Raw genomic sequence first — 133,480 nt, 5'->3', positions numbered from 1 at the left:
TCATGAATACATTTAAATACTGCTATGAAATACCTTTAAAATTATTAGACGCTTGTACAGTAGCAGTGTCCAATGTCATTTTTTTTTTATTTAGAGCATCTGTAGATCTTCAGAAAAATCATGCAGAAAGTACGGAGAACCTATACACAGCCCTCTCTCACGCACAGTTTTCCCTATTGAGAGCATTTTGCATTAGTGTTATAGTTTTGTTACCATCAATGAAACAATATTATTATAATTCTGCTATAAACATTTAGCCCACTGTTGACATTAGAGTTCACTCCTGATGTTATGCGTATGTTTTTCTTTGTTGTAACTTATAAAGTAAAATTTCCCTTTTTGTCCTTTTTTAAACATACAATTCAATGAAGTTGATTGCAGTCACAATGATGTGCTTCCATGACCATCATCTGTATGTCAAAAGTTTTGCATCACCCCAAAGAAACTCTGTACCAATTGAACATGAAGTCCCCGCTCCCCTCCCAGACTCTGCCATTAATAGTCTGTTCTCTAATTTCTGACTTTATAAATTTGCATATTCTGCTTATTTCATAAAAGCGAAGTATTTGTCCTTTTGTGTATGGCTTATGTCACTCAATATGACGTTTTCACGGTTCATCCACGTTGCAGCATGCATCAGAACTTCACTCTTTTTACAGCAAAAACATGTATCTACCACATTGTGTTTATCCACTCATCTGCTGACAGGCATTCAGATTGTTTCCATCTTTTGGCGATTGTACATCATGCTGCTATGAAGATTTGTGTGCAAATACCTTTTCATATCCCTGCTTTCAATTCTTTGGGGTAACAAGTGGGATTGCCAGGTCATGTGGTAATTCTACATTTAACTTTCTGAGGAATCACCGAACTGTTTCCTACAGTGGGTGCACAACTTCATATTCCCATTAAGAACGGATGAGTGTTGCTATTTCTCTTCATCCTCATTAGTATTTTTTTTAATAATAGCCATTCTAGTGGGTAGGACATGGTATCTCATTGTGGTTTCAATTTGCACTTCCCTAATGGCTATTAATGTTGAGCATCTTTTCATGTGCTTCTTGGCCATTTCCATATCTTCTTTGGAGAAATGTCTACTCAAAGCTTTTGCATTTTTTTTTAATTGAGCTTTTTGTCTTTTTGTTGTTAAGTTGTAGGGTTTCTATATATTCTGGATATTAAACCCTTATCAGATATATGGTTTCCAGATATTTTCTTCCACTCTCTAGATTGTCTTTTTTTTTTTGTATGCTGTATGGTGGGGTCGTATTTCATCATTTTCCCATGTGAGTATCCTGCTATTGCAGCACCATTTGTTGAATTTGTTTGTTTGTTTGTTTGTTTTGCTTGTTTGTTTTGGGGGAAGTACATGGACCGAGAATCGAACCTGGGTCTCCCCCATGGCAGGTGATAAGTCTACCACTGAACTACCTTGCACCCCCTCTGTGCTGTCTTTTTACTTTCTTGATAGAGTATTTTGATGCACAAGCATTTTTCACTTTGATAATGTCCCATTTATCTATTTTTTTGTTGTTGCTTATGCTTTGGGTGTAAAATCTAAGAAAACACTGTCTAACACGAGGTCCTGAAGATGTTGTCCTATGGTTTCTCCCAGGAATTTTATAGTTTTAGTTCTTATATTTAGATCTTTGACCCACTTGGACTTCATTGTTGTATAGGGTATGAGGGAGGAGTCCACCACCATTCTTTTGCAGATGGCTATTCAATTCCCCCAGCACTATTTGTTAAAGAGACCATTTTTTCCCCACTGGATGGACTTGGCACCTTTGTCAAGGACCAATTGGTCAAAGGTGTGAGGGTTTATTTCTGAATTCTCAATTCTGTTCCATTGGCCTATATGTCTGTCCTTCTGCCTATACCATGTTGTTTTGATAACTGTAGCTTTGCAATAAGTTTCAAAATCAGTTAATATGAGCCCTCCAACTCTGTTCTTTTTTTCAAGATGGTTTCAGCTATTTAGGGGCCTAACCCTTCCATATAAATTTGATGATTGGCTTTTCCATTTATGCAAAGAGGGTGGTTGGAATTTTGGCTGGTATTACACTGAATCTGTAAGTCACTTTGGGTAAAATTGACACCTTAACTATATTTAGACTTCCAATCCATGTACATGAAATGTTTTCCCATTTGTTTAGATCTTACTTTCAGTGTAGTACAAAACTACATTGTTTTGTAGTTTTCTGTATACAAGTCTTTTACATCCTTGGTTAAATTTATTCCTAGGTATTTGGTTCTGTTAGTTTCTATTGTAAATGAAATTTTTTCCCTTGATTCCCTCTTTGGATTGTTATTTATTAGTGTATAGAGACACCACTGATTTTAGTATGTTGGTCTTATACCCTGCCACATTGCTGAATTTGTTTATTAGCTCTGGTAGCTTCGCTGTGGATTGTTTGGGATACTTTATGTACAGGATCATGTCATGTATAAATGGGGAAAACTTCTGACAATAGATGATGGTGATGGAAGCAAATCATTGTGACTGTAATTAACTTCACTGACTTGTATGTTTAAAAAAGGACAAAAAGGGAAATTTTACTTTGTTTATAAGTTGCAACAAAGAAAAACATACACATAACATCACGAGTGAACTCTAATGTCAACAGTGGGCTAAATGTTTATAGCAGAATTATAATAATATTGTTTCATTGATGGTAACAAAACTATAACACTAATGCAAAATGTTATTACTAGGGAAAACTGCGTGAGAGAGGGCGTGTATAGGTTCTCTGCACTTCCTGTGTGATTTTTCTGAAGATCTGCAATTGCTCTAAATAAAAACAATGACACTAGACACTGCTGCTGTACAAGCGTCTAATAATTTTAAAGGTATTTCATAGCAGTATTTAAATGTATTCATGATGTGTTGGATCATCTATAGTCAGCTTGATTATGTTAGGAACTAGGATTTTGAGTCCCCTTATGTCTGTGACTCTGAGTTAGAGTTGATCAAAAGAGACACTTGCATGAGATTTGAGAGGAAGAAGTGAAGCTGTGGCCACGCTTCTTTGGGGCTCTTTCTATTTGGATGCCTTTTATTTATTTTTCTTGCCTCATCCTTCTGGCTAGAACTTTCAGTACAATGTTGAATAACAGTGGTGATTGTGGGCATACTTGTCTTGTTCTAATCTTGGGGGGAAAGTTTTCAGACTTTCAACATTGAGTATGACATTAGCTGTGGGTTTTTCATATGTGCCCCTTTTCACATTAAGGATAATATGATAGAGTGTTGTTTTTTGTTTGTTTGTTTGTTTATTTACATGGGCAGGCAGTGGGAATCAAACAAGGGTCTCCAGCATGGCAGGCGAGAACTCTGCCACTGAGCCACCGTTGCCCACCCTCTGAGTGTTTTTATTAGGAAGGGGTGCTGAATGTTGTCAAATGCCTTTTTTTTTTTTTGCATCAATTGATATGATCCTGTGGTTTCTATCTTCCATTCTATTAATATGGTGTAATACATTAATTTACATTAATTTATTTTCTTATGTTGAACCACCTTTTCATACCTGGCATAAATATCACTTGATCATGATGTATAACTTTTTTTAATGCGCTGTTGAATTTGATTTGCTAGTATTTTGTTGAGGATTTTTAAATCTATATTCATGAGGGATAATCTACTAGTATGAAGAGATTCCAATTTAACTTCAATAGCATACATGGTCTCTGCTCCTATACCTCTCCATTTCCCCTTTTTATATTGTTTTTTTTTTCACACATTGCCTCTTTATATTTTGTGTGTCTCTAACGTGGAAATATGTCATTATCAATATAGAGAACGTAATTAAATTTCCGCATTAGCCACAGGTGAGAATCTCATAGCGAAACCCTGATCTCAGTCATTATGTTTACATAATACTTACAAGTTAAAATTAAGGCATCTAATTAGTCTTGAGTTTACACATAATTATGCTTCCCAACAGAACGTTAATAGGATTTTGGTGGATGTACTTTTTATCATCCTTCCTGCTCATGTACCTCAGTCTCTGCTTCAGCTCTGACATTAAATACACTTGTACACAAATTATTCTGACAGCCTTTATGTAGATGAGAACAGGTTCTGGGTATCAAGCAGTTTCCTATCAACATCTGAACAGTAGAGTCACAGCTTCTGCAGACAGTATCTTTCAAGATTTACAGCTCTCCTTCTCTGCCTGGGAACCACCACAGAGCCACTCTCAGGGCTATGCCTGGCCCACCCTCTGCCAACCCCACCCAACCCTCTTTTTGCACCTCCTCACCCATCTCTGTTGAGTCTCTCTACATAGTTGCATTGGTATGTTAAACTATACTTATACTTCCAGCTTACAAACAAGTAGACAAAGATATGAATGCAATTCCACACGTGAGTATTACTAGGGTTCTTTCATCCAAATCACTAGATAAAAAGTATTTGTTTTATTTTATTTTTTGCCTTCCTTGAGCCGAATTCTTTTCTTTCTTTCCAGTATCAGCAACTGAATAAAGGGATATTGTGATCTGATCACCCAAGAAAATCATTTTCCAAAGGCTAAAATATATTGAGTAGATGGAAATACGAACAATCCGTGAGGGGGGCGGGTGGTAAGGGGTATAGTACATATGAGTTTTTTTCTTTTTTCTTTTTATTTCTTTTTCTGAATTGATGCAAATGTTCTAAGAAATGATCATGGTGATGAATATACAACTAAGTGATGATATTGTGAGTTGTTGATTATATACTAAGAATGGAATGATCATATGGCAAGAATGTTCGTGTTTGCATGATTTTATGTTTAAAAATACATATATATATAATAAAATTTTTTTAATAGGGGAAAAAAAAAGAAAATCATTTCCAAATGGCCTTAGGACCACATTTTCATTTTAACTTAAAGTTGACCAAGATTATTGAAAAGATTAATAATAATAATAATGAAATTAAAAACCTAATAGCTTGAAACATTTATAGGGTTATCTGGGGGAATTCTTTCTAGCAGTTTTTTTTTTTTTTTCAATTGTGGCAAATAAACTAGGTGAGAGGGGAAAAATAGCTGTATAAAAGCAGGATTAAATAGCAAATAGAATCATATAAGCTTCAGTGCTCACATAAAAGAAAGGGGTGAGAATGAGTCAGCAGAGCAATTGAGAAACGTGACATTTTCCACGTTTGCCTAAATAATGAAGGGCCAGCATTAAAATCCAGGTATTTCCCACTCAGTCCACCTATGGAGTCAATCAATCCCCTATAGCAAAAAAAAAAAAAAAGCATTTCTTAAACGGTTTTCACATTTTCTCTGAGTGGTGACAACCAGCACACTGGAGAGCATGGGCTAGTTTTAAGGATAAGAAACAACGAGACTGATCGTTAGGTAGACTCTTGCCTCTCCCCGAAGTACCAAGAATGGCCTGCAAACATTCCAGAACTCCCCATATGAGACCGCTCTCTGGGTTAAGGCTCTGTGGTTTCTGATTGTCTCTGAGAGTGACAAGCAACCCTAAGTCTAATCAAGTCTGGGGTCCTAGGGGACATTGGGTGGACATTCGGTGGTGTAAGCCCCTGAGAGGCGCCAGAGCCCCAGATTTCTGCCAATTCCATGAAATAGATTGTTTCACTTTAAAATGAGGGAGAACGTGCTCTGGGAACCAAGGAATCCCAATGCATGCTAGGTGATGCAAACCATATTAAAATAAATAAGTATAATTAAAGGAGTTGAGATTATTCTTAAAGCTGCTTTAGCCATTTGAGCTGCCAATCAAAAACCATTCTAGATGTTTCTCTGTAGATGGCGCTCTCGTGGATTTAGTGAAGGATCTTTTTTTACTTCAAAGAGCATGTAATGACCTTGACGTGGACTGTCCCAGGTGTTGGAAGGTGTCCTTGAGCAGAGGAAGGACAAACTCAGAGAGCCCATGCTAATCACAGCCCTCCTCTCCTCGCTGAAAATGTGCATTGCCTTCATTGCTGTAATGTGTACTAATCCCTCGAATCTTGTTTCTCCATTTCCTACTTATGTGACCTTAGGCAAATTGCTTAGTATCCTTATGCCCCAAGTTTATCATTTACAAAAAGCAGGTAAGAACAGCAACTACCTGTCAGAATTGATGTAAGGATTAAACATGCAATGTCTACCACATAGCAAGCCCTCAAAGTAAATGCATGCTGGGAATTACTCTAAGCAAGCTGCTGCAGTCTCTGAACCTCAATTTTTGTTGTGGTTGTTGTTGTTGTTAGCATGGGCAGGATCCGGGAATTGAACTGGGGTCTCCAGCATGGCAGGTGAGAATTCTGCCACGGAGCCACCGTTGCACTGCCCTGAACCTCAATGTTTTGATCTGTAAAACGAAGAAGTTGTCCTTGGTGGCTGCTAAGGTGCCTTCCAAGCCTGGCATTCCAGCTTTCTAGTATTTTGTAACTAAAGAACAAACCCTAGCTGAAAGAAGGCAATGCATTGAAACCAGGTGTTATGAGAATACTTTTCATTGAAAAGAGGAAAGAATAGACATGTATGGAGAGCTCATGCTTTCCATACATTGTTTCCTACACTCTTTCCAACATCCCAGAGGTGCAGGTGCCATCCTCCCTTTCTCACAAAGGAGGAAACGAGAGTCAGAGACGTCCACTAACTTGTACTGGGTCACACATCTCGAGAGTGATGGAACTGGAATTTGAAGGAGAGCCTGTCCCACTCAGGGCACATGCTCTTCCCACGTAACTCACTTGGGGCAGTGGGAGGCATGGAAATACTGGGAATAATTTAACAATAAGATGTGGCTGCCTAAAGATGTTTTCACGAGAGAACAGAACGTAACACATGCTGCCAATGAATGAGAGAAATCTCCGAGGTGAACACAGCTACAAACATCCCAAAAGGTCCCCAGCCACAGTGAGAGCCCAGCAAGACAGCATTGAATGAGAGTCTATTGCGTCTTTTTGAGAAGAAGAGTGTTTTCTGAAAGCCTCTCACCCCACTTCCCTGCTGATCCAGCAGTTCCAGCCCTGGAGCTAAGAGGAAGCCATGACGAGAAGAGCAATTTTCTTGAGCTTTAGTTCCCTTTTGTGTATACCTCGTTTCCCTTGTATTCTCTGGCTTTCACTACCCAGTTTGACCCCCTGCAGCTTGCCTAAAATTTGAAATTACAACCCTTACGCATTCAGGTCCAGATTATCCTTCTTAAAGGGACTCAGCCATTATTGAAATCCCCAGAAAATCCCCCAACCTCATTTGCACCCTTTTTTCTAAACACTGCTTTTCCAGAAAGCCCATGCCCTATGCTGAAGGAGCAAAGCGAAGTAAAGTTGCTGACTTTGAATGTCAAATTTCAGCCAAGGATCCAACCAAACATGGTGTACCCAGGGCCTCAAAGATGTCTCACCAGCACCCACATCCCACTAGCTCCCAGGCCCCATGCCCATCCCTCTCACAGACAGTCGTGGGACATTGGACAGTACATGCAGCCCTAGAGGAAGCCATGGGCTTGGGGGTGGGGGCGAGGGTTCTGGGCTAAGGCAGCAGGTGCAGTGCCCCACCTGACTCATGAGCACATGTCTGGGCACAGGCTGACTGTCCCAGAGTTTGGATTTTACTCTTTGACACCTCTTAAAGCTGATCAGGAAGAATCCAGCACAGCAAACACAGGAAATATCTAGCAGGAAAAACTCCAAATGGGTTTCCAGAGCAATTTTTCTTGGGGGACCTAAAACCGGGACTGTAGGCTCTGGAGTCCAGAAGGTCCCCTCTTTCCCAGGATGTCGCCTTGATGTGGCCTCCCAGCTAAGGTCATGGCTGACTCTTGACCCTTTTGGGGGAAAAGCTACCTACGCTAGGCTTCTCTCCATTCTCTGCCAGCAGCACTAGCAAGCACAGATCAGAGACACACCAGCAGGATGAACAAGTAGAAGGTGGGAGAGAGAAGAGAGAAAAGGAAGGGGAGAGGGGAGATAAAGTAGGGAAAGTGAAGAAAGGGCCTAGAGAGGCAAGATTCATAAACATTTCAGCAATCGAGCTTCTATCTTCCTTCTCTCTCCTCCTTCATTTCTGGCCTCACTAAAAAAACTCTCCTCCACGAAGTCTTCTTCCATGCTTCAACCCAACATCGACATCTCCCCATTTTCCAAGCATATAGGGTATTACAGTCCAAATTACCACCAAGCACTTTGTTACGTGCATCTACATCCAAATGTATAAACCTGTTTCCTAACACACTCTCCCAGCAAGAGGTTTCAGTTGCCCGAAGTGAACATTAAGCATAGCCTTCATTTTGAGGTTATGCTCAGACGTGGCCTCTCTCTCAGCCAACAGGGCAAGCAAACTTACAGCCCTCCCCCCTCTATGTGGGACGTGACTCCCAGGGGTATAAACCTCCCTGGCAATGTGGGTCAGAAATCCTGGAATGAGATGGGACTTGGCATCAAAGAGTTGAGAAAACCTTCTTGACCAAAAGAGGGAAGAGAGAAATGAGACAAAATAAAGTGCCAGTGGCTGAGAGACTTCAAACAGAGTCGAGAGGTTATCCTGGAGGTTATTCGTAAGTATTATACAGATATCACCTTTCTAGCTTATGGTGTATTAGAGTGGCTGGAGGGAAGTGCCTGAAACTGTAGAGCTGTGTTCCTGTAGCCATGTTTCTTGAAGATGATTGTATAAGGATATAGCTTTCACAATGTGACTGTATGATTGTGAAAACTTTGGGTCTGATGCTTCTTTTATCTACAGTATGGGCAGATGAGTAAAAAATATGGATAAAAAAATAAACTAATAATAGGGGGAACAAAGGTTAAAATAAATTGAGCAGATTGAAATACTAGTGATCAATGAGAGGGAGAAGTAAGAGGTATGGCACATATAAGTGTTTTTCTTTTTTCGTTTTTATTTCTTTTGCTGGAGAGACGCAAATGTTCAAAAAAATAATCATGGTGATGAATACACAACTATGTGATGATATTCTGAGCCACTGATTGTACACCATATATGGAATGTTTGTATGTCAAGAATGTTTGCATGTTTGCTCACTGTTTATAATAAAAATATCTCTTTAAATGTTTATGTTTGTTTGTTGTTTACAATAAAAATATATTTTTTAAAAATTTCCCTTGCAGTCAAGACCTATACTGAACCTCATCCTTAAGATCTGCCTTGACTCCCTAATTGACCTGCTGCTTCCCCGGGAGCACGCTGTGTAGACGGAGGCACCGGCAGAAGGACCCTAGGGAGACGTGCCTTCAGGATCACGGGAAAAGATGTCCTTGCTCCCACTCGTGAGCCTCCTGCACCCAAGGGGCCATGTAAGCATGGCAAAGGGCCTGTCAGTCCTTGACCTAAGAACTGAAGTCGATTGAATATCATCCAAAAACAGCATCCCTATTATTTAAACACACACATGTTCGATTTTACAAAATACGATGTCATTTCAAGGCACCGCCAACATTTTATTAAGTCTTTGTTATATATTTTTTAAATAGGTAGATGTTAGAAGTCCAGGTCCAAGAAACTTTCGTGGCATTAGAAAAGAATTTCTACATGATATTAGGAAAGCCCAGAACTACTGAACTGTATGCCAGACTTGAGGTCTCCGTCGCGTGCGGGCAGCAAGTGTGCGCTGCTATCTGCCTCCCCCAGCCTGCCTTAGAGTTAGTGCCTTCGTGCTGATGTTTACTGGGTCTGCCGTAGAGGAGCTTCTGAGTCCACAAAAGCTCAAAGCCTGGGCCAAAGTTTAAATGCTATTGATGCAACTGTCACCCTTAACCTACTTGCTGGAAGTTGCAATAATAAGGAGTCTAGAAGTATTATTTAAACAGTTAGCTCTGTTTTAGCTTAAAATAAATAACAAAGCTCAGCCCCAATCCTCTCTCCCATCCCAAGATGGATCACTCAGAGTCCCACCCTTGTGTGGCTCAGAAGACGAGTCCATCAGGCTCCATTACATTTCCCAGCAGGAGCAGAAACACCAGGGTCCTCTTCCCTCCTTGACCCAGTTCACTACCTTTATTTTCACAGACCATCTGGCCTGATAGTCATTCAACATAGTGAGTCCCATGGGAGATAAATGACATTGCTGGAATGCCATGGGAATTCCTGACATTTCACCATGCTTCATAACCCAAAGGGAAACTATCAAAGTGACTAAAAAATGTCCAAATTCTGTCAGCACATAAGTATTTTACTTTGACAGTGTTTGCATTCAGGGCAAAATGAAATAGGCCTTAAATGAGACATGATAAAGAAGTGATGGTTACTCAAAAAGCTGAGGCCTGGGACCAGAAAACAAAGGACTTGCAATTTCTCTGTAGAGTATCCGCAGCTCTAGCTTATAACAAAATTAAGGCAAGCCTGCCAACCTCCATTCCACCTGGACCTGACTAGACCAACACTCAATAATTGCTGTGCTCTATGCTTGCTAACCATTACAGCATCCAGTTTCCACCAAGAGGCAGGTACTGTTCTTATCAGTGTTTAACAGGTAAGCTGCACGTATTGTGTAATATAACCCAGGTAAAATAGCTAGTATGTGGCAAAGCCAGACCCAAACTGAGATTTTCTAACCCCAAAGTCCCTGCCTTTTCCACTGCAGTTATGTTGTCTCCCAAGTGAGATTTTATTTCTTTACTCTGCAGTCCTCGCTTATAGTCAAGGCTGAAGGTGTCTGAACAGATCTGGTTATGGCCCTAGTGTAAGAAAGTGGGAAGATACACTGAAAATTCAAACTGCCCTCTTCACACAGGAGCCCCAACTGAGCTCCACTGACTCCTCTATGTAACCTTCTGTAAAAATGGGCCATGAGTCCCCTGTATGGAGCTCCAAGCACAGATGTGAGGTGTAGAGCACTTAGGGGCTCTAAATAGAGGCCAAGTCAGTGAAGAGCCCCAGGGGTTGGGCCTGGTGCAAGATGGGCAGCTCACCTGTCTCAGGAGCTGACGTCAGCCCCGTGACACCCACACAAAAAGGGATTAAGAGATTGCAGATGCTGTGAGCTGGACTGTTAGAAAAACTAGCACATCCAAATCAGCTGGCAGCAACACTCATCTTCATGATGACCTTGTAGCAGTTCTCAGAACTAAGCAGCGGGGAGAAGGCCAACTGGGGCTATACATGATTCAAATATAGCTGTGGATAAGTTAATTTTGTTTTGTTTTGTTTTTTTGATACAAACATTTGTCCAAATTGAAGACTTATCATGTTGGCATGAAAATACGTTAAAGGAAAACTGAAGCTGTGTTCTAAGGAATTGTATTGACTGTACAGCCAGCTAATGACATAGTTCACATTTCTGGGTGAGTCACCATTCATTTTCAGTGAATGGTGAGTGACCTTGCAGTTTAAACTCTTCAAACTGAGAGCATCATGAGTAAGCTCCTGCACTGAATTCATAACTAAAACATGGCAGCACTAAGCTACTATCCGGGTAATTCTTATTGAATTATGGATTGATCATGGCTCATATGCCGGGTTAAAGATGTTCCAATTCAATGGAACTCCCACATCACAGACCATTTCCTTAGCCTCTCTCAACACAGAACTTTGGAATCTGATTAATAGAGGAAAACAGGTTCCAATTTGTCTTATAGACTGAATGAATTTATTTCTGACCTGACCAAATGGATTTATTTCTGAGCAATGTTGGAGGGAACCAAAGGCAGACCTGGTTCTGCCAGGTACCTGGACACCAGTCAGCCTAGCCTTTCCATGTACCCAGCCAGCCCTGATGCTCCTATCTGTCCATTGACACCCCGGGAATTTTCCATTGTAGTCTCTGGAGGGGTTCATGAGCCATAGAATATTATGATTCCAATCTGAGATCAACTGACTCAAAAACTGTTATAGATGAGGAAACCACTGTTTAGAGAGTTTAGACTGGTTTAGCCAAGTAACACAGCCAGGAGGTGGCAGAGCTGATAAAGAGAAGCCAGGCTCTGGACTCCATGGCCCTACCCCACTCCAGAGTATTAGTTGCATTTAAGACAATGGCGCTGAAACTATAGTGCCATCAGAAACACCTCCAGGACTTGTTAAAACACAGATAGTTGAGTCCCACCCCAGGAGTTTCAAATTCCCTAGAATTTGCATTCTAACAAATCCCCCAGGGGGTCACCAAGGGTGATAACTTTGGTATCATCAAAGGTGTATGGTGAGGAAGGAGAGAAAGTGCTCATTCTTCCGTCAAAGACAAGAGATTCATGAGAAAACTCAGAATAAAGTAATCCAATGCAGTTTCCAGATCTGTTCTGGGCTAGGTGGATTTGTCTCCTAGAATGCACATTTTAGAGGCAACTTAGGGTCCAGAGAAAAGGCTTCTGCACAACCTGCTGAACCATAATGGAGTCAACCCCTTAGGATTTTAGTTGGGGATCAAAGATAAACAAATGAATCCTCAAGCAAAAGCAGACACCAGATGGAGGTGCCAAGTTCACGGCCCATGGAGAAAGACCTGGGTGAAAACCAGAGTTGGGCATGGAAATCAAGAGCGCTAATCAGGGAATGGAACCTGAAGCATTGGTGCACAGAATCTGTCATATGGGTACAATCAAGAACACAGGAAATGGCATAAGATTGTTGAGATATAATCAGAAATATCAGGAGTCAGGTGTAAAGAGCAACACAAAGTGTTGGTTCACCAAGAGGCAAAGTGATACCTAAGCTGCAACTGGAGGCACCTTTCCATTTACTGTATCATTCAGTAAGCAATTATTGGGCATTTACTATACTCCAGGCCTGTGCTATGGAATGGAGATAAAAAAAATAATAATAATAAGGTGGCTTTGCCTCTGCTCTCTAGGCATTAACACTCCAGGAAAAGGAAATTGTGAATACAAGTAACTCTGAGCAAATGTCATAAATGTTTGAGGGGTACAGAACTCTCTTCATGGGAGAGAGAACTCCTGCCTGGGGAAAACCTCTGTTTCAGCCTTCCCTCCCTTTTATCACGGGCTAAATGTTGCTTTACCTCAGAGCTCTGTTGGTGACCACATTTGGAATGTAACCCCAAATGCCTGTGACCCTGACTCTTTATCTTGAGCCAGATTTCTCACAAGCTCCATCTCCGGTTGACATTTACAGCTGCCATCTGGAACTGGCTGCCTGTTTATTGACCCCTTAATCTCAATATGTCCAAAACTAAATTTATTTTCTTCCATGTTTCTGCCTGTATATGTCAAGGGCTTTATTATCTAAACAGCCTCTCAAGCTAAAATAGAGACATTCTTGGCTTTTCCCTCTCACTCATTTTCTACTCCTGTGTCACCAGGGTCTCTTATTTCTACCTCTGTAACTGTCTCTTGCTGGCCTTCTCTCTGAATGACCACTGTCCTCATCATCATTTCACTGGGTTACTGAATTGTCTTCTCTTGATACCTCGGCCTCAAGTCTCACCCATCTGTAGAGGGTCATCTTTTACAGAGCTGCCATACCCACCTTTCTCAAAATCCTCTGTGAAGCTTTGTTGTCACTTGAGGCAGAGTTAGCAGCATGAGGGAGAATGAATGAGGATGGGATAAGGAAGGGCAGAGGGGTAGCAAGTCACAGGATCTGTCTACGGTTCCTGTGACTTTGATATTTGAAGGAACAAAGCAACACAAAGGATGGAGTAGAACCAAATCATGGCCATCTCTAAATGTCAGGCAAAGGACATGAGATATTATTTGGCTGGCGATAGGGACTGAGAGAAAGCTTTCGAAGAGAGAGGTGATCTAATCAAAGGTATGCATTAAGCAGATTAATTTGGCAGTAGCTTATTGAAAAGATTATATGGAAAATGGCTTAACGAAAGGCTAGATGTTGAGTAATGAAAGTTTGAACTCAGTAGACAGCTGTGGAAGCAAAAAATAAGAAATGGGGAAATATTTTGGAAATATAATTGATATTATATATAATATAAGAGAGGGAATATATTATATTATATTATATTATATTATATTATATTATATTATATTATATTATATTATATTATATTATATTATATTATATTATATTATATTATATTATATTATATTCCCTCTCTTATATTATAAGTCTATAGAGAGGGAGAATTCAAGCATAACTTCTAAACAAGTAAGGTTCTGAATCCTGAGTAACTGCATGAACAGTGATACCACTTGGGGAAAGAGTGATGGTGGGGCCAGAAGGCTTGAAAGAAGGGGGAAATGCAGAGTTCAGTTTTAGCCATGTTAAGCTTGAGACCTCAGTAGGACTCCAAAAGAGCTGGAAGTTACAGCGGGTAAGTCAGGGCAAGAAAGAATAGATTTGGATGACCATCTCCATAGAGGTGATAGGGGAGCTGTGGTGGTTAATGGTCAAAGTGAAAGACTAGCAAAATACTTCTGGATTTGGGGATAGTAAGAATAGCAGCACACTTAGAGGAAAGCGGTCCTGTAAGAGGGTAGTGGCAAGAAAGCTAGGCTGCCAGGAGTTGAGAAGTCTGTGCGTGATGAGAAAGGGGAAGTGGTAAGGTAGATTAGTCTTCTAAGTGATTAGGCAGTGATAAGACATGAAAGAGATGGGATCACAATCAAAGGTTGTAGAAAGGTTTGGGTGGGTTGGGTCGTCTTGGAGTGATATGAATTAGTTTTCAGGCATAAAGGAAGGGAACAGGTGGGGAGAAAGAATGAAAGTACAATAAAAGGTAGAAAATGGACAGTCTTAGCAGACAGACAAATTAAGATCAATGTCAAAGCAGGAATGTTGATCTAGAAAGATGAAAGATAGATAATCAGTAAGAAATAATGAACTCTCCTCTGAATGGGGAGATGACAAGGGAAAGAGGGTCAAGGAATAGCTCACAAAAGAAATGAAAGTTAAATGTTCAACCCAAGTGATTAAGAATAAGTAGGAAATACAACAGAAGGTAATAAGGTCTGGATATATAAAAATTGTCAAGCAGCAACAAGGGTTACATTAGATTAAATAAATATTTTGAGCACATGAGCAAGATAATTTTGTAACTTTTCCTTTGCTCAAGCTTAGCACATTGCTTGCTTCTGTGGATACTATCAAAGCAAATAGTGGAGGGCACCCAGGATGGGGAAACAGCAGAAGATGAAGGATATGAGGCAAACTGACCACAGGACACAGGCTGGAAGGCAAGCACTTCCAGAATATGAGTGATGAAGACTCTGGTGTCTTGCAAGCAGTTGGGGAACTGGTAACCATTGAAGAAAGCTCAAATGTATGCAATTATCAGAAGAGATCAGGCTTCAATTAAGATGAAGATATAATGAAAGTACTAGGGTGATGACTGAGGATAGAGGGAAGTTGGGGTGCAATGGAGTTGAAGTTTTCTGGACCTATAGTGGAAGGGATAAGTAGAGGAATGGTCTAAGTGGTGGTGAGCACGAGTGAGCAAAAAGGCTGAAGAGGAGAGGGCTGAAGGACATGTGGGGATGAAGGAGAGCAAGACTGACTTGTAGACAAACCCCTTTGTTCACTTAGCAGGACTCAGGGTCCTCTCATCTGGAAAAATCAATCATACTTTATCTATAAATGAAGCAGCAGATCAAGCTGAGAATTCCCACATTGCTACCTCCTCACTAAGGGCCTTGTTTTATGAAAGTATGACTGCCACAGAGACATCAACCTCAAGTTTCAACTTGCATTGCCTCCTTACCCGCTGCCTTCAAATAACCCAGCTCTGAAATTTCTGATGAAACTGTGGTTCTGAGCCTTCATAGTAGACTTTGCACATTGGTCAGCTCATGTGAATTGGCGAATTCACCCAGGTAATGCCCCCTTGGGAGAGTGCCAGCAGGCTCTCCCTGGAGTCACTCTGACCTCAGTAAGAGCGTCTCCTACAAGGGCAACAATACGGGGTTAGGCTGATGTGGCACCTCTGGTTATAGACAGAAGGGATGCATGCAACCGGCTATGTTGAAAAAGGACTCACACCAGAGGGACAAGGATGTTGAGGAAAACTGAGGCGTCAAATGATTCTCTAGCTTAGATCCTCTGAGAATTAGAGAGGGTCTCTCTGTCAGAGAGAAATAAGTCAGTGACTCAAAGGAACAACTGAAGTTTTCATTTATAAACATTAATGTTGCCTTGATTTTAATCTTTTCCCTGCCTCAAAACTGTGCATGAATAAGTTCCCATTGTTAATCCAACCCATTGCATGTCATTTAGGAGCCTAGTAAACTAAAACCCTACTCATGAATTAAAAGGGAAAACTAATGAAACTTGAAACAACATGGATTTATACCAAAAGCAATATGCTACCCAAAAGAAGCCAAATATGGGGTAAGACAGCCTACGAGGTAAGAGTTAAGGAAGACTCATTCTAGGGAGTTTTCGATTATTGCTCCCAGGGAGCTTGGCCCCTAAAATTCAACCATGAAACTGAAATGACAATTTACAAAAAATAAACCACAGTCTAATTAACATATCCTGGACAATATTTGTCTTTACTTGGATGGTTGCCTACATGGACAATGAAAGAAGGGAAAAGAAAAAGGCTTTTTCAATGTTTACTCAACAATCTTTGGAACAAAACATACAGAATAAAGCGGACATAAGCACTCCACATACCAGAAAAGTGTACTCTGAGAGGAAGTGAAGAGACATTTCTAGGCTCTCCCGTAGTCTGGATGAAATAGTCCCCTAAAATTTAATCAAGTCTCACGTGATGGTGGCTCAGTGGCAGAGTGCTCGCCTGCCATGCCAGTGACCTGGGTTCGATTCCCAGTACCTGCCCAGGCAAAAAAAAAAAAAAAACTTAACCAAGTCCCTTAGCCCCAATTCTTTGCTCACCCAGCAACCATCTGACTATTAATTAAATTGGTATTAGGGTTTTTAAATGAGTCTTTTATGATTTGCCTCCCATTTATCAACCCCCCGGGGCTTATTCACCTCAAGCGGAGTTGATAAAATTGAATTCCTTAGCCTGCGAAGACCCAGGACCCCTAAATACTGCTGCCCTCCCTGCCAGGGGGTCTGGTACAAGCCCTTGCCCAGCCAACTCACACTCTGGCTAGCCAGCCTCCCTGCAACAATATTAATAAGTGGACATTTCAGTGCCAACAGATTACTGGCTAATAGTTGGCATACATCCTCAGGAAATAAATGAAGACTAAAGAGTGTTTCTATGATATAAAAGATTAAATAAAATGGATAAATAAGTGCCAACCCCACCCAGCGGCAGCAGCTCAGCGGATGGGATTACGGCCAGCTCAGGGAGAAGGCGCAGACGGGACTATGGGGAAAGAATTCGCATATGAAGATTACCAGCATACTGCAGAATGGCTTCTATCCCACACCAAGCACCGACCTCAAGTGGCAGTGATCTGTGGTTCTGGGTTAGGAGGTCTGGCTGATACAGTAACTCAGGCCCAGAGCTTTAACTACAGTGAGATACCCAACTTTCCTCAAAGTACAGTACCAGGACATGTTGGACGATTGGTGTTTGGGTACCTGAAAGACTGCCCCTGTGTGGCGATGCAGGGCAGATTCCATTATTATGAAGGCCACCCACTCCGGAAGGTAACATTCCCAGTGAGGGTTTTCCGGCTTATGGGTGTGGACACCCTACTGGTCACCAACGCAGCTGGAGGGCTCAACCCCAACTTCGAGGTTGGAGATATCATGTTGATCCGTGATCATATTAACATGCCTGGTTTCTGTGGTCAGAACCCTCTCAGAGGCCCCAATGATGAACGGTTTGGCCATCGTTTTCCTGCCATGTCTGATGCTTATGATTGCAATCTGATGCAGAAGGCTCACTCTGCCTGGAAACAAATGGGGGAGCAGCGAGAGTTACAGGAAGGCACCTATGTGATGTTGGGAGGCCCCAACTTTGAGACCATTGCAGAGTCTTGTCTGCTGCGGAAGCTTGGGGCTGATGCTGTTGGCATGAGCACAGTACCAGAAGTTATAGTTGCACAGCACTGTGGACTTCGAGTTTTTGGCTTCTCTCTTATCACTAACAAGGTTATTATGAATTATGAAAGTTTATAGAAGGCAAATCATGAGGAAGTACTGGAATCTGGGAAACAAGCTGGGTGGAAGTTGGAACAGTTTGTCTCCATTCTTTTGGCTAGCATTCCACCCTCTGGCAATGCCATTTGACTGGCCTCGGAGCCATCTGGCCAGCCCCTCCACTAAGGGATCTAAGTAGCTGCTACCTCATTGGGGCCCCCTGCCTCTATCTTTAAGTAGTAGCAGAAAAAAGAGGAGAATCCCTATCTTCCACGTTCCCCCACTTCTCACCGGACCCTTTTGGTGTCAGATCCTGTTTTGTTCAGTTATCTTCTCAAAGGAGTTTCCATTCTGGTTGATCCCCTAGAGCTGGAGCCTATGACCTACTGCATATTGGTGGATATTGTCCATAATTTGACCTGGGCCTTCAAACTTGCCATTGTGATTGCTACTAACTTTAAAGCAGCACTTTTACATTCCTGGGGACTCAGTTCTGCCATCCTCTTAGCACTGGTGACCACACAAGGACCAAACCAAAACCTCTTAAACCTTAATGCTATTTTTTTTAAATAAAGAGAAAAGTATAAAATAAAAAAAAGTAAAAAAAAAAATGGATAAACAAACCTGTCCATTATAAGAGAGAGAGATAGAAGGAACTTTAAGAGAAGTCTGAGTTTTTCATTAACCACCTCATATTTTATAGATGAAGGAGGAACACTGTCAGCAGAGTCCTTTTCACCTCAATTGCACATCTAGCCCCTCAGTCAGAATGTGAAGAAAAGTATACGGCTTAGAAAAAACGTAAATGTGTAGCTTAAATGTCACAGTAATGCTGTTTTGCTTTCTGATGCCGCATCCTTGCTGCCAGGCTGCCGCCTGCCTGAGAGCACACAGCATCTGCAGCAGGACTCAGGACTGCAGGCGTGTGGGGACCCCTGACCTACGTGCAGCCAGCTTGGCAGACATCGCACCGAGATCTTTCTGAAACAGCTTTTGCAAATTCAGATAAAGACAGGAAAGCAGACCCTCTTATCTCAGGGAGTTCATATTTATCCATCTAACCATCTCTCATCACAAATTGCCTCGCAGGCAAGAAACACTGGATTTTTCTTATATTTATCGTTGCTGTGTGACAAAGACTGTACGCCCAGGCTCTGTCCTGCCTCAACCTTGTTATTTTTTCCCCTAAAACACTGCAAGTTTCTTCTTCCTGGGCTGTCTTACTTTTTTACTCCAGACTATCCAAATTTGATCTCAAGACCTCTGCAAAAAAGTTCCCTCCTTTCTAGAAGGAAAAAAAAAAATGTATGTCTGAAAGGGCTTACCAATGCCAATAAGATTCAGGACCCTCATTGTTCTCTGAAATGCCTAAATTTACCCCCACCTTGTTGTCTTGTTCAAATTAAAGCTTTATTATTGATTTCCAGATCAGTGACAGGGCAGGCAAGCAAGTCAAGGTGGCCAGGCTTGGAGGGTGAGCTAATACAGTGGAATTACAGGATCAACCATTAAGTGGTACCAATAGGAAGGACATGGTAGGTTGAAATTAACAGGATGAAATCGATGAAGGTTTTATTCAAGCTAAAATAAATAAATAAATAATAAAAGCACAGCATGAGGGGGCATCTTAATGATGATTTTAGATGGCCAACAGGTGACCATGGGCAGTGCCATGGTGGGGGTTGGGTGACAACTACCACAGTCCTGAATGCATTCAGGGACAACATTTGCAGGAGGCTATGTCAAGGAAGTTTACAGTCTCAGTGCCCTGTGGGTTGGCCTGTTCTCATCTGGAGTAAGTGTCCTCAAGGCCATCACCTTGGAAGAAAAACAGCAACCAATGGAAATATGGCAGAGAAGGAAGTTCTGCATGGAATTCTAGGAACCGTGGCTGACGAGGAAGTGGGATAGTCTGTTTCGCAAAATGAAATAAATAGCTGCCATTCACTACTTAAACGGCTATCAGAAGACCAGCAATCACAAACATATTCTCAGGAGGAAGGGCAAACAACTGATGAAAGGAACAGGACAGGCAAAAGGAAAATATCTCAAGCATGACATTACCACTGGAAATGTGACTTAGCCTCAAAGTTGGAAAGGAGCTTAGGGCATTGTGAAGTTTGAGGCAAAGTTGAACATGAGTTCCAGCGGATGGTTGTCATGTGTCAATGGTGGCCTCAGGCTACCATCCTTTTTTAATTCTCAAGAAAAGCCAGAAATCCAAATGTTTATGTGACATATCTCAGGTCAGTCTAAAATTAGTAGTTTACAAAATCTACAGGAGACAATTCCAGGTTTCAGCAGAAAGTAATGCTAAGATGTATGGGTGGAAAGTTTTCTTGGATCTGAGAGAACTTTCAAATGTTAAGGGTTCATAATCAGAGAGGCTGCCTTTCTAAATTCTGAGCGAAGGGAAATATTCAAGAGACCCCTGGATGACAATATATAAAAGATGTTAGAGAAAAGGTTTTCTTCTTAGGCAGAGATTTTGAACCAACTTGTATGAATAGTATGCTTTACATCAGAATAGTGGTTTACAATTTATAAAATGCTTTTACATTATCACATTTTTAAAGTTGTTAGAACAGTCCTTTGAAGTAAAAGAGAAGCTATTTCTATTTTAAAGTGAGTAAGGTGTCTAAGATATTAAATAAATTATAGAAGGTCATTCAGGAAAATAAGCACAGAACTAGGAATTGGTCATCTAACTCAAAATTCAAAATTTTTCTAGTTCTACTGCACAACTGAACTCTAAAAAGTCTATGATTCCATTTTAGCTATGCTCTCAAGTGGGTTTTATCACTGTTGTTATTCTGTGTTCAACCCATTCTCCCAAGTCTTTTCCTATACCTTTCTGGAATGCCTTCCTATCCCTTCTACCATTCCCTGAAAGCCTTGACATGTATTTGTCCAACACTTTTGCCTATGTTTTCTATTTCTTCTACATATCTGTCTTTATAGAAACAAAACCTGTCTTAATCCATCCATACTGTACTGAACAAACCCCCCCATACATGCATGTGCATACAAACACACAGTGTTTAGCACTTGATCAATGAATTATCAAATGATTATAACATTTGGACCTATCAGTCTACCAGAAGGAAAAGAATCTATTGTCAACCAACTTCTGGTTCTCACAGTCATCTGTCCTTCCTTCTAGAAATTTTGATTCTGACAAACGCCAAGTGTGTTATTTTGTTTCTGCAAGTCTAATAAAGGAGATGCAAGAAGACAACGTGATTCTCTATTTTTAAGGCTCGTCAATGGCAGTTTGAAATAGCCATTATATGGGTTGAGATGAATCTCCTCTGAGAACACACACAAAAAAAAAAAGTGTGAAAAATTGTGGACTAAACAAAGTTTCCAAATGCCTTAGCTCAGCTAAAACATAGATTTTCTAAAATGTAAGCACTGCCAAGGATATTTTCTTTCTTGACTTGCAGACACAAGTCAAGTGCAATTATGTTTTCTAAGGCATTATGTTTCTTTCTTTTTTTAACCTTTTTTTATTGTGAAATATATAAACAAACAAACAAAAAAGAAACAACAATAATTTTCAAAAAATACACTCCAACAAGCAGCTACAGAACAGATTTCATAATTTCATATGGGTTACCATTCTACAGTTTCAGGTTTTTCCTTCTAGCTGCTCCAAAACACTGGAGGCTAAAAGAAATATCAACATGGTGATTCAGCAGTCATACTCATCTGTTAAATCCTATCTTCTCTGTTATAATGCCTCCTTGTCCTTTAATCCTTCTCCCATTCTATAAGAATCTTTGGGCTATGCCCTTTCTAACTTTTTCATGTTTGAAAAGGGGTGTCAATAATTTAGGATAGGGAGAAGGAATTAGTTGATATTCTTGGAGAAGCTGGCCCTTCTGGGTTTCAGGGCTTATCTAGCCTAGGAACCTTCTGGTATGAGTAGGTTTCAGGAAAGTAAACTTAGTGCATGAAACTATTTATAGAGTCTCCATTAGAGCCATGATTTCGGTTGGGGTTTGGCAATCTGTGGCAACCAGCAATATCTAGCTGAAGCTTGTGTAAGAGTAGTCTCCAGAATAGCCTCTTGACTGTATTTGAACTCTCTTAGACACTAATATCTTGTCTTGTTACCTTTCTTTTCCACCTCTTGGTCTGGAAGGTATTATCAATCCCACCGTGCTAGGGCCAGGCTCACCCCTGGGAGTCATGTCCACGCTGTCAGGGAGACTTTCACCCCAGAATATCATTTTCCATGGAGGGGGGAGGGTAATGATTTTCCTTGGAGAGCTGGGCTTAGAGAGAGAGAGAAAGGGAGGGGCCACATCTGAGCAACTAGAAGCAACACTCAGGCATAATTATAGGTAGCGTTAGCTTCTCCGCTACAGAAATAAGTTTCATAAGGGCAAGCCTGAAAATCAAGGGCTTGGCCTATTTTCTTGGGAGTCCCTAATGATTGAAAGAGTACCAGGAGTTTCCCAGTCCCTCAAGGGACTCTATCAATAGCTTCTTTTTTTTCTTTATTCCCTCAAAGGACTTAATTATCAGCCTACTGTAGTCTGGATATCTCTGGGAATTACATTAAGCTATACAGAATTCCAAGGTCACATTCCCATGCTCGTCTCCACATATTTGGATTGTTGAAATGAGCTATTCAGACAGGTTGATTTAGATTGTGTGTTACAGAAAATTTAGGTTCTAGACACAATAAACCGCTCTGCTTTTTGGTCTCATACATATATGTGAAGCTCTGGAGTACATAACACCATCATCTTTTCCCTGTATTATGATTTACCTTAGTCCCAATCAAACTGGCTTCATTTTTATCTGATCTCTTTTTCATTTACTTTAACTTTTTTTTTTTTTTTAAACAGGGGCAGGCTCCAGGAATCAAACTTGAGTCTCTGGCATGGCAGGTCAGAACTCTGCCACTGAGCCACTGTTGCCCACCCTGCTTTAACTTTTTTTGTATGTAGTGATTGCTGACTTTCAGAGCTGCAGATTCCCAGATCTGAATCCTAGGTGTCACAGAGACATTCAAAGATCCAGAGAAATGCCAGCTTATAGCTCTGTGTCTCAGAATCTAGAAATACACTTGCAACTTTGGACAAAGTACGGCTGCTATAAGAGCTTACAGTTTAGGCTCCAATTTTCTTATAAGTATTTTCTGAAAGAGACTATAGCATATTCATTCTTTTGTTTCTGGCTTATTCTTCTCAATACATTGTCCCCAAGTTCCAAGTCTCATTCAGTCCGTGTGTGCTTCACATTATTCCTTTTCGAAGCCACACAGTATTTCCTCATATATATCTATGTCTTTGGGCTTTTCAGTCATTGTACCCGTCAGCCTCTTCCATCCACTGAGGATCAAAGATAATGTCCAAAATAAACCAACCATGGCTTACAATGTCCTCACATGGTTGCAAAATCAGCAGCACTGTAAATTTTAGACAGTTTTCATTGGTTCAGAGAGACAACTGATAAACACAGCCTCACCAAATAGCAGGTCAAAACCTCCCCTAATCTCTTTCCACCCCCACCCCCACCCCCACCCCGCCAATTATTTACCCCTGGCATTGCTGTGGGACTGTTGCTGTCTCTTGTTAACTATAGGCAATAGCAGGCAATATTAGTTTTCCCCTACATACTCCTCTATTATTGCCTCTTTGTATAAGATCAAACCTTTGAAGGAGTCCATGTGAGAACTTATCTATAATTACAGAGTTAAATAGTGGGATACATGGCACTATACATTTCTTTTCAAGACAATCACCTTCAATATGCCAATGCTACTTATAATCCCACTAATTAGCTGCCATCACTTCCATCCATTCCTTTACATTCAAGTTCAACCTCACTGGGTAGCCTTTCCCCCATTTCTAGCTTCTGTGTACCTCTAGGTCCCCTATACTCAACAGTGTAAACCCTTGAAATTATCTTACCAGAGTCATAGCAGTGAAATCATACAGTATGTGTCCTTTTGTGTCTGACTTATTTCACTCAGCATTATGTCCTCAAGGTTCATCCATCTTGTCATGGGCTTCAGGACGTCATTTCATCTTACTGCTGCATAATATTCCATCGTATGTATATACCACATTCTGTTTATCCACTCGTCTGTGGTTGGACATTTGGATTTTTTCCACCTTTTAGCGATTGTGAATAGTGCTGCTATGAACATCGGTGTGCAAATGTCTGTTCATGATTCCTGCTTTCAGCTTTTCTGGGTATATACCAAGTAGTGGTATTACTGGGTCATAGGGCAACTTGATACTTAGTTTTCTGAGAAATCACCAAACTGTCTCCCACAGTGGCTGTACTACTATATAGTCCCACCAGCAGTGAATGTTTTCCAATTTCCCCACATCCTCTCCAACATTTATCATTTCCTATTTGCTTAATAGCAGCCATTCTTACAGGTGTGAGGTGATAACTAATTGCAGTTTTGATTTGCATTTTCCTTAAAACTAATGAAGATAAACATCTCCATGTGTTTTTTTGCCATTTGTATTTGCTCTTCACAAAAATGTCTATTCATAACCTTTAGCCCATTTTATAATTGGGTTGTTTGTTCCTTAGTTAAGTTATATAATTTACTGATGTACACAGGATATCGAACTTCTATCTGATACGTGGTTTCCAAATATTTTCTCCCATTGAGTTGGCTGCCTCTTCATCTTCTTGACAAAGTCCTTTGAGGCACAGAAGCTCTTGATTTTACAGGATTCCCATTTATCTATTTTTTTTTCCCTCATTGCTTGTACTTTAGGGGTGAAGTTTAAGAAGCTACCTCTTATTACTAGGTCTTGAAGATGTTTCCTTATTTTCTTCTAGGAGTTTACGGTACTGGCTCTTACATTTAGGTCTTTAATCCACCTAATGTATTGTATTTAAGTCTGTGCAGCCAAATGTCACTGAAAGTGAAAAAAGTTATTACAGCTTCCTATCATCTGAAATGAAAGACAAAACCACATAGGAAATGGAAAACATGCATAAGAATAGATAAAGGCGGAAATATAATCTCAAGAATGTTGGTGGATCAAGCTGAGCAGAGAGTAGAATAATGTTGTTTTCTTTCGATTGTTTCATTTTGGTGATTTAGCTGGTCAATTGACCTGTTAAGAATATTTCACAGAGCTAATGACCTGCTGCCCTAATCTCTCTAAACAAGGTTCATATTTGTGTGGGTTACTTATTCTCCTTTTGTTGACTAAGTCAATAATCAGAATCAGCAGGTTTGGAGGCAGATTGGCAGGGATAAGCAGCCTGGCTTGGGAGAAATGAATATAAAAGCCCCACACTGGGAGCAGCCATCACAGAAGTTCACTAATTCTTAGGAGGATGGCTTCTCATCACCTGTTCTTCCTTTGCCTCGCTGGACTGGTATTTGTATCTGAGGCTGGTCAAGTGGTGAGTATTTGATTTTGTAAAATCCCTTTCATACTCCCACATATCTACAGGACGAAGTGCTAATGACTTCTTCCAGCTTTGCCAACCAGCTTTAGTTATTCGGGGCAAGGATACCCAGCATCTATTCTTAAAAATCATTTCTACAGGGTGTATGGGTGGTTCCATGCCGGAGACCTGGCTTCGATTCCCGGACCACGTACCACCACCCCCCCCACCCACCCCCCAAAAAAAGTCATTTCATCAAACCTCAGAAAGAATAAAGTTTCTCCAGGGTTTACTAAAGCTTGGATTGAAGTCTTAGTGCTCTCCCCTTTTGCTTGGGTGTATCGGGTTTGCAATGCCTAGAGCCTCAATTTCCTCAGCTAGAAATCAAAAATAAAGATATGATATTAGCGGAGCTATTAGCATTGAATTTTCAGGAAAGCATTCCTTTATAAAGTTTATCTGTGAAGCAAACTGCATGTGATTATCTTCTGGGACATTAGCTAATCAAAATCATTATTCATTATTGATTAATCTTTGAAAATCTCGGTGAACCGCCTTCTAGTCAAATATCTAATTCTTAAATTCTCTAGAAGAATTAACTAATACCCATTAAATGGGTGGTAAAGTCGCCCTTATTTTACAATAGCTAGTAAGAGGGAACTGCAACAACTGACTAAAATACTCTTAGGAAAAACTGTTTGGTCCTACAGCACATTACATCTTTTCACTAATTCCACTCCTACGGAGAGGCTCAACAAAGCAACTGCTCTCGCAGCATCTATTTCCTCCTTTATAATTCATTACACACCTTCCTGGGCAATCGCAGTGTCCTGAGGCAAAAACCACTCGTGCTTTGGTAACAGTGATGTCTGTGTTATACAGAACAGGGAAGCTCATTAATTGTCAAGATTAAGTTGCTGGAAATGGGATCAGCGCATACTTCCTATCTCATTCCAGATTTCTAACGCCATGAAGAGTAAGTCTTTTCATTCTTACCAGTTTTGTTAATTTCCCAAATGCCTTCTCCACGCCCAGGACACTGGGGAATCCAAGTGCCCTCTGATGATCAAAGTTCTGGACGCAGTCCGAGGCAGTCCCGCTGTCGACGTAGCTGTGAAAGTGTTCAAAAAGGCTACTGATGAGAACTGGGAGCCCTTTGCCTCCGGGTAAGTTGCCAAAAAAGCTAAATTGTGGAACTTCATTCTATCTTCTCACTGGCCCCATCCCTTATTAAACAAAGAGGCTCAGAGTTTTGGCTCGAGAATCCACAAGTAGATTTAAAATGTGGATAGATGAAAGCGTGTACAGAGAAGACAGCCCTCCTTTTGCTTAGCTGGGAGGCAATGGGGAATCTGAGTACCATTTAGGGCAGACAGTAGGGGAAAGAAGGAGCCAGCAACTTCTTGACCCCAGCAGTAGTTGGCAGCCTTTTTGGGGTCACAGACTACTTTAAGAAGATGATAAAAGCTATGGACTCCATGCCTGGAAGTTGGCCCGTATTCAAATACATACAAAAAAAAAAATGTATGTGTACTTCCAGGAGTTTCACAGGTGCTCCTGCATACAACCCAAAGTAAGAATCCCTGTTCTAGAATTTTAGGAAAGACGCACATGTAGTGTTAATTTATTAATGAAAGGCAAAGAATTGAGAGACAGCACTGACAAGATACCTGTGTGTAGTTTATGTGGATCGTCAAGCATCCAGAGCTCTTGTCTAATGAACACCTGTGGATCACCTACTATGCTCAAAGCTCAGGACTATGGCACTCAGTAAGAAAAGGCATAGAAGAGAAAGACATTTAGGCAAAGTTTACCCACAAACTCATCTTTCCCTCACTCAACATCAGGTACAAAAATGACTGCTCACTCCGTTGGCCATTTTATAATTTTCGTGGAGTTTGTTCCACCTCCACTGGCAAGAATTTCAAAGAAAATGCAGATTAGTAAACCTAAGCCAACCAACTAAAAGTAAAATGCAACCTAGAAACCCTCAGCGCCAAGCAGAAGAGTATTTAATCTCCTGGGTTTTAACTGGATCCCAAGAACTGCGTTATGATTCTTCGCCATCATTGGGTCGGCCCTTTTCTTTGTGTGATTTTAATTGAGCTTTTATTTGTTAATTCATATATGTTTAAATAAAGTGCCAACACAATTTGGAAAGTAGTTAAGAGAATATTCAAATCCAGAGATAGAAGGGACACCAAAAATATTCAGATGCTCTTGTGAATCTTTTCCTTATGTTAAGACAGAAAAAAGGAAGTTAGAGTTAAAATATGTTCTTCCTGGAAAAGAAGAAAGAAGAGAAGGGACATGGTCAGAGTCAGTAAAGACAACCTCCATTTTTTTATCTGTCTATGTTGTTGCAACCTAATGGAGATGGATTTCTAATATTGAATATAGAGCTGGTTCTTGTATGAAAATTGAATTTACATAATATTTGTTGCTGGCAAAGAATGTAGATTAGACAAAAGAAATTAAATACATAAAAGAGTGAGATTCAGGGGGTACGAGGGTAGTTCAGTGGTAGAATTCACCCTTGCCATGCAGGAGACCCGGGTTCAATTCCCAGCCCGTGTACTTCCCAAACAAACAAACTAACAAACCTACGAAAACAAACAAAAAGTTCAACAAATGGTGCTGCAATAACAGGCATTCACATGGGAAAAAAAGAATGAAATGTGACCCTGCCATACAGCTTACAAAAAAAAAAAAAAAAAAAAGTGAGATTTGGGTTCCTCGTTGTACTTTGGGTTTCCCAGTATCTAAATGGTACTACCACGGCTCTGGACACTCATGCCTCGGGGAGAAGAAGACCTTGATGTCAAGGGGAACTGAAGATTCAGAGCATTTTAGGGTCACATCCAGGGTTAGTCATGGAACTTAATCCATTCCAGCCGTGAATCACAATGACTTTTTAAGTTAAATATTTTACCTGTATCTTATTCTCGTAAGGGAAACATCTACAATGAGCATCCTGAAAACTGAATGTCAAGTTTCCTGTCATTTAATTTCAGGTGTTCCTAGAGTTTTCTCCCTCCTGACTTGATTCTGATACATTTGCATGGTCATTTTGCCACGCTACTTGTTCCCTTAATGCCTCATATGACTTAACCTGGACTTTTGCACTTTCTAGGAAAACCAGTAAATCTGGCGAGGTCCATGGGCTCACAACCGATGAGAAATTTGAAGAAGGGATATACAAGGTAGAATTAGACACCAAATCCTACTGGAAAGCACTTGGCATTTCCCCATTCCATGAATATGCAGAGGTGAGTATATATGACACTTGATTTATTTTTTGCTGCTCTAATTTGGCTTTTTTAAATCCCAGAAAATGCACCGTTTGCACTTACTGTAGCATGAAAATGCCATAGGAAAGCATTGAGCTAAAACAGGTTCTCCTTTCTCATTTCTACAATTCAGAAATCCACAAAACTCTGAAAACCAAACTGTTTCCAAATTTGGTAAAAATTCATTTCGTAACATGACCAGAATTTACATGATGCTATTTATGGTCTTTATTTGTTGTACTTAATATAAATATTTAGTTATTTCTTGACGGAAAAAATACCAATATGTTTGTTCATGAGGCACCCCACTACACCCCACTTAGCTTGTTGTATAATAAAGCATCGATGCACCATTTTACTTTTCTAAAATCTGAAAAATTCTTAATTCAGAAACATATCTGAATGCCCACCTGCCATGTGGGAGACCTGGGTTTGCTTCCCTGCCCACGCATACCACAATACACTGCCACCACCACCACCACCCCCAAAACACATCTGGTTCCCAGGGGGTTGGATAAATAATTGGGGAACTGTGGTACTTCATGTTTTGGCAATGCATATAGAGAAAGAAAATCCAAAATAATAATAACAACAACAGATAACATTTATCAAGCTTATACCCCATCGTGGACACTATTATAAATATTTCTTATATTCCACCCATTTACTCTTCATAAACAACCATCAATCCCATTATTATGCCCATTTTACAGATGAGGAATGTAAGGTACAGGGAAGTTAAACAACTTGTCACATGTAGTTCACTTGGCTAATGAGAGGAGGAACAGGAATATCTACTAACAAGGTCCAGTGTGGCAGTGCCTTAGGAAGCTTTCTCCCTGTGAGGAGACAAGCTGAATAAATGCCACATTTGTTACCCATAGTCCAACTCTGTTTCCCTGCTTGGGAAGTAATAGGGAACCTCAGACAGTAATACATGGGCCCAATCTCTCTGCCTCCTTTTATCTGTAATACCTGAGGTCATTTAAAACAGACAGCTATCATGGAAATAGAATCCAGACAGGTTGGTCCAAATTAAAGATCAACCAATTGCATCTAATTTCAACAGGAAAGTGAACCTTTGTTTCTGATTTAGTCATGGATGAGACTTACACGGATCTAAAATGCTTCCTTTAGTGAAGAGTGTTGCCAGGGAAACTGTAGGGACCTGCTTAATTTCTGGATTCCACAAGTCACAAAGGGAGCTCCATCCATCAAGGAGCATGTCTCTTGATGCCCCTTAGCCAGGCAACAAGACACTGAGCCTGGCCAGATGTGGATGCAGGGCTTGGATGGCCCCCACCAGAGAACTTTTGTCCCTAGAGTGGTCAGGCCCTGGAAAACTGGATCAGCTTTCCTGGGACTCTGTCTGTCCTGGGTCTCAGCCAGATGGGGCCACCTGAAAGCGGGCACTGCTGTACTGCCCAAGACATGTTGCTCTTATTCATTAGTTACTAGCTTTCTTGTCTGCTAGTTACTCTTTCAGTGTCTCTTCCTAAACATTTTTTCAATCAAAATCTTCTTGGTTAGCACTGCTAGATGCTGGGGATTCAGAAGTGAGAGCACATGCCTGTCCTGGGAACAGAGTGGAAGGGACAGATCTAAGACATCTTAGGTAGAACCACCAGTCCTATGCAGAGCCCAATGGGTGTGAGGAGTAGAAAGGGGGCAAGTATGACTCTCACTGCCTCACGGTGGTGCCCAGTGCTCAGGACGTCAGCCACGAGCCCCTTTCCTCTCGGCTTCTCCCATGGAGAACCTCCCAGAAGGTTCCTTAAGCACTAGTCACCGCCTCCTCAGCCTGTCACTGAGGTGGCCATTTTAATGACCTGCTGTGGAAAATTAGAAAATTTCCTTTGGCACTATTAAGGCTTTTCACTTCATGGATTTTTTAGCACATATTATGCTATTTACGATTTTTAGGACGTATCTAGTGGGACTGGGAGCCAATGTCATCGTGAAAGATAAATGTTCCCTAATAGCTTCCAGACACTTGATCTTTAAGGGGTGACCTTTCTCCCTCAGAGAGAAACCTTAGGTGATTCTTCCCTACCCTCAGCCTGATGCTATTTTTGTTTTGTTATGGTTCATCAGTTCCTTTTCTCGCCTGTCCCCAAAGAGTCCACACTTCTCTTTTTCTATATTTGGAACAAAATATATTTACCCAGGGTGTTTCCAAAGCTCAATTCGGGGCCTTTACACAAAATAGGTCAAATTAAACACCTCCTCACCACCCTCCATCTCAGACCAGAACCAAATTGGGCCCAACTTGCCTCACTTCAGGTCCCTCGATTCTCCCAGCACCCAAGTCTTAGAAGCTCCACTAAATCTGACAGAAGTGCACAACTGACTGGAATAACAATTTAATCAACAACGTGAGCAACTAGACTAAGTTGATTTCAAATCATATGTGTGTATTTGAGAATCCCAAGGTGACTTTCTACGCTCTACTTATTGTCAAAAGAGCCCTAAAGTGCTTTCACTCCATACTTCATTGCTTGTTCTATATGTATAAATACACTTGTTCTTCTTCATATTAGAAAATGTGAAGAAATAGTGGCGGGTCAGGGGCGGGGAGGGGCGACTTCCTGGGCTTGGTGCCAGGGCTTCCAGTCCAGCCCTGTCACAGTGTGACCTTGGGCCAGACACCGTAATTCAAAGGTCTGCTTTGCTGATCTGTCAAACAGGGAGACCATTCCCTTCCGGCTCTAACATTTCTGTCTCTGAGTCCTCAGTGGTATCCGCGGTTCTAGATCACATTCTCAACAGGTCTCAGTGCCAGTTTCCACATTGTCCCCACCTTCCTCCAAAACCCCAGCTGTCTGCAAACCCAGCTTGCAGACAGAGCATTTAGGTTCCCTGCAGCTTCCCTCAGTCAGGCTCTCGCTGACTTGTGGCCTCAATTTACTAAACAAGAGACCTGCTCGTGGAGCTGGGAAAGACAGTGTTCTTTGGACGGCTTCACCTGCCCATGTGTTTGAATTCCTACTTTGGGTCCATAGTGTTCCAAAAGACAAAATAATGAAGCGAAAAGAAATCAGCTGGCACTGGGGCCCGCTGGTCTCTGCCCAGGGAGGGCTGGCGTCTCTTGGGCTGTGCTGGGGACAGACCCTGTCTGTGTCCCCGCAGGTGGTGTTCACGGCCAACGACTCCGGCCCCCGGCATTACACGGTGGCGGCCCTGCTCAGCCCCTACTCTTACTCCACCACAGCTGTGGTCACCAATCCCAAGGAATGAGCGGCTTCTTCGGCGGGTCTGAAGGAAGAGGAGCAGGATTTCATGTCGCTGATTATACTCTGTTTTTATTAAAATGGTGTTTTCATTTTATAAGCTATGTTAGAAACTCCAGGAGAGACAATAAAATATTCCTGTAGAAGCACTTCCCCCATTTCCTTTGAACTTCTTTTAGTCTCTCATTGTCCTTTCAAAAACAAAAAGTCCAAATTTCACAGAGAAGAAATTTCTCTGGCCAGAACTCTGGGCAGGGGTGGGGGTGGGGGTGGGGGGATTTAAATTTCTAACATCATTCAAGCGAAATGCGTACTAAGCATGATCTGCAGTCGTTAAAAATACATATTCTGAAAATGAGAACACTTATATTTTCCATTGACCTTCAGCCCAATAGCAAAAGATGAAAGTCTGGTGGCCTCTGTCTTTACTCTGTGCATTCCTTTAGATAGTTTACTGATTTTAAAAGATTTGCAGCTACAACGGACTCTACCTGCAGTCATGCAGCCCTCTAATCCAGTTCAGACCAGTTACAGTCCACCATCAACGGAGTAAGGTGTGTACCAGAGACCCCTCACTCCCCCATTCACTTAGACAAATCCAAAAAGCAGTTATTGAAGACCTACCAAACTCAAGACACTATTTTAGGTGCTCTGAACATAAAGAATATGACCTGGTGCCTGCATGCACAGACCTCACAATCTTTTGAGAAGATAACTGTGTCAATTTGATTTGATAGAGACTGGGCACAAGGCACAGTGTAGATCTGGAAGAAGGAGAAGCACACAGACTGCAGATGTCTGAAAAAGACTTGCAGAATAGCTGTTGCAATCTGAGTCTTGGAAGTTTGCCAGGTAGAAAAGGTATTCTAGCTGTATAGAACAGAGATGACAAGGCTAGACCAAGTGAAACAACTTGATAAATTGAGGGAACAGTTAATCCGAATATTGAGGCGATGGGTATTGAGGTGGGCTGCACAGTGCTACCGTAACAGACAACCCTGACTCTCAGTGACCTGTGGAATAAAAGCTTATCTCTCACTCATGCCAAGTTCAATGCAGAAGCTCTTGGTCTGGTGACCCTCCAAGGTGGCTTTCTTCCAAATGGCCCAGTTTGATTCAGTCTTGTGGCTTTCAGGTCACCCTGTTGACATCTAGCCAGCAGACTGGAGAAAGAGAAAGTATGCTATTAGCCCCCTTCTGCAAAGAAGTGTCACACATAACTCCCCTTCCATTTCACCAGCCAGAACAAGTTACATGAGCCTATCCAATGCACTGAGAAGTATGGTTTCTAGCTAGGCAGTCATTTCCAAGATAATTCAATATTCTGAAGAGGAGCACTAAAGTTTGTTGATCAATAACTGGTGGTTTGGAACAATGTACCCCAGAAAAACATATCGTTAAGCTTTATCCAGTCCTGTGGGTGTGAACTCTTGTAAATAGGACCTTTTGGTGAGATTATTTCAGTTAAGCTGTGGCCCATCCCAGTCAGGATGGGTCTTGATCCTACTACTGAAGACCTTATAGAGAAGGTTACAAAGAAGCCATGGTGAGCAGCCAGAAGCTGGAAGTCAAAGGAACCTGGAAGAGAATGGCGAAGCCAGGAGAGTTTGCCATGTGTATTGCCATGTGACATAAAAGCCAAGGACCAAAGAACTCCAACAGTCAGCCCCAGGACTGCACTGACTTCTGGGAGAAAGAATCACTTTGATGATGCCATAATTTGGGGCTTCTCCTAGCCTCAAAACCATGAGCTAATAAATACCCATTGCTTAAGCCATTGCATGCTTTGTACATACTTCTGAATATATTTGTATCTCTCTAGCCATCCTTTCCTGTGTCTCCTTAGCACCCAGTGTTGCACTTTGGGACCCTGGAAGAAAGAGTGCTGGGGAGTGACACTATTGGAGAAATAGGGGGAAAGCATCAGAGAGGAGATAAAGAATGAATAGAGTCATATCAATTCTCCTTAACAAGGTAAGGCTTGGAAATTGCTGGAGAACTTAAGACAAGTCATGGAGGCCAGCACACTGGATGGACTGTGTGTCATCCCAAGTATATCTGAGTGTTTTCCCAAGTATTTGCAAGTAAAAATGAGCACAGACAAATAGCTGCTCACCTTCCATGCCCACTCCCTCAACGCACAGTTTTAAGCTGAGAAATTACATGATTAGATAAGTATCCTAGATCAACATTTCTTTTTTTATCTATACCTTATTTAATTTTTAATTTTGAACTAATTTTATACTTAAAGTAACATTGCAAAAATAGTATACAGAAGTCCTTATGCTATTTTACCCATACCCAGCTTCTTCCAATGTTTATACCATGTACAATGATGAAAACCAGGAAATTAACACTAAAATAACATTATTAAGTACTATATAAATCTTAATTAAAAATCACCAGTTTTTCCACTATGTCCTTTTCCTATTCTAGGATCTGACATTGCATTCAGTTGTTATTTCTCCTAAGTCTCAACTCCCTCAATTTGGATTTGTCTGATGTTTTCTCATGTTAGAATGACGTTGTGCCTTGTTAGTAAGAACACCATAGAAATGATATGTCCTTCTCAGTGAACCATACCTAGGGGGTAATTTTGTTAATATATCTCATTCTGCTGTCCCATTTTTGATTAACAAGAAAGCTCACCCTTCCGTGGAGATCCAGATACAATCTACTGGAGTTGGGGCAGAAGGATCCACCTCATGGCAAAGAGGAACTGGAGAGGAAGAATACTGGAACCAAGAAAAGCACACGTGAAATTGTTGCAGCATTGTAAGCTGGTGATGATAAGGAACAGGATTCAACTAGAAATGGAGAGGAGAGATTGATGTCAATAATGTCCCACCAAAACCCATTGGAAGCATAGCTGTAGTTGAACCAGTTGGGTTTATCACTCTTGGCAGCCAAGGAGAATACACACCATGGGAACAGTCAGGTGTCTCAGGAAGAGGGTACTTAAAAAATCTGTTACAGGATTGAGGCTTTGGTTGAACAATTTGGGGAGGAGTCTAAGAAAGTGGGGGTTCACTCCAGATTGGATGCTATCACAAAATGAGAGGCAATATGATGATTGGGTATCTCAATGGCTTACTATAGGAAGGGCAGACCCAAGCAGAGATAAAGGTGAATTGGGATGTTCTGGAGCAGCTAGAAGGAAAAACCTGAGAGGATGGTATAGTAGCCCATGACAAACTCTGGGATCTGTCCTGTAGCTGCTTGTTGAAGAGTGCTTTGAAAACTATTGCTTTTTTCTTTCTTTGCTTTGTATACATGTTATAGTATACAATTTAAAAAGTTAAAAAAAAAAAAAAGGTGAATTGGTAAAGAACCAGGAGTCACTCACTTTAATGAGAAGGGAGGGTTCCACCATGATTTTGATATTTTGTGGTTTTCAACATGATTTTGTTTTTGTCTCACTTTATCATGATCCCAGAGTGACCTTATCTGATGCTGACGTTCTGTGAGATTGTCACATCCATTGGAACACAGCCTAGCTGTGAGCATCTGATTAGCTTCTAATATCTTTGAATCCCATTCCCAGACATTTGCTTCCTACCCCACCCCTCCCCGCAACAGCTATGAGATGGATTCAGGACAGAGATTAGTGTGGGAAGTGAGAGAATTATAGGAATCTGTGCAGTCTCAGGCATCTATCTTGGCTAACAGTTTGGATGGACGAACCAGTAATTGAGCTCTGGGAATAGAAACAGAGGAGCACGTTTGTGGATAGAGAAAATGAACTCAATTTTAGCAACTCTGAGCTTGAAGTAATCAGGCCAGGCTCTAATTTCATAACTTGTTAGGTGACATTGTGTGGACGTGCATAACCAGAAAACAAAAATTACTAATATAATACATAAGCTGACGCATTTGAGTAGCACTTATCAAACAAGGTGTTTAGGCCTTAAACCATTTTGTCCGCAGGAGCTACTCACAAGCAGCCTTTTGAAGAAATTTTTATTTCTCACCCAAAACCTATTTACAGCCCATTTCTTCTTATTTCACTTCACAGCTCATAGAACGCACCCCTCGCTTCACTCCATGACTGCTTCTTACTGCCTTTGAAAACAGCAATCAGTTTAGTCAATTCCATTTTCCTAGCTCCCCATTCTCTCTGGGCTAGAACTGCCCCAGTTAATTTAGAGGCAAGGCAGATGGTAATCCATCTTTGGCAATCAATGCCAGTGCTGAAGGTCTGTTCGGGAATTCTGTTAATTTGCAAGAAGAGCGGGTTCCAGCAGCCTGCTTAAATAATGGCCGAAGTGAGGAGGGGTTGTATTCTCCCCCTGGCCCACGTCACCCACTGCTGGTGCTGCCACTAATGTCACTCCCGGGGACCCTGAAGGATGTGAACCTGAGTCAAGCATGGAAATGCAACCGTGGGTTACGGGAGGGGGTGCTGAGGCCAGAGCGAGAGCCCCGGGCCGCTGCCTGGAGAGGACTTTTGCTGAGCTGAATGCACGCTACTCTGCAGCCTTTCTCAAGAAAGTGACACAAATCTCTGAGGCAAACAGGCCTCTCTACTGCTACTCAAAGCTCTCTCTCCGAAGGCAGTTTGCATCCACATTGGAACTCAGCAACTCTGTCCTTTGTGGAAAGGGTTTTTAACCTGGACTCTTTGGAAGCTGGTCTGAGTTATATGTAAGGTATTTTTTATGTGCCTAACTGCATTTTTCTGTGAAGCAAGTTCATATTCAAAGCAACTGCGACCCTAAAAAGAAAGTGGAACTCATAAATGTATCTCTTTCTCAGTTTTAAATGAATTTTTCTGGAGTTTCACTTCTCCCTCTAAGTTCATGCACGCTGCATTGTATTCCTTGAATGAATGGATTCATTATCTGGCTACTGCTTTTCTCTCTCAGACATGACCTCTCTGGCTCCTCAACTTGATTTAGGTTCCTATTTCAAAATTACCTCCTTGGAGAGCTCCCTGGCCACTCTTGCTCAAAAAGCTTCTGTAACCATTTACAGCTCAGTTTTCCTTCAGAAAATTGAGTTGTGAATTTTCGGTTTACTTGTTCCCTGCCTGTTTTCCTTACTAGAATGTAAAGTTGGTAAGACCACAGGCCCTGTATGTTCTGTGCAATGAAGAACCCCCCGTGCCTAGGATCATCCCTGGTACACAGCAGGCGCTTAATATGTTGAATGAATGAATGAAGAAACAATGAATGAATTAGTGAATAAGTTCCTGGCATACTTACATGCATTAAAATTCCCTCTCTTATGCACCTCCAGCCCACTGTACCCCAAGTAACTTATTATTTCCATTGCACTCATCCGTTTTGGACACACAGTAGCATTTATTTATGTTTATTGTTTACTGTCTGTAAACATTTAAGATCTACAAGAGTAGGGGTTTTTATCTTGTTCAGTGATAGATTCCTTGTGTTAGAAAGCGGTGCTTAGCACCTAGTAGGAACTCGATAAATATCTGCTTAAGGAATGAATGAAAGGCTTGACTCTGGGTAGATGAATTGTTCTCATCTGAGGCCTGACAGACCCCTTGGATTTTATTGTGGTGATATTTTTCCTCTTTCATAAACATGAGAGCAATGGTACCACAACCTACCGGTAACACAACACAATTTGTTGGGAAATACTAGAAGACTCCTGGGGAGTTGGGAAAAGCAGTAACGGTTGACCCTTGAATCAACCACAAGTTCTTAGTCACTAAGAATGTTTAAAAATAGAACTTTAGTCTACTTTAAATGGCCTTCTGCCCAGGGCCAGGGCTAAAAGAAAAAAAAAAAAAAAAGGATGTCTCATTTCAAATTACAACTAAAGCCAACTGAGAATGTTTTGCCTCATCATCATCTTGAAAGGCACAGTCCCTTTGCTTTCCAAGCCTCCCCATAGAGAAGCATCCTGGATGGAGCCCTGCCTGGGGAGCCGGGATCCTGCCTAGGGAGTCAGGGACTCACCAGGAGCTGGGGCCCTGACTGGGCTCCCCTATACAAAGACAAGGGCACTGGAAATCCAGGAATGCTCCACAGTAAGTACTGTGGCTTATCCCTGGCATCCACCCCATCCCTTATTCTCCTGCTGAGGAAATGATCTCACCCTCAGCTCCAGGAGAAGAGGAGTGGGAGTGAGGGGCTCAAGGGTCTAAATCCATCAGTGAAATGTCATCCCTTCACTTTAGGGACAGGCAGGGGACCTAAAACAATCCAATCAGAGAAACTAGTAAAAGGCTAGAAACGATACATATTATATATTAAGCTCTCAAGAACTATAGCTATTATTATTGGAGTAAGTTTAATGTATGAACACAGTAATGTAATAAGCTCTACGTCACCACAGCTTTACCAGTTCTGCTTATTAAAAATCTGTTTTGCCACCTTAGCAAATATATCATTGTATCTCATGGTCATATTAATTTTAACTTCCTTGATTACTGTGGATGAACATTTCTACATGTATTTCTTTCTTTTCTGTGTATTTTTCTGCATATCCTGCTTTTCCCCTTAATATACAATTTTTTTTAGTATGTCTCATAGTCTAAGGGGTCTGTGACTTATAATTCATATAGGCATGCCTTTCAGTTTCCTATTGCTAGTGTAACAGATTACCACAAACCCAGTAGTTTAAAACAACACAAATTTAATCTCTTATAGCTCAGGAGGTCAGAAGTCTAAAATCAAGGTGTTAGCAGGGCTGTGTTCCTTCCAGAGGCTTCAGGGGAGAATCTGTTTCCTTACATTACCCAGTGTCTAGAGGGTGCCAGAGTTCCTGGGCTCATGGCTTCTTTTGCATCATTTCATCCTCTTGTTCTTGTGGTTGTGTCTCCTATTAATAACTCTGACCCTCCAACCTCCCTCTTACAAAGACTCTTGTGATTACATTAGGCCCACCCAGATAATCGAGAATAATCCTTCATCACATCTGAAAAGTCCATTTTACCATGTGTGATGGTTCAGTTCTGGTGTCAACTTGGCCAAGTGAGGATGCCCAGTTGTCAGGTCAGGCAGGCACCGGCCGGACCGTCGCTGCAAGGATGTTTTGTTGCTGGTTGATAAACTGGAAGGCTGGTGTACTTAATCATCAGTCAGCTGATTACATCTGTGGCTGATTACATCTCCAATCAACTAAGGCATGTCTCCCACCAATGAGATAATCCAATCAGTCGAAGTTTTTTTTTTTTTTTTTTCCCCAAGGAAGAAGGAAGACTTTTTCACTGCTTCTTCAGCCAGTGAGCCTCTCCTGTGGAGTTCATCCTGACCCTTCATCGGAGCTGCCAGCTTCACAGCCTGTCCTACAGATTTTGGACTCTTCCATTCCCATGGTTGCATGAGACACTTTTATAAATATCTAAATATATTTATCTGTATTTACAGATATCTCCTATGGGTTCTGTTTCTTTAGAGGACCTTGACTAACACACCATGTAAGGTAAAATATTTCCAGGTTCTGTAAATTAGGTCATGGAAATCTCTGGTGGGGTGTGTGTGTTGTAATTATTGAGTCTACTAGAACATACATGCATTGGTTCATTCAATGAACGTTTACCAAGCACCTACTCTGTGGCAGCTGCTGGAATCATAAAGTTGAACTAAGACACAGGGTCTGTCTTCAAGGAGTTCATGTACTTAACAATGACGATAGACATAAACAAACAAACAAATTAACTAATTACAAGCAGCATTGCTGTAAAAATACTTAAAATGCTAAGGTAATGATATTGAAGGTGAACATGGTTGAAAAGGGCTGTATAGACCCATGTGTCCCACTGATTAACGCTATAAATATAAATAAGTTCTTGCATGAACTACTTCAAAGGTATGAATTTTGTACAAAGAGTGTATAAGTTTAGGGTATAGGGGTATTACATGCTATGGGCTATGTTTAACAGGAAAAAATCAACAGTACCACAGCAATACCAGGGGTAAATAATGAGAGGAGGGACGAGTAAAGAGGAGGTTTCAATTTTTTCTTTGGTGAAGGTGTGTTTATTGGTTATCTTTCTCTTGGGAACAATGAAATGATCTAAAATTGAGTGTTGATGGACTGTCAGCATTGGACATTATACATGATGCCCAATGAATGGAGGTGGCTGAAGGATATACTGACTGAGAAGTGCATTGGCAAACAATGATCATACGATTGAATAGTATGCTGTTATAAGGAGGAACTAAGTTGTGAGGCATGTAACATTGTGAATGAACCTGTGGGATACCTGGTGAGGTAAAATAAGCCAGAAACAAAAAAGCAAATATTGTATGGTCTCATTTAGAAAATACCTATAAGAAAACAGGAGTCTAGATTGCAAGCCCTTATAGCAGTTGCATTCAGTCCAGAGTGGTAATTGTCACTTCTGAATTTTCAGAGACTGTTTTATAAATGTATTACCTGGTATTTAGAGATATGAACAAAGATGATCAGGTCAGGATTAAGGTAATTCAGAACAGAGGGATAAGGAAGACATTGTCTATATTTTAGAACCTCTCTACTCTTTGAGACCAAAGGAAGAAAGGTTTATTTTGTCCAGAATCTAGATTTGCTTTAGCAAATAATCTAACTCAGCCTGACTGGATAGACCATTTAAACAATCCAAACACAGGGAGCTCAGAATACGAATGAGAGCTTTCAATCCTGTACAGCTTAATGTAATACCTGGATACATCCCAGAGTATATTAAGCAGATAATCAAAAGGTATTGGCAAAGTCCCTTGAGGGATGGGAGAAAAATTATGAAACTATTAAACTTTACCACTGGGGAAACCCTTGATACTGTATCAAACATTAGGGACACCCAAATCAATAGGCTGAGACCTTGATCTTGAGGCTTCCTCTTGTGAAGCTTATGTATATAGCAGAGAAGCTTAGCCTACCTATAGGTATGCCTAAGAGTTACTTCTGGAGGACGTCTTTTGTTGCTCAGATGTGGCCTCTCTCTAAGCCCAACTCTGTAAGTGAAACCACTGCCCTCCCCTCTACATGGGACATGACATCTAGAGGTTAAAGTCTCCCTGCAGTGTGGGAGATGACTCCCAGGGATGAGTCTGGCCCTAACACTGTGGCATCAGTGATTCCATCCTGACCAAAAGGGAGAAAAGAGTATAACAAATAAGATATCAGCGGCTGAGAGAGTTCAAATAGAGTTGAGAGGCCACGCTGGAGGTCACTTTTACTCATGCTTTATTTAAATATTGCTATCTATCATAACTTGCCAAACCCCAACCAAAACCATTCCTGCCAATCCTAAGGAATACCTAGATTCCTAATCTTACATAATACCTAATTATATAAGATTCTACAAAAGTTCCGTGCACTAGGGTAACTTTCCAGAAACCTACAACTTACAGATGGGTCCCCGGACCAGGTATGTCCTGAAATGCAGAGGGGCCAGCCTCTCCAGGACATAAATAGTTCCAACAGTTCCCCTTATCCCATATTATTGGCAGCCCCATCCAATGTGAAAAAGTTAGAATAGGAATAGCACAAATATCCCTAAAGAGTGGGAAAAAGATATCAAAGGAAGTTGATGGTGGAGTTATACAGAGAAGGTAGGGTTTAACAAATGAGAATGATTGTTGAATCATTATATTGATATTACATTGATATGATTGTCAATCATTATATTAAAGCAGCTAGAAGTAGAAACCTAAAATTGTAGAATTGTAACCCACATCAAACTCTAAAATCTGTCCTACAATTAATAGTTGTGATGTGCTTTGAAATTTATTGATTTTTTGAATATATGTTACTTCTCATAAGAAAGAGAAAAAAAGGTGATTGTGATGATAAAAAAGTGGTTTTAGGTATTAGACAATATCCAACATTTAAATATATTAATCCATATATAAGAGGAGTAAGAAGGGATGTGAATAAATATTCAGTTGGAAGCAGCAGGAACTAATTGTCTCATGAGATCCCCAATTCTATCTCTGCTTTGGGATGTGACCCTTAGAGAAAACTGTAACAGTTTTATGGAATTGCCTAATATCTGAAACACATTTAATTAAAACCAAGAATATTTCCAATTTCATTATATACAAATTAGGGAATATCAACTTAGGGATAAATTGCATATTAATCTATTTGTGTCTTTATATTTAAAATATATCTTCCATAGACGCAAAAACAAACAAACAAGCAAAAAAATGCTATGGTAATGGCACAGCCACTTTAGAAAACAGTTTGCCAGTTTCTTACAAAGTTAAACCAGTCTTACCACTATGCTCCAGTAAGTGCTCTCCTAGATCTTTATCCAAAGAAGTTGAAAACTTTTGTCCATACAAAATTGTGCAAACAAAGGTTCTAGCAGCTTTATTCATAATTGCCAAAAACTGGAAGTTATCAAAAGGTCCTTTGGTAGGTGGATAGATATCCATACAATGGAATATTTTTTATTAAAAATAAGGAATGCGCTGCTATGCCATGCAAAGACGTGGAGGAACCTTAAATGCATATTGTTAAGCCAAAGAAGCCCACATGGAAAGGCCACATACAATTGGCATCAATTATCTGACGTCCTGGAAAAGATAAAACTTTATTTTTATATATTTACCTTTGTAGGAGCTAATAACCCTACAGGTAGTAAGTGGAAAGTAATAACAGTAGTGGTTATTAAAGGTTCACAGGAGAGAAGAGGGAGAGAAGAATAGGAGGAGCACCAGGAGATTTTTAAGGCAGTGAAACTATTCTGTCTCACTCTGAAATGGTGAACACTTGACATCATACATTTGCAAACCCATAGAACTTTACAACACAAAGAGTGAACCCTAATAGAAATTATGAACTTTAGTTAATAATAATGTGTCAATATTGGTTCGACATTTGTAAAAAATGTACCACCCTATTGCAAGATGGCAATAATGTGGGAAATTGTGTTTCCGAGTGCCAGCAGAGGGGTCGTACGGGAAATATCCGTATTTTCTGTGCAATATTTCTGTAAATCTAAAACTGTTCTAAAATGTGGACTATTATTTTCTTAAATGCTATGATTACGAAATAGAAAAATTTGTTCTTATCCGATGGGGTCTGTAGGTCTCCCAGAGGAGGTGACGTTTGAACTGGTCCTTTGAAGCTCCATAGGTGGCACCAGGAAAATAAGTGGGAGAAAGCCATTCCTAGAAGAGAATTGCAGAGGGACGAAGATTTGCGGGTACATTAAATATTCAGAGGATGGCAAGCAACTTGGTTTAGTTAGAGCCTAAGATGTTTCATAGTGAATGGCAGAAGATTGAAGGGCTATGATAAGATAAAGAACTTATGAGTAATGGGGAAACCACAGAAGGCGAAGAAGTGCAGTGATATAACTGGATCAATGTTTTCTAAAGCACAGTCTTGTGGCTGTGGTAGATTGACCGTGGGGAGTCTGGAGGCTGTTATAAGTGTCCGATGGAGGAGTGGTAAATTCCAGGTATTTTATTTTAAACGTTTACCTAATAAAAAGTAAGAGCAATAAACTAGATGATTTAAAGTTCCCTTCTTAATCTAAAGCTTATAATTTCATGATTCCTATTTATTGTGCTCCCCCCAATGGGATTGGTAATTATAATATTCTAGTTTCAGTTCCCAGAGTAAAATATTACATTTACTCCCAAGAAATGATTTTTAAAAGAAATTTTTAGATAAGTAGATACTAATTATATTAAAATTACTCTATTACTTCCTCCAGTGTATTCTCATTTGCCTTTTGCCTTTCTTTCCTTACAAAAGTGCACCATAAAAAAAAAGTGCACCATAAAAGTAAGACCATATTCTTTTTTGCCTTAAAAGCAGTGACATTACTCAGACTGCCAACTTAGAAGAATAATCAGTGTGTGTGTGTGTGTGTGTATTTAACCTTAATAAATTGTTGACTTGCAACTACTTCACTTGGTGTACAATGTGTTTGGTGGAAAAGAAAGGAGATGGTGACAAGCTTGATAGCAGATCTGTGAAGGTAGGGAGCTCACGGGAGAGAGAGAATGAAAGAGGAGCAGAGAGAGAGCAGGCAGAAAGAAATCCCTGCGTTCTTGAACAGTGTCCTGAGCTCTGTTTCAAAGGATTACTAGGAAACGTCACAACTCACAGATGCCAGGCTCTACCCTGAACAATTAAATCAGTATCTCCAGGGAAGGGCTCAGGCACTGGTATTTTTAAAAGGTCTGTCAGTGATGACTACGGACAGCCTAAGTTGGGCGGTTGGAGTTCACCAGTTTCACATCACATGAAGCTGGTCGTGGATGCTATGGTTCCAAGTGACTCAACTCTTCCCTGCGGAAGGGGTTGTGAGGATTTGGGTTGAGTTTCTTGTTGTTTTAAATTAGAGCAAAATTCCCAAAGAGGAAAGAATCTGAGGGTTTTGCCTCTTTCAATTGCGTCACATAACTGAATGTTCCCTTTCTGTGAATGAAAAGAAATAAAATAAGTTAGATTTCCTACTATCAGTGTATGCTACCTGTTGTTGCAGTCAAGTGAGCAAAATTCAGAAATGTGGTTGGGAAATTGCTGGCTAGATGTTTTCACTCTTTTTCTTGTGTACCCTTTCGCAAATATCAGGTCCTAATAACCCTACAGGGAGTAAGTGGAAAGAGCAACAGTCTTGGCATCAGGAGATGGCAGGACCAGTAACAGGATCACCTAGAAACTCATTACGCTTATCTCAGCCTCAGTTTCCCTCTCTGAAAAATGAGAAACCATATCTCTTTGAATCTTAGATGCCATTGATTGTAAGATGCACCACAGCTGTATATACCACTAAGAAAAAAAGTTTTTATTCCACTGCTAATGTAAATATTTGGAATTATGACAAAATTTGTGCCAATACACGAGAGAGGGGGAAAATTCAACTTCCCCAAGTGGAGAATTCCTGATATTATCACAAGCAGTGGGTACAATCAAAGCAATAGGTTGAGCCCTCAATCTTGGGGTTTGTTGATATGAAACTTAACCTCACAAAGGATAAGCTAAGCCTACTTAAAATTAGGCCTAAGTATCACCCCTAGAAAACCTCTTTTGTTGCTGAGATGTGGCCTCTCTCTCTCAGCCAACACAAGCAAACTCACTGCCCTCCCCCTCTCTACATGGGACATGACTCCCAGGGGTGTGGACCTTCCTGGCAATGTGGGACAGAAGTCCTAGAATGAGCTGGGACTCAGCATTAAGGGACTGAGAAAACCTTCTTGACCAAAAGCGGGAAGAATGAAATGAGACAAAACAAAGTGTCAGTGGCTGAGAGATTCCAGAGTCGAGAAGTTATCCTGGAGGTTATTCTTATGCATTATATAGAAGCCACCTTTTTAGTTAAGGTGTAATAGAGAGGCTGGAGGGAACTGCCTGAAAATGCAGAGCTGTGTTCCAGTAGCCATGTTTCTTGAAGATGATTGTACAATGATATAGCTCTCGCAATGTGACTGTGTGATTGCGAAAACCTTGTGTCTGATGCTCCTTTTATCTATCTACCTTATCCACAGACGAGTAAAACATATGGATTAAAAATAAATAAATAATAGGGGGAACATATGTTAAAATAAATTTTTGTAGATTGAATTGCTGGTGATCGGTGAGGGAGAGGGGGAGGGGGTATGGTATGTACGAATTTTTTTCTTTTTTCTTTTTACTTCTTTTTCTGGATTGATGCAAATGTTCTGAGAGGTGATTGTGGTGGTGAATATACAACTCTGTGATGATATTGTGAGTTATTGTTTATATACCAAGAATGGAATGATCATATAATAAGAATGCTCGTGTTTATATGTTATGTTTAAAGAAAAAAAATTGTGCAAATACCATATAAATGTTGCAGAATGTAAAAATAAACCTTCTTCTTTTAAAAAAAATAATAAATTGTTGAACTTCTTTGGGATTAAAATCTAGAGTCAGGAATTTGTTTCTAGAAAGGTCTTTAAAAGGTTTATAAATTTGGGGGATTTGAAAAATGTTCATCCAGTTTTGAGAGGCTGTGCTATATTATGAATAACTTGATGTTTCCTTGGGACTTTGGGTATCTGTGTGACCCCTAAGACTCAGATTATTAGTTCTGCAGAGCTGAAAGTCAGCAGGGCCACATTCAACAACTGCTAAAGAACTAAGGGGAGAAGGGTCTTCAATTAGAGATAAGAATGAGGTAGGTTGGGTCAGCACTAAGGTAAATCAGAATACAGAAGTAAGGAGGACATTATCTGAATTTTAGAACTTCACCTACACTATGAGACCAAAGGAAAAGAAGTTTATTTTGTCAAAAATCTAGATTTACTGTGCACAGGATATAACTCAACCTGTCTAGAGAGATCATTTAAACAACCCAAACACATGGAACCCAGAATGGGAAGGAGGGCGTGTAATTCTGTACAGCTTGTGTAAGCCTGGACGCATCCCAGAGTATAGTGAGCAGATAATTAAAAAGTATTGGCCAAGCCCATTGATGGACTGGAGAAAAAATATGAAACTATTAAACTTTACCACCAGGGAAACCCCTGATACTGTCTCACCATTAGGGACTCCCAAGTGAAAGATCAAAGCCCTTGATCTTTTTTTTTTTAATGTTTTTATTGACAAATCTTAACAAACATACAGTCCACACATAGTGTACACTCAATGGCTCACAATAACATCACATAGTTGTGCATTCATCCCCATGAAAACACCCATCTATCCCATACCCCTTACCCCTTCCTCTCATTGACTACTAGTATTTCAATCTACTCAATTTATTTTACCCCTTATCCCCCCAACTATTTATTTTTAATCTATTTTTTTCAGTCATTTTTCCATACCCCTGGATAAAAGGAGCATCAGACACAAGGTTTTCACATCACACAGTCATATTGTAAAAGTTGTATCTTTATGCAATCATCTTCAAGAAACAAAACTACTGGAACACTGTTCAACAGTTTCAGGTACTTCTCTCCAGCTACTTCAATACTCCATAAACTAAAAAGGAATATCGATATAATGCATAGGAATAACCTTCAGGATAAACTCTCAACTCTGTTTGAAAAACTTTATTTTGTCTCATTTCTCTCTTCACCCTTTTGGTCAAGAAAGCTTTCTCAATCCCATGATGCTGGGTCCTGGCTCATCCCTGGAGTTCTGTCCCACGATGCCAGGGAGATGTATCCCCTTGGGAGCCATGTCCCACATAATGGGCACAAGCCCTTGATCTTGAGGCTTGCTCTTGTGAAACTAATTTATGTAGCAGAAAAGCAAAGCCTACCTATAGTTATGCCAAAGAGTTACTTCCAGAGGACCTCTTTTGTTGCTCAGATGTGGCCTCTCTTTCTCTTAAACCCCACTCTACAGGGAAAATCATTGTCCACTCTACATGGGAAATGATATCCAGGGGTGAAAGTCTCCCTGGCAATGTGGGAAATGAATCCCAGAGATGAGCCAGGCCCTGGCACCCTGGCATTGACAAATAAGATGAAACAGTTGTAACAAATAAGGTGTCTGGCTGAGAGAGTTCAAATAGAGTCAAGAGGCTAATCTGGAAGCCACTTGCATGCAAGCATCAGCTAGATTTTGCCATTTACCATAGTTTGTCAAACCCGAACCAAAACCATTCCTGCCAACCCTAAAGATCACCCAAGGCTTTCTCTGAGATCCTATAAAATTTCCATGCATTATGATTACTTTCCAGAAACTCACAACCTCCAGATGGGTTCCTAGGCCAGATAAGTCCTGAAACCCAGAGCATCAACTCTCCAGAACATCAACTTAGTCCCATTCCCATATCCCATATTATTGACAGCCCTTTCCACCATGAAAAAGTTAGAATGAACATAGTCCAAATATACTTAAAGATTGGGAGAAAAATCAAAGGAAAAGGAGGAGAAGATAGGATTTAACAAACGACTATGACCACTGAATCATATTGCTATTCTCTTCAGTCTCCAGTGTCTTGGAGCAGCTAGAAGGAAAAACCTAAAAATTGTGGAACTGTAATCCATACCAAACTATAACTGTTATGATGTACTTTGAAATGTATTGCTTTTTTGTATATACATTATATTTCACAATAAAAATTTTTTCATTCAAATATGAAAAGACCCCCTACTAGAGCCTCAAAATTCATTTAACCTCTTCCATTTTCTGATTTATCTTTAATAGGTAGTAATGCCTAGCACTTAGCTTTTTCTTTTCTGCTAAAGAACCCTTTTCTTGTAGCTTCTGAATTCATCCTTCCTTTCACTCTTTCAGAGTTGCTTTTGAGATATATTTAAAGATTCCCAACATTCTTCAAAATTTGAGTAATTGGGGATAAAGTAAATGTTTAATATTTCTTTCCCAGAAGATGTGCTGCTGAGCTATGGTGAGGCTATAGTATCACAGACTACTAAAATGCAAAAAATGAAAAGTGAATTCTGAACGCAGGTAAATGTATCATCAAGGTAAGAGATACTGGGTCCAAGTTCCATATTTGGTTTAAATCTTTCAAGAATATAATGTGCCCTAGATATTTGATATCACATCACATGATGTGACTAATGTTGTGGCAGAAGGTAGAAAAATGGGCTATCTGTTAACATTTAAAATATTTGTGTCCAAAGGTGGGATGAGTTGCCAGGTAACATCTTTATCTCCAGAAAGAACAGAAGAAAGCATGAGAGGAAGGGTAGGGAGAGAGAAGGCTGGAGAAGTATAACATAGGATTGTCTTTAATTGACTAGTAATTTTCTACAACTTTAACTTAATTGAAGCACTCATGAACACATTACTTACACAATTCTGACCTTTTTACCTCATCGATTACTGAATTTTCAGATCACATGTTTCTCACTTTTAGGTGTCCCTGTCCTATCAGTTGGGATCTTGACCTCTCTACTCAGAGATTTGCTTATCAGTGGGTGAAAGAATTTTCTTCTTCTCCACCCACTTCCTACTAGACAGGCTTTTTGTGCTACAGCCTGAGCAAGTGGCACTTATGGGCAAACAGAAGTCTAATTAGGCCTAGTCAGACAGAGTTGGGCCAGTGTCTCTGAAAAGGTTGGCACAAACTGACAGAAGTCCGTTTACCAATGTGGGTGACTTCCCTGAGGCAGCAGTTGGGACAGGTTCTGAGGTTCTGAGGCAGGGTGGGTTAGAAATAGCACAGGCAAGGCATCTAGTCCAGCAACTCAGCACCTGGTTTATAATCAATCAGTCGAGTATTGATGCTGATGAGGAATCCAGCCAAAAGGATTCCCAAGAAGTGACCCTCTCCCTGTCTTAGTATCCAAGCTGCTATGACAAATAGCACACAATAGGTTGATTGAAACAAAAGGAATTTATTGTCTCATGGCTTTGAGGCTAGGAGAAATCCCAAATGAAGGTATTAGCAAGGCTTGCTTTCTTCTAGAGTCTGCAGCATCCTACTGCTGGTTGCTGGTAACCCTTGGCGTTCCCTAGCTTTATCGCTGCCTCCCCTCACAACGTGATGCAACCAGAAAATTAAAAAATGTGTTTTAGCTCACTGAATTATATTTTAGGCATTTTCTAACCCTCTGGTACACTGCAATATAGTCTTGCTGCGTGTTAAACTTCTGAAGTAGCCAGAAGTCGGTATCCGTAACTGACTGAACTATAGCACAGTTGCCTTGTTTCGTTGATGCTGACACTATGTTTTGTAACTGCATAATCCTTACCTTATTCAGATAATAATGAGATAATGTGTGACTGACCCCATTTGTGACCCCTTATCTTATTTTGCAAACTCAAAGTTCCAATTCCCAAGCTATCTTGCTAGACCAAGTCAGTTCTAACCAGAGTTAGCCTGCCTGACATGAGCAATATCTAAACCTTAAACTTCGAGTGAGCTAAATACGTGCACACTCAGAGATTAGACCATTTCTAATCGTGTCATTTCAAACGACCCAGGCTCATTATCCTAAGCCTGCCTGCCTTTCCTTAAATGCTATAAGACACTAAAAGTCTCTTCAGCTTGGGAGACAGATTTAAGGCCCCTATAGGCCTCCTGATCTCCTTGCTTTACACTTGGCGATAAACTGTTTCTCTCTCAAAACCCTAGTGTCAATTGACTCCAGTGTGCATCAGGCAAGCGTTCACATTTTGAGCCGCAGTGATGTCCTCTCCTTTTGGGGGCCTTTGCGACTTCTGGGTTCTCTTTGTAAGGCCTCCAGTAATAAGAATTCAGCTCCATCCTCACCCAGTCTGGCCACCCCTTAACAAAAAATAACTTCCTCAAGAAGGCCTATTTACAACAGGATGGGTTCACACCCACAGAAATGCAGACTAAGATTAAAAAGTCTGTCTAAATTAGGGTACATAAATCAATCTACCACTCCCCCATTCCTGACGGAAATGCAAAAAGCAAGTAACCTGCAAGGCCAGAGGGGCTGACCCCAGGTTCCCAGTTACATTCATCCTCCTTTCTGGGTACCAGAAAATGTTAGGCCATGGCACTTCCAAGAGCCACCATGTAACTGGCCATGGGAACTGCTCATTCACCTTCACCATTTGCTACTGATGAGCGATTTAATCCTTCTGGGGAAAATGTCAACAACTTTTCACATAGATTCGCCATAGTCAGAGATGAACCACATTTTGAGTAACACAAAGATTATCAAAGAGTTTTCTTTTTTGTGTGTATGCTGTTTGGTGGGGTCACATTTCATTATTTTCCCATGTGAGTATCCACTTGTTGAATTTTGTTTTTTGGTGGGGGGGAAAGTGCATGGACCAGGAATCAAACCCAAGTCTCAGAATCAAACCCGAGTCTCCCGCATGGCAGGCGAGAATTCTACCACTGAACTACCCTTGCACCCCCTCCCAAAGAGCTTTCTAAAACTAGTTTTCACAAACCAAATTTTATTTTCCCCTTATATTGTCATTTCTAAGATGAATTTACATTAATTTTTAATGAACCATTCACAGTGGCTTCTGACATGCAATTTAACTCTACTCACTCTCTACGGTCCTTGGCTAGTAGTTATTGTTCTATTAACATTTAACAGCAGCAGGGAGCTATTCTGAACTCTTTGCAGAATCCTCCTTTTAATGTGAACAAACATCATCTAAATAATCTTTCACAGGATTTGGACTTTACATGTTAGGTTTTCTTAAAGGAGGTACACCTCTCTGTTAACAGACTCATATTAAACAATTATCGGCTTCTCTACCAATTAAAGAGATAAATATTCAGCAATTTTCGTAGTTTAAAACTTAACTGTGGCTGTAATATGCCAATTATTTTAGAATGTAATTGTTGATATAAGATCAATAGGGGAGCTTTTTCCATCCTCTAGAATGAGAAGCGATCATTACTGGTTAGCACGTAGGCTCTGGAGCCACAAACCCTGAGTGTGAAATCTGGCTCTGCCCTCTCGGCTGTGTGGGAAAGAAGATTCCTAGCCTGTCAAACATACCAATAATGATGGGATCTATAGGAAAGTTGTGACGATTAAATGAGTTATTACATGGAAGGAGTTTGGAAAGCGCCTGGCTCATTGTAGGCATGTAATAAATGTGAAATATTATCTCCACAAAAACTTTTTTAAACAGACTATATTATCCTATGGAATATTCAACATAATTAACATGTCAGGATAATGGTTTTAATAAATTGTCATTGGCCTCCAGCACGCTTTCCTCTGAAATAACCAAGCATGCGGAGTAGGAAGGTCTAGGACTGAGGTAAATCAAACAGGTTCCACCGAGCCAGTGCTAGCCTGCCTAGCACAACGGTTCTCAGTCAATCATCCATGCAATCAGAATTGCCCGGACGGCTTGTTGACCTATAGATTGCTGGGACCCATTGGATTCAGTAGAGAGTTTGCATTCATTTTATATTTACCATTAATCTAATGCCATGGCTTACAATCTTGGGTGCATTTTAGAGTCGCTTGGAAATATTAAAAAATAAATCCATACCTAACACCCAACTCAGACCAATTAAATCAGTCTCTGGAGGAGATGCCCAAGTGTGGTTATAGTTTTAAAAATTTCCTAAACTATTCTAATGTCAATCAGCATAGAGACCCACTAGCCTAGAGAATCAGCCATTTAAACAGTTCCCTCAACCCTGCCTGGTCTCTCAATCACTTCCCAGGACGTCCTGGACGAGGAATGATGTGGGTCAAATCTCTGAAGGATTGTTTGAGAATATCCACAGCTCCTCAAATCCAATTCAAACTGAAGCTGTACCCACTAAGATTCCACATCCTATTATCTTAAAGAAAAGCAATTTTTAAAAATTGAATCCACACTGTAAGGACTGCAACTAAAAAAAAAAAATGCTTCATTTAACAAATACTTATTCGGCCCCTGCTAGGAGTGGCAGGTGAAGATGGAAAAAAAAAAAAGCTTCTTTTTCTCAAATCCAACTCACTCCAGTGGGGATGAATCTCATTCAACCATCTTTGCTGGTTTGAACACACTTGATTATGAACAGCCTGTCATTTTGATGGAAACACTCAAAATTGATTTTAATGAGGTTGAAACCTTTCTAAGAGAGAAATGGAGTATATCAATTAGGGATTACTTGATCTAAGAAACACAACCTCAGCCCAGCTAAATTAAATGACAAGGGTTTGGTTTGAAGCAGTCATAGCTGTAACCTAGAAATCAGGATTTAGGGGATGATGTTGATTAGTGAATCATTCTTGCTTTCTGGTATGTTGGAGCAGACAAAGGGAAATTCCTGAAATATCTAAACTGTAATCCAGTGATCTTGATCTCTGATAATGATTGTGTAGCCTTTATCTTCTGTCCCTGTGATTGTAAAAACCTGTGACTAAACCTTCATTTTTACCTAGTTGTTCAGTCTTTCAACTTAAGAATCTTGTCATCATTCAAGACAGCCCCTAATTGTTTATTAGTGAAGGGTCTTGAGTCAGCCCAGAACTAATCCACTTCAAGTCCAAATTTATCTTGATAACTGAGTCTGGAGCTAATCAAAGTGGGCCTGCCTGATGTGCAGTAGCTTAGACTTTAACCTACAAGTCACCTATACCTCATTCCACCATTTTCTTATATATATTCTGTGAAGAAGCCTGTAATCAATCTGCGCATGCTCAATAATGACATCACCTCTAATTACATCATCTGGGGCCTCTCTGCTTTTTATCCTAAATGCTGCCCATCTTTTCCTTTAATAAAACTATCAGAATTACTGTAGTTTGGGGAGACAGATTTAGGGTTGCTAGGCCATCTGCTCTCGTACTACGTGCCTAGTAATAAACTCTTTGATCCCCAGTGTCTCAGCTATTGGTCATTAGAGTGCTCGGGCAAAAGAATTTATGGCTTTGTCCGGTAACAATTTGGCAAACCAGATGGAAAAATGCTCAAGGCTCTGGAGCCCCAGCAGAGGAGGTGGGCCAGGTGACTGAGCCTTTGGTGGCTGCTGAATTGAATTGAGTCTAGAGGCTCAGCAGCTGGGGCTTCTCTGCTCTACCGGCATTCCAGAGACTTTGGGCACCTTAAAAAGCTTCAAAGAAAGAAGCCGTTTCCAGTTCCAAGTCCGGACGTCTGACCAGGTGAGTGGGTCACAGGGTAAAAGTGGATTGGGGAGTTAATACGACGGTTCGAGTCCCCTAGACTTAGGCCAGGGCCACACTTCCAGAACGATCCCCTTACTCTGACCTCTACACCTTTCTGCTTTCTAGGTACCTCGCTGTACCGGGGCTTGAATTCCTGACCTAAACTTGTCTGTTGAGTACATTCCTAGAAAGTAACCCAACAATTAATTGGTATTTAATGCAATTAAGTAGGCCTGTTTAAGCAGCATATTATCTAGGTATAGTAAAAGTTTTTTAGCTTAATTGTTCATTGTTGTGTTAAGCATTTAATGACTGTTAGTTGATTGTTCAGTCCACTTATTAATTGGTGTGTTACTTGCATATTATAAGTGTTAACTGTTTAAATTTGTTGATTGGTATGTTCCCACATTTGTATTGGTCAAATGTTCCTAATTGGTTACTGATTATGGAAATTATTTTAAAAGGGAACCTTTGGGCTATATTGAGAATTGAAAAGCTTTTAGTTATGAGTCTATATAAAAAAGGCTTATTTCTGTAATGCAATCTGGACTCAAAATGATTTAAAATGAAAATACTACCATATAGTTAAATTAAAGATATTACAGCTAAAATTGTTCTGCAAAAAGGTACAAATGGGATGAGATAATATATTCAATCTTTTATTTGCCCTTTCAAGAGTATTTCAGGGGTGCTCGGGTGGTTCAGTGGTAGAATGCTCTCCTTTCATGTGGGAGACCTGGGTTAGATTCCCAGACCATGCACCAAGAAAAAGAAAAGAGTACTTCAGTGTTTCTGTTTCTTGTGTAACTAACTTTGTATTTGTGTCTGTCGGCCTGTTCAATACATAGTCTCATACCTCCAGATGATAATAATGAAGTAACAAAAATTCTCTAAAAAACTCTATTGGAATTGCTTAAGAAATAAATAGTTTTATATAAATTTATATAAATTGGTACTTTTGAAGTAAAAAAGTAAAAAAAAAAAAAAAAAAGAAGGGAGAAAAAACTCTTTGAATGGCAAGATTCAAAACCTTAGTTTTGTAATTACTATAAACACACCCGGACATTAGAAACCACCCCTGAATTTCCCTAAGGTAGCAGAAAATTGCCAAAGGGCTGCCTCTGGAAAAAGCAAAGATCTTTTCCAATTGTCTTGGTCATAGTTTTTAGTAAAATAAATCTAATAATTAGAAATAGTCAAAGAAGGGCTTAGGAACTCTATAAAATTCCACGGTCCTCATCTAAAACTTTCTAATCCAAGTTCAACAAGCCTGGTTTCTTTCTGTCCAACCTATCCCTGCCCAGGGCCTAACCACCTACAGCAGTTAGGAGGGGAGGGCAAGGTGGAGGTATGGTTTAGAATTCTTTTTTTTACTTGGCCTGGAGATTACAAATGGTAAGCATAAAAAATGCTACAGAATAGGCTATGTTTGTTAATAGTATTTTTTTCCAACAATACCTTTGCAATGTAAGTAATCAGATCATTATTAAAATATGAATAGCTTTGGGATAGGAGTAACAGAATAAAACCTAATTACCAAATTTCAATAAGTAAAATGAACTCTTTGAGAGAGATGAAAAACTTTTCCTGGATTTAGGCTTGGGACAAACTAAAGAATTGCAGTATATTTTCCAGAACTTCACAGTCAATGTACTTCTAAACTGTTTGTAATTTTAAGATATTATGAAAACAAAGAGTATTTTTTCACCCTCAAACAAAAGGAATTTTATGATAAATTTTGAATTGAACAAATGCAATTGTATTCTGCTTGGGTATGTTCTCCCTGAAGTTATACAAGCTTACTGATAAAATAAGCTAGTATTATAAATACATTCTCAAAATTCCTTTTAAAATAGCCTAAATAGAGAGGTTAAGTTATGTGACCTAAGCAATGCATCTGGCAATAATGACAGTTATATAAGGTACAATAAAATTAAAAGTATGCTAATGCTTCAAACATACTCTATTTAAGAAATCAGTTAAGTTTAGTAAGAAAGATAATGGATTTTTTAATTACCTGGATTTCAAAGAATCTGGCATTTGGTTACTTGGCCATTTGTTACCTCAGTATCTGGAAGAATTTGAATTTATAGTGGATTTATTAATGTCAATCAGTAGATTTTTGTTGGTAAACGCTGTCATGGATAAAGGAGACATAATTCTTAGCTTCAAAACATTGATATTCTAGTTAGAGTATACATGTAGTAGGGCATACTATCAGACAGTGGTAATAAAGGAATACAAGTACTAGAAGTATTTAAAAAGCAGGTAAAGAATGACCTAAGAAGACCTCATAGAAGAGATGACACTTGTAAGACCTTTAAATAAGAAAGTAACACAAATAAATAGAGCACTGAACTCATTTTTTGTTTTAGAAGCCATAACTTAATTTTGGGAACTAACATATCCTGGTATTATTTAGCATTTGGGAATAAAGTTGAGAAAAATTTGAGTTTTTTTCTGGATATAAATCCCTTAGATATTGAAAAGCTGATTCTATTTTAAACTTCAGGTTTTCTGACCTTTGAAGGTAGTGCTAGATTGAATGGAGAGAGTTAAACATATTGTAAAGTAATCATTATGTTGTGAGTATACAGTATATAGATACATGGCTGCATTCCAAACCCAAGCATAAATTTCTCCCTTTTTCCATTATTTTGTAGATTTCTCTTTTCTCCCCTTCATGAATACTGTTATTGGAAGGAAGTATGCATGTTCAAAAAGCTTTGTGAATTTATCATCACATTTATTTCTGATTATGTGCTATAAGCCCTGAATAAACATAGAAAGTTGTACAAGAAAAAAAAAAAGGGAGTTCATAAAAGTGAATTCTGGGTGGGCCATGGTGGCTCAGTGGCAAGAGTTCTCGCCTGCTGTGCCGGAGACCCAGGTTTGATTCCTGGTGCCTGCCCCTGCCAAAAAAAAAAAAAAAAGTGAACTCTGTCTGCCAGTCAGTGCTGACCAAAATTTTATGTCTGTTTAGCATATATATTTAAAAAAAAAAAAAAAAGAGCTTTTGTGTCAAACTGGGTATTTAGACAAAACTAAAGTTCAGTTTCTTCCTGTTAAGGTAACATGCATTGTTAGTCTGGACTTATTGTAAAGTTTTTTTAAAAAAAGTTTTTCTTAAACAACTGAGTATTCTGTCTGGAAAACAAAGATTTTGCATCAGAATAATAGCCTTGTTAATATTTATGTTGGCCTTATCATCCTTAAGACACGTCTCACTCTAAAGGGAAAAACTGTTACAAATAATTTGTTCTTTCACTTTGTATAAGTAAAATGCTAAAACAGTTTAATACATTGCATAGGAGGTGTTTGGGAAGTATTACAGAGGCTAAATCTAAATTTCAATTTTCTATCCTGTTGCTAGTTAAATTTGCATGGGTAAAATAATATTTCATACATTTACAGATTGTATAAAATTCCTAAAAACTTGACAATGTTCTCACTGTCCATGTTATATCCTGATACTAACCTGTATGAGGTTAAACAATGGTATGGTGCTGCTAGTCATACTTTCAGTTATTCTTTAAAAAGCTACAGCTCATAGAAACAGCCAAATGTATTTGACAGTTGCACAATTTTGCTTACTACTTCTCTAAAAGTGTGTGTGGTCAGCTATAGGTCAGAGCTCCATCTATAATAAGGAAAGACTATAAAAGAAAGGCAAGACAAATACATAAATTATATTTTATTTGATAATTAACATAACTCTGATAAATGTGTAAAAATGAAACAGAATAAAATCTCTGCTATGGTTTGTTGATATAAAACAACTGTCTAATATTTTTATTTCTGAAAGTAGCTTCATTTGAAAATGCTTCTAAAAATTGGGGCTTAGGGTGTAAGCTTCAACTGTTATCTTTAAATTCTGAAATGCTTTGCTTTTTGAAACCTAGTAGTTCGCTGGAACTTTAAGTATCTGTGTGACACCTGAGACTCAGATTTAGTTCTACAGCTCTGAAAGTTAGCAGTAGTCTATATAGGAAATGTTTTTTTAAAAAAACAACTAAAAAAGATCAAATTCTGATTAAAAATATGATGAAATTGATCTGGTTTAAACTAAGGTAAATCAAAATACAAGGTAAAAAATAACGTTCATATTTTAAAGCTTTAACTTTTGTATGAGACCAAAAAAAAGTTTATCTTGTCCAAACTTTACATTTTCTGTAACACACTATCTAATTTATTGTCTAGTCAGTTTATTTAAGTAATCTAATTCATCTTCATTTGACATAGAACCTTAATATGCAATAAAATCTTAGTATTCTATACAAGTTAATGTTATACTGTGATGCATTTCAGAGTATTTTAGGCAGAAAATGCAAAAGTATTTGCAAAGTCCCTGAGGGACTGGGAAAAACAGAACTACTAAACTTTACCATGTGAATTCTTGACATTTTCTTAAGCAGGAGGGGCTTCCAATTTAATAAGCCAAAGTCTCAATCTTGAGCCATGCCCTTATGAAACTTATTTCTGTAATAGCAAACTGGACCTACTTATAATTAATGCCTAAGAGTCATCTCCAGAGAACCTCTGCTGTTACCCAAATGCGGTCTAACTCTAAGCCAAACATCCCCCCTATGTGAGACATAATTTCTAAGGGCATAAACCTGGCCCTGGCATCGTGAAACATAATTGGCCCTGGCATTGCAGGACAACTGGCCCTGGCATTATGAGACATAAGTCCCAAGGATGAGCCTCGCTCTGGCATCATGGATTAGTTAACCAAAAGGGGGAAAAGAAACAAAGTTTCAATGTCTAAGAGATTTCAAATCAAGTCAAGAGGGCATTCTGGAGGTTACACTTATGCAAGTTTCAGCCACATGTCGCAAACTGCCACAATATGGCAAACTCCAACCAATAGTATTCCTGGAAACCCCAAAAGATATCCTGGAGCTTATGTATGTAGCAGGGAAGCTTAGCCTACCTATAGGTATGCCTAAGAGTTACTTCTGGAGGACCTCTTTTGTTGCTCAGATGTGGCCTCTCTCTACGCCCAACTCTGCAAGTGAAACCATTGCCTTCCCCTCTACATGGGACATGACATCCAGGGGTTAAAGTCTACCTGGCAGTGTGGGAGAGGACTCCCAGGGATGAGTCAGGCCCTGGCATCGTGGGATCAACAACACCATCCTGACCAAAAGGGAGAAAGCAGGAGCTTAGACTTTAACCTATAAGTCACCTGTACATCATTATAATGCTTAAAATCACACCCATCATCATACTAAGGCCACCGTTTTCTTAACCTACATGCTGTGACTAAGCATGTCATCAATCTGCATGATCAACAATTAGATCACCTCTAATTACAGCATCTGGTGCCACTGTGCTCATCATCCTAAACCCTGCCCATCTTTTCTCTAATAAAACCATCCAAATTACTGAAGTCCAGGGATTCAGATTTAGGACTGCTAGGTCATATGCTCTCCTACTATGTGCCCGGTGATAAACTCCTTCTCTTTGATTCCCCGGTGTCTCAGGAATTGGTTAAGACAACAATCCATAGCCCTTGTCCAGTAACAGTCATAGCTATTTCACAGATCCCAAAGGCAGGGAACAGCTGGGCCATACCAGGAGCTGGAACTAGAACTGGAAAGCTGCAAAATCTTTCTGTCTGTCTCTGGGGCTACATAATTTCCAGTATGAGTCTTCTTCACCTCTATCTGAAGACCAGCTCTTTTGCTACTTAACCACTTGGAAGGAAATCTGGTCTCAGCCCGAAGTTAGTGGCCACAGTCTCTGTGTCCCTTCAAATTCCCAAGAGAAGCTGGTTGGCTTTGTTTACCTATTGTGCCATCTCTGGCCAGGGCCCATATCTAATCCAGTGTGCTGTGAGAATTTCAAGGGGTATGGAACTCCTCCTTGAAGGAAGTGGTTAAGGTAGTTTCTTTGGGAAAGGAACATGGCTGGGGCTGCTACCTCTCCTGGATGGGTATATAGTACCTTCTTGACATTTACAGTACAAAGTACACTGTGTGTAAGGGCAAGAAAAATGCAAAGTTAAAATGGAGGTGGCGGCCTATAATATATGAACACATGGCATTGGTGATATTTATATAATGCAGCAAGAACAATGATCAAATAGGATAGGAATAGGTTTCTCTATACTTGTTCAGTTTAATCAGTTAGAACAAACTCATTAAACGGGATTTGTTCTGCTCTGTCCAAAGCATTTTTTTTCTTTTTTTTTTTTTTTTGTCCAAAGCTTTTTAAAAATTTTATGATTAAAATCAATTTTAGGATTTGCTTTTTTTTCTTTTGGTGCATGGTCTGGGAATTGAACCTGATCTTCCACATGGAAGGTGGGCATTCTAACCACTGAACTATGTGTGCACCTAGGATTTGCTTTTTAAATTAATTTAACTTTTTGTATTATAAGCATTTGCATGGCTTGAATTCATAACTAAATGAGTATCGTCTACTCATAGGAGTCTCACTTCCACCGTATGACCTCTACTCCACTGCCACCCACCTCTTCTAAACCACCATTTTTATTGGTTTATGGTTTGTCCTGCCTGTTGATTTTTTTGCAAAGAGAAGCAAATACATGCATATCAATATGTAACTAGTACACTGCTGGCAATTGTGCCAGCTGAGCCCTGTCCCAGGTTCAACGGTCTCCTAGCTTAAAGAATTTAGAGATGAAAGGCCCAGTAGGAGTACGCAGTAAAATTTGTTACAGATGAGAGGACAAGTAGGAATAAGCAGTAAAGTTTATCAAAGAGAGAGAGAGTGCACGTTAAAGGGATAACGTGGATGTGTTCAAAGGAGAAACACCGAGTGGAGTGGGTTAGCTTGTTTTATAGGAAGGTTTTACTGGTGGCAGGTTTCTATAGTAACCTTTGAACACTAGGGGCTTACCTGGTTTGTATTAACTAGGTGCTTACGGGCTAGCATTGTTTCAGGAAGAGATAACTATTGATGTTAGTGGCCACCCTCACCATATTCAAATTTTGTCTTTGGACAAATGTTTAACAATTTGCTTGACCCCAGGCTTTTTACTAAGAGTCCATCTTGGATTTTACAAGCTTTTATGGTTTTGATGGTTTAGGGAAGTTTCAGGGCTTTAGGGGAAATTTTTTTCCCATGAAGTTTGCAGCTGAGGTTTGCGGCTTCGCATTAATCCTTTTGAAGCTAGATAAGAAGTTAGGGACTTGCAGTTGTCGGTTAACTCATTAAGAGCTGTATAGGAAACTAGGGTTCTGCAGTTGTCTTATTTTATGCTGCTTTACTTCTATTTCCCCTTTCACCGGCACCAGCAACATTTTATACAAAGTATCTAAATCTGCTTCCCCCACAGGAAAACCTGGAAACCACTATGAGGACATAATGTCATTGACTTATACAGCTTCAGAATGCTGGGGGTGGGGGTGGGGACAGTCCCCTCTGGGTAGACATTTCTAATCTTTTGTTACTCGAAATAACTCCGTGAATAATCTTGTACATTTGCTGTTTCACATCAGTAGAGATGTGTCTTTAGGGTAGATGCCTAAAAGAGGATTTCTAGGGCAGTCAATGCTTTCTTAATTTTATTGGCTATTACTAATTTCCCCTCCACAGGGGTTGTGACCTTTTGCATCCTACCAGCAACGTATGAAAAAGTGCCTGGTTGTCTACAGCCCCACCAACAGTGTCTTGTGAAACTTTGGGATTTTCGCTCGTCGAATAGCTCAGAATTAGTACCTCTCTCTAACCTTAAAATGCATTTCTCCTATTGTGAATGGAGTCAATCATTTCTTCACACAGGGCCATTTACCCTTTTTTATACTTTTTATTTTGAGATAATCATATTCACACGAAACTATAAAAACATAATAGTGAGATCCCATGTACCCTTTACTGTTTCCCTCAGGGATAATGGCTTGCAAAACCAAAATTTACGCAGCCGAGATAAAGAACAATTCCTTACCTTTCTTTATATGCCAGCTTTTTTATGGGAGCCAGACAAGATGGAATGAAAACATTCCATACTATTTCTCCTGCTAATCACAACAAAAATCGCTGGACAAGGCGGGCCACGGAAGCTCAGCAGGCAGAGTTCTCGCCTGCCACGCCAGAGACCTGGGTTCGATTCCTGGTGCCTGCCCACGCCAAAAAAAAAAAAAAAAAAAAAAAATCGCTGGACAAAATGCCTAAGTCACCTCAAATAGATTCTGAAATGTGGAATAAAGGGTGACTGACTAGGAGCCTGAGGAACAACTCAGCTTTGGGTTCTGTGAAGATTTTCGTTTTTTAAGCCAGCTTTCTGTAGCTAAAGGAGCATGAATCAATCTGGCAGCCCAGCAGAAGAGAAACCTTACAAATGTACCCAGGCTGACCTAAGTTTTCAGAAGACAGCTGTGCCAAAAGCCCTGTCCCTCCCCTCCCCCCACAGGCAGGACTGTAACTGTGAAGTTACGAACAAATTATTATGATTACTAAATCAGTATATAGATACTTCCTTTTACTTTCCAAGTGTATTAGAATAGACAGAGGGAAATACCTGAAATCTCTGAACTGAAATCCAGCTGCCTTGATCTGTGATGATTCTCTTGTGCCCTGTGATTGCAAACCTTGTGACTAACTACCCAGTTATCCAGCTTTGCAACTTTAGAGTCTTATAATCACTAAAGACAGCTCTCATGTTTATTAATGAAGGGTCTTGGGTCAATCCAGAACTAACCCACCCCAAGTCCAAACTTATCCTGATGACCAAGAGAGGATCTAGCCAAGGTGGGCCCACCTGACATGTGCAGTAGCTTAGACTTTAACCTGTGAGTCACCTATACCTCAGTCTGCCTGTGACTAAACATGTAATCAATCTACGCATGCTCAATTAGACCACCTCTAATTATATCGTATGAGGCCACTGTGCTCATAATCCTAAATCCTGCCCATTTTTTTCTTTAATAAAACTATCAGAATTACTGCAGTTTGGGGAGACAGATTTTAGGCCATCTGCTCTCCTACTATGCGCCTAGTAATAGACGCTTATACCCCAGTGTCTCGGGAATTGGTTATTGAATGCATCGGGCAAAAGAATCCATGGCCTTTCTCCAGTAATAGTAGGTAAATTTCCTCTCTTTGATAAATCAAACAAGTGTTTTCAGCAACTAGCCTCAGACTCTTTAAATATAATAGTGTCTTATGGCAAATGTTTACTTTGGGTGAAGCGTTGCTTTCACTTTTCATGCTTTTAAAAACAGTTTTTAAAATTTTATAAACAATTATCTTGGCAGTGGAGTTTTGTTTTTTCATCTATACACCAATCTATATTAATTTTTAAAACTCCGTAAATGTTTTTTAATTTTAAAAAGGATGAATAAAAAAGATGAGCCTGGCTCCCTATTCAAATATATCTGTAGGTGAGTCAACACACATTTTGATCATTAGTAATCATAACAAAGGCACTAATCTTTTTAAACACAACCCAGTGAGTCGATATCTACATAAGAAGAATTCTGAGCTGGAGATATGGGCTTGGGGGTGTCCTACATCTACTTTGTGGTTCATATAGTTAAGGATTTGGAAGTACAAGAGATCAACTGCTGCATTCAAGTTTAATAAAATCTAAAATTCTGTTCCTGGGTCTCACTAGCAGTATGTCAAGTGCCAATAGCCTCATGTGGCTAGTGACTACCATATTGGATGGCAGAGACATTGAACATGTCTCTCACTGTAGAACATTCTAATAGAGAGAACTAGAATGTGGTCCTAGAAAGTGAGTACTGATGAGAAGAGAGGAGTAGAGTGGAAGGCAGAGGAAGAGGAGCCTCCCAAGGAAACCAAGAAGAGGCTAGGTTACAAAGTAAAACATACAGGGAGAGTGTTATGGAAGCAAAGAGAAAAAAAAAAAGCGTTGAGGGTCATGTTGGACATTTAGCTCCTTCAGTTGTTACAGAGAGAAGCTACAAGTCACTGAATGCCTACCATGAGCGAGGTGTTATAAGAGATGCTTTTTATGCTGTCTGCCTAAAATTATAACTGAGAAATCAGGATTGAAGGGATGACTTTTATTACTGAATATTATATATTCTTTTTTGCTTTCTGGCATGTTGGAGTAGACAAAGGAAATTCTTGAAATCTTTGAATTGTAATCCAGCTGAACTGATTTCTGATAATGGTTGTATAGCCCTTATCTTCTGTTTCTGTGATTGTAAAAACTTGGTCACTAACCTTCATTTTGTACCCAGTTTTCCAGCTTTTCAACTTTAGAGTCTTGTAATCAATAAAGACAGCTCCTAATGTTTATTAATGAAGGGTCTTGGGTCAGCCCAGAACAAATCCACCCCAAATCCAAAGTTATCTTAATAACCAAGAGTGGAGCTAATAGAAATCGGCCCACCTGACATGCACAGTCGCTTAGACTTTAACCTACAAGACACCTATACCTCATTTTCTTAAACACATTCTGTGACTAAGCATGTGATCAATCTGCGCATGCTCAATAATTAGACCACCTCTAATTATATCATCTGGGGCCACCATGCTCATTGGGCTAAATGCTACCCATCTTTTCTCTAAGAAAACTATGAGAATTACTGCAGTTTGGGTAGACAGATTTTGGGCCACTAGGCCATCTGCTCTCCTACTACATGTCTAGTAATAAACTTGGTTTCAGGAATTGGTTATTGAGCTCATGGGGGGCAGGGGAAGCCATGGCCTTTGTCTGGTAACAAAATCACACAACCCTCTGTGGAAATGGAGCCTGATTCCTATTTGCTGCATTTCTTCTTATTACTATTACTGCCGAAGTTGAATTGTGTACGTTAGGTAGTTTTACTAATCGTTTCTATTCATAATCACATATAGGTATCAATAACTTTGTTATTCTAGTAGAATTAAAGAATGCGATGTGTTCATCTAAATTTGAAAACTGACTTGATACTAGCCAAACTGTTGATCAGTGGGTCTGGCACTGTCCTAAGTGCACTATCACTGGTTCTCAGTAGTCACTGTCATCCTCAATTGAAAGATGAGGAAACTGAGGATCACATAGTTTCAAAAATTTTCAATCTTGCACAGCTAGAGAGGAGAAACCCAAATTCAAATCCAGATCAATCTGATTTCCAGAGTTTTAACTTACAGCCACTGCCTCCCATTCAGCCCTCCTAAAATTTAACTGCAAATCTTTAAGTTCCATTGCAGAAGAACAGTTATCTCTGTGAAGCTTAATGGTTACAGCTGACAAGTATCCTATGCCTGGAGAAAAACTGCCCCTACAAAGATGCTCTAACATTTTGTAGTGCTATGTAAACCAGCATCTAAATAGGACAAGGTAAAGTACCTCTTTGTAGTATGTTGTTCAACAGCTATTTCCTCTGTCAGTTTTGCATACAAAAGACAATAAATCCCTAGAGAGCATGTAATATCTAACACCTACTTCTGTGATCCCCCAGAACACAAACTAAAATTGATGAAACTGAAGATTAAATAGCAATGGCATTCAGGTTTCCCGATAGGTTATGGGAATGTGATGAGAAATATCCAAGTTTTATTTTTCAACCCCATATTTTTTCTTCTAATTGTAATGAAGCTGAGTGATAAATCACTGTTTTCTCCTGAAGTCACACAAATCAAGAACAATATTGAACACATTCCTTAAGGCCACCTTCTCCAAATAAAACAATTTGATTCAGAATATTTCTACAATCTTAAGACCAGCATAAAAAACCGTAAGGTCACTAAATTAAGCATGCATGCTTCATCAGAGGACACACTGATGTTACAGGTAGGAAATGAACGCAGACCAAAATTTAGATGACTAAATTTTATGATAACCAATTGGCTGTCTTCACCACCTATAGTAACAATATCCCTGTAGATCACACTGTACATAAATATTAATACTAACAAGTCATTACATCAGTAATTTAAATTGATAAAAGTCATGATCTCACAATCTATTCCTGAGTACTGAAAATTTTTGAGATTTGACTATTTGCCTTAAAGATGATCTTCATACTAGTTGATACCTGAAAAACAAGAAGCAATCATAACACAGAAGCTTAGTTTATTGAAACTGTGCGCAGAGAAAATTTATGCTAAAATTGAATTCTTAAATATTCATTTGGATACAATAGATTAATTGTATAACAAAAAATTTAAATGCTAGATGTCATTTGTGAAGTAAATTAAATACTAGATGTCTGTTTTAAATAGTGATCTCAAAGTGTATTTCACTGGAAACTGCTGAAAAGGCAGAAGTTGAGGTTGCCTTATATTTATGGTGCAACCCTACTGACAACCAAGATATTCATCAACTATTCACCTGAAATTTAGAAAAACAAGCAACCAAAAAACTAGATAAACTAAAAGAAGCTCCTGAGAGAAAATAATTACATCATCACACAAAGTCTTTAGAACATTATATTTCATAAAAGACAATGATAAAAAAGTACAAACATTTCCATGAGAAGCAAAAAAAGAAAAAAAGAAAAGAAATATGAGAGTACAAGAAATTATCAGCTTTTATTTCAGTGCATTTATGTAGATGCCTTTCATAGCTTAATAAATAAAATAATGTTAAGTACACTTCCTCTTTCTGATAAACAACACCATGACACACATTATTGTTCTCTCAGTTGGCATATTTGAAAATTCAAGGCAATAAATCTAGGCTACTAATATTTATCTGAAAATTACAAAAAGAAATATTACAGACAAGCAAAGGCCAAATAAAATGACACAAAAGCTGTTTTTATTTGTAGGGAGCCTCCAAAAGGAGAATATTATATTGATATTTTTCCATTCTGTTTTAAAATGGACAACATCTTGTCTGGAAAAGCAGAACAAGTTTTTGATATAATTTTGTACCATATTATAAATAAGATTTTCTCACTGAACATCTCTTCACAAAATACAGAAATTTAAATTTAGAATTTTTTTTTTAGTATTAAGCCCTAATTTTGGCAACGATTTAAATGACTATCTCTACTGTGAATTAGACACAAAGTATCAACAAATGTGTTCAATTTTGCCTTTATTTCCCCTACAAATAGGCCTATTAATCTTTACTTGGTTTAAACTCTGTTAATTCTCCCAGCAGAGACAAAGGGACCTCATAATAGCTCTATGTCCTTCTATTTAGATTAGCCGACTTTTTTAAAACTAAGAAACATAACAGATAAGTTATCAGAGGATATCTTCATACTTTTAGAAAGGTTTCAATTCTTTGATTTGTTTTGTTTAAGAAATAATACTCTTTCCATAGACATACCTAGAATAGTGCCTGACACAGGAGGTTGATACATGATAATTAACAAATCTACCAAACATAACTATGAAGAATGTAGTTTTTATTTGAGGATTTGTCCATTTTTTTTATGGAGCAGATTTCTTTCCCTACAATGAAGACAACTGGGCAAAGCTCTGTCACTCTTATGGAAACATAAAGATCCCTGTTTATAGGCAAAAATAAATTTTAGGTCTGCACTTTAAAAGCAAAACAAAAACAAAACCAAAGAAACAAAAAGCAAACTAGCAAGGAGGATTTCACAGGATGACAGATCATATTCAAAACTGAAAAAGGAAAACCCATCTGGCTCTTAAAACAAAAATTAATGCCAGACTATCCAAGAAAGTAAGGCAGACATCAGTAGTACTTAGGTTTTCTTGAACCTGTAAAATGTATATCAAAATGAAAAGATATCAAAATGTGTGCAGCTCCACATTAAAAACAAAAATATGTCTCCCCAGTAAGACACAGAAATCCCCTAATTCTCCCCACCTCCAAAATATTTAAGTATTCTTGGCTTAATCACGTGCCCATACTCCTAGTGCCTTACAACAACGCCTTGGTTAGAGATCAACAAATTTTATCATTCCCAACACACCTTCTTCCATTTCATCATATTTTTAAAGTATGGTGACTATGTGAGGCAGAATACACAAAGTAGGTATAAATATCTTAATTTTCAGAAGGTTTGATTGTTCATTATTTTGAGTACCAAAAAAACTGAAAATAAATAGTTCAGAAAATTTTCTAAGAAATAAATGTGGCAAGATTCTTTTTGGAATCCTACCAGCTATCCATTTTCTCAATAAGAATAGCAATGATTTTATGATTTGGTTTGTGGTCATATGTGTTACCAGGACTGTCATAAAAAATGAACACTTCAAAATTACTTACAACCTGAGATAAACAGCCATATTTCTGTTTTAGGTAAACAATCTATGAGGCAAATGCTCTCCACATGTCTCTCTCACATATAGATTTCTGTCATTCTTTATTGTTACTAATCATTCATTTTATAAATTTACAAGTTTTGTCTTAAATTTGTGAAAATATCTTAAGATACCTTCAGGAGGTTTTGGTATATAATTGACCATTTTCAAAGCAAGGATACTGTTTACTTTCACAATGGAAAATTTCATCTAAATTTAAAATAGATACTTCACATCAGGCAGTAAGACCTGTATTCAGAGACATATTTTATGTTTTGTAATGGTATTGGTGCATTTAAATGACTGATTATGATTTTTAACATAATTCTACTAAATTATGCTTTTAAAGCGAGGAAATTTTATATACACCAGAGAGCTAATTTCTTAAAAGTGAGAAAAAAAGTTTCAATGAAATTGGTCAACCTTAAAAAATCCCTTCCAAATCGGAAATTCTATGATCTGAGAAGTAAATTTAAAATTTGTTTTTATCTACTAAGATTTATCTTCACAAAAATAGAATATTAATTTCTTATCTAATACTGTATTCCTTTGTATATTATAAGTATTACTGGGCTTTCCACAGCTCATTCTTTAAAAAAAAAATTTTGTTTTAAATGAAAATACTTTTTTTTGGCTCTTCTGAACTAGAAGCAATAAAAAGTGCTGTTCACTATGAATTAAAAAAAAAATACTGTGTACAAACACATACAACCTTGGGGACATTTTTTGAGGCACAAAATCCCTGACACTTACACCAGAGGTACGTGAAAGATATTTAACATAAAGAGGTCCTTTTATCATGTCACATCACAACTTTTAAGATTTTCTTGGTAATACTCATGCATATGCATAAACAATATGGTTATATTTTAGCAAAATCTGATGAGATTGCAAGCAAGGAAAAATTAGGTAATCCTGGTAGGAAGAAAACTGTGTAAGTCCTTTCTTCTTACCTTTCAAAACCTTAAGAAAGCTGTGACTTCTTCCATACAGAAAGGCTGAAGGTCTAAAAGCTCAAAACTAGTATAACAGTTTGCTGTATTAGTTGGCTGCCAATTACTGACAGTTCCTTCATTTCACACAAGGGTTAACCTTTGCTTAGTGACATAAATTTACAATGATTTTTCCATGCAAATGAAAAAATGTTTATAAAAGTCAAATAAAGGCATAACCAATTACATGCAAAACTGCAACACATCTTACGTTTCTGTAATTTGAACACATTAATTTACATTACACATGTATATGTACAAAATATGTTTAAATGGAAATAAAGCATTCTCTTGAATTAAATTACAGATTTTAGTATAAAAAATTTTCTTTTCGTAGGGAGCTCTCAACTTTCCATATTAAGCAACAGCATCTGGTTTCTGCAGCACTCATCATTGGCGGGTGGGGGGGGGTTGTCTCTAAGTAGAGAAGATAAGTGGAAAGTCTGTCTGTGGATAGGCCCATGCTGTAAACACTGAGGACTGCTTCTCTTCTTTTCGGAGAACAGGCACCCTGACACATCCACTCATTAACCTCCATGAAGGGTGCACTCCAAATTCATAATCCAGCACTGTGGTCTGCCTTACCGTGAGAGCTAACTTCTTTCAATAGTCTTCGACTGGTGCCAATTCTGGCATGAGGTTTACAGATATATTTGTATACAACCTATCAACCAATATTTTTGGTGTATATATTAAATTGTTCAATCCATCGATGTACTGACGCTCTTTTGAATACCTTAATAATTTATACCTATAATGTTAAGAGGAAAAAAAGGAAGTAACAGAAACATATTCAAAGACAATAACTGATGAGAGCTGTACTCAAAGTCATATTATAATTAAAGCATTTAAAGCTCTTTATAATTTTTGGTTCCCACCCATAATTAAAAATCACTAAACCATTATTCTAAATGAACATTTTTACTAGTCTTAAAATGCTACCTGAAAAAATTATTTTGCACTCCTACAACTTAGACATCTGGAAGAAATAAAATGTATTATGTTCTATGTTAAAGAAACACTTTCAATATAAATAGTTAACTAAGTTCTTCAATATAACATAAATATGTGTGTACATGCACATATATATGTATATATACACATACACTCATGTATCTCCTCAAAATAAGCACACAAAAAATGCTTTCTATTTATACAGGAAAGTGATATCTTCTCAAAATAAGCACACAAAAAATGCTTCCCATTTATACAGGAAAGTGATATCGAAAGGAAATTCCCTTCAGATCTTTTTTGTGTATGTGCAATGCATTTTTTTTAACCTTTCGTATATTAAGTAGCTTTGAGACTTTAGTATCTGAAGATGACATTAAACTTACCGCCCTAAAAACTGGACTTCACCTCGATGGTGATGAGGAATAGACTTGTATTTTCCTATATCCCCCTCTGGTCTTGTCACATTATACCCAGCATAGTGAACTCTATAATATAATAGATAAGGAAATGAAATATAAAGAAACAAAAATGGATTATGTGAGTTCAATCTTAAAATGCAAAAGGATATTCTTAAGTATATGCCACCAATAATTTCAGGAGGCCCTCAAAGAAAAGGGGAGAAACACATGGGATTTAGGAACCTAAAAATGTTCCAATCTTTTCATGGAATAGAAAAATACAAGTTGCCAAAAGGAAATGAACTTTATTGAAATTCCATTATAAGCAATTTGTACCTCGACATACCTATTCCACAGGTCGTCATCTTCTCCTCCCCATCCCCAGAAGGCGTTAGGAAAGCCATTGATCTTTCTAAATTGTTCCACTGTCAGTCCACTTACACCACCAAAAAACTCTTTATATGGAAGACTAAAAAAGAAAGCAGTTTGTCATATGAAATCAAGTTTTGAGTCTTAATTTGCTCTGCAAATTATACCCCTATTTTCCATATAAACGATTATGTTGATTAACCATATTTTGAGAAATACAAAACATTTTTTATGTTCCAGTGAAACAAATCCATCTAAATGTGTTATGTTAGACACAAAAATGAAACGTGCAGTGATTGAAATTTAATAATACTGTTACAAAATCATATGATATGTTCATATCAAAGGACAGCTTGATTAAATACATCAGTAGTTGTCAATACAATGTTAATTACTACTAACCTTTATAGACCGGATACATTATTTACTTTATAGACTGGATACATATGTTAGTTAAGACAAGTTGAGAATTTTGAAATCTGTAGCTGCCTATTCCTATAATGATCTTATCCGTTTAGATTATACTCCCAAATATTCATGTAAATTTACATAAATATATATTTTAATACAATGTTAGATAAATAACCATATTTTAAAATTCAGGCTTTATTTTCCTTATCTTTCCCTGATTTATAATCCAAGGAATTTGTCAGTCAATGCAATGTTTTTAAAGCACATTTTTAATAACCTCAGTTGTTACTTTAGGTACAGACTGGTTGTCTGAGGTAGTGATCCCTAGACTTGCATTCTGAATAAACTTCTGTGGCTGAAACATGCTCTCTGGGAGCAGTGTGCCAAGCCCCTGAAGCATTCGGGCTGACTGCTCAGCTAAGATCAAGTGTTAAGCATTTAGGATAAGGCCAGCAGGGAAAGCATGACCAGGAACTGCATCTAAAACCAAGAGATAAGGAGGGGTCAGGGGACTTACCTTTATCGAAGGGGCTCCCTACACTCCCTGGCGACCAGGGGGGATGCTGCGTGGTACACAGCCCCAGGGAGAAGCAGCGCCTGCCTGGAACTCCGGAGTTACAGGAGAAAGTCTTATCCCCACCCGGGGCCAAAGACACCCCAAAACAGTAACAGCAACACTGACCCTAAAACAACCATAGTGTATCTCACGAGGGTCTCTTGAAACTGGGATGTAGGAAGTCAGAGTTCTAGTAATAATGCTGGTCACAGCTCAACCAGGCCAAAAAGCACTCTTGCCACTGCTGTTTCCCACACCAGATGGATTAAGTGGTCCGGAAGAAAGGTGAATCATTAGATAGCCACAGATGTGTGTGTGTGTGTGTGTGTGTGTGTGTGTGTGCGCGCGCTGTGTGTGTTTATTGCCATGTATAAACTGGTATGCACATTGACTCCATTTGTTGTCTGGCTCAAGTGGAAAAAATCAATTGTACAAAACGCAGAACAGAAATAGATTAGAAAAAAAGATGATATAACAGATAAACCAGAGAATAGAAAATGGAAGTTCAACAAGCACAAAACCAGCTGTATTTATCTTACATTGTCCAAAGGAGGAGAGACACCAAATCTGAGGTCTCAAGATTTTAGGCACCAGTCAACTCAGACTTCGGCACACTGAGGGGCACGGGTGATGCATCCAAAAGTCCATGCACAACCCAACCCATGCAGTGATCTGCTTCCATTCTCACTAGCCACCTTCCAACTTCTACTCAGACCTCCAAGATCTCCTACTTATCCTGGGATTAGTCTAGATGGACGTGAATACTTGTTTGCTAGAAATTAATGTTTTCAAATGTAAAAAAAAAAAAGCTAATTTAGAACTTCTAGTTTATAGGCCTTTATGATATTCTTTCTAAAAGTCGATTACCCTGAATCTAATTCGATTCAAGTGGGTGGACCAAAACCAAGTTTCTAGAAGTGCTAAGAATGTGATTCTGAACCGTGCTCATCTCCCCCAAGGCAGCACCACACTTCAAGTTCAGATACTGTAGTAATAAAGAAAAGGTTTCCTAATGATGACAGGGACCAGCAGAAATGCGTTCTTCTCCTTGTTTTAGCACTGATTCACCTGGTCACATCACTGAGACTCTCGGTTCCTCTACTCTGTTTGTTGGGCATCTGTCAAAACTGTGATGTAGGCAGTTATCTTCCCTGTTCGAGGCTCTTTTCTCTTCTCTCCACACCCATTAGTCAGTGAAAACTGATCTCTTTCCCGGATACACGTGCCTTCTTTAACACCAATTTAAGTGACTGTCAGAGCTCCAATGACTGCTTACATTTCATTTGTGCCTTATTATTAAAGGCATATCTAGAATCCATAGCTTAGGAAAAAGATGATATACTGTAGAAGAGAGACTTCACTGCACTAAATTATTGTCATGGGGTGAGGATGTAGAAGGGAATGAGCAGGCACTACCTGTTGTGCCAGTTTGAAAGGATTATGTGCTCTACAAAAGCAATGTTTTAATCCTGATCCATCTTGTGGAGGCAGCAGTTTCTTTTAATCCCTATCCAGCACTGTAGGTTGGCAACCTGATTAGATTATCTCCACGGATATGTGATGCCCAATTATGGGTATTAACCTCTGATTAGAGGGAGATGTGACTCCACCCTTTCAAGATAGGTCTTGATTAGTTTACTGGACTCCTTTAAGAGAGGGAACCATTTTGGAGAAAGCTAGAGAACCACGGGAGAGCTACAGAAGAGCACAGGAGAGCCACGAGAACCACAAGAGACCACGCAGCCAGAGACCTTTGGAAACGAAGAAGGAAAACATCCCCAGGAGCTTCATGAAACAAGAAGCCTGGAGAGAAAGTTAGCAGATATCACCATGTTCACCATGTGCCTTTCCAGTTGAGAAAGAAACCCTGAACTTCATTGGCCTTTCTTAAGTAAAGGAAACCTCTTGTTTGAGCCTTAATTTGGACATTTTTATAGACTTGCTTTAACTGGGACATTTTCAGTCTTAGAACTGTAAACTTACAACTTAATAAATTCTTCCTTTTAAAAGCCATTCTGATTTTGGTGTATCACATTCCGGCAGCTAGCAAACTAGAACACATGCCTACCAGAAAACCTACTGAATGGGGTTAATTACACCAATGAACAAGGAAATCAACATTCAGAGATAGCAAGGAGCTTAACCTAAATCGTGCTAACTAAAGTGTGAAAACCACACTGGCTTAACTGCAGAAACCAGGCTCTCTTTTCCACCATATCACACTCAAAGCTCTGTATAAGGAAGTGTGAGAAAGGTGAACACTGAGGGACTCGACTGCCTTGTTCCCTAAGAAGACACCTTTTGGGCCCTCAAAGCTCTTTTAGATCCTGGCATATATTGCTACTATTTTAATGATATGATTTCCAAGAATGTAGTGTAATATCAGGAACACTGCACGATACTTACATATACATGTATTTATCCAGCTTGGCTGCAAAATGGCGTGGCATTTCTCCACATCCATAATAGTTTCGGTCATTTTCCGGTAGATGATCCACATCATGGAAAATCACGCAGTCCCAGACACCGTCTTTCATGGCCTCTTTGAAGCCCACATTGAAGAGCATTGCACGGTTAAAAGGTTGCGCGCCAGTCTTCAGAGCGATGCCGGGGTCGGGGTGGGGGGGGAATACAACTTTACATAGATTTTATCATTCGACCTTTCTCTTAAACTTTTCTGACTTGTATTACAGCCCAGTTAATAATTATACCTGACTCAAGCAGACAAAGTAATAAAAACAATTCAGGATTTTCAGATACACTGTTTAAATTTACTGACTACATTATTTTACAGTTTGGTGCATCCAAGAAAACATTTTTATTATCTTATCTGTTAGCAGATCATCACATTTATATAATAATATAACTTTTATTCTGTTTTACGTCTCAGATACATCAGGATATAGATTATTTATGACTAGGAAAAAGTTAAGTCATTAAAAATAATGCTGTTTTATTTTTTCATTAAGTTCTCAATATGCTATCAAGGCGGAGGAGAGGAGTATTTTTCAGTGTAAATAGGTAGAAAACTGAAAGTGAATTAACAGTGATCTTTTCTCCTACACACAAAGCCAGGAAAGTCTAACTTTTTATCACTAATGCATGAAATAAAGACAGAGAGCACTTTTAGAGACAAAGACAATTGGAACTTATTACATAGATTCCACTCCTGGTTTGGAAAGGAGCCTCTTTGCAATCCTCCGTCTTTAGCAAGGATTTCTGAACTGTTCTTCAATTGTTCAGCACTTCTCCTGGGCACCAGTCCAGCAGAAAAATTACTGTTCTATTTCATATGCGATGAAGATGTTACTAGCTCAGAACCACATACTATCAAATACGCAGTCACAAATTAATACTGATCAGAAGATTAATACTGAGATTTAAAAGAAATACAAAATATGGATCATTGTCGCTTTGCAAAGATTTCTCCATCACATTTGCAAAATGACTTTAAAAATCTAATAATGTAAGCTAGGTCACGCTCTGCCTACTGATAAAGAAAAATGTTCAGTCTGACTGAACATAGTAAAAAGAAGAAAAGATGAGAATAAAATGAGGCTGCCAATGTCAAAACCAAAAATGTCCAAACTATAGTGTATTTGAAACATGAAAAAAATGTACCACTTTAGAAATGCTGTATAAAAATCAGTGATAAAATTTAGCAAGTGTCCTTGTATTTGGGAGGTGGAATGGGGAAAGACTAAAAAAGAAATCAAGGATAACTTAAATATTATTCTAGGTAATAACAGAATTGGGAAAAAAACCAAAAGTATGGAAAATATCTCTAATGGGGTCAAATAAGCCTGAAAGGAATTGTGTACATGGAATAGAGACAAGCAAAATATTTATAGAAAAAAAAATGAGACAATATTGAGAGTAATAGAAAATCATTTCACTTTAATAGATAAAACATAAGATGATTAAAAAGTATGGGAACACATCAAGTGATAAGTGGATAAACAAAATGTGCTATCTCCATGCAACAGAGTATAAAAAAAGAGTGAAGTACTGATTGATGCTACAACATGGATGAACCTAGAGAACACTGCTGAGTGAAAGAATGGCAGACACAAAAGGTCACATATTGTATGATACCCCATTTATGTGAAATGTCCACAAAAGGCAAATCCACAGAGACAGAAAATAGATAAGTGGCTGTCAGGTCCTGGTGAGAAGGGGATGTGGGGGCTGATGGTTAGTGGGTACACAGTTTTTTGGGGTTGGTGAAAATGTTCTATATAATTTGATGGTAGTGATGGTTGGACAACCTTGTGAATATACGAAAAAACTCCTGAGTTGTACATTTTAAAAAGGATGCATTTTAGGGTATGTGATTTGTATATCAAAAAAAAAAAAAAAAAAAAAATTTTGAGGGACAGTCTAAAAAATACCTGAACAGCAATTCTTAAAACTGTCAAAGTCATCAGAAGCACAAAATGTCTAAGAAACTGTCCCAACTAAGAGGAGCCTAAAGAGACATTGAAATGTAATGTGTACCCTGAATGGGATTCTAAACAGAATAAGGACTGGGGAAATCTGAATAAAGTATGAGCGTTAATTAATAATAATGTATTAGTCTTGGTTCATTAATTGTTATAAAGTACCATTTGTACATTAGTAAAATGTTAACGGGGAAACTAGGTTTGAGGTAGATGTGAGCTCTCTATACTGTTTTTGTAATAATTCTGTAAGACTAAAACAGTTAAAAATTACAGAAATTAAATTAAAAAGATGTCATTTACAATAGCATTAAAAACTATGAAACACTTAGGTTTAAATTTGACAAAATTCAGTGCATAAGACCTGTATGTTGAAAACTATAAAACACTGCTGAAAGAAATTAAGGAATTCCTAAGTAAATGGGGAGACATGCCGTGTCCATGGATCAGGAGACCTAAAATTGTTTTAAGATGCCAATTTTCCCCAAGTTGACCTATAAATTCAGTGAAATCCCAATCAAATACCCAGCAGAATTTTTTGTAGAAATAGATAAGCAGATTCTGAAATTTGTATGAAAATGCAAAGGACTTAGAATAGCCAAACAACTTTTTAAAAAAGAACAAGATTTAACAGGATGTCATACTATCTGATTTCAATACTTATTATAAAGCTATGGTAATCAAGACATGAAGCACTGGCATAAAGACAAACAAATGGCTCAATGGAACAGAACAGAGACACTGAAATATACCTGCACATATATGACACATATACATCAACTGATTTTCAACAACGGTATCCAGACAATTCAATGGGCAAAAGATAAGCTTCTCAATAAATGGTGAAGGAACAACTGAACAGCCACAAGCAAAGAGAAAAAACCTTGAACTTACCTGACAACATATATGAAAATAAACTTGAAATGCATTAGCCTTAAAAGAAGAGCTAAAACTATAAGACTTTTAGAAGAAAACAGGAGAAAATTTTAGAAAAAATATTTCTTAAATAAACAAAAGAGCACAAACTATTAAAAAACAACAAATTTTGCTTCATAAAAATTAAAGTTTTACTCTTCAATTTCTCTTTGTTGTGCATGTGTTGATCTGTTATTTTTCTCTTTAGAGCAATGAAAATTGTCAAAATTTGAAAGTGATAGTGATTGTTCCACTAAGGATACTGTGAAGCAATGATTGTTCATTTTGGATAGAATATACGATACATGAATATATTTCAACAAAATCTGTAGATTCCAAATAAACAAACAGATTCAAGCGCTAGAGAAAACGTGCAGAGAGACATATACCTATATTCAATGTTGGTAGGAGAGCAGAATGGGCCAGCCCCTCCAGAGGATAATATAGTGGAAAAACAGGAGGCCAAATACAAGGTTGTCACATGATTATGCAATCCCATTAATGGGAATATACTGGAAAAAGCGAAAGCAAGGACTCGAATAGACATCTGCACACTGATGTTTACAGTGACATTATTCATGATACCCAATGGATGGAGATAGCCAAAGGGTATCTTGACTGAGAAGCAGAAGGGAAAACCGTGGTGTACACATATGATGGAATAATGTGCAGCTACAAAAAGGAACAAAGTTGTGAGGCATGCAACGAGGTGAAGGTAACATGAGGACATTATGTTGAGCAAGATAAGCCAGAAACAAAAAACACAAATATTGAATGTTCTCTTTTAGAAAATACTTATAAGAAAATTGGGGACTAGATTGTAAGTTTTACAACAGCCAGATTTATTCCTGAGCTTTAAATGTTATTTCTAGATTCTGAGAAAGTGAACTATAGCGTATAACCTGGTATTTTCCTGGAACTTTGGGTTTCTGTGTGACTCAGAGTTGTAGTTCTGCTGCTATGAAAGTCAGCATTCCTGCAGACGACTGTTACAGAAGCCGAAAGAGAGATCAGCCTTCAGTTAGAGATAAGAACGGAGGCCGACTGGATTTGGACTAAGTTAAATCAGAATACAAGGTAAAGGATAACAGTGTCTGTATTTTAGAATGTCGCCTACTGCATGAGACCAAAGTAGGAGAACTTTATTATGTCCCAAACCTAAAGTTTCTGTAGCACACAATCTAATTCATCCTGTCTGGCCAGTTCAGTTAAATAAGCTAAACACATGGAGCCTACAACTAGGAATGAGATCTTGCAATTCTGTACGACCTAATGTAATACCCAGGTACATTCCAGAGTACGTTAGGCAGCTAATTAAAAAGTATTGGCAAAGTCCCTTGAGACTGGAGAAAAAATATGAAACTATTAAACTTTCTCATCTGGGAAATCCCTAATTACTTTCTCAAACATTAGGGACTCCCAAATTAATAGGCTAAGCTCTTGATCTTGAGACTTGCTCTTATGAAACTTATATCTGTAACGGAGAAGTTAAGTTTACCTATAATAATACCTAAGAGTACTTTCAGAGAACCTCTTTTGCTGCTCAGATGTGGCCTGTCTCTCTCTAAGCCCAACTCTGCAAGTGAAATCATGACCCTACCTCCTATATGGGACCTGACATCCAGGGACGTAAATCTCCCTGGCAGTGTGGGACATGACTCACAGGAATGAGCCTGGCCCTTGGCACGATGGGATCAACAATACCTACCTGATCAAAAGGGGAAAATTAACGTAACAAAATAAGGTATCAGTGGCTAAGCGAGTTCAGAGAGAGTCCAGAGGTTTTGGGGAGGTTACTCTTATACAAGCTTCAGCTAGGTATTGCTAACTGTGATGGTATGTATGACAAGCCCCAACCAACAGTATTCCTGTAAACCCTACAGAATACCCAAGGGCTCTATCTGAGACTCTACAAAAGTTTCACTCACTAAGTTTATTTTTCAGAAACCTAAAACCTCCAGATGGTTCCTAAGGTAGATAAGCCCTGAAACGCAGAGTCTCTCCTGGAACCTCAACCCGTTCCATTTCCCTATCCTACAATGTCAACACCCCTTTTCAACATGAAAAAGTTAGGATGGTCATTGCCCAAATATCCCTGAAGACTGGGAGAAGAATCAAAGGAGAAGGAGGAGCTGTATAAGAGAAGAAAGGATTTAACAAGCAAGTATGATGACAGAATCATTATACTGATAATTTCTTTTTAGTCTCCAGTGTTTTGGAGCAGCTAGAAGGAAACATGTAAAATGGTGGAATTGTAACCCATATTATACTTTAAAAATTGTTCTAAAACTGCTTGTTAAAATGTACTTTGAAAAAGGGGGAAAAAAAAGAACAATAATAAAACAAAAAATAAATTTAAAAAATGTACTGTTGAAACTTAACACTTTTTGTATACGTTACATTTCACAACATCAACAGTACGTTTGGTCAGTCTTTTTAATTTTAGCCTCTCTGGTAGGTGGGTAGTGGAATCTTATATATTACAGATACAAGTCCTTTACTTTTTCAAACATTTTTTATTGTGAAATGTAGTTGTATCTATAATATATAAAGCATTCTTAAAATTCAATAAGACAATCTAATTTAAAAATGGGCAAAAGCTTTGTGCTGACACAAATATATATATATATACATGTTTACATATCACCAAATAAGATATATAAATGGCAAATAAGCACATGAGAAGATGACCAACATCATTAGTCATTAGGGAAATATAAAGTGAAACTGCAGTAAGATACCATTACCCACCTACCAGAGAGGCTAAAATTAAAAAGACGGACTAAACAAACTTTTGACAATGATGCAGCGCAACTAGAAATTACTAAAACATATAAATGTATCACATATTTTTATGTGAAATAATGAGGTGGCAATAATGAGAATGATGTAAATTGTCATGGAATACTTGTTTACAAAGTGTTATCACACCTTTTTAGGTTTCTAAAACATCATTTATTCATATGTCCAAAAATACATATAGAAAATAAAATTCTTTATGCCAAATATAGCCTTTAAACAAAGACACAGAATATAACAGGCAATCAGGGTTATTTCATGTGTAACCTATTTGAATAGACTATGTTAAAGAACGATAACTGACTGAGCTTTGATAATATTTGTTCAGGAACACATGGCCTGGACTTTTGGGGTTTTGAAAATATTTAATTCTACTCACTTTATAGCTATCTTAAATTCTAAAAGAATCATAGAATCTCAGATTTGGAAGGGATCACGGATGTCACATCATTTAATTCTCTATGCAATATATGATTCAGCTTATTTGACTCATGTTTATTAATCAGTTATCGAGGCTGGGTTTACATCCTGGAAAAGCTGTATTATCAGTGTCAGGCTCAGCAAGGCAAGCAAAATATATATGTGGTTATAACAACAGTCAACGTTCCTCTACCGAGTCAGCTGACTATAAAGTGAAAGGCTATGAACACTGAACAGGTTCACCACCTACTACTTTTCTTTGAGGATTACTGGCTGGCTTTCATTCAGTGCCCCAGATTGCCTAATGAAATCGATTTAGTACTGATTTCAGTCCTGGCCAGCCACCACACCAAAGTACAAAGAAACCCCAATCGAGAATTAACTACGTTTTTGGTTTAAAAAATTTTATCCTTGACATTCTGTACTTAGATACATGAGTCATTTACTTAAATGCTCTTTCAAAATTCAACACTGTGAATTTAACTGAGGTAATTCTAGGGTTTGTCAATATAATTTACAATAAGACTTTGAATTGCATTCCGAAGTGCACCAGTTATCAGTCTAGATGGCAGTACACCAGTCCCAATGCTCCCAAATAGCCTAAGTTACAAAATAAGTAGCTGCTCAATTAAATGAAACTTCACAGAGGTTTTTCAGGACTAAACAAGGGTCACAAGTTCAATGAAATCATAGAAATGAACACTATTACAAATCAAGGAACATTTAATCCCATAAGGTAAATATCAACTTATAATTATTGTAAAAAATGTCATTATTTGGCAAGCCAACATTTATAATACGTCATTAAAATATATTAAGGCATCACACTAGAAAGTTGTAAGTAATTGCTGATCAACACGCTTATTGAAGGAAGGGAGGGAGGGAAGAGAGAGAGAGAAAGAAAGGAAGAGAGGCAAAGAGAAAGAGAGAGAGAGAGACAGAAAGAGAGGGGAAAAAAAGAGAGAGGAAGGGAAGGAGGGAGGAGGAGGGAAGGACAGAGAGACAAATGAGGGGGGTTAGATAGAAAAATAGAAGCTCAACCCAAAATGTTATTTTACCCAAATATAAAACAAGGACTTGAATTTACCTGATCAATCTTATGCTAAAATTCTAAAAATCAAACTATATTTAAAAGTTTACTAAATTCTACTATACTTAGTTACCATTCTGAAAAATACTCTCACCTGTTCAATGACATAAAAGGCAAATTCCAACCGCTGTTTCTGGAGCATTGGAATCAGGTGCAAGAAAAAAATTGGAAGATGTTCATGGCGATTACGGAAAGGAATGAGAACTGCCACCTTTAAAACAAGATAGTCACATACGTAAGTAAATGTAGCAACAAACCCTAGAGGGAAAGATAAAAATTGACCTGTAAACATCTTCAGTGGTTTTAAAGCTGTCCCCTTATAAATGTTCTCACCAGAGATACAACAGTGAGCAAAAAAACACACATGGCCCTTGTCTTTGGGTAGCCTGTGGTCTCGTGAGGATGGCAGACTTTAACTTAAAAATCATACAGGCCCAAGAAAAATTACAACTATGAAAAGTATGAAAGATGCATTTAACTTTTTTTCTTTTTGCATGGGCAGGCACCGGGAAATGAACAAAAGATGCATTTATTGTGCTAAGATTATTAAACTGGTAACACTAACTGATCTGGGGGTCCAGGGCACGACGTAAGCAGAGCTCCAAAGACAGAAGAAAGCGGCCAAGGACACGCTCAGGGCAGAGGGAAGAGGGGTGCCTGCGAAGGCTCTGGGCGGCAGGAAGCGAGATCAAACCAGATTTGGGGATGGAAAATCCTGCTCGGGCTGCAGTATGGGAGACTGCAGAAGGCCAAAAACGGAGCCTCAGGGAGACTGGTTAGGAAAAAGAAGAGAGACACGTGGATTTTTGAAACATTTCTCAGACAAATTAAAGGATTTGGTTGTGGATTGGATATGAGTAAGGGAGAGGGATGTGTCAAAAGTAGCTTCGAGGTTTTAAAGTAGATCACAAATGATGACAACTTTTTGATATTTAAAATGAATTTTAAAGCGATTTCACTTGGATGTTTACCATCCTGCACATTGCTTATTAAGCCTGGAGATGTTTATGAGAGAGAAACCAAAACCTTCATTCATGGGGTTCTAGCCACAGCCTACTGAAGCAAATTAACCATACATAATAGCATGTTCAGAGAACATACATGAAGTTTGACAATTATTTAAATATAGTATTTCTCATTTAAATAAAATGCATAATCAAGTTTCTAGTCCTTTTTAAAAAGTTTATTTCAGTGGTAGGATAATATTCAGTTTTAAGTTAAATGGATAATAAGTTATGTTGGAATGTTAAATCTAACAGAAATGATCATGCAAGCAGCACAAGAAACAAATTTGTTCTTATATAAAGACAAGAAATGTGCTCTTACATAGACAAGAAAAAAGAAAAGAAAAACACATATGTGGAAATTAAAATGGTTTCTCAGTACATCCCTCTCTCCTCTTATAGGAAAGAAAAATTTACTGGAACTCTGAAAATGAGGACTAAAAAACATCATCTATATAAAATACGTTGATATGACATGAGAATAAATTGATAATTATCAATCATCACTGACTTGTGTCCTCTATTTCCTGAATCCAAAATTTGTCATACAAGCAAGGTTGGTTTGCCTATAATTCAGATTTTATCCTTAAAAAAAGTGATGGTGGGGTGGGTCACGGTGGCTCATCTGGCAGAGTTCTCACCTGCCATACCGGAGATTGGGTTCGATTCCCAGTGCTTGCCCAGGCAAAAAAAAAAAACCAAACCAAAACAAACAAACAAAGAAAAAGCTACAGTCTTTTCTAAGTGTTACTTTTCTTAGTTAAGCTGGTTTTATTATAATTGTGCATTTTCTAATAAAAATGGAAATTTAGACAATATATTTTCTACAGACAATTCTAAAACCATTAGGTTTTCGAAAAATATAGCAGTGAAAATATATCTATTTGGAATACCTACACATCACTCTATATTCTGGATTTTCTAAAATATAATCTAAACTGATTATGACAAAATTATGAAGAATATTAAAATCTAGAATTTATTAAAATTTTTCTTATGTCAAATAGATTTTACTGTTTGATGAATAACAAATATTTTAGTATTTACTATTTTTACTATTTAATGAATAAAGGCAAATAATTGAGAGCACATAGGTTTAAGACCTAATGCTACATATAAAATCAGGATGTGAACTTAGATACAATCAACAGAAAATATAAACCTTTGCTTATATTTTACATTATCAGGATTATAAATGGAAGGAAATTTTAAATTATCAAAATAGTTTTATTTCAAAAGAGAACAACAGATTGTTTAGTAAAATAAAGGTGTCTCAACTAGAAATTACACGATGAATTTTCCCTTAACACTGATGGGATTGTGAAAAAAAAAGATTGAGACAATGGCTGCTAAGAGGCTGATGTTTGTCTACATTAATGATTTCACATGTGCTAAGTGACAGGCACTAAAGAGGTTCTGGTGTCCCTTACCAGCCACCACTTTGGATCCTTTCCTTTTGATTTGTCCCCAAAAATGGCTCTTGGGTTATGACCCTAAAGACTACAACTCGGGCACAGCAATACTGAAGCAGCATTTGTACTCACTTTTGTACCACACCATAATGTCCACAGATGGTGCTGGGGACTCCCTTGATGAGTGGGGACTCACTAACGGACATCAGTATCAATTGTTGGTGCATTCAAGGAATTCTCAAATGAATACAACTGCCAACCCAGTTCAGTGACCCCTAGGTTTGCTATTAGTATGCAAAACTTATATGGAAGCCAAGAGAATGAAAGAGGACCCCAAACTTACACTCTATACAAAACGTAACTCAAAGTGGATCAAAGACCTAAATATAAGAGCCAGTACCTTAAAACTCCTAGAAGAAAATATAGGGAAACATCTTCAAGACCTAGTTACAGGAGGTAGCTTCTTTAACTTTGCACCCAAAGAACAAGCAATGAAAAGAAAAATAGATTAAAAGGGGAACTCCTCAAAATCAAATGTTTCTGTGCTTCAAAGGACTTTGCCAGAGAGGTGAAAAGGCAACCAACTCGATGGGAGAAAATATTTGGAAACCACATTATTGGATAAGGGTCTGATATCCAGCATATACAAAGAAATCATACAACTCAACAACAAAGCAAACAACCCAATTATAAAATGGGCAGAAGATATGAATAGACATTTTTCCAAAGAGGAAATGCAAATAGCTAAAAAATATATGAAGAGATGTTCATCTACATTAGCTATAAGGGAAAAGAAAATCAAAATGACAATGACATATCATCTCACACCTATATGAATGGCTCCTATTAAACAAACAGGAAACTACAAATTTTGAAGAGGATGTGGAGAAGTTGGAACACTTATTCACTGTTGGTTGGAATGGCACAGATGCTATAGAAGACATTTTGGAGGTTCCTTAGAAAATTAAAGATCGAGTTGCCCTACGACACGGCAATACCACTACTCGGTATATACCCAGAAGAGCTGAAAGCAGTGACATAAACAGACATTTGCACACTGATGTTCACAGCAGCATTATTCAATTGCCAAAAGATGGAAACAACCCAAGTGCCCATCAACAGACAAGTGGGTGAACAAAATGTGGTATATACATAGATGGAGTATTATGCAGTAGTAAGAGGAAATGACATCCCGAAGCACATGAGAAAATGGATGAGCCTTGAGGACATAATACTGAGTGAAATAAGCCAGACACAAAAGGATAAATACTGTATAATTTCGCTAATATGACCCTGGTAAAGATAAACACAGAATCTTACAATGTAGAATATAGGGGACCCGGAGATACACAGAAGCTAGAGACAGGTAGCATGTTACTTCACGAGGTTGAACTTAAATGTGTGGGAATGGCTTAGAAGTGATGATAATTCATAAACAGTTTAAGTAATACACTTATATTGCAGGTGAGTTTGATTGAAAGGGTTTATATAGCGCCATGTATCTCATCAATTAACACTACATATAAAAGTAAGTTTTTGCATGAACCACTTCAAAGGTTTGAATCTTGTACCAAAGTCAATAATAGAGGGGTAGAAGGGGAAAACTACTAAAGCATGTTATGACCTGTATTTAACAGGAAGGCATCACCAGAACTATAGCAACACTCGGAGTAAATAATTAGGGGGAGGACAAGAGTTCAGAGGAATTTTAGATGTTCTCTTTGGTGAGGGTGCATTTATCTGTTATTTTCCTCTTTGGAGCAATGAAAATTGTCTAAAATTGAGTAACGATGATTGCACAACTAAATAAGGACACTGTGAGACATGGATTGTATATTTTGGACATTGTCCATGAAGCCCAAAGGATGGAGGTGGTCAAGGGTACAAAGACTAAGAAGCAGAAAGGCAAGCTGTGGTGTACACATGTGATGGAATATTGTGTGGCTAAAGAAAGGAATGAAGTTGTGAGGCATGAACCTTAGGACATATGTTGTACAAAATAAGCCGAAACAAAAGGCAAATATTTTATGGTCTCTTTTAGAGACTACATATATGAACATTGGAGCCTAGATTGTAAGCTCTTATAGCAATGACATTTATTCCTGAGCTTTAAGTGTTATTTCTAGATTCTGACATACTGTGCTATAGTGTATAACCTGTTATTCTCCTGGAACTTTGGGTACCTGCGTGACACCTGATACTCAGAGTTGGACTTCTGCAGCTCTGAAAGTCAGCATTCCTATATACAACAACTGTTAAAGAAGCCGAAAAAGAGATCAGCCTTCAATTAGAGATAAGAATGAAGCCAATCTGATTTGGACTAAGGTAAATCAGAATACAGGATAAAGGATAACTGTGTCTGTATTTTAGAACATTATCTACCATATGAGACCAAAAGAAGAGAGCTTTATTTGTCCCAAACCTGAAGTGTCTTTAGCATACTCAACCTGTCTATCCAGTTCAATTAAATAACTCAAATACACGGAGCCCAGAACGGGAATAAGAGCTTGTTATTCTGTACGGTTTAATGCAATACCCAGATACATTCCAGAGTGTGCTGAGCAGATAATTACAAAGTACTGGCAAAATCTGTTGAGGGATTGAAGAAAAAATGTGAGTTTTCCTACCTGGGAAAGCCTGGATACTGTCTTAAACATTAGGGACTCCCAAATCAATAAGCCAAGCTATCAATCTTGAGACCTGCTCTTATGAAACTTCTTTCTATAGCACAGAAAGTAAGCCTACCTATAATTATGCCTCAGAGTTACTTCCAGAGAACCTCTTTTGTTACTCAGATGTGGCCTCCCTCTCTCTAAGCCCAACTCTACAAGGAAAATCATTACTCTTGCCCCATCGTGGACATGCCATCCAGGGGTGTGAGTCTCCCTGGCAGCATGGGACACAACTCCCGAGGATGAGCCTAGCCCTGCCACCATGGGATCGACAATGCCTACCTGACCAAAAGGGGGAAAATTAATGTAATAAAATAAGGTATCGTGCCTGAGAGAGTTTAAATAGAGTCCAGAAACTGTTCTGGAGGCTACTCTTATGCAAGCTTCAGCTTGATATTGCAAACAACCATCATCATTCCTGTTAACCCTAAAGAACACCCAGGGGTCTATCTGAGATCCTACAAAAGTTTACTTACTACAAAAGTTGCACTAAGTTTACTTTTCAAAAACCTAAAACCTTCAGATAGTTCCTAGGTCAGATAAGCCCTGAAACTCAGAGGTGCCAGTATCTCCAAGAATATCAACCAGTTCTATCCCCCTCTCCCATATTGTTGATACCCCTTTTCAACATGAAAAAAGTTAGAACGGGCTTAAAGATTGGGAGAAGGATCAAAGGAGGAAGAGGAGTTATAACAGGGAAGTTATAACACACAAGTATGAGTGCTGAAACATTATACTGATATTTCTTTTAGTCTCTAGTGTCTTGGAGCAGCTAGAAGGAAAAACCTGAAATTATGGAACTGTAACCTGAAATTGTGGAACTGTAACCCATACTAAACTTTGAAATCTGTTCAAAGTATAAAATGTACTTTGAAATTAATTGTTTTTTGTATATATTTCACAATAAAAATGCTTAAAAAAACTGCTAAGAAAAAGTAAAAGGAGAGGAAGAAGTTAGATGGTGAGCAGATAGCCATACCACTACCTTATGTGAAGCATATCGCTGTAATAACCTCTAGCAAAATAAGAGTCAAGCTTACCCTGCCTGGTTTACCATTTCGTCACAAGCTGGTCACCTATGACATAATGTGAATGGGCTATAAAAGGAGTCAAAGCAAATTAGGGATGATTTTTAAGGGAAGAAACTATTAAATGGCTGCAGAGTTCATATTAATTAAAAGCAATCCATATTAATTAAAGACAATTAGGCTCAGTGATGGACATATAGAATTAAAGTCATAAACCCACTGAAATTTTAATTTCTTCAATGAAGCATTTAAAATATCAAGAGTTATTTTTAAAAAAGTTACAGAGAAACAAAAATGTTATAAGAAAAGGAGGCAGTAGAGGAAAGGAAGGGAGATAGTTATTTCTTAATGGGTGCAGAGTTTCTGTGTGGGGTGATAAAATGTTGGGTAATGGCTGTTGGTGATGGTAGCACAATATTGTGGATGTAATTAATAACACTGAATTATGTACTTGCAAGTGGTTAAACAGGAAATTCTGAGTGGCATATGTTACTACAGTAAAAAGTTTTGAATATTAAGATAGAAGGATGGATAGATACAGCAAATGTCGCAAAATGTTAAAAGTTGGTAGATCTGATATCCCAAAGTAATTTGGCCAGTGAATAAAGAAGTATTTACTTCTTTATTTATAAAAATGTTGGGGAACTGGGGAGAAAGGAGGAAATATTCAACTTCCCCATTTGGAGAATTCTTGATATTCTCATAAGCAGTGGGGACAACCAAATCAATAGGCCAAGCCCTTGATCTTGGGGTTCACCCCTATGAAACTTATTCCTGTCAAGGAGAGGCTAAGCCTACTTAAACGTCACCCCCAGAGAACCTCCTTTGTTGCTCAGATGTGGCCTCTTTCTCTAAGCTGACTCAGCAGGTGAACTCACTGCCCTCCCCGCTATGTGACTCCAAAGGGTATAACTCTCCCTGATAATGTGGGACAGAAATCTTGAGATAAGCCAGTACCCGGCATCAAGGGTTCAAGAAAAACTTCTCGACCAAAAGGGGGAAGAGAAAAATGAGACAAAATTAAGTTTCAGTGGCTGAGAGATTTCAGAGTCGAGAGGTTATCCTGGAGGTTATTCTTATACATTATACAGATACCCCATTTTAGTTTATCTGTATTGGAGTGGCTGCAGGGAGGTATCTGACTGTTGAGGAGTGTGTTCCAGTAGCCTTGATTCTTGAAGATGATTATATAAAGACATAACTTTTGCAATGTCACTGGGTGACTGTGAAAACCTTCTCCAGGGTATGGACCGATCAGTAAAAAAATATATGGATATTTACGCATGCTTCTGTTAGACATTGCTACCTATCATGCCTTGCCAACCCCCAACCAGGGCCATTCCTGCCAATCCTGGAGGATACCTAGAGCATGGTGTGGGATTCTGCAGGGGTTCCATGCACTGGGGTGGCTCTCCAGGACCTGCAGCCTCCGGATGGGTCCCTGGACAAGATGGGTCCTGAAATGCAGAGGGGCCAGCCCTTCCAGAGCATCAATTAGTTCCATTCCCCTATCCCATATTTTGGGATGTAGGCATAGTCAAAATACTCACAGAGTGGGAGAAAGATCAAAGGTGATGGTGGAGTTATACAGGGAAGGTAACTTTTAACAGATGAGTATGACTGCTGAATCATTATACTGGTTTTTTTTTTTAGCCCCCAGTACCTTACAGCAGCTAGAAATAAAAACTTAAAATTATGGAATTGTAAGCTATACCAAACTCTAAAATCTGTTCTACAACTAATTGTTGCGATACACTCTGAAATTTATTGCTCTAATGAATATATGTTATTTAAGGAGAAGGTAGGAGTATAACAAAGAAAACAACATCTAACAAATGGGTATGACTGCTCAATCATTATATTGATATTTCCATTGGTCTTTCAGTGTCTTAGTTAGAGCAGCTAGAAGAAAAAAACAAGAAATCGTGGAACTGTAACCCATACCAAATTTTAAAATCCGTTCTGTAACTATTTGTTAAAACGTACTTGGAAATTTATTGTTTTGTATGTATGTTATATTTCATAATAAAAAACATTAAAAATCAATAAATAATGGAGGGATAAGGGGTAAAACAAATTGGGTAGACTGAAATACTAGTGGTCAATGAGAGGGAGGGTAAAGGGTATGGATGTATGAGTTTTTTTCTTTTTTCCTTGTATTTCTTTTTCTGGAGTGATGCAAATGTTCTAAAAATGATCATGGTGATGAATATACAACTATATGATGATATTACAAGCCACTGATTGCCAACATGTATGGACTGTATGTATGTCTGTGAAGCTTTGTTAATCAAAATATTTTTTTAAAAAGCTGGTAGATCTGAGTATCTGGGTGGGGTATGTTGGAGTTCTCTGTTTGGGTTTTGTATTATTATTGTAATTGTCTTGTAAGCTTCAAATTATTTCAAAATAAAAATTTTTTAAAAAACGTTCAAGTTGGTGACAGATACTTAACATAAATCCAATTATTTCTTCTTTCACTCTCTCTCAACTATGATTCAGTATTGGAATACAGTATTGTTAGAATGTAAATAGATAAAGAGGGGCGGTGGTGGTGGTGGTGAGAAATTATTTAATTAAATAAGGTAAGTATAGCTCATTTCTATATGGTCTCCAAAATCCTATCATACTTTTAGTTACATAGCTCAGAACTAGATATTGTATTCTGAGAAGGGTTTGCTTAAAACTGAAATAATAGCAGTGTTACCACATATTTCCTAAACAGCTAATTTTCAGAACCCTGAATTCGGCTTACTCCTAGGGAAGTCGACATTCAATACTAGTATTACTTGATGACATGGAGCATATAGTCTACTAAACTCTCAGTAGGAATTACTCACGTATGGTATACCTGTCTCTAGGAAAATCAGAAAAAGAAAACCAACTATAAAAGTTAAACCAATTATCATATATAGACAGCCGGAGAAAGGACAAGAATACTTCATTTTTCCAATTCTAAATTGTTCTACTCCTGTGTCGCATACTGCACTCCACACGCACTGCACCCTGTATCCCGTATGAACGGTCATCTGAAGAGCGGCCCCTCGCTTCCCCTCAGCAGGCTGTGAATGATCTGATTCTGCCTTTTCTTCCATTAACATTCAACATGCACAATCACCACCCAAGTATTAAAAATGATTTAATTGTCCAGGACATTTTTTAAAAGTGTAATGCATGCAAACTGGGCCCTATTTTAGATAGATAGAAATGTGATGAAAATCTATCAAGAAGTATGAAAAGATTCATTCACAAATGACTCTGATCTGCAAAATAGCATGACAATTAAAAAAAAGACTGTTTTTCTAAAATTTGTACTGAAATCCATTTAGGCAGCTTCACAACTTGTTTCAGGCAATAAGAAAACTGAACATTTATTTAATAATTTGTAACAAGGCCAAAAAAGACATTTATTTGTCTCAGAATCTCTCAATTCAACAAAATTGTGTTCAGTGCTGGCCTTACACAAGACAATAAGCTCTGTGTTAGGGATGGAGACCTAAATAATACACATCCCTAGACACAAAGAAGCCAAGGTCAATTAAGTCAGAAGATCTCTTTCAAGAGTTTAATAGCAGACTGTTTATTCTCTTTCCTACAAATGATTTTCCTAGTACTAACATCTAATATACATTTTAATGGGAAATTGAAAGCTGTTTCCAGATAAAGGATACATTACAATTTTTTAGACTGTAACATTTCATTTTACTAATCTGCAGTCTTCATTTGGACTACATAAATGCTATTTCCTACTCAAACATAACATTACATGAATGTGCACTGATTGACCAATTTCATTGAACTGAGAACAAATATGATCTAAACCACGGGTTTCCTTTAAAAAAAAAAAAAGCCGTGGAGGCCCAGAAGCCTGACCACCTTGTTTTTCAAACAAAACATTAAGTAGAATTCCAACATAGCAAAAAGACAAAAAGCTTTTGCCCTGTCTTCTGAAACAAGGGTGAAGAACTTAAAGCCCTCCCTTTCATGCCACAGTGGCCTTGAAGTGGTCTCTTCAGAATTTCTGGACCCCGAGGGAAGGAACTTGAGAACACCCTACACCCAAGAGGAAACCAAGATATTATCCTCCCAGTAGGTCACCAGTTCCAGGACTCGATGCAGAGCAAGCTTCTCCTCCCAACAAAACAGAACAGGAAAAAATCCATTTATCAAATCTGTCTCAGGAGCTCCAAGAGACTGAACACGAGTGTATATGTTGTTTATGCACAGGTACATTCAAAGTTTTCACAACTAACATTATTAAAGTACATTTTAACTATGAATACCAAAAAAAGGTCTTAAATTTATCAAGAGTTTAAGGATTTCACTCTATATTTTGGGTTTAGCACACACTGTCTAAATGCACAGTAAAAGCCACACTACTCAGGGAAAAATTAATCTCACCTTCCATCTGGGTTTACAGTCTTTAGGCTTCCAATGACCTCCTGGCGCAATATCTAAATCCTTGGAGAAGAGGTGATGAATTTCATCAAAACTGACTTCACTTACATTGACATTGAGGAATCCCCCTATAAAGGCAAAAATATGAAAAATTGTTTTAAACGTCTTTTGCTTCAAAGATTCAAGTAAGACAACACCCAGTGGGGTGATGGTATAGGAGAGCCCAGTTTATTCCTGTCAGCACAGCATAACCACTAGTTGCTGCCCTTAAAATAAACATTTTGTTCATAAGTAATATACTGATTATTTTAATACTAGAAAATGTTTGCATGTCAGTACAACATTGCATATTATTACAATTTAACAACCATTCAAATATTTTAAAGTATTAATTTCAATGTAGTCAGCAGAGGGGTGTTGAGGGCACAGTACTTTAAAGAGTTAATTTAGCAGTTAGCTTGATAAGGGGTCTGAATCGTAGCTTTTGTCCCTTGGGGAAATTATTTAACCTCTGCATATCAGCCTCCTCATCAGTACAGGGAACAGCAGAGTCTGCCTCCCAAGGTAGCTGTATCAATTAGATGAAACAGCGCAAGTGAAGGATCAGATCTGGTGCCTGGCGCAAGGTACACACTCAAGAACTGGCAGCTATGACTGCTGTCATCTATTCTACTGATATTTCTTTTTTTTTTTTTCATATGTTGTAGGGCAGGGTCACATTTCATTATTTTTCCATGTGAGCATCCCGCTATTGTAGCACCATTTGTTGAAGTTTTTGTTGTTTGTTTAGGGGGGAAGTGCAAGGACCAGAAATGGAACCGGAGTCTCTGCATGGCTGGCAAGAATTCTACCACTGAACTACCCCTGCACCCCTCCTCCACTGATATTTCTTAAGAGATACCATTTACAAACACAATGCAACACATTTATTTTGAACATCTACCAAAGTTTCAGGCCCTTCGTACACAAACATGAAAAACCGTGGACTTCGAAGATGCTCCTCTTCAGCTCACAGAACCACACTCTCCAAATCAGCCAAATAGATATTACTGGCGATGCTTTTACTAAAAATCTTTCTAATTTACACTAATGAAAGAAGAATGAATTGTGGATGGAAAATCATTTCAATTAATCTGGTCAAAACCAAATACGACTCAGGATATCTCTGTCTTCACCAAAGACATGAAATAGCTGAATGCTCACAAAAGTCTCTTTGAAGCAATGTTATCCTTAGTGATTTCACCATTACTGAGAACAGCTATCATACAAAAGGCAAAGAAAATGGAACTACAGATCATCTTTCAGCAGTTTTAATGTCACCCTTTAATTTCCAAATAAATACAAATTGCTCTGGAACACACTCCTGCCAAGGTCTCTCCAGCCTCCTCATCTCATAGGATGCAAAACCAACAAAACGTTGAGGTTTCCCTTTCAAGCCTTCTGAGCCTCCCATCAGATTCCACACGTGAAATGCTCAGTTCCTCTCCACAGTTCCTCTTTCCTCCTGCTATCCTACATTCTGTACAGCTGTCACAGGGGCCTCTGTTCTCAACCCCACCTTCCTGCTAACTAAGCAAGAATGTCAGCAGCTTTCACTAAGTGCTGAGAGGCATGCAAAGGGGAAGTGTTTTGAAATGCAAATATCTGAGTTTCACACAGTGAACTAGGAAACGTTTGCAATCTAAGGTCTCCTGGTTTTCCTGATAACATTTGTTTTTATAAGCAAACCCCTTTAGTGTGACAAGATAAGCAAAAAAAGCTAATCTTAGAAAGGTCAGATATTCCTAAGGAAGAGAGAAACCTATGAACAAGCAGAGAAAGAGAAGCTCAAATTTAAGATGGATCAGTCAACAGGACTACAGACTATGAGGGCTCAGATGACAAAAACAGAATCTAGAATTGTAATCATACAACACTCACATAAATAAATCTCATGCATTTAATAGGATTCATGATTGCTAGAATGATAGTTATTAGGCTAAATAATGAGCAGCTCTTATTATTTAGAGCTGAAGTTCTTAATGCATTGTTAAACCAATTTTTTTTGCCTCTTTGCTAGCTTTATTGCTTCAACAAGCTGTAATCCACACCACTGTCAGTTTTCTCCAGTATCATTCTCAGTTTAATTTTCATCTTGAACACACACGTGCTGGCAAAATAACAGACAAGCCAGACATCTTTCTCCTCAATGGGGAGGGCCTCCTGTGTCTACCACCTACTTATCATGATGCCTGAAGCACCTAAGCCCACCTCCCTCCCTCCTGATGGCTACCCCAGCCCGGAATCCAGGAGCAGCTCTCCTTTTTCCCCTCTGCTCTGAAGGTCAAAGAGGGCCCTGTGGTATGCCTGGCGCTTTTGTCACAGGAGTAATAATAGCATCGCTAGGCTGGGAGGAGGCGGGGAGAAAACAGGCCTCCAGGACAGGAATGGCCAGGACTAGGAACAGGGAGCATAGTAATCAGAGAGTGCAGGAGCAGGAAGAACAAACACTGATTATTATGGAGGGAGGGGGAAGCGGGAGCTGTTAGGGAGAAGATCCTGTGCACAGAAAAGGAAAAGAATATTTTATAGAGAGAGTGTCCAGGAAGAAGCAGTCAGACGAATGACCCAGTGAGGCCACAGTTTCCAAACTGTCCTCAGTAGAAGGACTCCCTTCAGGGAGCTGTGGATGGGGGAGGGAGGACTCCCCACCCCGGCACCGCCCAGCTCCTCTTTCATCTCATTTACATATGGGGTGTCCCCCTCTGGGCTTGTGTTCCAGGGTTTTAAAAAATGTTCGTAAACCATCTGCTGTGCATAAAGTCAAGAGAGGATACTGGATAAGAGGAGGAAGCCGTCAGCCTGGCCAGGCCCCGTTATCACACTTGCTGAGATTCCAGGGGTAACTGAAGAAAGGAGCCACTGAGCTCCAGACAGAACTCTTGTGCTAAATGTGAATTTTTCAACTGAGAACAAGTGAATTCTTTACCCAGTTAGAGATTAAAAGGTCAAAAATAAAGATACTAAGTGAAAGTCATTTACCCTACGATGTAATCAATCAGCAGACAAATGTAAGCTGAATGATTTATCAGATACTAAATTTCACTAATTTGAAGCAAGAGGGCTGAGGGCATGAACAGAGGAGGGGCTGCCAATTATCTAAAAGATAGCATGCAGGAGTAGGGAACTGAATCCACTGTAAGCTACTTATTAGTCTTGGCAACCAAAGTGTATTCCAAACTATTTCTGATATGTGTGAGAATAAGTATGAGCTACACCAGTGACTACACGTGACATTCACATCCCCTAGTGCTGAAACTGCAAGACATGCAACCATGCCTCTCAGGCTGGGATGCTGGCCCAAAAGAGCCTGGCTTAGGTGGCCGTGGACCCAAATGACAGGCTCATTGTGGTGTGGATTACCTACCCCCAAACCTCCGATTCACTCTTGGAGGCCTCATACTCTTCACTACATTGCCCCAAACTTCCTAGTTCCTGTCAACTGACAAACTGATGACTTTCTTTAAACTCATAATCCACAACCACTATTACTCCACTTCCTCATTTCTGAGACACACATTCATTCATGTTTTCACATCTGGCCCAGGGGCAGATCCTACCATCAATTTGTACATTTAACGTACTATTTCTTTTCTGTTTGTGAAACGCCATTATAAAATCAATGATAAGTTTTGTCAAGGAAATATGGTATCATATACTCCTCCAGCCTTTTCAAATGTGTTTTCTGGAACCATTCACTTGCCAAGAAATTACAGTATACAGTAATTATATTACTGTACTTATATTACTGTATACTGTACCTCTATGCTTTTCTAGAATGCTACCCCAGCGCCTCATCTTAAGTGAAACAGTATTCTTCCTTTTGAACCATGGTAAGGGAAAGCTGCTCACTCTCCTATGCCCAAAATCTTGGGGTCAGGTATAAACACAAGGCATTCTGTAGACTTGTCTTTTCACCTCACAAATAATCATTTAATTTCAAGTTTCATAAACTTACCTCCTTTGGCATTTATGACTTTCAGCCATACCACCTTCCAAAATCCAGCCACGTCCACCGACAGGTGCCTCCCCTTCCCTGTACATCAGGATTGTACATCCAGTTCTGTGTCCACATACACCTCACTGTCACTAGAATTCACTGGCTTTCAACTCTGACCCAGACCATCTCCTTAGAGCCTCCTTTTCTTTCACATTTCTCACTCTCTCTTCCCACTAAATTCACTCTTCAATCTCATAGAGACTTAAAGTCCTCTGTTTTTTTTGCCATTTTTCCAGTCTATCGCATCCCCTAATTAAATGGTTCACTAATTTGGGTGGCATGTCCCAGAATCAGAATACAGGCTACTGGCTCCATCCTCAATGCTTCTGTGTTAGTAGATGCCCATGCCATCTTTGTGGCCATCCAGCTTTATCCATCCCAGACGCTTGAAGAACTGCCTGCACTTGAGTCCTGCCTCCCAAAGGAAAAAGCTAAAACCCACTTTAGCAACCAAGAATGATCCCATGGCCAAACAGATCTACCCACAGGATATTTTGCTGGAGTGGCAACACCAGGACATGGATCTTTTGGTCAAAGTAGTGGCAGAAGCATCTGGCTTTAGGGTCACCAGCAGTGGTATCTCCCTTCTCCAGCCCTGAGTGCCATGAGTGGAATCTATGATCATCTCTGCCGAGTAGCAACAGAAGACACTTCAGAGTTTGGGCTGCTCAGCCTCTGAGCCTAACCCTCTGGTCACCCAGATTTTCTGGGAGCTACCTAATATAATTTCATGAATTCCTTTTCCTCTTGAATTAGATCAAGTGCGTTGTATAGTCTGCAACCAAGAACCCTGACTTTTGCTGTAAGTCTGGGGTTTTGCTTTTAAGGCTGCATTTTAAACAAGGATCCTCCCAGCTGATTCTAGTGCAGGTCACCCTGAGCCACACTTAGAAAACATGGCTCAGTAGCTTCACCCAATCATACTACCTGTATACTCACAGCATCTTTATTTCCACCCCCTTCCTGACCCAACACACCTCTGCTGCCAAACCCAGCCTTGGAGCAACAATTTTCTCTGCTCTAATTCTCCACCTAATAAATACCATTGAAGGGAATCACATGAGTATATAGATTCCATCGGTTAGGTGAGAGACCTGGTATATTTCCTTGAACACAGTAAGCTTTCAACAAAAACAAGTGTCACATTATTTGTGCTTTTTAAACCCTAATGGAGGTATCTCTCTGCTGTTAGCCAACTTTTAACTCATGATAAGTTGACTCCATCTTGTATTCCCTAGATCAATTTTTAAAATATTTAAGACCTTCTTGGCCTCCCCGTCAATATACACGTGGCCTCCTACTTAATCAGGAAAATAGAAGCAATAAGCAGGAAACCACTCAGCTTTCCCCGCCTCGTCTCCAAACGAACCATACTCTTGCCTCAGAGGAAAAGGTGCACCTTTATTTCTTCACTCTGGGGATACTGCTCTTTCCTTTCACTGCTTCCAGAACCTGGCTTCATGGAAACCCTTGGTTCTGCTCTCCCCTACATGTCCTCTCTTTTCTCTTCATCGTTTCTTTCCATAATGGCTAAGACATGCTCAGGTTCACCTTTTACTAAAAAGTTCTTCCCTTAACCTCACCTCCTCCATAAAAATTCTTTACCCCATGTGCTGGTCTGCATCTGTGGTGGACCTCAGAAAAGCCATGCCCTTTGAGCCTCATTCAGTATTTCTCAGTGGGAGCATTTTGATTGTTCCCATGAAGATGCGACCCACCCAGTTGTGGGTGGTAACTTTTGATAAGATGATTTCCATGGAGGTGTGTCTCCACCCACTGAAGGTGGAGTTGCTTGCTGGAATCCTTTAAAAGAGGAAACATTTTGGACAGAGTCCCTTTTTGGTAGAGCCACGTGAAAGCCAGCAGATGCCGCCATGTTCGCCATGCACCCTTCCAGCTGAGAGAGAAACGTTGAACATCATTGGCCTTCTTGAACCAAGGTATCTTTTCCAGGATGCCTTAAATTGGACATGTCTATAGATTTGTTTTATTTGGGACATTTTCTCGGTCTTAGAACTGTAAACTTGCAAGTTATTAAATTCCCCTTGTTAAAATCCATTCCGTTTCTGGTATGTTGCATTCTGGCAGCTAGCAAACTAGAACACCCCATTCGCCTCTTTTTCTTTTTTTTTAAACCAGCTAGCTTTAATACACTTCCCGTTTACTTCTCAGGCCAGTATACTTTGCTTGTTACCCTAGTATTCTACTGTAATTGTGCTTACTGTGGCCCCATTAATTATCCATAGGTCAAATTCAATGGCCTTCCCACAGTTCCTCACTCTACCCGCCTTCTCTGAAGTACATGGGGAGACTGACAACCTCTCCTTGGCACTCTCTCCTCATTGACCTCCGAAACACCATTCTCTGACTTCTCGAGAGGTCTGACTAATTAATGCCCCTTCTTGTACTGACTGCACCCGCCCCATAAGTATGGGTGTTCGCCAGGGAACCACTCTTAGCCTTCTTCCATTCTCACTTCCTCTATGGTCAGCCCAGATCCTCATAAATTATGAAATTCAGACCCCTGGTTAACATCTGAGTTTCAAACAAAGCATGATCAACACGGAACTCCTTAACTTCAGCACTTTCCAAATGGGATGGTTCTCCTGCATAACTTGATCAGTTAATGGTCACCAAGTCACCCAAACCAGAACCCTGGAATTTAACCCTGATCCCTAGTTGGTGGCCACATCCTGTTGGTTAATAGGCCCCCTTCAGCTTCTCTTGCATGCTTCCTTCTCTTTCCAATGCCACAGTCTTGGCACATGCCCTTGCCGGTTCCCCTTGGCCCCCTGCAAAAAGCTTCTAACTGGCCTCCCTGATTCCAGCATTTCCCCATTCTCAACCACTTTCCATATCTCATAAATACAATCACTCTGAAATACAATTCTGGTCACATCAGTTATCTGCCTAAAGTCTTCAATGGGCCCCCATTTTTCTAAAACAGAGTTATTGTTGCTTTAACATTTGTTTTTGTTTTACCTTTTTCTTTGCAGGGGAAAAAAAATAAAAATACTCTGAAACCTGTGTATCCTTAGATGGGAGAAATGCACACAGACCCATAAATCAGCCCTTTGCACATGATCTGAGGGCTCCACTCTGTCTGAAGTCTGTCTCACAGATGCGAAGGATTCACAGGCCCATGAGGTCCTCAGAGTCCTTGAACTTGACACAAGGCCCTTCTCCTCCCTGCCCAGCTTCGTCTCCCACTCGCCCGCTGCACACCCGCTCCAGGCACAGCAGACCACTGTCCACTCCCAGAACGCACAAAACCTTCTGGTGCCTCTGACCCTGTTCTCTCTCGTTACCTAGTGGGCAATCTTGCAAGGCCCAATTCCTACATCCCTTTTTTCCGAAGTCTCTTTTCCTTCCAGAATAAATTGTTCTCTCACTTTTGCCACATCTGTAACCCTTTCACAGCAGTTATCACGCTGCCTTTCTCTGACTGTGCTATCTGCTCCCGGCTGGTACAGAGAGGGTCAGATTCAACCTTGCTGCCTCCTTCCTGCACCAATGGACACCACGTGGCCTGCTGTGGAGTAAGGGTTCTACAGCTGCTTGTTTACTCTTAAATGGCTCCCACCTCTCTATTTCACAATAAACATCTGTATGATGTTTTGTTACATTGAGCATTATTTGATGTTTTTAAAAATTTATCTGCTCCCTTTGTGCTGATTTTCATTTGAATTATTTAAGCACACCTCAGAAAAGTCCTTGCAGCGTTTGTTATATCTGTAAGGCCAGAAACCATAGAAACGGTTGAGGTTAAACAATAAAAGGAACTGTTCCACAATCAGTAAGGACAAAATATTTACAGGTCACTGCAAATGTATCCAATTTGAATAAGAATTACAAGATAGGAAAACTAAAAGTCTATCTTCATTTTAATGCAGAGATTACAATTAGCATTTTCAACTCCTACCTCACCCACAAAAATCAAAATCAAAACATCCATGCTAAGCACTTACTATTTTTTAGCTCTAAATAAAATGAGATTTTAATTGTATCTTGTTAGAGTGAATAGTGTCACATAAACCTAAGAAGTCTGAAGGTGGATTTGCCCTCTGAGGAATCTATAAATACTAACAGTGACAAAGAAGCATTTACTGGCACTCTTCATATATATAATACACATTAAAATAGATTTTTTAGTGTCACTGATCACTACTGAATATAAAATATTGCTGAAAATCAATGGGGAATGCAATTTTACTTCAACTCTGATTTGAAAAATTCAAACTTAATCTTTATCCATTACCAGTAGTCCCATTGTTACACTAGGGAAAGTCAAAAGGAGAACAGCTAGACCAACAAATACACCAACTCACTTCTGGTGATTTTAAGTGTATCAGGTTGAAACTGTTATGTACCCTAGAAAAGCCATGCGCTCTCAATCCTAATCCAATCTTGTGGGGGTAGACCTATTGTTTAGGTGGGTCCTCTTAATTAGGTTGTTTCCATGGGGATGTGACCTCCCCAATTGTAGGTGGGACTTTTTAATCAGATGAAGATATGACTCTGCCCATTCAAAGTGGGTCTTAATCCTTTTAATGGAATCCTGCATGAAGAGACTAAAAGGCAGAAAACATAGGGTCTCAGAGCTGGCACAGAGAGCAGATATGAAATTAGACACAGACATTTGGAGATGCTAAGCTAAGAGATGAAACCCAGAGTCTGCCCCGAAGGAGCTAAGGGAGGACCCACAGAAGCTTCGAGAGAAAGCCACTGGAAACCGGAACTGAAGAGCTGTTAGAAACGAGAAGCCAGGAGAGAAGGACAGCAGATGCTGCCATGTGCCTTCCCATGTGACAGAGAAACCCCTTTCTTGAGTGAAGCTTTAGCAAACCAAAACAATAAGAAAATTAAATATCATCCACATTTGAAAGGTTTCATCTTAAGAGATCTTATTTTTATGCAGACTAGCTTCTAACTTATTTAAGAAGGTATTATATTCAATTATCTTATGTGATACTACAAAAAGATTCTACACTTAGGGATTTTATTTCGCAGTTCTCTGCCATCAATGGGAAATAATCCTAGTTAATCAAATAAAAACAAAAAACTAAAAACAAAAACTTAGGTATGATAGCTAAGTAAAAAACTCCTAAACTCACACATTCATCCTAGGTTTCTCATTCATCCCCTTGGTTGTTGCAAAGTCAGCCTCCATTGTTTAAAGAAGTGGGGAGGAAGAAAAACATACTATCATCTATGAAGCGCAAAGCACTGCGCTCCGTTGAATCCTTACAGCACTCTGACACTGATACTGGAATCCCACATTTTAGAGATAAGTAAACTGAGGCTGCACTGTGCAGATGTCGCTCAACTAGGAAGCATGCTCTCTTGCATGGCTCATGCAACGCCCTCCTGGCAGAAGCCTCTTTATGTTGACTGTACCCTCAGCCCCTTTCTAAGGAGTTCTTCATCTGTATAGTGCCATATTTTCTACCAAATAACCCCATCACCCTAACCACAGCTAAGTGGACAAGAGATCGGTGCTGAACTGAGGTGGCCTGTTGTAAAAGGTGACTGGCTAAACTAGTATGATCCTGTCTTTTAGGAAGACGGAACACAAGACTCTGAGGGAAGAAGGAAGGAACAGTAGCACCCAGACACCCAGAGAAAAAGGGAGTAAACAGAAGACACTCAGCATTCTCTTAACCACCAGACAGTGGTATTTACAGTAAGCTATGGGACTGGAAGAGGAGTGCTAGCATGAAGGCTCGCAGGCAGATACATTTAAACAGTTTAACTAGTTCTCATAAAACAATAATTAAGGAAATGACAACTATGCCAAGAACAGAAAGATTTCCTATAACCATAAACCCCTGAATATGCAAATTATGAAAATGAAATTATTGTAATCAGTATTTCAACAATAACATTACTCAGTCGCTTCAATACTGCACAGACAAAAACATTCATTTTTAGGGGAGAAAAGCTGCAATAATAAAGTAATGACAAACACAGCCACAGAAATCACTGAGCTTCATTCTCATTGAGACATCAAGGAGAGAGAAAGATTAAAATCAACTGAGAATTTTTTTTTTCCTAACTACAGTGCCCAGGCCTCAGGTCACATCAATTAAGTCAAAAACTTAGTGTTTGGGTCCAAAAAAGAACTATAAATGCCCTCTGGTGATTTTACTGTGCAGCCAGAGAGAAGACCCACTACTTTCCATCAGTCAGCCTCAAAGAGTGTTCCAAGGGTCAGCAGCAGAGCACCAACTGGGAGCATCCTCTAAAGGGAAATTCACAGGACCCACTCCAGACCTACTGAATCCAAACACTGAGGGTGAGACCCAGCAATGTGGGTGTTACCAAGGCCTTCCAGGTGATTCTGATGTACTCTAAAGTTTGAGAACCACAGCCTTAGTAAAAGGCTAATTTTTCTTTATATTCTGTATATACTATATATATATAAAATACTTAACAATAAACTGAAAAAATCCTACAAATATGATAAGCAAAGGCTTATTTCCTCAATAAGGAAAACTCATGTAAAGACATGAAAATCCATTCATGCACTAAAGATATTAGAATCCAAAGATAAACACGCAATTCAAAAAGATAGCTATTTAAATTTCTAATTACATAAAAAACAAGATACAAATTATATGTACAAAGTAGGCTTAAAACTATTGGGGAAAGAGAAACCATACATAGAAAAACTGCATAAATAATAGCTGTGTTGGTTCTGAGTATTGGATTTTTTTACAGTGATAATGCATTAACTTCATAATTTTGAAAAATATATATTTAAAAAACAGCATCTTGATCCCTACCCCTTACCACATGCAAAAATTAAAGACACAATAAAAAAATTATTAGAAGGAAACAAAGGAGACTATTTTTACAGCTTCATGGGAAGGAAAGCTTTTTTAAGTCATAAAACAAAAAGCAAAATCCCCAAAAAAGCCATTGATATGCCTGTAAACATCATAATTTTAAACTTCTGTAAAATAAAAGACTCCATAAACAAAATGAAAAGACAAATCGGAGACAGGGAAGATAATTACAATACACATAACAGACCGTCACTGCCAAAATATATATAAAGGAATCCTACTAATCAATACAAAAACCTCATTAACCAGTGAGGAACTTATGAAGCAGAAGACTGAAGCAATTCACAGAAAAACTCAAAGAGACTCACGGACACATAAAAAGTTATTCAACCCTAAGAGTAATAAAGAAAGTGAAAAGAAAAACAATAGGATACAACATTTCATCTACCAGTAGCAAAAATGAAAATGTTTGTCCGATATAATATCAAGTGTTGCTAACTCTGGAGAAAGTGATACACTCACACTTTGCTACTGGGGACGTAAAGTGGTGCAGCTGCTTTGGAGAGCAGTCTGAGAAAACCCGGAAAAAACTGTGTCTGCACACTCAGCAGTTCCATTTCTATGTGTCAATCCTAAGTACACTCAATTACCTTTGCACGAGTAAATCTGAACTATGTTGCTCTTAACAGCACTGCTGTGTGAGAGCACAAAAGTGGAAACAACCTAAATATTCATCAGCAGGGAAATGATAAATGATATGTGGTTCGCTATACAGAGATGTTCTTTAAATAGTTAAGGGAAATAATTTAGAGCTATAAGTATCTACATGGATCATCGCTCTCAAAAAATATATAATTTTAAAGCAAGTTATGGATTGAAATGTATTAAATAAAACCATTTGCATAAATTCTTAAAACATTCAAAATACTCAGAGCCACCACAGCTATTGTTTTTGTATTTCTCCCCTTCCTCCCTTGGGGAACTAGGAAGAAAGGAAGAAATATAAGTAGGCTTAGCTCCTCCTTCGCAGGAATAAGCTTCACAGCAGCGAACCCCAAGATCAAGGGCTTGGCCTATTGATTTGATTGTCCCCACTGCTTGCAAGAATATCAGGCATTCCCCAGATGGGGAAATCGATTGTGAAAACCTTGCGTCTGATGCTCCTTTTATTCAGGATATGGACAACTGAATAAAAAAATAAGGATAATAAATAAATAATAGGAGGGGATAAGGGGTATAAAAAATCAGGTAGACTGAAATACTAGTGGTCAATGAGAGGGAGGGGTAAATGGTATGGGATGTAGGAGTTTTTTTCTTTTTTCTTTTATTTCTTTTTCTGGAGTGATGCAAATGTTCTAAAAATGATCATGGCGATATAATACACAACTATGTGATGATATAGTGAGCCACTGATTATATACTATGTGGAGACTATATGTGTGTAAAGATTTCTCAATAAAAATATTTAAAACAAACAAACAAAAAAACAGCCTGTAAGAATACACACCCAACTCATAATAGAGGTTATTTCTGAGGAAGGGATGGGGAACTAGCATTAGGGACGGTGGTCATAAAGGACTTCAGCTTTATCTACAATATCTAATATGTTAAAAAAGAGACTATATATTAATTACTCTCTTGAATATTGCTTTAAAGGACCATTTGGAGGTAAGTAAGCCAAAATATTAGTTTTAAAATCTGGATGGGAGAAACATAAGTATTTGTCATTTTCTCATTTGTAATTCTTCTTCAGCTTTTCAATTCTCCCCCACCCCAACCATCCCTCCCCCACCCCTCAAAGAAAAGTGCCTGGAAAAAAATAAAGAGGATCAAATAATATGCTACATAATATGACCATTATCACCCACAGTAATGACCAGATCATGCTGTGTTCAATTCACGTAAGTCTTTTTATTATTCTTATATTATGACAGGAGTAACCATTAAATTAAAATTAAATTACACTTACGCATGTAAGGCAGTTTTTCTGGGCAGGGGAGGTATGGTGAATATGTGAAGTTTTCCGGAAGATACGTTGTTGTTTGAATAAGATAATCACTTGAATTATTGCCTTCAGGATAATCTTGGAGAGAGAGAAAAAAATTACAACAAAAAAATGGCCTTTTGCCTTGCTTCTAGTAAGAAATGCCACTGAGACTGTGAAAAAAACCCTACAATATAAAGAATTAGAGAAACATAAAATGAGGCTGCTGTGGCTACTTGGGAAGTCTGGAGACTAGCAGGCTCTTATCCTTGCATACATTTACAGCAGCCCCATCTGCAACCATATAAACCAAGAACACCTGCTCCCAACCTTCCCCAATGCTGCCAGATTTAAACGGAGTGTGAAAGCACAAAGGGAATCCTTCCCACTGGCAAATAGCCAGGGGTACTCTGCACCACCGCTGCAGTGCCCTGCTCCCAGCATTTAAAGAGCAGAGGGGCGGGAGGAATGCTTGCTCCCTACCTTTCACTTAAGACACTGAGATTTACCCACTCAACTTATTTCTGCAATTCAGCCCATTCTAAATATTTAGTCACGCCCAACCTGGGGAGGGTACAGCCCTTGGGGACTCTGGAGCTATTATTACAAGAGGTCCATTATCTGCAGATTCAGCAAATAATGAAGCACAGAGAGTCTGGAGTGTCAAAGTCAAATGCCTGAATTCAAACCGTTGCTCCAACATGTACTAGTTTTGGATAGAGGACAGGATGTGACTTAGTTTCTTATCTGTAAAATGCAGGTAATAATAGGCCTACCTTATACTGTTGTTTTCAAATTTCAGTAAGATCAAAGGTATAAAGTGCTTAGATTAATCTCTGACCCATAAAAATATTTAAATTTGTAGCATATGAGTGGTTGGCTTAAAGATGAGCACCTGACCTAACATGGGACTTTCAGTCTTTCTTGGATTTTTAAATTTAGAGCCAAGAGACCAGGTTTCAGTCCCTTTCTGGAGCAAAAACCCGAGATGCATATGGGGGTACCATGACCCACCAATTTCCTACTATGGAGAGGAAGCTGGCCTGAGAGAAGGAAACCAAACTGCAGTAAGAAAGAGATGAGGTTTGGAAGCAGATGATAAAACGGTCTCCTGGATCACAAACTATGTACCCACAGAAAAGGAAGCTCTATCAGACCTTGGAAAATGTGAAGATACCGGAATATACAGCTGCTGCTTCTTTCAACTTCAATAATTTACTCCAGTCATAGAGCCCTTCCTACCTGAACTCACCGTATAGAAAGAAGCACAAAACAGCAGAACAGATAAGTGACTTTTAAAAGAAAGGCCGGTTGTTTCCGATTTCAATAAATTTGCACCATTAGCTTAAAAAAATAAATAAATAAAAGGCCTGTATGCCAGAGACCAGACAGCAAAAGGCTGAAGATCAAAATCATATACTTTGTTGAACTGCAAAAGCTGAACCCTCAAGACCTATGGAAACAAGGGAGGATTCCTGGAAATTGGATATGAAGTATTTGTGAGGAGCCAAAGATATCTAAGCACCTCTCCTGCCTACCTGTGACTAAAATAAATATTTATTCAATCAGAAAAATGGAGGTGATGGGGATGTAGCCTGGGAGCCAGGACAAAACATCAGAGCTAACACACTCGCCTCACCTCCACGCCCATCTGAGGGCTCAGCAGAGGCTGCTAAGCAGGTTTATTTTGTGGGGATGGACAGAGTGTAACCAAGAAATTAGAATTTAAGGGATGATTTTGATTACTGAATCATTAATTATATAGATATTCCTTTCTGCTTTCTTGCATACTCGAGTAGACAAAGGGAAATATCTGAAATCTCTATATTTTTCAGATCTCTATATTATTCAGATAATCTGAAATATATGAAATTTTCTGCTCCTGTGATTATAAAAAGCTTATGACTAACTTTCACCTGCACCCATTTGTCCAGTTTTTCAACTTTGGAGTTTGTGATCACTAAAAACAGCCCCTGATGTTTATTAATGAAGGGTCCTGGGTCGGCCCAGAACTAACCCACCCCAAGTCCAAAGTTATCTTGATAACTGAGACTAGATCTAACCAAAACGGGCCCACCTGACATGCACAGCAGCTTAGATGTTAACTTACAAGTCACCTGGGCCTCATTATAATAACTAAAAGTCATGCCATCATTGTATTACGGCTGCCATTTTCTTACATCCATTCTGTGATTAAGCATGTCATCAATCTGCACATGCTCAATAATTAGATCCCCTCTAATTACAGCATCTGGGGCCATTGGGCTCATTATCCTAAAACCTGCCCATCTTTTAATTCTATAAAACTATCAGAATTACAACAGCTTGGGGAGACAGATTTTGGGCCGACAGCCTTCTGCTCTCCTGCTACTTGCCTGGTAATAAACTTTTTCTCTCTTTGAAACCCTGGTGTCTCAGGAATTGGTTATTTAGGTGCCCAAGGCAAAAAAAATCCACTGCCTCTGTCTGGTAACAAAAGGCTCCAAGCCTGGTACCGAGAAAGAGGTACCGGAATAAGGAGAAGAAGGTCCAAAACCAAAGGACCTAGCTCATGGAAATGTCAGACATGAATTTGTGAGGACAGCAAGTAAGGTTTTATGATAACTGACTATTGCCCCAAAACCCCAACATGACTAGTCAATACCAAGGATGGTACAGCTGCTATGGTTGTCCTATTATGGCAGGAAGTGGCAAAGTCCCAGCAAGAGAATCTTCCCCACTGCCTCTCTCTTGGGGAGACCTAGAGAGCATCTGACAAGGAAAATCCTCCAAACCAACAGGGAGAATTCAGTGGACACTGACTGTTTCGTATGCAGGAGGTAGATTAAGACTACAGAAACCCTCTAGCAGCCTGTAATGATATCTTGCCCACATGTATCTGAAAAATTCAAAGACAGTATTGTAAAAAAAGTATAAGAAGTCCAATAAAGTTCTGAAAAGTTTCTTATTTTAAAAATATAACTAGATATGTATCAAAATTCAAGTTATATCCCCCAAAAAGTTTCCTCCTTTTATGCGGACTTCTATTTTGCTAGTCGTAAGCGCAAGTGTTCTAAGCATGAACTGGGTTTCTGTCACTAATACCAAAAATGGCCAAAATTACTATTAATTGTTATGAGCTTTGGAATAGCTTTTGGTAAAATTCATTGATTTATACCTTAAACTTAGCTACTTATCTTCAATCAAGAAATAGATCTTGCTGCTTAATAACTTATATTGGGTTGTTGGTTTTTATTTGAAAGGAAAAGGTGACACTCTTATTTCAGGGATTGAGTAAGAAAAGAAAAAAATCAAGCATAAAAAGAGTTCATAAAGACTAACAATGAATTTGCCAAAATTAAAAGGACTGGAAAAAAGTCAAAGTGATCTCTCAGAAGATTTGATAAAATAGGAGAGAAAATAATAAAATGAGAGAATTCTTTCAGGAGCTCCAATTCCAAATAATAAGATTTCCACAAAGAGAACAAGGAAAGTAGCAGAGGGAAAAGTGATTAGAGAAACAACATGGGTAGATTTTGTAGAACTGAAGAGCAAGAGTTCCCAGACTGAAAGGGCCAACTGTACCCAGCGAGGGAAGAAAAGCAAAGCTGTTAGACACTCCATGAAAATTTCAGAAAAAGATCTTAAAAGTCCCCATAGAGAGAAAACAGTTCCACACACAGGAACAGTATCAGACTGGTCAGCAGATTTCTCAAAATCAACAACAGAAGAGAAAAGACACTGATGTGGGAATTACAAAACCCACTCAGTGTTGTTGACACGTTGTGCCTAAGGGGCGAAGGAAAAATGAGTGCTAGATGCATAGAAAACTCAGCAAGCAGGGAAAAAAAGAGTTAATAAGTAGCATCAGTAAAAATTTAAAAATTTAAAAATTCACAAAACAAATATAATGACCCCGACCCGACGAAGGGAAGGAAGATATTCACATACTCACGACTACATACTGATTTTCCGCCCTGAGCTACGTCAGATCTAAAGATACTGGGTAGATGAGGAAAGGTGAAGTTGGGATGTGCTACAAAGAGCTAACTGCTTTTTCTTCCATAGCAGGGACGGTTAAAATTGACAAATCAAGAAATAGCAGAATAGAAACATGAAGATAAATACAGAATAAGTTGCTAACAATTGCAAGTAGTTCTCTCCAAGGATAGGGACCAAGGGTGAGCAGGAGACAGGAGACTGTTGGGTTTTTTTGTTTTTAACTATAACCCTTCTTTGTTTTTAAAATGAAAGTACTGCTTTACCAAAAGAAAAATTTAAGTAACTTATTTTTTAATATGAATAAATGAATGGTTAAATCAGTAAAGACTAAATGACAAGGTCTTTGACCTTTACCTTCCTCACAAGTTAGCTCTCTCTCTTTCACACACATACCCACGAACACGTCATCTCACAGCTTCTTTACCCCACATCACCAGAAGGAACAGATGGGCTAGCTATACAAATACAGTGATTTTTCTTAAATCCACATTCTACCAATTTTTATTAAGCATCTACTACACACCACACATTGGTAGGAGCTGGATGTACAAGATAATGAATGTTGTCCTGGGAGTCTGCTTTTTGTGTCCCAACGATTCATTTTCTTACAATCCTAAGGCTGAATGAGAACATTAACATGCTCAAATGATCCTCTAGTAATTTCTTACTGTCATGTAGTAAACTTTGAAGAAAAGAGTACTTCTTTACTCTGCATAATTTATTAATGCTTGTCATTAATATTTAGGCCTTCCTTCTTAGCCACACAATGTTTTCTTAATTTCACTGACTCCATAGGCTTCAATAACTCACATTCTATAACTTCTATATCTCACATTCACAAGTATTTTAGGCTCTCTAGACATTTCTGCAAAGCAAACTGTTAACAGGTACACCCCCTGGATAGTTTGGTGGCAACAAGAGGGCAGGAAAGGATTTCTATCTTTTACTTTTTACACTCTTAGAGTGACTGAATCTCTCACAAAAGCATACGATGATCGCATTTATCAATTTTTAAAGGACCAAAATTTTAAAAACCTTAGGGACATACATTATCAGTAAATTTGCTTCATTTGAATATTAAGTTTTGGGCTAACCATGTTTTATCCTTAGTAATAACATTATAAATAATCATAAGAAGCCAGACTCAGTCAAACAGACAAATGCCTCAGTGCTCCTAAAAGTTCTGTTTCCAGTGGTATTGACATCATCCTAATGCATTATTTATAGAAAATCTGCTGCTTCCACCACAGCCGGTAATCTGAATACCTCTCTAAACTGATATCAAATTGCCTATGATGTGTAGCAGCTAATGAATTACCTAGCACACAGTAGGAATTTACTGTAAATAAGGCCTTTACAGCTGATAACACAGCCATCAATGATTTAAGCCTTTGGAGACTAGACTGCAATGAACCCGCAAAATCATTATTCCTTCGATAGCAACAGAAGTACTTAAGTGAGCAGCGTCCATCAAGTAAAACCACTGTCTTCAGAGTCAGGAACAGTTTTAAAATTAAGGTTATGAATGATGGGTGCATTAAGACTGATCCACCACAACTGCTGTAAAATGTAGACATTATTTCATCTAATGAATGGATAAAAACAAACGAGTTCTGGGCCCTTGCGTTCTTCCTTCTCTCCAGAGCCACATCCAAAGAAAAGAGAAACAGAATGAAAGCTGCTGGGGAAGTGTCCTAGTGCCCATCACTGGACCATATTAAGGGAAAGGGAGAATAAGATCAAAACAGACCTCTCAATGGCTGTTTCTCCTGCAAAAAAAAAGGCAATTTAAAATGGTGATAGAAACTGGATGAGGATTCTAGTCTGTCTTACCACTATCTTGTCATGTCAGTTTGGCAGAGCCTGTGGGCCTCAGCTTATGCACCCATCAAATAAGAAAGGCGTGTTAGGTCATCTCTAACAAACCCATCAGCACTAGCATTGCATATGGCATAAGCCATATCATCTATTTTGGAAATTATCCACTGATGAATATATCTTGTTTTCTTAATTTCACTGACTCCATAGGCTTCAAGGAAAGGCACCAAGTACTTATGTGCATATATGACTTCTTTAAAAAAGGATTATACATCTATTCGCATTTATGCTACAGAAAGTTGGGTGCGGGGTTAAAATCCCCTTTTTGAAATCTAATGTAATTCTAAGTATCATAATCTATTTGCCATTAAGTGTTAACTTTTAAATGAGCCACTACATGTTAGTCAATTCTCCCTAAAGTTCAATTAGCTCTTTGTATACCATTAACTCCTTTTTAAGAATTAATACCTGTATTAAGTCTGTGAAGAAATAACCAATTGCAATATAAATAGCTATTTATGTTTCCATCTCTCCCAGAAGCCTGGAGATCCTCATATATAGGCAGGATTTTTTAAATTTTGCATCTTCAATATCTAGCTGATTATGCTAACTATACTAATTGTTCAGTAAATGTTGGCTAAATGAACACGGCAGAGATTCATAGCCGCCTACTTTCTCCTTAGGAAACAGAACCCCTACTTCATTCAGGGCACCAGTGTGTCTGGCTCAAAGGCTGTATTTTCCAGTGCGTATGCACATGCCCAGTTAACACAACATAAGCAGAAATACCACGTGGGACTTCTGGCAAATCCCCTTTAAAAGTGGCCCCTATTTGTCCTTCCCTCTTCCTTTCCACTTTCCTACTACTCCAAATGCAAATATAATGGCTGGAGTCCCAGCTAAGTCATCTCAGTCTATGAGGAGAATGAAGCTACAGCGCCAGAGAAGAACATGGAAAACACCTCAAGACTTCAATAACCCTCGACAATAGCCACAGACAGGAGACTTCCAAACTTCCTTTACATAAGAACATAAGCCTCCCGTGTTTAAGTCACTAAAACAGTATCTCTGTTAGCAAAACTCAATTTCTAACTGACAGAATGACCGTCTTCTGAAAATAGTTTCACCATCAATAAAGCAAGTGTATGAAAAGTTTTCAAAGGGTTGCAAAAGTAAGCAAGCTTAAAGTATGTGCTGGTTGTTCTGTACTGAAATTATGATTTGATGAGGAAAGGAGAGGATTTGATTTCCTTTTTTCTCAGGTATCTTGATGAGGAAAAGAGGGGGAAAGTTTCTCTTGCTCAAGTAGTCATTTCTCCTAGTCAAGCTCAACATACACACACAATTTCTTCATAGTTCTGGAAAATAAGAGATTTTTTAGTACTCACTTATACAGATATGGCAAACTAAGAGTGCTCAATATTTCTTTTTTAGTGGAGTGAGCTTTTAATGATCACTTTGCCAATCAACTTATTCAATCGGCACAAATGTCCTAAAGACAGTTTTGAAATCTCGATCTTTCAAAATGTTTAAACTTTTCCTAAAATTGACCTGCCATTCAGAAGACCAGTTAATGAGACATTTTAAAAATATTTTTTTAAATTAGGGAAGTTGTAGGTTTGAAGAGACATAATGCAGAAAATACAGAGTTTCCACATCCACCCCAACCCCTTGTTATCAACACGTTGCATCAGTGTGGAACATTTGTTACAATTAATGAAACTATTATTATAATTGCACTATTAACTACAGTCCATAGTTTACACTAGAGTTCACTGTTTGTATTATGCACTCCTATGTTTTTTTAAATTTTTACTATAATACATATATATATTACCTAGAATTTCCCATTTTAGCCATATTCCAATATATAATTTAGTGGTGTTAATTACATTCACAATGTGACTTTCATTATACTATTAAAATATCAACTAGGTTGAGACAGTCTTTCTAAAAGAAATTTCTTCACAGTTAAAAGGGAGAAAACAATTAGAAGTGTTTTCATTTGTGGCATAATAAAGCAAATTAAGCAAATAACTAGAATGGATTTTGTAGTCACACACCTGACATCAAATTAATTATCAATGTGTTATAGACATAAATCTCTAAATGGAGCTAAAACTACTGCTCACTTAACACATATTTTAATAAAGAACATCTACAGGAGATAGATATTTCCTACCACTAGGGAGCGTGTGTATGTACATGGCATAATAAAGAACTGTTGATACAAATTAAATCTTTAATTTTAAAGGTTTAAAATGAGACTATAAAGAGTATAAGAACTGACAATAAGCCGCTGAACCCCAATTTAACACCTAATAATACTTTGGGAAGACATCAGGGAAAACAATGCCATAGAGGAACATTACAATTCTTATCATATTAAACATATTTACATCAGTTCTACCAGCATTCAATCATGAGTTAGTCCTATTACTGAGATTTTAACCTCACTGATTCCAGTGGAGATTCTACTTTCAGATCTTAAGACAACAAAAGTTGTTCACTTACATTTTATACAATTTCTGCTTTAGCCTCCTTAAAAGGCCATAAAAATTTAAGAATCTTCCATAATTAAAAATTATGAGTATTTTCTAGATGGAGTTGAAAAATATTTTAAGAATTAGAATGGGCATGAAGAGAGAAGTTAGCATGGGTGAATAAATCGTTGTCTTAATGTTAATTTATCCCAAATACAATAGGTGAGTTGACAAACTTGAAGCCGCTTTTGTATTTTGTTTCTTTGTGTTTGTAAGAAATAACAAGTATATTTTGTACAAAACCCCCATGGCTTTTGTGACCATGCCATTATACATCCTAAAATATGTGATGGTCGTAATTCAAGCAGTAAAATGATCTACCAGTATACTGAGAAACCATTTTTAAGAGGAGGCAACTTTTTCCTTCTAGGAAGAAGAATAAGTTTCTACCAAAACTCAAGCTTAAAAAACAACAACAAAAAAAAAACCCACGAAAAACAAAAGAAGAGTTTAAAAAAAGAAAAACAACAACAACAAAAATAAACCTCAAGTTTAAGGGACTTGGTTTACTGGTTTATGACTAAAAGGGTAAGAAGCCAAGCCAAGCAAACATATTAAGCAAGTAGCAAACTTACCTGTACCATTGAGTGTAGTGTTCTTATTTGTGTACAGCCTGATCATATGTCCTATTGTTTTCACATTTTCTCTCAACATAATACCTCGAGCTTGAACCATAAAGAGGTATGTATTTGCTATAAATGAAAAAGAGAAAGAGAGAACATCATAACTTGACACATTTGTTTATTTAATGAAATAATATTCAGATTTGGTTAACTGCCTATTAAACCCAAACTGACTCAGTTAAGATGTACAGAGGGAAAACAAATATTAATGACTGTTCCTATTATCAAAACTCACAAAAACATATTGTTTTTCCTAAACAATAAAAAAAAAAGGTGGAAATATCTATTTATCAGATGAGGTGAGACTACATGAACAAATATAATGAATTGGTTGTCCCCACTATTTGTGAGAATATCAGGAATTCCCCAGATGGGGAAGTTTAATATTTCCTCCATTTTCCCCAGTCCCCCAAATACTTTTTATTTTCCAATCACAAATCTACCTACCAAGATTGTAAAAGCAGGCCAAATCAAAATCAATATACATTTTTAAGTCACTCCATTTACTTCTTTGTGTTAAGTTCTTCTAAAATAGGTCCCTAATTTCTTCCTTTGGGAGGAACTGGTAAACAGACAAGATTACAAAAATTCCTGATCTTAGAGATGCTAAGCTTCCTCAGAGAGGCACAGAACTAAAGCCTCAAGATCCTTGCCTGGTCTGATTCTGTTAGAACAGATTCTACAAAACTTTAAATAACTCACTGGATTTAAGTTGCCTCATCTAATAAAGACAATATAGCCCAAGATGTTCTTTAAAACCTCTTCTCTAAATTCTTTAAGCATAAAGCCAAAACATGTAATTATCATGGCAAAACCAATAACTGCAAAGCTCAGTTAATGATTCTCAATTTTAAGGTAAGCTGACTCAACCCCATCAACACCACTCTCAAAAAATTAACAGACTGAAAAAATTTTAAAAGCCAACTAATTTTCTGCACCATCTCTACTTCACAGAGATGGTACAGAAAGATGAACAAGATGTAATGTTTATTACCTCCTTTCCCATTTTTATGTAAATTTGAACTGGCTAAAAGTAGAAAATAAATAAAACTAGGAGAGAAGCACAGAAAAATAACACATTCTTTTTGCCTTCAATCCATAAAAGAAAGATGAGCAAAACCCAGATTTCACATAAGCTTTACCTCAATCATACTTAAGAGCATGTCTACATCCTTTCTAGAAAGCTGTACTGCAATCAGATTTAACTTGTTTAGGCTTGAATTGTTTCTGGTTATAAAAACTGGTTTTTATTATATTTTTGCTTCTGTGTGGACCTTAAGAGAAGAAAGAGAATAGGAAAAAAAGAAAAGAAAAAGAGTAGCCAACCAAAAATGTGGGAAATATGCTAAAAGTCCTAGCTAGAGCAATTAGGCAAGAAAAAGAAATAAAGGGCATCCAGATTGGAAAGGAGGAATTAAAACTATTTGTACATGACATAATCCTCTCCTTGGAAAATCCCAAGAAAACTATGATAAAGCAACTTGAGCTAATAAATTCAGCAAAGTGGTGGGATTCAAGATCAACACACAAAAATGAGTAGTTGTATCTATACACTAGCAGTGAGCTATCAGAAGTGGCAATTTTAAAAATTCCATTCAAAATAGCAACTAAAAGAATCAAGTATCTTGGAATAAACTTAACCAGTGCTGTAAAGGACCTGTACATAGAATACTACAAAACACTACTAAAAGAAATTGAAGAAGGCCTAAATAGATGGAAAGACATTCCATGTTCATGGATAGGAAGGCTAAATGTTGTTAAAATGTCAAGTCTAACCAAACTGATCTATAGAGTCAATGCAATACCAATTAAAATTCCAACAACCTACTTTGCAGAATTGGAAGGGTTATCAGATTTACTAGAGTTTGGAAAGGGGCTTCAAATAGCCAAAACCATCCTGAAAAGAATGAAGTGGGAGGACTTACACTTCCTGATGTTAAAGCTTATTAGAAAGCCACAGTAGTCAAACAGCATGGTAACTGGCATAAAGATAGACATACTGATCAAGAGAATCAAACTGAGAGTGTAGAAATAGACCCTCAGACCCATGGTCAATTGATTTTTGACAAAGCCCCCAAATCCACAGGACCAGGACAGAATAGTCCTTCAATAGATGGAGCTGGGAGAACTGGATATCCATATCCAAAGGAATGAAAGAAAAACAGCTACCTCATACCTGAGACAAAAATTAACTCAAAGTGTCTCAGAGACCTTAATATAAAAGCCAGTACCATAAGACTCCTAGAAGAAAATACAGGGAAATATCTTCAAGACCTAGTGATAGGAGGTAGTTTCTTAGACTTACACCCAAAGCGCAATCAATGAAAGAAAAAAAAATAGATAAATCAGAATTCAAGACTGAACTCTTCTGTGCTTCAAAAGAGGTTGTCAAAAGGGTAGAAAGGCAGCCAATTCGATGGGAGAAAATATTTGGTTACCACATAACAGATACATTTTTTTATAACCAGTATATATAAAGAAACCCTACAACTCAAAAACAAAAGGACAAACAGCTCAATTATAAAATGGGCAAAAGACATGAATACACATTTCTTCAAAAAGGACACTTAAATGGCTTAAAAAGCACATGAAAGACATTCATCTTTGTTAGCTATTAGGGAAATTCATCTTCATTAGCTATTAGGGAAATGCAAATCAAAACTACAAGAAAATCTCAGCTCACACCTATAAAAGTGACTACTATAAAATAAAAAAGAAAATTACAAAGATTGGAGAGGATGTGGAGAAATAGGAAGACATATTCATCGTTGGAGGAATGCAAAATGGTACAGCCGCTGTGGAAGACAGTTTGGCAGTTGCTCAGAAAACCAAAAATTGAGTTGCCCTATGACCCAGCAATTCCACTCTCATTATACACCCAGAAAATCTGAAAGCAGAGACACAAATGGACATTTACACACCAATGTTCATAGCAGCATTATTCAGAATTGCCAAAAGATGGAAATACCCCAAGTGTCCAACAACTGACTAATGGATAAACAAAATGTAGTATATACATACAATGGAACACTACTCTGTAGTGAGAAGGAATGAGGTCCTGAAGAATGCGACATCATGGATGAACCTTGAGGACATAACTGAATGAAATAAGTCAAACACAAAAGGACAGACAATGAATGATTCATTAACATGAACTAACTAGAATACGTAAACTTAGTCATAAAACATAAAATTTAGGTTCTCTAGAGACTGACAGTTGCTAGGGATTGGGGAGTGATTGCCTAACGTACAGAATTTTTAATGAGGTTGAACTTAAATGTTTGGAAATGGACAGACGTGAGAATTATTGGGATTATATATAATAATGCTGAACTGTAGGTGAATTTGGTTGAAAGGGGTTGTTTAGAGTCATGTATATCACTGATGAACCCTACAAATATAAGTTCTTTCATGAACTAGTACAAATAGACATTTGTACAAAGAGTTAACAGAGTTTATTACCTATTAATACCTTCACATTCTTTCATCAACAGTATCAGGTATATCACACCGATACTAGGGGTCAATAATGGGGAAGGATAAGGGGTTAAAGTATTCAGAGTTTTCTTTTCTTATGTCTATTATTTTTCTTTTCAGAGCAATGAAAACGGTCTAAATTTTAGTGTGATATGGCTACACAACTAGGTGATGATAGTGTAAGACACTGTATACTTTGGATGGATTGTATGGTCTGTGAATATATCTCAATAAAATTTCCAGGTTAAAAAAAAACAACAAACATGGGAGAGCATTCAATAAAAACCAAACTAATATAACCAATTCTAGATAAACCAAGATCAAAAGTTAAACTGAGATATAGGGAAAAAAGCAGCAAATAGGTTACGAACTTCACTTGGTTTACAGCACCATAGTTATTTAATCTCAAAGTTCTACATCAAATTTATTAGTGATGTAAATATCCTATAATATGTGTTCTATACCAACCTGCACAAGGAAGAACTGCTATAGAGTAGGTAGGACCAAGCCAGGTAAAAGACCCTGGCTTCAGAAATGATGTCAACCTAAACAAGGAGATGGGTAAGAACATGGTACGTGCTGGAAACATACAGCTTTTATTTTTAATTAACATACTAGTCATTTAAAGAAAATTGTTGACATCTTGAAACCAAATCAAATTTAAGTAGCAAGGAAAAAGGATCAGGAATAGGAAAAAATCAATGTCAAATCCTCCTAAAAACTTTCAAAATATTAGTAACAAAAACAGCGAAAAAAAGATGAATGCAGATGGCACCTGTGACAAAGGCGAATTATTTCTCAAAAAAAAAAGCATTATACAAAAAATAAAAAAGAGCATTATACTAGTCAATAAATAGATGGGGGTAGGGGAGGGCTGGCACACAAAGGAAAGCTAGACACCAAGCTCTCCAAATGAAGACACATTCATTTATTTTACATAATTTACTGCTAACTGAGTTCAATTCCTTAGGTTAATGTTCCTCCCGGTTATAAACCCTAAATATCAAAACCCATTAGGGAATGAAGTTATGTTTAAATATACAGTCCATAAAAAGAAGAAAGTGATGTGTTCAAGTGAAGACAACAAAACCAGCACAACTCTAGTTCCACAATCTTATTATTAAAACATCATAAAACTACATGAATCCACACTTAAAGAACTATGCACTTACAAATTATCATTAATATAATTTGCAATTTCCTATTAGCAAGTCTCAGAGGATATTCTTCTTTAGGACTTCTATTACAACTTAAAAGAAACTACACTAATCCGGTAGGCCCTTCATCTTACTTGATTATATCTGCAAAGACCTCTTTTCAAGTAAGGTCCTAGTCACAGGAACCAAGGGTAGAACTCCAACAAACCTTTTTGGGTACACAATTCAATCCACAACAGTTACTATTTTTAGTTTTTCTATTGGTTACTTCCATAGCCTTGGGGGATATGCATACACCATTATTTCTCTTTTTGTCAACTATACGGAGTACCTCTGGATCCTCCTCTTTTTTTTTTTTTTAGGTGCACGGTCCGGGAATTGAACCCAGGTCTCCTGGGTGAAAGGTGAGCATTCTACCACTGAACCACCCCTGCACCCTTGATTATCCTCTTTTAAAAGGAGGCTCTTAGTGTCCCAACCTTGCCTTTAGCTTTCGTCACCCTTTCCCCAACCTCTCTTGTCTGTATTTTCATTTTTAACTTTCTCTTCCTTCCTTTTTGATCTCAAAAGCTCAGACACTAAAACCTATCAGAACTTAGTTAAAATAATGCCATGTATTGACTAATTTAGTTCATTTTCTGTTTGCCTCTGCATTGTGAAACAAATCTAACTTATCAGTTCTGCTTCCCAGAGGGGAAAAACTACACTTTAAGAAATTTGAAAAATCAAGAGTTTACAAATGCTTTTAGGCAATGGCTCTGGGTTGGTGAGAGTAAAGAATTATGAACTTGCCTCATTCTCAACTTATGAAAATTAAAGAACTTATCTGCTATAAAGCTATGCCCTTCCCACCCACCTCCACCCTTACTGTTCACTGAAAGTGCTGTATAAATTCCAGACAAAGAGAAAGTACCAATCTGCAGGAATTCAGATAGATTTTCTGGGCTTTGAAGAACTGAGACACAACAGTATCTAATTCCAATAACCACGTTCCTAACACTATGACATGCCACCTCAATTTCCAGGTTTTTTAACAAGGCTAAGTCAAATGAAGAGGGCTGGTCAGACATTTTGGCATGTGGTTAGAAATGTAGGGCTGGAGCTTCTGAAAAAGGGGTCAGAAGTAAATTTTGAGTAAAAATTCATATAAAAGTAAAAATTGGAGCTGTGGTGATGAATTACCAGAGGGAAAATTACATAGAAAAGAGTCAAGGTGAAGGTCACATGCATCAAGACCAGCCACAAATTGGAAGCACAAAGGAAAAAGACCCCAAGAAGAATTCATCTGAGCTTGGCTGCAGTGAAGAAGCTAATGGAGAAAAGAGGGGGCGCACAACCCTATTAAATGTTACAAAGGCCTATAAGAAAGACTTAAAAAAAAAAACAATGGCTTAAACAAAATTTTTTAGGGCAGGCCACGGTGGCTCAGCAGGCAGAGTTCTCGCCTGCCATGCCAGAGACCTGGGTTCGATTCCCAGTGCCTGCCCATATGGAAAAAAAAAATTTTTTTTTAAAGTAATACTCAGCATATATTCTTTGCCAGGCACCTTAGATGTACTTTATATATACTAACCCATTTAATCCTCAGAAACAAGCCTAGCAGATGGGTACTATTATTATTCCCATTTTACAGCAAGGAAGTTGAGGCATAAAGAGGTGAAGTATCTTGCTCAAGGTTACACAATTAGGAGCAAATGGTGGAGGTAGAACTCACATCGCAACAGTTAGACTCCAGTAACCTAATCCCTTACCACCATATCATTTAATGTCTTAAAAATGCTTCTAACAGATTGTACAACAGGACTGATGGTAAAAATTCAGAGATGGATAGCACAATGCCACCTGACCATAGTACAATAATATAAGTACACTGAATGGAGCTGAATGTGAGTATGATTGAAGGAGAAGGGTTGGGGGCACATATGACACAGAAGGAAAGACAGAGGATAAAGACTGCGATGTTATTATTCAGGAATGTCTAGAGTGGACAACGATGTTGATTAAATGTACAAATAAAAAAAAAGTTTTTGCATGAGGGAGAACAAATGAATGTCAACATTGCAGGATTTGAGAAGGGATGGGATACAGGAAAAGGTACTATCAATGCAAGCTTGGATCTACAGTCAACAGTAACATTGTGATACACTTCCACTGACTGTAACAAAGGCCTTATGTCAAAACTAAATGTGAACAGGTCAGGGGCATTGGGGAAGGTATAGGTGCTTTGTGGAAGAAAAGGAAAAGTCTTCCTGTAGATTATGGTGGCAAAGGCATGTCTATACATTTAGGCTGGATTGTATAATGTATGAATAAAACTGTTTAAAAATGAAAAATAAATGAACAGAGAGAAATGAGGGCTAGAGAAAGAGATGTGCCTATTCACTGTTGGTAGGAAACTGAGAGGTGCAGCCCCTTAGAGGGCAGTGTGGGTTGGATGGCTAGGGTGGGGTTGCCACATGATCCTGAAACCCCGCTGCTCAGTCTATACCTAGAGGAACTGAGTGCGGGGACAGGAGTGGACATTTGCAGACTGGTGTTTACGGAGGCAGTGTTCAAGATTCACAATGGATGGAGGTGGCCTAAGGGTACAACAACTGAGGAACAGAAGGGGGAACTGTGGTATACACATGGATTGCAAAAAAGGCATGAAGTTGTGAGGCATGCAACTAGGTATTTGAACCTTAAGGACTACATGCTGAATGAAATTCAGGAACAAAAAGATAAATATCATCATGCCTCAATCATATAAACTAACTATAATACACAAAAACTCAGTGAACTGAAGTCAAGAACATGGGTTATCAGTTTGGGGCCTATTGTAAAGGGTCCTAGATTGTAAGCTCTTGAAGCAGTCACAGTTGTAACTGTTATTTCTAAACTCTGAGATACTGAACTGTTTGTTTATAACCTGGTCGTTCCCAGAAACCTTGGGTATTTGTGTGACACCTGAGACTCAGAGTTAGAGCTCGGAAGCCATGAAAGTCAGTAGTACCCCATACAGGAACGGTTTAAAAAGTTGAAAAAGTTATCAGACTTCGAGTAGAGATATGAATGAAGCTGATCAGGATTAAGGGAAATCAGAATAAGGGTAAAGGATGATGTGGCCCATATTTTCAAACTCCAATTACTGTTTGAGACCAAAGGGAGAGATGTTTATTCAGTGCAAAATTTATATTCCGGGTAGTGCATTACCTAATTTAACTTATATGGTCAGTTTAGTTAAACACCATAAGTACATAGACTTTTGAATAGGACATGAGATTTTGTTGGTTTGTTGGACAGTGAATAAAGAAGTATTTGCAAAGCTCCCTTGAGGGACTGGGGAGAAAGGAGGAAATATTTAACTTCCCCATTAGGAGGATTTCTGATATTCTCACAAGCAGTGGGGACAACCAAATCAAGAGCTGAGCCCTCAATCTTGTGGTTCACCCCTATGAAACTTGTTCCTGCAAAGGACAGGCTAAGTCTACTTAAAAATTAGGTATAAGAGTAACCCTCAGAGAATCTCTTTTGTTGCTCAAATGTGGCCTCTCTTTCTCTAAGCCAACATGGCAAGTGAACTCACTGCCCTCCCCACTTCGTGGGACATGACTCCCAAGGGTGTAAATCTCCCAGGCAACGTGGGACAGAACTCCCAGGATGAGCCAGGACCTGGCATCAAAGGACTGAGAAAGCCTTCCTGACCAAAACCGGAAGGGAGAAATGAGACAAAATAAAGTTTCAGTGGCTGAGAGATTTCAAATAAGAGTTGAAAGGTTATCCTGGAGGTTATTCTTATACATTATATAGATATCCCTTTTTAGTTTATGATGTATTGGAACGATTGCAGGGAAGTACCTGAAACTGCTGAGCTGTGTTTCAGGAGCCTTGACTCTTGAAAGGTGAGTCATCTTTCAAGAGTAAAAAGATATAACTTTATATATATCTTTATATATATAAAGATGACTGTATAAAGATATAACTTTTACAAAGTGACTGTGTGATTGTGAAAACCTTGTGTCTGATGCTCCTTTTATCCAGGGTATGGACACATGAGTAAAAAAAAAAAACATGGATAAAAACTAAATAAATAATAGGGGGGATAGGAGTCAAAATAAATTATGTAGATGGAAATACTAGTGGTCAATGAGAGAGACAGGTAAGGGGCATGCTATGTTTGATCTTTTTCTTTTTTCTCTTTATTTCTTTTTCTGGAGTGATGCAAAAGTTCTAAAAATGATCATGGTGATGAATACAAAGCTATGTGATGATACTGTCAGCCACTGATTGTACACCATGTATGGCAGGTACATGTGTGAAGATACGTCAATAAAAATATTTTTTTAAAGAATGCTATTGAAATCACTGTTACTTTCAAGAGAGTAGTTTCAAGAAAGTAATAGGAACAAATGGAAAATAGTAAAGGGTTAAGCAACTAGATAGTGAAAAAGTGAAAGCAGCAAGCTTCACAAAAAGAAACTAGGTGCGTAGTAAGGCTTTAGCATCACTACAGTCTGAGTGTTTAGAAGAAGACAGCGGAGGGAGGAAGGGTAAATAATTCAAAGTTATCAGAAGAAGCAAAAGGAAGGAGGGAGAAGAACATATTCACTGGTGGGACAGCATAAGCATAGGCTCTGAGACGCACTGGCATAGAACATATCTAGGGAATAACAATCCAACTTGAGTAGAGTTTGCTAGTAACAGAAAATAAATTGGAAAGATCCAAGTGGATAGAAGATCTAAAAAAAAAACAGAAAGGAGAGTCGAAGATCCAGAGGTCATTGTGAGGATAAGTAAGTCTAACAAGGTAAGAAAGTGCCAGGAGCGGGAGGTTAGGAAGTCTGGTCTGGAGAAATGGAAAGGAAAGGAGGCCACCCAGGAGGACACCCAGGGCATGGTCAAGAGAAGCAAAGTTGAAAAGCAAGGACTGGGCTCCCTCATGGGCCTTACGCCACCAGTGGCTATAAAGCACAGTGGGGAGAACTGAGTAGTAACTGCCAAAGCCATCCAGGATGCAGCATGTTGGAGGGCATGTATTTCTAAAGAGAAGGGAAATGAACTGAGAGGTTTTCTTCTTTCCACATCTAGCCCCTAGTCCAACAAATTCCCAGACACTGTTTTTTCAAGTTGATAAGGCAAAATATATTATCTACAATAATAGTGATGCAAACTCCAGAATAACACCAGATGAAGGGGAAATACCATTCATTTGCCTATTTGCCTAGGTCCAACATATCGCTTGGATTAAAAACAAAAATTAACAAACTCTAGGCTATGCCAGGCTGTAAATCAAATAATATCGTTTATGCTTAAACAAAGAAACTTACCATGGTGATAATATTCAAAACTACATAACATTGATTTTAGAAACCAATAAAATTCAAGGTGAGGTACAGCTTCAAGGAAATCTACAATGCAAATAATTATCAACCTATAATATCCTCCTCCACACCTTTCACATAAGTCATGGATTGATAAATAAAGAGAATAAAAGAATTCTATTTTCAGATCCCATTTTATCAAATAATAACAAATACAATGTTCACATACAGTACAGATCTATTTCAGGCCTTAGCCAACCACTCAAGCTTTGCTGCTGGAGACACCAAAAAAAGTGTACACCAGAACTTCTCTACAATGTGTATCTGTACCATTCCCACTCCATTTTGGTAGCTTAATAGTATTAGGTTATTTGGGGAGATTATTTGTGTTTGAATACTGATCAAGGTTAAATATTTTAAAATAAAATTTGACTTCCAACTGTTTCATTAAAGATGTTCAGGGTAAAGACATTGGTTTATTCAACGAATATTTATTGAATGCCTATCATTTACCAAACAGTATCAGAAATTAAGGGGCCATGTGGATTATCTTGCAAAGAAGCAAGATCCTGAAGAAGCCCAAACTGCCTAAAACATATGAAGTCTCTTTTGCAACAATCAAATCATCAGTTCAGCCTTGTTGAAACTTAGAAGATAACTCAAAAAGTATACTCAGTCTAGCAATATGAAAATACTGCTCTAACACATGATAGCTCTCGGGACTATCGTCTGTTAATTTACTATGTTATTTTTCTAAAGCAAATACTTCTTTGAGTCTGATAGGAGCCTTAAGAGACTCACATCACAAGTTAGAGTTATAAACCACACTGAGAAGCAGGATTCAGAGGAAATGAGAGAACCAGGAAAGAAGATGAAGGCAATTAACTAGATTTTAAAAATCTAATCAGTAAGAAAACTCATTTAATGAGATTACTGACTAAAAGATCAACCCATAAATAAACATGCCCAGGGAACATTATAAAATTGTTGAATATTAATGATTTCAGAGCACATATGGTGAAAATTAAATGAATCTCTATCCACTTAAGATTTCTATTGTAGTGAGGAAAAAAAAGAACTACTTGAACTGTATATTTTACAATCCTCCCCAATTGCCTTGTATTTTTACAACTGAAATACTTTTAAGAATCTCAATTTACATACGTATGAAAGGAAAGGCAGAGAGGGGGGAATTACATTGGAAACAAATTTCAAAGATTTCCAAAGATAGAGTATATTTTCAAATGGGTAAACAAGGCACCTTATAATTCTCTACATTTAGTCTATTGATTCAAATGAAAATAAAGTTCAATTTCTCTTCCTATGAGTGAAACTGGTAATTGCTCCATAATTAGAAGTCATAATTTCTGAGCAATTATCTTAATTATCAGGAAGACAATATATGTAGCATGGTTTCAGTAAAATCATATCGCCATTTGCAAGCCTAGAATATCTAAAAACAGAACAGGCCATATATTTTAACAAAGATACCATGTTATAATAACAAGTCTCACATAGATACCCTAATGTAGAGCTATAATACAAAGGCTGTTCTAGCCAAATGCTATAGAAAATAATGTTTTGAAATTACTTCCATGATTCCTCACATGTAAGGCTGTATACATACGGTTTAATAATGATTACTGATACTATTAGCTACAATATAACTTCCGAATAATTTAAAACACTAAATAAATTTAGGATCAGCTGTGACTCAATCACCTAGTCACTGCAGATTCATAAAGAAAAGCATGAGCCTGGTGGTCTTAAATGATGTATCTGTCCATTCTGTTCATTTTTCTTCTGGAAAAATAATTCTTCACCATGACAGTCATCTTTATCTCCAGTAAAACATAACATTATAAACAGGCTAAACTGTTTTTTTTTTAACAGTAAAATAAATTCTCTCAAGATCAAATAAGATGATCAATTTGGGAAAGTAAAGCTCTCCAGCATTTAATTCCACCACCCCTTCCCCCCCCAAACACACACACCATTTGAGATGTTCATAAGAAATAAAGTTCCTGGGCTCCAGAATTACCTGGAGTGTATGTTAAAACTGAATCTGAATCTCTGGCAGACTGACCCGGGAAATAAGCTGACTTAAGCACACCCCCAAGTAAGATGTTTGAAAACCATTGTCTGTAGCAATTCTCTAAATATAATAACCTTTATATCGAGCAAAAAAGTAAAATCTTCCTAACATATTAAATATAACCTTTCACTTAGCTTTAAAATTTATGTACGGCCTCCTATTTATTCAGTCATAGAAGAGTCGGTTTCATCCTTAATGAACATACAACATGTCTGGCAAAGACAGAGATTAACACTAATTCAAATAATTAGTCATGAAAACAAAGATTCAAGCAAAAACTCTTATTTATTATAGAAGAAAAATCAACTACAAGTTTAAGGTTTAAATTTATGAAGTATATTTCCCTAAACACTTTGCTGTGCTTCACAGCCAAAAATATAACTGCTGATTAATATCCTTTAAGCTATCTTCTTTAATCTTTTTGCTTTTGCTTAAACCAAACTCTTTCAAGTTTGGCTACGATGAAAAACAAGTATACTCAAGAGGAGAGCACCCCCCCCCCCAGGCAGTCTGACATGAAATATAAATCAAGTTGGTCCAATATGGGATTTGTATGCTAAAGGAAAATAAAATTGGGTGTCACAAGAAATTTTCTAGTGTGCTCAACACATAAGGCAAAAACACCTAGTTAGAATCAGAGTATATTCTTCATTTTCCAAAGCTCTATTAAGAGCATTGAGGTGTCCTCAGAAAACCTACTTTCAACCTTCAATCGACTTGGTTCTCTGCTCTAATCACAGTACCACCAGTATAGTATTCACTTTGGTTATTATCCTGACAAAAGGCAGGAATGGAAAGAAAGGTCTTGCTGGGGTTTTGGCTTTTTTTTTTTTTTAAGTATTAAATCCGTGTGACTTTCAAGAATTAAAAAACAAATGATAAGAAAATCAGATTCAAAGGAAAAGAGCCAAGAGGGAGAAAAGTGGACTGCAGCCCAGTGAGAAATGTGAAGACAGAGGCACCCAGCTAAGCCATGTCCAGATGTCTGGCCCCAGAATCAATAAATGCTTGTTGGTATAAACCCCAAAATTTGGAGGTAATTCATTACAAAATAATAGATAATCAATACACTGGGCAATTCTAGCATTTTCTCCACTATTCCCAATTCCTATCCTTGCCCCCAAGCCCCCTCCACATTCTCCAAAGATGCCAAACATCCAATATCAGAATGACACCACTGAGTCAGCAAGGGAGAGAACAAAGGAGTTTCAGTACCAAGAAAAGTGATTTAATTAGAAACATTCGGTCATGTAGCAATTTTTTACTAAGCCTCTAGTACGTGCCAACACAGAAAACCAGAGTCTAGGAGACAGTTCAATCCGTATTGAACTACTTGGAAACATATAACTCCTCACTCTCAACAGGTAACTCAGTCTCCAACACGTGAACTACTTCCATTTCCCCTCTCCACAATGCACTAAATTTTTATTGCAGATAACTTCATCTCCTTCTCTCCCATCTGCAAATTTAATTGTACCTCCATACTTGATCTTGCTCCCCCTAACCAATCTCCCTGATTCCAGTCTTGCTCCCTTTCATCCATTTACACTGGTGCAGCCTAAATGAGCTAAGATGAAAACTCTGATCACGTCACCCTCCTACCTAAAATGTTCAATGGTCTGACATGGTCCTCCAGCTGAAGTCCAACTTCTTGAACTCAATTTACCAAGAACCTCCATGAATGGACCATGATTTATCACTCTGGCTTCAACTCATACTACTTCTTTCAACTTTCTATTCCTTTCTCACCCTTTAGCCTTCAAATATTCTATTCCTGCTGGAAGAACATTTTCCCAATCTTACTCTTTTATTACCTAACTTAACCTGAGGTCTATTTAATCTTTGTTTGCTATGAGTGTTCTCCTTAGTGCCTAAACTAGTTTAGTGTCCTTCCCCGCTCCATACTCCTACAGTGACCTGTATTTTACACTTTATTTTAGTTGGCTCCTTAACTGTCAGAAGTTTCCACTGACTATATGCTCTACAAAGGAAGATGCTGATCTGTTCAGTGCTGAACCCCAGTGCCTTATACACTCTAACACTGTCGTACAAGAGAAGGAATGAAGGCTTCCTAGATCACAATCCATAATCGGTTTCCTTTCTCAAATCTTCAAACCTGGTTCTTTCTCTCTAAAGCTCCACACAAATCCAAGCTGCCCCATCTTGTAAGGTTCTCCCTTTAACTCAACTTTGCCCTCTTACTGTATCCCCAGCTTTCCAACAAATGAGCCACTTTCATTTGACCTTAACCTTGCATGGAACAGTAAGGCTGGTGGCTCAGGGCACTAATTACCAAATAAATATTCTTTCACACTTTATCCCATTGTAACATTCACCTTGCTGATGTGGCCTTCTTTTTTTTTTTGGCATGGGCAGGCACCAGGAATTGAACCCAGGTCTCCGGCACAGCAGGCAAGAACTCTGCCACTGAGCCACTGTTGCCTGCCCGTGGCCATATTTTTAACTTTCAATTTTCTTCTTTCTTTTTAGTAAGACCGCTCTTCAGTTTCTCGATCAATTTTTCCCTTTATTTTCCCACTCCTCTCTCTCTACTTGCTCCAAACTGCTAGATTTCATCTAAGGCTATTATCTTCTTCCCTCCCTACAAGCTCTCTTTGTGGTCATTTCAAACTCCGGGGTGTGAAGCACACTGACTCCCTTTTGAAGCTGGGAATTGAAAGGCAGAGTCTTACGGGAAACCTGAAACTACACTTGGGCCTCCTCCATATTCTGATTTAACCTTAGTGAGATACTTCTGCTTGCAAGAGTGGGTTTTATCAATCAGGTATGTTGGGAAAGAAGCAGGTAAGTAACATCCCAAATCTCCAAATTTCTCACCTGTAAGACATTCTCCTGAGCTCTTAGGCTTTATTCCTATCTGCCACCTTAGTGACAAGTTATTCTTTGCTAACCCACAGGCATCTCAGCTCAACTTCTCTAAAACGAAAATATTACCCCTAAAATATGTGCCTTTCTATATTGCTTATTACTAGCTTCCTGGGTATCTAAGCTAGAATATAAACACCATCTTAAAACTTCATCCACTCCTTCAATCCCATTATTCCCATCCTCTTAACTCTGCCCCAAGCAAACCACCTGCCCTGATCGGGGTCTAATCTTTTACTGCCTGAGCCTCTGCCCCCTTGGCCCTGGTATTGACTGCACTGTCCATACTAGGAGGATCACTCTAAAACAAATGACTGCATCATACCCTTCTTTAAAACTTTTATTTCCTGCTATTCACAGAACAAAGTTTTTAGCATTGGAAGTGTGGCCAGCACGGGAAAACCGGAGGAGGAGATGCCCAACACTGCAGTCCAAATAAGAAAAACCCCTCCAAGGGGTCATGTAGGTCAGAGCACTTGCTGAAGAAAAAACGAAAGCAGAAAGCAAGCTACAGCAGATCAAAAAGAACACAGCCAGACTCACCCCACCAAGGAGAGAAGCCTGGAGGCTGTGATAAGACAGCTGCAGAGCAGCTATCTTCTAAGCTAGTACAGAGTGAACCCACCCAAAGTCTCTGAGGACTTTAAGTAAGGACCTAGCTACCTACCCCTTCACACAATGCAGATGCATGCCCACACAACCCACAGACTTACCACCCATCATTGTCATCTCCGTCATTCCCTGCAGGGCACAAACCCCCAGGAGGCCCCAATATCAGAGCACTTCGACAGGTAATTCCCCAACAGGCCCTTTAAAATCCAGACCAAAGTGGCTTAACCAGATTCCACTTCCACTCAAAGAACAAAACAGTGAAATCCCCACTCCTAGAGGTTAGGCAACATTCCGAACTCTACAGTCCCACTGCTTACAGGCACATTTATCTTCAGTCTTAATCAGAGACAAGCTACATTAGCTCACAGCTGTGATAAAGCACCTAACCACCAGAATGGGTAGGGGAAACCCAGAGACCTTTCCCAATCTGGCCCATGTGCTGCCCTGTAAGTGTTAGCCAGATGTAACAACTGCCATTTTCTGGAACGTACCTTTGCTGGTGTTATCTCCTCTAACAAGGGTTCCTCTCCACCCCCTACCCAGTCCAGACAAATCCTATCCATCTTCTATGACCCACTCCAACCATCACCACCTCTGGAAATCTTTAACAAGACTTCACTTCCGCAGCATGCTTTCCAAGGACTCATTCCTTGGACAAGTACTCAATGGGGCTCACCCCATTGTATCGAGGGAAACAACTCTGTCTTAATCATCTCTTTATCTTCCATGCTTCACTCAACATCCATCCTTTATCAGATGCCAATTTGTGTTTGTGGAAAAAATTTAAGTCTGCTCATCTTCTATATAGCAAAAACAACATCCATTTAGGGCAGTAGTTTTGAGTAAAATGTGTTGTGTTGGAGTTCTGTTGGCAACATTTTCTAACTATGTGCAATTCCATTGTCAATCCAGTCAGGTCACAATCTTGGAAGGAGACAGGAAATTGCACTCATCTTTTTGCAATCACACACAAAAGTAGCTGCAGAATGAGAAACAATTCATGGCTCCTTCACCTACTGCATGGGGCTAGGGCAATTTGTCCATGGACTTTTGGTGGTCATGATAATGGTGGTGGTAGGTCTGCAGGCCAAATTTTCTGAATACTGAAGTTTGGAATATAACAACGACTATTCCCTGAATTAGAAATTTCGCAGAAAAATTTCAAATAATTCTTAAAATAATGAGTGCTGGATTCTATGGAATAATTATGAGTTCTGGGTTCACCGTAGATTAAGCCTCAAATAGTCAAGAAAATGCTGAGCGACATCTGAAAACATAACTAAAAAGATAATATTATCGGCAACAGTGTGGCACATCTGCTTGGGAGAAAGGCAGGAAGGAAAGTGCACAGGTGAAAGAGATTTAAAAAAGTAATTAATATGATAGAAGGGCTGTCTGGAAAGGTAGATGACAAAAATAGGTCTCTGAATCAAAGAGGTAGAGAAATATCACTGAACTTTACCAAAGAGATTGCTGTGGATAAGCTAAATAAGCATTTTTAACAGAAGAGTTCTGAAATATTTATTTAGCACTAATAAAAAGGGCTCTGTTACACAACATATAAGTCAGCCATAAGAAAATTTTGCCTGGAGACGTAATTAAGCTAAAATATAAATTATCTCAAGAAATTTCTATGTATATCTAATGAAAACTAGTTATTAAAATAAACAAATTTTGGATATATCTTAAATGAAAAATGTGGGATGAGATGGAAAGTATGCAGACATTTCTGTTGTATACCAAAATACCATGGTTGTCTGGTAGACAAGCACTTCTGCAACTGATTGTTGCTTTGTGAGCTGAACTCACCACATTTTCCATGAAACACCATTATTACTTGGAAGAAGAACAAACTATGGTTATTTAGACGAGTGTATTTGACCATTTTCTCAAAAATCCACAGTCAACCATGTACTTCAAGAAAAATGGACAGTATTTATTGTCAATGATAAAATTCAAACTTTCATGCCAAAATTTGAATTTTCAAAAAACATTTTCCAACATTTAAAGAAATACAAAAGATAAACAAGGAGGCTTTATTTTTTTGGCTAAACAGTACTGGGTTTTGGAAAAAGTTTCATAAATTGATAGCATTTTATAAGTTTTGATTTTCATTCTTCTTACTGGCATTGATTTTTTCTTGTCATAAATTATAAGATACACAAAAACAGTAGTCTAAACCCTTTCAACCTAATTACCTATATGATAACCACCAAATCTTTTATAACATGTCAGGGGCTGTTGTATGGTAAACAATAAGCATTCAAAGAGGAAAAATGTATTAGCATTTCACATCAACTGAATTTTAAAAATCTATAGATACAAGGGAAAAAAAGAATCGATAGATACTATCTTAATGCACTAACAAAAAAATGGATGACAATCAAGTAAAAGATGGAATTTCGGTTTTCTTTGATTGGCTTTTTGAGTAATGTAACTTCAAAATGTTTCTCAAAATACCCAGAAAGAAAATTGTTATATAAATGCAGAGAAACATTCCCCCCAAAATCTCTGAGTTAAATGCCTGAAAAAATAACATCTCCAAAGATGTTCAACCATTAAGAAGCTACACATGAAAATAAAAATTACTATAGAATAAGGTGTTAATTTATCAGACTTCCAAAATGGCAGAGGATTTTAAGAAAAGCTTGACTAACTACCCTCAATAGACTGAACAATCACTGTCATTTCTACTACAGCCTTCAAGGGTTGTTTTTATTTGGTTTTTAGCCTAAAGAAAACACTGCATTAATGGAAAATGTTAAAATATTTATACTCCTTCAAACTTTAACTGAACTTCTATTTTGGGATACAACAAGGTTTCAACCATCCATGTCCTTTCAAACATCATACCTGGATGCATACATTTAAGCTTTCTTACTTGGATCCAATCTCAATGAGGTTTGCTTCTTCCTTCCCACATGGGATTCATTATGATAATCTATTATCATATAAGACAACGTCCTCATAATGCCATCTCAAATTCTGCAGGTGTTGTTACTCTGTAAGAGCTGTACATTTTTAACTAACCCAGGTGTGAAATGGCACTGTCTCAAAGGACTAATCAGGGCATAAAAAAAGAGAGGAAATGCTGAGTGCTACTTAAATTACTTAGTTTAATACTACATATTAAATACATAGTACCCAGGAAAAGCAAGTTTTGTAAATATGGTATCTTTTAATATTCATATGAATTTCCTATTTTTTCATTTGTTAGAATTATGCCATGTTGGTTCCTTTTCAACTAAGGAGGACAGATTAGGATATTTAACAAAGAAGCCAATTCAAACAGATTATGCAAAACTGTTTTGGACCAAATGTCAAAAAACTATAAATGAAAGGTTAAATTTTTAAACTACAAATTGTTTTACCTAATTGTTATTTTCATTATCTCAGAAGTCACCCTTACAGGTAGCAGAGGCAATCTAACCTAGACAAGCACAGCCAGGCAGACTAAACAATGGAGCATTATTTTTACAAGACAACTCATGGCCCCAAAAATGCTCAAGTGTGGTACAGATGTTCATTGACCCCATTCTGAAAAAGTGACCTAGAACTCTAGAACAAATACGAATCTGAACTCAATCACATTCTCTGCTATTGGTTTCTCCATCACATTTTTGCAGCCAGTTACTTCGGAGGGTGTTTTAAGAAAACTAAGGTAAAGTACAGACCCACAGACGATATTAAATGGATAAAGCTGGCGTGAATATACCAGGAAAGTGAGCAAAGCACTCAGAGAGATCACACTTAATTGTATGTCCATTTAAACCTACCTTTGAGTTAAACATGCATTTACAAAACTCACATACCAAATCCATTCCCCGAAGCAGTTTATGTGACACGTCTGAAACAGCATTTCAAATAAAATGCTTCCTGCGGGGCCCTGTTTCTACAGCTTCCAAATCCCAGAAGCAACATCCTGCACTTCCTTCGGTGTGACCGTGGAAGGTAAGGGTGTGTCTCGTGCTTACCGATGCCCGGAGCCACATAGATGAAGTACAGACAAGACGAGGAGAGGGAAAAGAAGAAGATGAAGGCGACGAGGGAGCGATTGGAGACCCGCATCATCCGCCGGAGCACAGACATCTTCTTCTTCCCGGCCAGCAGCTCAGGCTGCGCTCTCAGATCGGACTCGGGAGCACTGTCCAGGCCCTAAACTTCCATGAATGTACTAAGAACGCCGAGAATGCAGCCGGGCCCGAGCCGAGAGGGTCTGGGGGACAGGGTTCAAGCGGGAAGGAGGAAAGGGGAGGGAGAGGACGAATGAATGGGAGGACCCAGAATCGGAGGAGGGGAGGCGTGGGAGGATGAAGGGGAAGGGATGGAGGGAGGAAAGGGCACGCGGGCGGGGACCCGGGAACGGAAGGACCTGAGAAGGCCCGGGAAGGGCGAGGACGCGCGTTCTAGCAGCCAGACAGAGACAGGAGGAGGGGCTGCAGGTGGGGAGAGGCGCGGGCCGCGCGCGCCGGCGCCCCTGCGGAGAGGGCCAGGGAACTGCAGAGCGTCCGGGGCCCCCGGCGGCTCCCGCTTCCCGAGCGCGGCGGCGTCCAGGGCGCCAATCCCCAGTGCTCCGAGTCGCGCCCGCGGGCGAGCCGCAGGCCTGCGCCGCTGCCTCCCCGGGACCGCAGTCTCTCGTGCCTGCGCCCAGCTAGCGTGGGCGCGGGGGCCGCAGCCGGCACGCGCGACGCGCAGGGGCCCGCGAGGGCCCTGGGGGCCGAGGAGCTGGGCACTCGCCGACGCGCAGCCTCCTGCTCATGCCGCGCCAGGCCCGGGCGCCCCGCGACAGCCGCGGGAGCCGATCGCAGTCGAGGGCTGCGTCCCGGCCAGCGGCGAGCTCGTTTCGGCCCCGGCTCCTGCCGCAGCCGCCAGCTGTCCGCGCGACCGCGAAGGAGGCAAAGGCAGCCGCATTACCGCCGCCAGCCGGGGCTGAGGCGCCCCCGCCGGTGCCGCCCCCGCACGGCCCCGGGACAGGCAGAGAGCGGCCCG

The 133,480-nt window shown here is 38.8% G+C and overlaps 2 protein-coding genes and 1 pseudogene across 4 annotated transcripts; 2 read left to right on the top strand and 1 right to left on the bottom strand.

The window, feature by feature from the left end:
- Positions 1–17,092: 17,092 nt before the first annotated feature.
- LOC143662651 (purine nucleoside phosphorylase pseudogene) lies at positions 17,093–18,427 on the top strand (annotated as a pseudogene).
- Positions 18,428–25,141: 6,714 nt separating this feature from the next.
- On the top strand, positions 25,142–31,922 carry TTR (transthyretin). The gene is made up of 4 exons (XM_077135719.1): positions 25,142–25,271; positions 26,292–26,422; positions 28,390–28,525; positions 31,676–31,922. Exons 1-4 carry the CDS (start codon positions 25,203–25,205, stop codon positions 31,781–31,783), a joined length of 444 nt encoding a protein of 147 aa, XP_076991834.1. The 5' UTR covers positions 25,142–25,202; the 3' UTR covers positions 31,784–31,922.
- A 33,027-nt stretch (positions 31,923–64,949) lies between these two features.
- Positions 64,950–133,000, bottom strand: B4GALT6 (beta-1,4-galactosyltransferase 6). Of its 3 annotated transcripts, none has more exons than XM_077135713.1 (9): positions 132,466–133,000; positions 112,917–113,033; positions 103,985–104,098; positions 91,192–91,316; positions 80,769–80,885; positions 73,418–73,605; positions 70,022–70,144; positions 69,661–69,762; positions 64,950–69,074 (listed from the first exon to the last, which is right to left on the bottom strand). In XM_077135713.1, the coding sequence occupies exons 1-9, from the start codon at positions 132,578–132,580 to the stop codon at positions 68,927–68,929; spliced, it is 1,149 nt and encodes a 382-aa protein (XP_076991828.1). In that variant the 5' UTR covers positions 132,581–133,000; the 3' UTR covers positions 64,950–68,926. The 3 variants fall into 3 exon arrangements, with proteins under 3 accessions (XP_076991828.1, XP_076991829.1, XP_076991830.1); XM_077135714.1 differs by lacking the exon at positions 132,466–133,000 and adding an exon at positions 122,905–124,864; XM_077135715.1 differs by lacking the exon at positions 132,466–133,000 and adding an exon at positions 115,986–116,065.
- Positions 133,001–133,480: the final 480 nt, after the last annotated feature.

The sequence above is a fragment of the Tamandua tetradactyla genome, chromosome 18 (genome assembly GCF_023851605.1).
Source record: "Tamandua tetradactyla isolate mTamTet1 chromosome 18, mTamTet1.pri, whole genome shotgun sequence".
NCBI lineage: Eukaryota > Metazoa > Chordata > Mammalia > Pilosa > Myrmecophagidae > Tamandua > Tamandua tetradactyla.
The sequence above is the reverse complement of the archived record's forward strand: the minus strand, read 5'-3'. Positions and strand labels throughout refer to the sequence as shown.

Coding starts and splice junctions, on each gene's coding strand:
- TTR (XM_077135719.1), top strand. CDS start 25,203: ATGGCTTCTCATCACCTGTTCTTCCTTTGCCTCGCTGGACTGGTATTT. Junction 26,423..28,389: donor TGGGAGCCCTTTGCCTCCGG/GTAAGTTGCCAA, acceptor TGCACTTTCTAG/GAAAACCAGTAAATCTGGCG. Junction 28,526..31,675: donor CATTCCATGAATATGCAGAG/GTGAGTATATAT, acceptor GTGTCCCCGCAG/GTGGTGTTCACGGCCAACGA.
- B4GALT6 (XM_077135713.1), bottom strand. CDS start 132,580: ATGTCTGTGCTCCGGCGGATGATGCGGGTCTCCAATCGCTCCCTCGTC. Junction 113,034..132,465: donor CTATGTGGCTCCGGGCATCG/GTAAGCACGAGA, acceptor TTTCATTTATAG/CAAATACATACCTCTTTATG. Junction 73,606..80,768: donor CCTTTTATGTCATTGAACAG/GTGAGAGTATTT, acceptor ATCGCTCTGAAG/ACTGGCGCGCAACCTTTTAA.